Genomic DNA, 141,959 nt, shown 5'->3' with positions numbered 1-141,959 from the left:
CCTGAAACTCCCTGATCCAGTAGATCTCTCCTTCCCCAAGCATACATAGGTATAAAGACTGTAGAGAGACACTATCAGAGAAGCTAAGTTGCCTAAAACAGGCTCAGACCAGCCAAGCTACTTGGGAGAAACAGAGACCAGACCAGCTGCCTGGAACGGACTCGGAGCAGCTGAACTCCCTGGAAAGGATACTCTCTAGCCAACTGCGCTACCTTACAAGTTAATAACAAACTCTGTGTTTCCAGTTTTCACGAGTGGCCACCCATCCTGGGATGATCTTCAGTGATGCGGCTTTCTCTGAGTCATTTCTGCCCCTGTAGTATCCCCTTGCCCATATTTCTGTAAGTAACACCACTGAAACTCTTTGATTAACTAGGTTGTACTTTGGTGGTACCCTTACTTTGGTCTGTCATTGGTTCCCTGTTCGGGATGAGCAGAGGTTTGCTATGTCACCCCAGGAATAGTGTCACGAAACACCCCCCTCCTCTTTTCTCTTCCCTGTTAACTAGAATGAAAGTCTCTGGAAGTTGGGCAGCCCTCTTGGATCATGGAAGTGAAGGTTGTAGCTTGAGGGTGACAGATAAAATGACAAGGAACCCTGTGTCCTAATGAACGTAGATCGATAATTTGAGTTTTAAAATACTCACATAGATCTTTATATGGACAACAAATGAATGCTCTTCTTCTTCTTGAAGGGCATAGTGTTCTAGACTTTCTATTACAGCAAGAGCTACCCTATAACCCAACCCTATGTAATGAGTTGCTAGTCACAAATATCTATTCTATAAATGAGAAAAGTGAGCTCTAGAGAAATGACTCCATTGGGGTTGTTCTTCCAGCCAAGGTCAGAACCAAGTCTTTCTGACCCACAGTCCAAACTTATGGCTCCTATATAAGTCCTGAGCAGACATATTCCCATGTGTCCCTCTTGAGAGCTTTTGGGAGCTTCTGGCAAGAAAGCACTACTTGTGTGTCACTACCCAAAGAGCACCCTCTCCTACAGAGACACACTGCTCTTTTTGATGGAGCGTACAGCCCTAGAGAGACACATGTGGAATGGTGAGGAATGAAGGTGGCGCCCTTTTAGCCATCCAGATTGACAGGCTCAACTCTGTTAATAAATACCAAGATGTCGTGGTCAAATGGCCCTCACACCCATCCACAAATTGTCGACGTCTAAGACATGGTTCTCCCATTCCTAAGCAAGAATATTCTAAAGAAGCATTGACTAGAACCCCATTTTAAATCGACTTTAAGTCTCACAGCCTTCTTTCCATCTTGGCCTGTTATGTTTTTATTTTATTTTTATGTGTGTGTGTGTGTGTGTGTGTGTGTGTGTGTGTGCGCACGCGCGTTTACATGCGTGCTCACACGGTTTTGTGCGCACACGCGTTTGCAGGTGCCCACAGACCCAGAAGAGGGTGTCAGGCTCTCTTTTTTTTTTTTTTTTTTTTTTTTTTTTTTGGAGCTGGGGACCCGAACCCAGGGCCTTGTGCTTGCTAGGGCAAGCTCTACCACTGAGCTAAATCCCCAACCCCCCTGTTATGTTTTTATAACAATGTAGCTGGGCAGCTGTGGCAAACACCTTTAATCCCAACACTCCATCTCTGAGTTCAAGCCAGCCCGGTCTACAGAGTGAGTTCCAGGATAGCTAGGGCAACACAGAAACCCTGTCCCAAAAAAAAAAAAAAAAAAAAAGAAACAAACAAACAACCCCCCCCAAAAAAAACCAAGGTCAATGACTGGAGCCAATGACAGTATCTCTTCTCCAAACATACCTAGCCCCCAGTTCAAACCAGCAAGGAGTAAGAGTTTCCTATTTTATTCTGATGTGGTATGAACGGTAGACAGTGCAGAGTGGAGACCTATGGAGGTCAGTTTCTTAGAATGTTCAGAGAGCTTCTCTGGGTAAGACAGAACCACCTCTGACAGACTGAAAGACAGGTGCACACAAATGAAGAAGCAGCTCTGTGTCTGTGGCTGGTATGGCTGACAGATCAGTGCTCCGAAGCCCTCACGCTGGCAAAGGACCATGACTCAATGCCCAAAGGCACCAAGCTGTCTTCAAGTCATAGGAGCAAATTTCATAGATAAACTGAGAAAATTTCCAATGGCATAAATATATAAGAATCCTTAGTAACAGAAATGTCTGAGCCAGAAAGCGACTTCAAAATAGTAGTCTCCGTGGTTCCCATCCTCCCCTCCATTTTACAAAAAAAAGAAACTCTCCCCAAAACACGTGTTGCTGGCAATGACTTTCCGGGGACCCTCCTAGGGAAGGAAGTGCTGGGCTCCCCCACAGGAACCCTTGTCTGCAGCCCATTCTTGAAGCCACAGTGAGGAATAACCAGAGCAGCTGTGAAGAACAGGAATGGAAAGAGAAAGAGGAAACTACCAAAGAGGAATGGAAACTTGTCCTCTGTAAGTCAACAGACACACCAGGCCGGCCCAGTGGCTCTTAAATCTAGATCGCACCACGGGGCTGCCAAGTGTCAGGAAGAGAGGGAAATATCTACTTGCGTTCCAGAAGGCCCAGCCCAGGTTCCTGTATCAAGGGTTCTGCCCTCTGGTATCCTGCACACCACTTGTGCTCTCCACCGTACAGCATGGATAATGCACTGGGGGAGGAAGCAAAGAAAAAGGAGCTCACCATCCAGGAATACAGTACAGCTAGAGTAGATCAGTGAAAAGGACCCATGGCTCTTTGCCTGGTGACCAGGTGATGCCTGGTAAACAGACTGGAAGGAGTGTAGGGAAAGGTAGTGAAGACGCGTGTGAGAGTATACAGACCTAGGTTTCTTTAAATTAGAATGATGAACAGCTTCATGGAAGAACGGAAGTTTGAAGCAGCCAAATATGGAGGAATCAAGTCCAGGGGTTCAAATTCCAGTCACACCTCAATGTTGCCTTGTATGGTGAAGAGATGTTATCCCCTTGACTCAACACAAGAACGATATCTTCAACTGTTCTTGGCACATAGTAGCTAGCTTCTATCTGAATTGTTATATGACAGATACTTTTCATAAGAATTATCTCATTCTGCTGGGGATGTAGCTCAGTGGCAGAGCACGATACACACACACACACACACACACACACACACACACACACACACACACCACACACACACCTAATTTTAGCTCTCAGAAGGACGCAGCAGGATTGCTACAAATTTGAGGCTATCCTGTGCTACATGAGTTCCAGTACAGCATAGGCTACAATGTAAGGCCCTGTCTCAACAGTAACAACAATGAAAAAAACCTCTCATTCCACCTTCTCAGCTACACTCTAAAACAACACCTATTGGTGTTATGCTCACCAGGGAAAACACTGTCACTCAAAAAACTGGCAACCAGCTTGGACCTTGAATGTTCCTCATGTGTTAGAGGATTGTGGGAGGAGTTGGGCCTTTAGGCTGAGGAGCCTAATGGGAGGAGTTGGGCCACTGGGAGTGTTGCTTTCAGAGGGGATTGTGAGCTGCCAGTCTCCCTTCCTCTTTCCTTCTGGAAGTGAAGTGAATGGGCATTCACCGTATATGTGCTCTGCCTTCTCAGAGACCTCAAAGCAACAGACCCAACTACAAAGGCTTAAAACCACAAAACTATGACCCAAAGTAAATCTTTCTTCTTTTACACCACCTTGGGTATTTTGTTACAGTGAAGGAATGGTAACTAATAAACCATCATAAAATCATCAACCAACCAAGTGAGAAGGACCAGAATCCCAACCCTTCTCTGTGTCGGCCTGTGTTAGAACCCTTGATCCTAAATGCTTGAGAAGGCGGTGCGGCCTCCTAACACCTGCCAACCTCTTGGTGACTCAAGGAAGGGAAACACAGTCTGAAACTGGACACTTCTTAGTTCCCAGAGACTATCTAGCCAGTGATAAAGAAAAGAGAGTTAGGAAACAATAATGAATATGAACTTAGAGCATTTTTGAGCATGTTAGGAAGGACCTACTATAAGAGGCCCATATCAGACAAACACACAGACAGACAGATCACATATCTTTATCTGAAATTCTTGGGACTCGATAGCTGAACATGCCTAATTCAAAGATCCAAATGTTCTGAACTCTAAAATCTCAGAATATTCAAAAAGTCTTGGGTTTCCAGATTTGGGCTATTGGACCTGCACTGTGTGTTGTTTTGCTTTTGCCGTCTGTGACAAATAGAGCGAGGGTTCCCTCCCCCAAACATTCCCCAGTGAGAGAGACATCTGAGGGCCTCATCCATCCTCTCATCCTGAGACCTCATCTACACATACACACTAGTGAATGACGTAACAGACCAAGTTCTCAACCCCCCCGGGCGCTTGAGTGCTCCATAGAGGGACTCTTCCTAAGGCAGTTCTTGTTGTACACAAGGCCCTCGTTCCTATAAGGAAAGGCCTTCGATGACTCTGGTAGCCTCCTGCCATTGAGAGCAGTCGCAAACGCAAAGAACAGCAGAAGGTCCTGAAAGGGCACATGGTTTTAGCCTGATATTTATATCTTTGTCCCCTATGGATTCCATGATCCCTTTCAAAGCAACCAACGTTGACTGAGCGCCAGTTAGTACCAAGTGTTGTGTTGATCACCAGAGTGCCCAAGACCTGTGCACTTGTCATAAAATAGAGACGCCAGAAGACTCTTAATACCCTTAGAGGGCATGCATGGGCACATGCATGTGCACACACATACACACATGCACACACACAAGAGAAAGAGAGAGAATAAAACACAATGTAAAATTCAACGTGTGGGGGTTGGGGATTTAGCTCAGCGGAAGAGCGCTTGCTTAGTGAGCGCAAGGCCCTGGGTTCGGTCCCCAGCTCCGAAAAAAAAAAAAAAGAAAGAAAAAAGAAAAAAAAAATTCAACTTGTGTGTAATATATATGTAGGCGTTCATGTGTGTGTGGGTGTGCATGCACATGTGTACTTGTGTGTGGAGGTCAGAGATCATCAAATGTCTTCCTCAGTTGTTCCTCACCTTGCTTTTATTTTTTTTTAAAGATTTATTTATTTATTTAGTATATATGAGTACACTGTAGCTGTCAGACACACCAGAAGAGGGCATCAGATCCCATTACAGATGGTTGTGAGCCACCATGTGGTTGCTGGGAATTGAACTCAGGACCTCTGGAAGAGCAGTCAGTGCTCTTCACCACTGAGCCATCTCTCCAACCCCTCACCTTGCTTTTTGAGACCAGGTATTCTAGTCAGGACTTTTTTTTTGTTTTGTTTTTTGTTTTGTTGTTGTTTTTGTGTTTTGTTTTTAAGATTATTTATTTTATGTATATGAGTACACTGTCGCTGTCTTCAGGCACACCAGAAGAGGGCATCGGATCCCATTACAGATGGTTGTGAGCCACCATGTGGTTGCTGGGAATTGAACTCAGGTCCTCTGGAAGAGCAGTCAGTGCTCTTAACCACTGAGCCATCTCTGCAGCCTTAGTCAGAACTTTTCTGAGACCAGGTATTCTAGTTAGGAGTTTTTGAGATCAGGTATTTTAGTCAGGTTCCTCTTGCTTAGAAGCAAACCATATTACAGATTACAGTCCATCATTGAGGGAAGTCAGCGCAGGAGCTCAAGGCAGGAACCCAGAGGCAGGAGTCATAGAGGAATGCTGCTGACTGACTTGCTGTCTCTGGCTGTGCTCAGACCCCTTTCCCAGAGGCGGCTGGGAAAAGTGGGCTGAGCCCTCCCATCTCAACAGTCAAGGTATTCCCAAAAACATGGCCTGCAGGCCAATCTCATACAGGCAATCTGTCGACTGAGATTCCCTCTTCCTGTCTTATGTCAGATTGACAACAACAACAACAACAACAACAACAAAAACCAACCAGGACACAAGGCCTCTCAGAGAAACCGGAGCTCACCAGTTTATTTAGGCTGACTGACCAGTGAGCTCCTCAGAGTGCAGGCACACACCACTAGGCTCATCTTTTTCTCTTGCGGGTGCTGGGGATCTGAACTCAGGTCTTCAAGGGTTTAGTGGCAAGTTCTTTACCAGCTGAGCTATCTCCCCAGCCTTTAAGAGCGGCTGTTTTAGCTGTTTTACAGTGCTCAGTACCACTGAGTGCTTCCACACTGCTGTGCAATGATTGTTGCCATCCGTGTGTTCTTTTTTGTTTTTGTTTCAGAACTGAAATTTTATACCCGTTAAACAGTAGCTCCCTCTCGCCCCTCCACAGGCATGGAAAACAGTGGCAACCAAGAGGATACTGAGTCTCCAAGGTGCTGACACTGACCTATCCGCTCCAAGCACGAAGGTAACAGAGGGCACAGATGAGCCGCTCCTGGGACCCTTAAGGTCTACAGAGGTCCCTTCTAGCCATTACACGACAAAGTCATAGCCTTCCCAGGCTGACCACAGACTCATCTTCCTCCTTCCTGGACCACTGCACACAGCATATCCCCTTTACAGTACTGATTAAAGACACTGGGAAATCCTCAAACCAAATTGGCCTTCAGCAGTCCTTACCAAAGCTGAAAGCTGGGTAAGCTGGGTACCTCCCTAGTGTGGTGTCTCACACCTGCCATACTAGCAGTATGAGAGACCTCCTCCTCCTCCTTCTTCTTCTTTTACTTTCTTCCTCTTCTTCTTCTTCTTCTTCTTCTTCTTCTTCTTCTTCTTCTTCTTCTTCTTCTTCTTCTTCTTTCTTTTCTCTCTCTCTCTCTCTCTCTCTTCTCTCTCCTTCCCTCTCTCTACTCTTTTAATCTCAGGGAGCTGAAACTATACCAGTAAGTCACCTATTTCAAAAGAAAACCCAACCTCTTGAATCAGCCAGCATTGGCTACCTATGGGCCTAAGAGCAGGTTGTCCTCCCAGGACCATGAATCAGGATGAGCTCCTGGGACCATGAGGCCCTCCCAGTCTCAGTGAGAAAAGTGTTCCTCAGAATTCTCCCTCATGCGGGGCAAGAATAGAGAGTAGCAACCAAGGGTGGGGGAGGTGAATCCGTGAGCTGGGAAGAAGGTAAGAAAGCAGTATCTGAGGTAGCAGACTGATGTAGCAGAATAAACTCCACTTTGTTCTTAAGACTCCATTCTAAATTAACTTGCCCTTAGAGAGACATGGTCAATGAAGGGGCAAAAACAAACAAACAAACAAAAAACAAAAACAAAACAAACAAACAAAAACCGGGACAGATTCCATCTTGTCCTCCAAACTCTATTTTAAGCTGCTGTCCTTGGGAAAAGCTACTGTCTAAAAGCTACTGTCGGGGCTGGGGATTTAGCTCAGTGGTAGAGCGCTTACCTAGGAAGCGCAAGGCCCTGGGTTCGGTCCCCAGCTCCGAAAAAAAGAACAAAAATAAATAAATAAATAAAAGCTACTGTCTGCTGTCCTTGAAGTGATATGGCCCCCACCCTTGGTCTGTAAAAGAGACCAACATTCCCTTACCCTCTCATGTAATGCCAAGGCTCAGAAACCCCCCTCCTCCCCACTTGTGGGTTTTTTCCCTTTATAAACCCCTTTCATCTAGAGCTGGGGGGTCACACTCCTTCCTGTTCCATCAGGAAGCTTGAATAAAGACTCTTGTGTACTTGCATCAGATTTGGGGTCCCTGGTGGTCTCTTGGGGGGGGGGGTCTTGTGAACTGGGCATAACAGAGAAGTTCAGAGGACATCAGACTGGCTGTTCATTTGCATCTGAAGATCCTATTGCTAGAAAGTCGCTCTAATTCAGCCAAGAAAAACTGGAAGTGGTGGGTGGGGCATGGGGAGGGGGTCCAGGTCCATGGGCAGCCTCTCCCTTGGGCCCTCCCCAGATAGGGCAGGAGTACACAGAGGTGTCTCTTCATTTCCCCATGTGATCTCAGCTGCCTGGACCAGTGTGCCCACTCACATCACTGCTCAGGAATCTGGCTCTTGTTTACTTAACACGACAGCGCTCCTCCTGCTTCCCAGAGAGCTTATGGAGAAGCCTGGGGCCTGAGAAGGGGAACCTACACAGGAGAGTCGCTGAGTAGGAGCAGTGAGCTACTGCGCTCCAGCCCAGTCAGTGCCTCCCTCACCAACACTGAGAGCCTGGAGAGATCTTGGGTTTTCCTGGCTTTCCTTGAGACCAAATCCTCACAGAATTTGGGGAGGGGTGAGGACCGGATGACACACTACCTGTCTCGTACTCTGTTTCCTGTCAAGAAATGACGGGTATCACAAAACACAAGCCGATGGTGGAACAGTCAGGGAGAAAGAACAGGGCCCTAGATCCCAACACAGGGCTGAAGGGAGGGCCCGGTAATAACAATGTAAACTAAAAGAAGCCTGGGGAGGTAGAATCAACCTGAGATTTGTGCTACGGCAACTTTGTATAATCCTGATGATTTGGCCAAATGCCCTTCACAAAACAGGGCTCTGGCGTTTGTACTGAATGGATGGTTGGGAGGATGATTGGTGGCAGACAGAAAAAACAGATTTAAAAGGTCATGATAATAGATCCCATTTAGTGAGTAATTACTGTGAGCTGACATGACTGTGTTTCCGAGGGCTGACTCAGTCAATGCCCCAGAAAAAGTCATAAAGTAGGTGTCACCAACAGCTATCCAGTGGCTAAGATGAAGAAACGTGGGCCCAATGACTATCTGCAGATTCTCCTCCACGAGCTTTGTCCCCACCTCAACCCTGAAGGTGGCTTCCCTGGACTCCTGGTCTAGACTCAGAAAAAAATAGCAGAAAGAATAAGACATCTTCCTCCGACGTACCACAGTGTCATTCAAGTCACCTATCCCATGTGGACCGCCACGTTCCTTCTAGAATGGTTTTCCCTGCCATGCTATGCCCGTGCCATTGCGGTTAGAACATTTACCATGAGGTCTACTCTCTTAACGCACCTTGACGTTTACTACAGTACCTCACTGTTGACTACAGATTCCACTGCACAGAGGAAGATCTCCACCATGGGTTTATACCGGTTTCCTGAAACTCGATACCCACTCCGTATTACCTTCTTTCTCTTTTCTCCCCACCACCAACCCCTGGAAATCACCATCAAATTTTTCCCCCCTAGGAATTTGGCTCTTTCAGATACCGCCCATAAGTGAAAGCTGCAGAATTTATGTTCCCCTACCCTACCCCACCCCATTCCTTATTTTTTTCATTATACATGATGCCCTCGAGGTTCATCCACGCTGGTATGAGTTGCAAATTCCCCTTTTAAGAAAAAGGCTGAAGTGTAGTCGGTAGCTGTACTGGCTAGTTTGTTTGTTTGTTTGTTTGTTTGTTTATGTATATGCACACACTGTTGCTATCTTCAGACACACCTGAAGAGGACATCAGATCCCATTACAGATGGTTGTGAGCCACCATGTGGGTGCTGGGAATTGAACTCGGGACCTCTGGAAGAGAAACCGGTGGTCTTAACCACTGAGCCATCCCTCCAGCCCTGGCTAGTTTGTTTAATCCTGTGTGTTCGTTTCTGCCAACCTGACACAGCCGAGTTACAGTCATCAGAAAGGAAGGGATCTCCACTGAGAAAATGCCTCTGTACGATCGGCCTGTGGAACCAGCGGAGCATTTTCCTGATTGATGATTGGTGTGGGAGGGCCTAGCCCAGTGTGGGTGTTACCATTCCTGGCCCTATAACCATTCCTGGATAGTATAACAAAGCCGGCTGAGCAAGCCATGGAGAGCAAGCCAGTGAGCAGCACCCCTCCACAGCCTCTGCTTCAGCTCCTGCCTCCAGGTTTCTGCCTTAAGTGTCCTCCCTAGCTTCCCTCAGTGACGGTCTGCGATATCAATGTTTAAAGCCAAATAAACTTCTTCCCCATGTTGCTTTTGGTTGTGGTATTTTATCACAGCAATAGAATTCCTGACTAAGACAATACCCTATGTGTATTTCTTTAAATGCTGTTTATTAGATCATTATGAGTACTGCTGTCATAAACACAAGACTGTGATTACAAACCCTGCAGTGCATGCTGGGTGACTACGCTGGCCCAGATGTTCTGCTTTCTGACTAGTCTTTATCCACAATCTATTCCTTCAAAAGGATAAAGGCTATGAACAATCACCTAAGCAGACAGAGTGTCGGGCAGCCAGGCCAGGAGAAAGCACAGCCCCTGAAGGGAGAGGGGGAAAAGGGCCCAGGCAGGCCTAAGGAATAGGTCTGCTGTGGGAATACAAGAGTAGTGGGTGGTTCAGTCCTGGCCTAGGTAGGTAAGGTATGCACCAGGGTACCAACCAATCATGCAATGCATCATGGACTTCTAGATAGCCACAAGAAGCTCTCTAGGAAATAGGACAGGAGGTAGGGAAGTGCCTCAAAGATACCACGTGAAGGAGGAAGGAAGAAGGGTGTTATGATAAGAATGGGTGAACATGGAAGGTTCTGAAAACTCTGTGATTAAAGATAATCCCGTGACGCCCACATTTCCGCACACCCCAACACTGGAAAGTTGCTGCAGCCTGTGGCTAGACTACAATTTTCTCTGACTGGTTTCTTTGCCTTTAGGTTCAATCGAGGAGATAGGGGTAGGCATTTATCAGAGGGCAGTTTCATTTCCTGTTTTCTCAGACTGAAAGCATAGTCATCGTAACCCCTGCCTTCTGTGTACCTGGGGCCCTTCGGAAGTACACTCCACGGAAGAAGAAGAAAAAGAAGGGAAGGTAGGTAACATGACAGAACTGCAGTGGTTAGCAATGGAAATGCTTAAACTCAATCATCTAAAGGAGCCGGTAACTCCATGAATGGACTATTCTCTCTCAGCAGAGGCATTCGTAAATCCCTTCTAAGCACCCCCGAAAATAAATCCTTTCTTAAACCTTTTCATCCTCCAGTTGGCCCCTAGCCAAGGTGATTTTTGTGACTGGAGGTGCAGAAGCTCAAACTAACTTCCCAAAGTTGCAGATTGGGTCAGAAGGGAGAGCTACAACCAAGAAGGGAGTTTCCAGCTCCGTGGGGGAACTTACAGTGTTGTAAGGGAAAACCACATCTATTTCTGTCGAGAGAGAAAAAAAAAATGTGATCGTTAGTGACGAGCCAGCCTCCAAAAGATGGTTGCCTTCTCAGTGGGAATGCACTGTAGCTACTAAGGCTAGAAAACTGCTACGGGATTCTGGCCAAGGCAACTGGTTAGCCAAGGTGTAAAGACTACGGTCAAAGGTTGAAAGTTTCCTGGGCTCTAGGGAAGAAAGCAGCCATTATCTTGACTATCTTGGCAGCCATGGAGGTAATGGTCCTTAGCTCCTGCCCACCTCTGGAGGGATCTGAGGAGATGTGGAAGGACAAAGCAAGTAACCTTTTGAAATGAATAAAAATAAGCATGCAAAGATGTCTTTTTTAAAAAGTAGAACCAACAAAGAGAGCTTCTGATTGAGTTGAGAAACAAAAGCCAAACAAACATTCCTCACACTTAAAGACGCAAGCAACCACACGGATACTTTGAAGCATTCTCCAGTTGCACAAAGGAAGCAGGGAGGATGTGATAATTACACATTTATTTATTGTGTAATTATTATTGTTGGATTTTGTTTGCTTCAAAGGAGGGTCAAAAGCCTGCGGCTGGCTGGTGGGTGGCTGGTGGAAAATCTGAAAGTAAAAAGGCTCGCTACAACCCCGTGAATAATTGACCTGGTATTGTCAGGGTTGGATCAGAGCGAGGGGGGAGTCATTGCTGTGATGTTGAATTCTTCTGATGCATTCACTACGCACCGGACATGGTTTAAAGTACTTTCGAGGCATTAACTCATTGGGCAACACTGAAGTGATGGTGTTGTTCCTATCCAGCCCTAATTCACAGTCCTTTGTATACTGGTTGCCTTGTTGTCTTAGCATCTCTGTGTGCAAAGATCAGGTTCCTTAGCTTAGGAGCAGTTACTTATGCAAAATAAAAATGCACCCTGATTGTGGTTGTTTTCTGAAAAAGTAGTCAGGGCCACTCTGTGTGTGTGTATGTGTGTGTGTGTGTGTGTGTGTGTGTGTGTGTGTGTATGTGTGTGTGTGTCTCTGTGTGTGTGTGTCTGTGTGTGTCTGTGTGTGTGTGTCTGAGTGTGTGTGTGTGTGTGTGTGTGTGTCTGAGTGTGTCTGTGTGTGTGTGTGTGTGTCTGAGTGTGTCTTTGTGTGTGTGTGTCTGAGTGTGTCTCTGTGTGTGTGTGTCTGTGTATGTCTCTGTGTGTCTGTCTCTGTTTGTGTCTAAGTAAGTGTGCGTCTGTGTGTGTGTGTATTTATGTGTGTGTTGCTGTTTAGTCCAGGTTCCCAGACTAACCTTGAACTCTGTGGCCATCACTCATTCAAATAATCTTAAAGCTGGCCCTGGTAGTAAGGGCCTTTGATCCCAGTTATTCTGGCTAAAACGAGGGTATTGGAAATTCAAGGCCTGCCTGGGCTAAAGAGAGAGTTCAAGGGGTTGGGGATTTAGCTCAGTGGTAGAGCGCTTGCCTAGCAAGCGCAAGGCCCTGGGTTCGGTCCCCAGCTCCGAAGGAAAAAAGAGAGAGAGAGAGAGAGAGAGAGAGAGAGAGAGAGAGAGAGTGTTCAAGGCCAGTCTAGACAACAAAAGACTGATCTTGACTATTTAAACAAATTAGTTACTTTCCATGGTTGTAGAGACTAGAGTTCCCCCCACCCCTCTCTCGCTCTCTCTCTCTCTGGGTAAAGTTCAGGCAAGCAAACCTCCCAACCAAGAAACACCCATCAGCTCTCTCCATAGTTTTTTGGCAATGTTACCACACCTACTGATTTACTAGGGAGCAAATCTTCCCTAGTATTTCCAGTCTGCTCGTTTTGACATTAGCATGACCAAGATTCCCGATGACATTCTTTTCCCTGGAACTTACACATACTTTCCTCTGGATTTTGGTAAGCATAGTTCCTAAAGTACTAATGGGAAAGGGATTTGCAAGGGAGTCATTGCGTGAGCACCCAGCAGGGGCACAGGAGGCATCTGAAGGTGACTGCTGAGGAAATTCCTGATCTGCAGAAATGGTTACCCTTGGAGGGAAGAGTCCTATAAGGTAATCAAGAAAAGCTCAAATACAATGAGTGTCAGGAACAGACTGGAAATGAGGTGTGTGGTGGGGGTGAACGCAAGAAATCTAATTGGCAAGTTAATGTAATAATTGAAAGTGGGGGGAAGGTAGAGCAGAGAAAAGGAATTGGCGGGCAGGTAGAACAGTGGACAGGAGGCCAGAGCCCTGCTGAGATAGAACACTGCCAACAGATTAGGCATGGAGTGAGAAGAAACAATCTCCCAGCAGCACTTGCTTCAACGTTCTGAAAAGGTTACTGCTACCCTTATCTTGTTTTAAAAATAACCCGAGTAAAGCCCTTTGGGTCCAGAGAGTATGCTAACCTCCCTGCCTCAGGATGCATGCTGCTGAGAAGCAGACGTAAGACTGAAGGAGAGTGGTCTCAGGTTGGCCAGCAACCCAACCAAATCCTCAAGAACCTTCTGGAATCTAGAGCTTAAAATTCACAATGGACTTGGTCTCGGTGTCCACTCAGGCACTGTCTCATCTTCTAAGGGGACTACAGCAGCTCCAAAGTTTGTATTCTTGAGACCTAGATCGGTAGAGAAAGAAAAGAGGCTGGGGTAAAATAAAAAAGAAAAAAATCTGGTTGGGGACAGAAGTTAGACAGGTTCTCATATAGCCCAGGTTAGCCCACAAACCTCATATAGCTCAGGTTGGCCCACCAACCTCTGATTCTCTTTCCTCCCAGGCCTGGGATTAAAGGCATGTGCCACCACATCCCATTAATATTAAAAACTGACAGCAAAACTTTCTTTTGGATTCCCAACTCCAAGTTATTTGTGAAAGGAACAGACTTACCAAGCTATTCATGCTCACCCTACATCTCTCTGGCCTGCCTGGGTCCGGGCTGACGGCTTGCTCTCCTCAGCTCCATTTACCTTGTGAGTTTGTTTGCAGCTGCCTGGTTTCACACTTGACAGCAACTCTTCCCTCTCAGAACTCTCATCTCCCCTGCCTGTTGGTTCTCACTGTGTTCCGCTTCCTTCCCCCAGCCCACTTCTTAGTTTTCTCCCAACTGCTCTCCTCACGTGCTAGCCTCTAACATGTTCTTCCAGCTCCTCCCCTCCCTGCTTTGATTAATTATTTTGTGCTAATTCCCAAGTTTCTATTCCTGGTAACCCACCACCCCCGAATTTATAAACACAACTCCAATGATTCTCTTGATAGAGCTTGTGTCCTGAATTATGCTCAGACACTGACACTTTGACCCAACATCATCATCATATTCTCTCTCTCTCTCTCTCTCTCTCTCTCTCTCTCTCTCTCTGTGTGTGTGTGTGTGTGTGTGTGTGTGTGTGTGTGTGTGTGTGCACACACACAATCTTCATTCTACCTTTAGGAGAAAGTATGACTTCCCACCTAACCACCACAGGCTGACTCTACTCTTTCTTAACAGTCAGCCAACTGCCAATTCCACCTCATCCTCCCTCCTCCTGCATCCCTCACAGGCCATTGCTTTGCTACAGGTACCCACCAGCTTCCATGTGAATTGTTGGCCCTCCCAAGATGCTTCTGGCTTTCTTCTTCCCAATCCTTTCTCACAATAGTTGATTGGTAATCTGATCACATAATGCTAAGGTTTAAAAGAGAAATGAGCCAAGCTCCCCTGGTGTCTCCTATCTCCTGAGATCTAAGTCTGGGCTCCTAAACCAGGAGCACTGGTTGTAGAATCTATCAGTTGTGTGCAGGAGAGACGGCTGAAGGGATGAATGGGGAACTGGACGTTAGCTGGGACCATTATAAGACACTAAACATTCGTTAGCAACTTGTTGGATAATAAGCTCATATTCCTAAACCCACATTGCCCCAGGGCTCCTTGAATCCACACATGGAGATCTAACTATTTAAAATGCAAATGTGTCACCTTGTGCTGGACTTTAGCTCTTCCAAGGACCTCACCCATAGCATAAACCTTATCTGGACATTTGGAGGTGAGAATAAATGGTCAAGTAACTGAAATGGAAAGGTAAGTGAAAGGGGAATCTGTCAGCAAGGGCTGATAGGTCCTCCCTACTTTAACACCTTAGTGCCTGGGGCTGGGGCACTGGCTTAGCAGGTAAAGGAAAAGGCCATTGATCCTGACCATCTGAATTCAATCCGTAAGATCACATGAAGAGAACTGACTCCCATGCACTCTATGACTTATGTCCTTCCTCAGCAAACGAAATATACATAACAACACATTAGAAATGTTAGGGGCTGGAGAGATGGCTCAGCGGTTAAGAGCATTGACTGCTCTTCCAGAGGTCCTGAGTTCAAATCCCAGCAACCACATGGTGGCTCATGACCATCTCTAAAAGGGATCTGTTTCCCTATTCTGACGTGCATGAAAACAGAGCATTTATGTACATAAAATACATAAATAAACAATTTTTAAAAAAGTATTAGATGCACATATAAGTATCACGTCTTCTGTCCCTTTCTTGGGTCTGGAGACATTAGATGTGGTAGGTTTAGTTTAGAACGCAAGAGGAGTTCAGGCCAGTGACTGGGTAGGAGGCAGGGGAATTAGAATACACCAATGAACAAACCACACCTCCATCCAGCAGAAAAGAAACCTTTTTTTTTTTTTCATATTTAATCAACACAAAATGAGGTCAGGGCTCAGAAAACAGGGAGCATTCTGGTTCTTAGGAACCAATGCCCCAGAAAAGGAGCCAATAAGAAAGGCAACCAAGTTGTCTCTGGTATTCTCAGAGGGAGAGAAGGAGGAACGGAGGAAGAGGGGGGGAAGGGAGGGGGAAGGGAGGAAGAACTACTACTACCGAGTCTCCTGCTCTGAGGTAAAGGATCTCTGTGCCAGAAGTGTCCCCATCTGTGGCTTGACCCAAACACAAAACAAGCCAAGTGACTGACAAGGGCCGACACCAGCTTTTGAACCCAACTCTTTCTGACCCCCAAGTGCACACCCCTGGCATCTCTTTATGACCAAGAACAGCCAGAGTCTCTTTTCCCAGGGCCTGCTCTCTATTTGTACAGACAGATGCACTCCTTCGTGTGGAATAGCCGATTTCTGTCAGTCCCAGAGCTGCAGTACACAGACAAGCTGTGGTTCTGCTTTGGGAAGAGATGGTATAGACCCCTACAGACCCTAGTGACTGCAGCACAGTGAAGAGGACACAGCCTTGTTTGTCCTTAGGATCTGGAGAAGCCTAGAGGGTGGTGTGGTGGCCACTGATTGTCTGCCCAAGCCACCAAGAAATTACAGCGTGACTCCAGCGGCGTCTCGTATAATCTTAAGCTAAACACAAGACTTGTGCGGTTTCTGTAGAGAATAAAGGAAACTTCTAGAGCATGTTGACAGCTGCACAACTCCGTGAATATGCTTAGTGGCGTGGGACTGTGCCCTGTAAGATAGTAAAATGATAAAGCTCATGTTATATGTTTTGCTACAGCAAAGGAAAAATGTCGGAACTAATCTCAAAATTAACTGTAAAGTTTTTATTACATTCGTATCTATTAATTGTGTATGCTCATACAAGCATGCACATGCGTAAGCCACAGCACACATGTGGAGTTAGCAAACAGCTTTCTGGGATCTATTCTCTCCTTCCATCCTATGGACGATGGGATCAGACTCAGGCCGTCGGGCTTGGTCGCAAGTGCCTTTACCTACAAGCCATCTCAACAGCCCCAAGTCAGCGCTTCAAAACTTACAGTACACCATGCAGCACTGTTTCCAAACATATGCCTACTGAAGTGGGGGTGTGGTGGGGATGGGGGAGCATGGGACGGAAGGTGGGGGAAGGGGACACTAAGAAAGGGGAGAGAGGAGAGAAGGGGAGATGAAGAGGGAGGGAAGGGTCGGGAAGGGGAAGGAGGAAAGGGGGAGGAGGGAGGGAAGGAATAAGAGGGTGAGGAAGGAAAGGAGGAGAGGGAGAAGAAGGGAAGGAAAAGGAAGGGGGAGGGAAGACAAAGGAGGGAGGAGGGTGAGGGAAGAAGAGGAGCAGAGGGGAGGGCTCTCTGCCACTCCTGGTGCCTGAAAGCAATAGTTAGACCTTGGCCTGCAAGCTCAAAAACAAAAGAAACTCAACCATGGCGTGTCTACCGAAAGGAGAACGAGAATTGGTTCTTCAGATCTGGTCCTCAGCACAGCACCCGGTGTCTGGCCGACACAGAATCACGTCTAGTGAGAAGTCTAAGGACAAACCTCCAGGATAAGGACGGCTCCGTGTTAGTAAAAACCACGACAAATAGGCACAGACACCTCAGAGTGTCTTCACAGATTACACGCCACAATCCCTGGCCCCTCTGTCCTTCCCTGACAGCCAACCTTGGACAGCCAGTAAAGTAATGCCATGTCACCCAGGAGGAGCACAGAGTACAGGACCTGGCGTGAATGCTAGTGATGTTGGTTCTGAGCAGGGAAGACTGTTCCCCAGAGTCAGGACCAGAAATGGAGCTCGCTGTCAGTGGTTAATATTCTTCCTCCCAGCCTCCCTGGGGCATGAGCATGGAGTCTAGCAATTCTTCAGGTTACAGCTAAGCTACACGAAGGTGTTACAAAAGGCCATTTCTCCTCCTTGGAGAAGAGCCAGAAGGAAATGTGACACACACAGCCTTCTCCCTGGAGCCGCTAAAGTCAGCTCACTTGAGCCTGCAAAATGAGAAAGATGACCTCGACTGGGACTAACCCGCAATGGAGGGCGGAGAGGAGAAAGAAGGGAGGAAAGGGGGAGGGGAAGCTAGAAAGAATTGGAATCGACGCTTAATTCACACACCAGGCACATATTCGTTTGTCTGGAATTTGGGGAACAAACTGAACCACGTAGAGAACAGCTGAATAATGAAGTGCGTCTGGTAAGTTTATCCCTGTGTACACCACCAGGGGGAGCAGTTGTTCCACATCGCTGGTCTTTCCATGCACTGTGAAGCCGTTGGTTAAGGGCATAGATCCTGGGCCCTAAGGACCTTTTAACACACCCCCACCCCACCCCTTTTGTCCAAGTGCTGCCTGGTTTTACCCTGTACACATCACTCTGTTTTTAGATAAGGAAAATATCTGACCCCGGGCAACTGGCAGCTGCTCCAGAAATAGATTCCACACTTCACTTGGCGGCAGTCACAACCCTTTCTTGCTATGGGATGTTGCCTGTCCGCAGACCCCTAAAACAGGAGCTAGACAAGCAGGTGCCTCCGCAGGGATCACACATTCGACCCCGAGGAGGAAGTAGCCTGTTTTCTCGAGCCCGGAGCCTCTTCCCTGCCCCAGCCCCCACACCCCTAACCACCCCTTCACCCGCTCACCCACCAGCTCTCCCGTGTGCCCAGCACCTGGGAGCAACAGGCAGACTGTGGTCTGCAAGCCTGCAGGCTGCAGCGTGCCTTTGTCTGGGCTCACAGAACCACATTTAGAACCGACTCCCACTTCTGATGCCCCCAGAGCATCTGTCTTTGCTTCATTCCATCTGGTGTTCTCGGAGGAATGGCTAATTAAATTGAAACAAGCCGGCCTATTTTTAGTGTTCTTCGGCTATAAGGCCTGTGGGGAATAGCCACAACATTTAGAAAGAACACCAGGAAGGCTGAAAATCTTCGGAGCTGCGTGAGTCTAGGATTAGCAGGTCCCAAGTACCACCTGCCTCGTCAGGGTCCATCCTGTTCTCCCGCTGTCCTGTTTGAGGATGGGGCCAAAGCTGGAAGAAGACAATATGATTTAGACACAGCTTAGGTGTGGCACCTGCTGTGTTGGGGGTCTAGTGAGGGTAACAGGTGCTGAGACCTTGATCACTCTAAGGGCACTTGGATCTCTTAACGTGTGTCTTCAGAGGGCCCCTGATAGGGGTCTTGTGAGAGGTTGTTATGAATAGGCAAGACCCTATAAGGTAAGGACTGTTATAAACAGCCTCTGCCCCTAGCTGCTGTCTAATCAATACATCTCTCTGTCTCAAAATCACAGCTGTAATGGAACTAACTCACCATGATGTGAATACCCAGGAGTCTTAGTTAGCCAGAGGCTAAACATACATCGCTGCCCCATCCGGGACTTACAGCCCCAAGCATTTCTTTATAAAGTTCACAGCCTCCCTCATTTTCTTATAGTACCTGAAAATCGACTAATAAACAGGCTTCCTGGGTGTTCTTGATCCACATCATCCTAGACCGAGAAGCACGTTCGGCTCAGTTAGCCTTGATGGCTGGATGCCAAGTCAGAGCCGTGATGAGCTTCAGAGAGAGAGATGGTTGTGTGCAGAGAGGAGGTGAGGACTGGGAGGTGAGAAGCGGGGTGCATGGTAGAGGTAAGGACTGGGAGGTGAGAAGCAGGGTGTATGGTAGAGTTAAGAACGAAGAGGTGAGAAGCGGGGTGCATGGTAGAGGTAAGGACTTGGAGGTGAGAAGTGGGGTGTATAGTAGAGGGAAAGTTAGAGCAGAGATGGTGAGCCCATCTCAGGTCCTGGATGGTAGGTACTTGAGCAAACGTTGTTTCCTACCAGTGAACTAGCCCTCTGAGAGGACAAGCCATCAACCTACCACCACGTTAGAACCCCTCTGGTCCCTTGTCTGTTGAACGGGCTTCTTACCTGGAGGTATGTCGTTTGATACAAACTAAAACCCTCTCCAGCTTCTCTTCTTCCTGCTCTCTGTGCTCTGGCCATCCTGCGTTGGTCACACTTTTAAAGATTTATTTGGTTTAATTACATATATACCCTGGAGGGGAGCATCTTGTGGGTGTACAGTCACGTGAGAGCTGGTGACCCGGAGCCCGGAGGTACTAGATCTCGAGTTTCAGGTGGTTGTAAGCTGGCTGACACGAGGAATTTAAGTCAAGTCCTCAAAAGAGCAGTACACTGTCTTAAACCCCGAGCCTTCTCTGCAGCCCTGGAACTTTTCAAATTTTGCTGTTCCCTCACTTTTCAAGTTGTGTGCCAGGAATTCCCTTCCATGCATGACAAATCTTTCTCATTAAGGGCACTACCCAGCAGTCACCTGCCTGAGGCCATGAGTCACTCTTACCACTGTGTTTTTCTAAATGTTTGCTCAGACTAACATTAGACCTTATCAAACACATCCGACTTCTATGCCTACGTGGGATAAGGGCTTGTTAGGCAGGAGGTGTGTTCAGTGCGCCCAGAGAGCTGAACTTTCCAGGCTTACGGATCCAGTGAATCCTTACTGTAGAGTGAGGACACGCTGTCTGGGAATCTGGGAGAGAGAGCTGTAACTCTGACATAGCAGCAGGAAAAACTGGCAAGTGGGCAAACTGCTGAGAATCAGTGGACAGTGCAGTACTGGGAAATCGAATGGACCAAAGCTGTGTATATTGGGGATTGGAGAGAGATGTCTTTTTTTTTGGGGGGGGGGTTCTTTTTTTCGGAGCTGGGGACCGAACCCAGGGCCTTGCGCTTCCTAAGCAAGCGCTCTACCACTGAGCTAAATCCCCAACCCCTGGAGAGAGATGTCTCAGCAGGTCAGAATACCTGATACTCTTGCAGAAGACCTGAGTTGAGACTCCCAGGACCCACATGCTAGCTCACAACTGTCCTGTTCAAGATGATACAGTGTCCGGGTAGGTCTAGCACTGTGGGCATCAGGTATGCACACAGTACACATATATGCATGCAGACAAAACACTCAGCTACATAAATCTTTCTTTAGAGGTATTTATGGATGCTGACAAAATGTCTCCTGGAGGTCATAGAGACTGTGCTGTGTGTGTTGCTTGCCCTTCTGGATCTACCTACCACCCACCCTTCCACGATCTGCTCCAAAGTCAAATGTCAGTCTTCCATCCCACCAAACGACCTGAGCACCCGTCCCCACTGTGCTCCACACTTGAGTTTAGCCTTTCGAGAGTGCACCAAACACACACACACACACACACACACACACACACACACACACACACACACACACACACACACTGGACCTCTGGACTCCAATTAGGTTTGGCCAGTGGGAAGCATGAAAATAAGATTATTTGCTCAAGGCTGAAGTCAGGCTCTTTATTCTTCTGGTTCCTCACACAGCCCAAAGGCTGCAGAGCCTGCGCCCTCCGCCAGACTGACGCTTTGTCAGGTGGACAGCCCTCTCCTACATCCTCACCCACAGCCAGGGTCTTCAGGATTCTAACAAACTCTCTCCCTTTCTTACTCGCTTGGCCTTTGGGCGCATTGTGGTGCCTTTTTTCTTTTTTCTTTTCTTTTCTTTTTTTTTTTCTTTTTTTTTTTTTTTCCGGAGCTGGGGACCGAACCCAGGTGCCTTTTTTAAAGGTTGGTTTTCTTTCTATCTATGTGTGTGTATCTGAGGACACGGACACACAGTGCACACAGGGCACACTCACGGGTGCGTGCATTTGTGTGTCAGTGCCAGAGAAGGCCAGAAGAGGGAGTCAGACCCCTGCGGCTACAAACCACTGCGAGCCACCCAGTGTGGATGCCAGCATGGGTGCCAGGGGGAGAACTCTGTTCCTCTGTAAGAGCAGCAAGGGCTCTGAACAGCTGTCACGTCTCCAGCCCCTTCACGATCCCTTAAGGGTTTCCTGAGCCTCAGTCCACATTTTGTAGTCTCTGAGCTGCTCCCTCTTAGGAGATTGGTCCCCGAATCTGCCGGACATCTTCCACACTCCATCCCAGCTCCATTTCACAGGCTCTCAGATAATCTGCTCCATATTGGCCACGGGGCTTCCCTTGCTTCTGACACGTTTACGAATCACAATCTAGGACCTTGGGCGCCTCAGCCTGCCTATGCCCCAGACCTCCACTTACCTCCAACCCAAGAAAACAGGCGTTTGTCCCTAGCCTTAGAAATAAGGATTTGACTGTTACATTTGTTTTGTTTGGATTTTGGGGTGAGAAAGGTGGTGGAAAGGCCCAGTCTATCTTGAAAAACTCAACCTTCTAGTAAGGAACTGGACAATGGGCCCTGCCTTTTCATGCGTGGCCTCTGTGACAGCCTGGCTCATTGAATCTACTGCAGCACTGTCCCCTGTTCTACCTCCCATTCTGCAAGACCTGTCACCCTGTAGACAGAAACTTCTCTGTCTCTCCTAGATCTCCAGCCCCCATCCATCCAACCCACAGCACGCACGCACCCACGCTCTCACGCACCCATGCACGCACCACGCACGCACGCACGCACGCACGCACGCACGCACGCATGCACGGCATTCTTGTGATGCGTTGCCCTTGCCAGGAGGAACCCAGCAGTGGGCTTCTGTTTGCAGGGCTCCTTCCTGGGAAGCTCAGTGAACCTGGGCAAGGGCTTCAGCTTTTGAAATTATTTAACCTAGTTCTGGGTCTTCAGTACAAAGACTGGCTCTAGAGAAAACACCTCCCGGGAGCCTCTCACGGTGTGCTGTCCTAGATTAGAAGAGGTAGACAGAAACCAGAGGCCCAGAAATGAAGTGAACACCATCCCGAGGCCCAGATGGCACCAGGGAAGTCGGGAGTGTTCATGTTGCTGCAGATAGGTTCTGACATTCTGAGCAGGTCGGGAGGGGAGGCAGGTATTGAGAGCGAAGGTAGGACAACGTGGTGCGGCGTTGGTATTACAAAAACAACTGGGGGTTGGGGATTTAGCTCAGTGGTAGAGCGCTTGCCTAGTAAGTGCAAGGCCCTGGGTTCGGTCCCCAGCTCCGAAAAAAAAAAAAAAAGAAGAAGAAAAAACAACTGCGTTGGCCAAACTAAGATTTGGTCATGGAGCTTTTAAGTTGCCTAAGTTGCCACACTTGGTCCTCGTTGCCTTCACTCATGTTAGCATCGTCTCTCGGTGCCAGGCTTCGCCTGGTTCAAAGCTCCCTCCCTGGCCTGAATTGCTCTTTCTTCTACTTCTTGACCCCTCCACTGGATAAAGAAGAGCCCGCACCCTCACTTGTGAGGCTTCTCATGCTAGAAGAGGCATCTGAGCTGGGAGGTTCAGAGCTTTCTTTAACCAGCCTCCTCCCACAGAGCTGGCCTCATGGCCCGTCAGCACCATCATGTCCTGCTGGCCTCTGGTCACACCAAGTGGCAGGGCGGGCTTTCTCTCCCCACTGAAGCCCCAGCTGGCACTGCTCAACTTCCTAGCCTCACCCTTGGCCCCTTTCTTAACCCAGTGTGTAGAAATAAAACTATTTTGGGAGCTAAGTATGGAAAGAGGACCGTTAAGAGAGCGGGGGACAAAACCCTTCAGGGAGGGGAGCAAGCCTCAGGGAGTCTATCTTATTTTTTTTAAGTTGGAAAAAGCACCCTTTTGTTCGTTTATCTTGAGAAAGGGTCTATGTAGCCCTGGCTGTCCAGGAGCTCACTTTGTAGACCGAGCTGGCCTTGAATGTACAGAGATCTGCCTGCCTCTAGGATTACAGGTGTGCCGCCATGACTGGAGAGAATCATTTTATATATAGGTCACATTAAATATATGTAAATATATTTAAGTGTTTGTGGTTTCTTTGCCTGTGTATGCAGGGTGCGTGTGTCATGGCACACGTCCTACTGAACACATGTGGAGGTGAGTCAGTCTTCTCCTGTGTGGGCCGCAATGATCTAATTCCAGTCACCAGGTTTGGGAGCAGGCACCTTTCTAGGCTGAGCTATCTCCCTAGTCCAGTGCATCATTTATTTTTTTCACCTCCAAAGCATGAAGCATTGCAGACACTAAGTGACTTGTAGGATGTGGGGGTCCAAAGAAGTAGGAACAAGGGGAACAAATTACAAATAAATGGCCATGGACAGTTACGGCGACCTCCATTCCCACCAAGCCCCTTGACCTTTATCTGAGGTGAGGGAGGGCACCTAGCCTATGTCTATGACCATATACGGCATTGCGTCTCATTTACCTGTTTGGCTGGGCTACATCACGCTTTAATAGACCCAGTGCTGTGTCTCACACACCAAAAGCGCTAGGAAAAAAAAAAAAAAAAGAAGGGTAGAAGAAGAGACAGTAGTGGGGCTTAGCAACCCCGAGAGAGCGAGCCCTGGAAAAGTACAGGGAGAGAGGTTGGGGTGGGGGAGCCCTCCCAGGGCCCAAGCACTCCTGCAACTCCTGACTTTGGTCTGAGGAATCTCTTCTTTGTGTGCCCCAACTGTCACCTGGCTTCTACCGGCTTTTACTGGTCTTTACCTCCCCTTCATCCTCTTTAAGGTGGAACGTAAGGACAGGAATAAAGGAAGAACAGAATTACCATCCTAGAAATACAGATGCCTCAGACCAGGTAAGACTGGGAAAAGGCTGAGGGGGTGGAGTGAGTGACAGTTATCCCTGAAGGAGGAGGGCGGGTCCTGGAAGCCCCTGGCTGGCTGCAGCAGGATGGAAAGGACGCACCTGTGATCAGTCTGTTCTTCTTGGTCCCCCAAACAACGCTGATGTCGTCGTCTTCTCCCAGAGTAACATGCCTAGGCATCTCTCTGATATCTAGAGCTGATGGCTCCCAAAGAGAAGAAATGGCCTCTTATGTGAGGAGAGAGTTTAATGAGAAGGGATTAGACGCGGACCCAGGAGTCAGCACCTGCTCATACCTACAGGGAAAGATCTCAGGGCTGCGGTTTCCGAACCAGCCTCATACATTCGCCTGTCTTGTCTGACAGGGTGGAACATAAGTAAACTTCGCCCGCAGTGTCCCAAGTCACTGTTGAAAGACGGCTCTGTCAGCAGAGGCCACAATGGACCTGCTTCAGAAGGAAGAGATGTGACTTGACTTGGGGCCAGTGTTCTGACCTAGGAATGGATGAGAATTCTCTGCCGTGTCCCAACTGGGTGTCCTCTCTGTGCTCATCAGTAGCCAACATATAAGAGCAGAGCTGGGTGGCCCCGGCAGTGCAAGGGCAAGTGACACCTAGGCTCATGCAGTCAAAAGGTCAAGGGCAGTCCTCGGTGTGGTCTCACTGCAGTTGCCCCTGGACTAACATTGTCCTTCCTAGATAGACAAAGAAGTAAAAAGTGCCTGTGCCACATGACAGCTTGCCCTGTGTGCAAGCTTGGGAATGCATGCGTGTGTGCACACCTCTCTCTCTCTCTCTCTCTCTCTCTCTCTCTCTCTCTCTCTCACACACACACACACACACACACACACACACACACACACACACACACACACACACATTTAGAAGGTAGCCATGGGGGCCATGGGGTAAATTTTTGTTTTCTTTGGATGTTGTTTTTTTTTCCCCCTGAGGCAGGGTTTCTCTGTGCAGCTCTGGCTGTCCTGGAGCTCACCCTGTAGACCAGACTGACCTCAAACTCAGACAGAATGCTGAGATTGAAGGCATGGGCCAATTTGTTTCTCTCACATTCAGCAGCAGCCCCACATCCAGCTGGGCCAGGCTCTGATAAGGAAGAAAGCCAAGGGACAATTCAAAGGCAGGGGATAGCAATCTCTCGGCTCATCTCTTAATTAGCTCCTACTGCCAGGACTACAGTGTGGCTCAGAACCAGCCCAGAAAAAGCAGGCCGAGGGTGAACTGCTTGCAGACCTCTGACACAGATTCCACTTCCTGTCATTTGTTCAAGGCTTTAAAAATCAGTGCCAGGGCCTCAAACAAACTGCTTTCTGGAAGCTTTTTGTCAGGCCTTCAAATGCAAACTAAGCTTAGGCTACATGGTGGTTCCAAATCAACTGACAGTGGGGGATCCCCAAAGAACCTGTCGTCCACTAACACTGTTCCTGTTTCCACACAGTACCTGACACTGCCCCAGTAATCCAGCATGGCTGGTTTTCCACACCACGGCACCTCCCCAGCCCCATAGGACACTTGAGAGTACGTCTGTGCTGTGCGGGCTTTGAAACAATTATGAGGTGCTGGAAAATTCTCAAAGCAAGTCATTTTTATATAAAACAACCACCACCACTCCCTCAAATGAAAAACAAGAGCACCTGGATGGAGGCAAGGATGAATCACCGCCTCCCGGGCTGCATTTCCCAGACGCACTCAGCAGGGTCAAATGAACAATGGAAGAAAATGACCACAAAGTGACTCAAACCGAATTACATCAGAGGCGAAGTGTCACAGATCGCCATTCGGCCTCCCTTATGGCTCTGCTTTCTCCGTGTTCTATCTGCATGGAGGTGCAGGGAGTGAACTTATTTCTAAGTCTCCTCCACTCAGGAAGGCTGGGCTTAGCAGTGAGTGACCTGTAAGAAGCTCTAACACTTTCCTCCAGACCAGGGGTCCTCAGTCTGTAGGTCGCCGTGCCTCTGTGGGGTTGCATATCCGGTACCGTTCATATCGGCTATTCACGTTGTGATCCAGAACAACAGCAAGATCGCAGCTATGAAGTAGCAATGAAAACAGTTTTATGGTTGGAGGTCACAACGTGAGGAGCTGTATTAAAGGGTCGGACCGTTAGGAAGGCCGAGAACTGCAGTGGTTAAGTATCTGATATGCAGATTGTCTTAGGAGTCCCCTGTGAAAGGGTCTCCTACCCCAAGAGGATTCGAACCCAGGTTGAGAACCCTTGCTCCAGATGATCTGTTCTTGCTCTGGGTTATCTCAGAGGTGGAGCCTGGGTGGTGGATCTCAGGGACCACCGAGCTTTTAAGCCTCGGAGGATGAGTTGACTGTGATGGAAAATTTTTACCACTGATATTAGTAGATGCAATTCAGTAGACACTGAGAAAGGGTTGCCTCTAATCAGGTCTAAGACCATTAAAACTCCTGGGGAAGTTTAGGGTTCTCAAGAGGGGGTGGGTTGAAATGAGGATTTGGGAAGTATTTTTGAAAAGTAGGAGGCAGATCACTGGTAAGGCATAGCTCTTCTTGGCTTGCTATATCTCTGGCTCTTTATCTGTGCTTAAACAAATCCAGGCTTCTCTTGTCTGTCTGTGTTTGCTCTGTGTACACCATGAGATAGAGTCATCTGCAAAGTTTTCTGGGGAGGCTGAGGAAAAGAAGACACGACCTGGCCAGTCTACCTGCTTGAAAGGACTGTGCACCTACCTTTATTTCAGGGGGGGAAAGCATATGGGGGCACTGCAGAACACGGTCACCTTCCTACCTTGTTAATGGTATCAGATAACCATAGCAGAAGTTAAGGGGGCTGGCGGCACAGTGGTTAAGCTCCAACTCAGAGATCCACCTATCCCTGCCTCTAGAGCGCTGGAATTAAAGGCGTGTCCCACCCCCACCCTGCAAACTATAGTCTACCCTTGTCTTTGTTGTCTCTTGTTTGTTTGTTTGTAGACAGGGTTTCACTGTGTAGCCCTGAACTCACTCTGTAGAGCAGGCTGGCCTCACCCTCAGAGATCCACCTGCCTCTGGACTCCTGAGGGGTGAGATTAAAGGCCTGCTGCACCAGGCTTTGTGTTTTCCTTTTCGTTATTACCAAGCTAACTATGCCTACCAAAACAAAGTGCCTTCTCATGACTCTTATCGGATCACCCTGTTCCTTGAAGAAGACAGCAGCAGAGTGTGTATCTGAAGTGAGGAGAAGCGAGCCCAGTCCTGGAGGAAGAGGACTGTATACGGTCTGTCCGTGACTGGGACACCCCGGCCACCTCAGGCTGACATGCGTGCTGCAGAGAAATCCTGACAGCGTATCAGAGAGTGCAGTCTAAACAGATCATCAAGCACTAGGTGAATCAGCTAATTCTCCACGTGGAAAGAAAAAAAAAAGTATGTCAGAAACAATGAAACAAAAATTCTGACTGAACTCTTTTAGGATGTTGGTAACAATTTGGGGATGGAATTGGTTCTCGTCAGTTTAGAGAGCCCCCAAGGCAGCCAACTTGATGTGTTCCACTGAACCGGCTGTGTAACAGAGATTGCCAGAGAGCTATCCAGCGGCAACCTAAGTCCCTCCCTGCTGAGAGGGCAGAGCAAGAGCTTCTAAAAAACACCTGCAGAGCGCCTCAGATTGATTAGTACAGCCAGTTCTATGTTTTTAAGAACAGCCTACTTTCCCCAAACCTGAGTCACTGCAGGAGGCAGGCTGGCCAATGGGAATGACTGTGCTGTGCGTCATGCTCCGGCTGCCAAGTTTAGACAGAAATGTATCCATTCACCTTTTCTGAGCTTTCTATAGCTTTTGTAAAAGCATGGGCCGTTTACAACCTTCCACTTAGCCCAGTTTCAATGAGCTCAGGTCCACACTTGGGTCTGTTCGGCAGGAAAAACTTGTGACAGCCTCCACCATGGTTTCCCTTCTAAAGTTGGAACTCTGTGCTGGCTGGCAAGGATTGCTCATGCAAACAAACAACAAAAACGAATACGTCACTTAGTGACCCTTTCAACTGTCTGCTTGGGAGAGCAGGCCTTCCACACTGATAGGGAAAGGCAAAACCACCTTAACATGTGCTCTGTGTAGATAACATGGGGGACTGAGTTTCTTCCGTACATCAGAGAATCTAGTAGGAGTTACCAGGAGCTGTGGGATTGTCTTTTCTAAACCAGGAGTAAAGTCATCTAACACCCAAAGGGCCATAGCGGGTCTGAGCGTTCTGCCTCTGGCCTTAGTGCTGGGAAGAGGAAAAATTGAACGTCGTCACGTGGCAAGACAATAATTCCATCTGAGGCAGTGGTGCAACCTTTAAATAGTTCCTCATATTGAGGTAATCCCCAACCACAAAATGATGCTGCTATTTCATAACTGTAATTTTGCTACTGCTATGAATATCTGATATGAGACCCCTGCGAGAGTTGCTTGAATCACAAAAAGGTTGAGACCCACAGGTTGAGACCAACTTTCATGGTGCCCGCAGCAGTCGGCCACGTCTGTGCCCAAGGGCTATGAACACAGAAGAGATGGAAAAACTAAAACAAAAGCAGGTGCTGTGGGTTACTTAGCTCCCGGGCGCTCTACACCATTCCATGAGACCCGCAGTAGCAGCCTCAGGCACTACAAGCTTTTGTTGTTTAACTTTTAGTCCTTATAGAGAAAGGAAGGCCACTGAAGACCAGGGAAAATGTAGGATTGTATTTCTGGCCTCTCAGATGTTTTTCTTCTTATAATGGGGGTTCACTAGGAGTCCAGGGAAGGGTGGGGTGTTCAGAGTGAAAGTGTGGAACATGGAGGTGCAAGTGGCATTTAATTTGCTGGGAGTTTACCTTATGGTAACCACTTACATAAAGTCTGGAGTCCGAGACAATGCAGGTAGTGGTCTGGCCACTGAGCCACTGATGACTAAGGAAGGGACTGTGCTTTTCATGCTGAGTCTACCTTTGATGCCCTGGGTCATTTATGACATAAAGTTGGCTTCTTTTGAGTTGGCCCAAGAAAGGAGCATGAGTTGGCTTTAAAATCAGTATGGGTTAATTCTTTATTTCTGTTAACAAATACCCAAGGTAATGAGTTTATATGGGGAAGCTTTATTGTGTTCAGAGGGTTCATTCTGTTGGCCTAGGCCTGTGGTATCACATCACAGTGAAGTGTTTGATAGCACAAAGCCATTCACATGATGGGCCAGCAGTTAAAATAATGAGGGCTGGAGAGATGGCTCAGTGGTTAAGAGCACTGACTGCTCTTCTGGAGGTCCTGAGTTCGATTCCCAGCAACCACATGGTGGCTCACAACCATCTGTAATGAGATCTGATGCCCTCTTCTGGTGTGTCTGAAGACAGCTACAGTGTACTTATATACATAAATAAATAGATAAATCTTCTTTAAAAAAAAAATAAGAGAGTGAGACCAGGGCTCTACCATCCTCTTTAAAACACATTCACAACATCCAACATGGAGGCCCACGACTTAGGAGACCCCAGTATGTCCCCACAGTGCTGGGGAGCAGGCCTTTGCGGGGAATTATGAAAGCAGAGAATTAACCACAGGGTTATTTGGTAAAGTGTTAAGATCTGTGAACCACTGAGTACCCAGGCTATAAATCGGAGGCAAAATAATAAAAAATGAAACCATAAAATATTATGAACTAAACATGGAAACCAGAGAACTAAAAACTGAACCATGGCGACAGCTGCCCAGGTGACAAACAGCTACTTGTATTCTGTGAGTCTTCCCACCTAGAATGAGCCCCCCAGAACTGTTTGCTGGGGTAAAGAGTTCCAGCTCTGCCTTCCGTCCATGCCTCCCACACCCCAATACCCTCCACAGTAGATGCTAAGGGAGACGAAGAGAGAAACAGCTTATGTTTTTAGAGTATCTACTATCTAGCAGCTGGAGAGATGGCTCAGTGGTTAAGATCTCTGAATGCCCTTCCAGAAGACATAGGTTCAATTCCCAGCACCCACATGGCAGATGACAACTGTCTAACTCCAGGATCTGACACCCTAAACACAGGCATCCATGCGAACCACCAATGTACATAAAATAAAAAAAGCTAGAAACATAAAAGTATCTTCTATCTTGAGAGAGATTTAAACCAAGAGGGTAATACGTGGGTTGAAGAACCTCCGACGGGAATGAGGACGATGCACTGACCTATTAAAAAGTCATTTAATGTATACTCCAGATGGCCAATACAAGCTGGTTAGACATTAGCCCTTGAAGCGTTCGTTTATAGTCATATAAAAATGTTCTGCCTTGTTAAAAAAAAAAAGTCTAACAAAAACATATCCATTGGTGAATGGGCTTCAATTATTTTTTTTTCCATTTGCATGTCTGTAAGGTAATTAAAAATACGTATGTATGAGTCTGAGTGGTCCATTAGCTGATCAGCTTTGGCAATACACTGCACAGAGGTATACTACCACTGGTTTCGGACATTAGGTTAGCTTTAAGCTTACTGGCGATTCCAACGACTGGAGGCAGCTTGGAGCCCAGTCCCTGGAAAGCATTTGTAGGATTAACTACCCGTTTCCCTGACACCTTGTCCGTGGTGAGGGGCCTGGGTGCAGACTTGCTAATCCAAGGATGTCTTAATGCTTGAGCTGGGGTGAGGCGGGCAGAGGGGTCCCACTGAAGGCACCTTTTCAGAAACTCTATGAACAAGTAGTCATCGCACCCCTTCAGCGCGGCTGCCCAGTCTTTGCTGCCTGGTGGGCCTCGCTTTTTACCCCTGCGTGAGCGGCCCCCGAGAAGCACAACCCTCCCGTCCGTCTGGGTAGTTACGGAGCAGTATCGAGGCAAGCCTTTGGAGTTAATAAAGTACTTGGCACGTTTGGATTGCTCCAGAAGTTTCTGTGGTGGCATTCCTAGCAACTCCATCATGCAGGCCAACTGGTCTCCTTCGTCCTCTCCTGGGAACAGGGGCTGTCCTGTCAAAAGTTCTGCGAGGATGCAACCAAAACTCCATATGTCAATTGGCGTGCTGTAGCGGCACCCCAAGATGATTTCCGGGGCTCTGTAGAAACGGGACTGGATATACGTGTAAAGTTTCTGATACTCGAAACAGCTGGACCCAAAGTCAATGACCTTGGTCGCGCTCCGTCCGTGATGCTTCAGGAGAATGTTTTCTGGCTTTAGGTCACAGTGAATGATCTTATTTTTGTGAAGGGCGTCCAAGGACTGCAGGATGGACTGGGCGAACTTCCGAACCAACTGGACGCTGAAGCCCTGAAACTTGTTTTTTTTAATGAGCTCGTACAGGTCTATGCTTAGCAACTCAAAGGCCATGCACACGTGGTTCCGGAAGGTGAAGCTTTCTAACATGTGGATGACATTCATGCTCCCAGTTTTGTCTTGCTTTTTAAGATGCTCCAGAATCCGGATCTCCTCGGCTGCCTGGCGGTGAAAGCGCTTCTCGTTGCGCACCATTTTCAGGGCCACGTACTGTCGGAGTTTGTGATCGTAGACCCGGGCTACCTGTCCAAAACTACCCTTGCCAATAATTTTCAGCACCTCATAGCGGTAAGCCAGATGGTCTCGAGGCACGTGAATATAGGCCCCGTCCGCATCGTCGTATCCCCCGTTATTGGGACCACCAATAACTCCTTGCCGCTTCTTGGCATTCGGGCCCACGAAGTAGATTTCTGGGTAGCTGATGATCTCCAGCTTCTCGTAGGCAGTGAGGTGGTGCTTGTACTGCTTCAGAGCTTGCTCAGGAGTCAGCGGGAGCACCTTAGATGGTCTGGACGAGAGGCTGCACTTCACGGTACCCAGGCTGTCGGAACTTTTCCCCTGAGAAGCAGGAGAGGACTTTTCAGAGTTGCTGATGCCATCGGACTGGAGAGTACTGGTTCTTCTGTTGCCAAATTCTTGAAACAGCTGTTCCACCTTCATCTCACTCCCATTCACGAAGTGCTGAGTGTGGCCTCTCGTGAATGGCTCAGTGGTAATCTGTGAGAGAAGAGAGTGAACACGGTTAATGGCATGAGAGACAGGAGGAAGGGGAAGGGGCCTTCTCCCTGAACAAGCGACAACCACACACATTGGTATGTTTATTTTAAAGTTAAAAAACCCGAGCAAGGGACTGGAGAGATGGCTCAGTGGTAAGAATGAGAACATAGTAAGTTTAGATCCTAGTACCTATGTGAAAAGCTACCCATGTGCCTGGAGGCCCAGGGCTATGGGGTACAGAGACAGACAGTCAGACTAGCGCCAGATTTACTGACAGACTCTGTCTCAAAGGAATATGGAGGAAAACATTAGAGCAGGGCAGGTGATGGTCTCCTCTGGCTTCTGAAATGCACACAGCCATATGGTGGTTCAAGAGGAACGTACCCTACAGACTCATGGGTTTGAATGCTTGGCCCATAGGGAGGGGCACTATTAGGAGGTGTGGCCTTGTTGAAGGAAGTGTGTCACAGTGGGGGGGCAGGCTTTGAGGCCTCCTATGCTCAAGTTATATCAGTGTGGTACCCTGCCCCCTTCTGCTCCCCTTGGATCAAGATTAGAAACTCTCAGCTCCTTCTCTAGCATCATGTCTGCCAGCTTCCCGTAATGGACCTCTGAACCTGTAAACCAGCCCTACCTAAATGTTTTTCTTTGTAAGAGTTGCCTTGGTCATGGTGTCTTTTCACAGTAATAAAACCTTAGCTAAGATACTCATGAATTCATAGGCGTGCACATATACATATGCACATATGCTTACACCACACAGTATACCACAGTCACATACATGCATGCATACATACATACATACATTCACAGAAGAGATAAACAGAAAGAGAAAAAGAAGAGGAAGGGGGAAAAGGGGAGAGGGACGGAGGGAGGGGGGGGGGAGAGAGGAAAAAGCAAAGCCCCAAATAGGAAATAAAAAAGAAGCAACAGTCTCTGGAGATGCCTTTCATCAATCCTTCGATCCCTTGAACACATCCACCACAGCTCCGACATGTGGCCAGCTTTGTTCTAGCCAGGGTCACTCTTTACTGCCCTTCAGTAAGCTACATTCCTTCTCTTAATTCTTTGAACTGAGAGCCTGTGATGGTTTTTTGAATATGCTTGGCTTGCCTCCCCCATCCCCACTCCCACTATTAGGAGGTGTGGCCTTGTTAGAGTAGGTGTGGCCTTGTTAGGGGAACTGTGGGGGTGGGCTTTGAGAGTCTCCTCCTAGCTGCCTGGAGACAGTCTTCTCCTGGCTTCCTTTGAAAGTAGAACTCTCAACTCTTCTAGCACCATGCCCGCCTGGACACTGCCATGCTTCCTGCCCTGATGATAATGGACTGAACCTCTGAAACTGTAAGTCAGCCCCACTGAATGTCCTTTTTGAGAGTTGCCTTGGTCATGGTCTCTTCACAGTGATGGAAACCCTGACTAAGACAGAAGACCTCTTTAGTCCCCTCCCCCCCATCCACCATCCACTCATCCTACATGCCTTCAAGACCCAATTTCAGTCTTCTCTCTGTAGCATCATACTAGTCTCATACTGTTATGATTCTTATTATTTCTTGAAGGGCGGAGGGCAAGTGCCCTGACGCACATGTGGAGGCCAGAGAACAGCTTTCTAGTTCTCTCCCTCGACTGTACATCTCCCAGGTGCTGGACTCGGGCTTGCTGGGAAGAGCGTTTACCCACAGAGCCAGCTCATCTTTAGAAATGGAAAGTAGGAATGTAGCGGGGCATTGGTGGTGCACACCTTTATCTCCAGCACTCAGGAGGCAGAGGCAGGCAGACGGGCAGATCTCTTAAAGTTTAAGGCCAGCCTGGTCTACAGAGTGAGTTCCAGAACAGCCAGGGCCACACAAAGGAAAGACAGACAGACAGATCAGAGATGAGTTCCCTCCTTCCTTCCATCTGTCTATCCAGTACGACAGAATACCTACTGTTCACTATGTGGCTCGGTACTAAAAACCAGGTACTCTTAAGAACTTTAACCTACCTATAAGGCTGAGCTGGGCAAAGAACAATGGCTTGGTTTTAATTAGATTTATGTACCAAAAAAGAGTATCTGTATGCAACTTGGTCATTTCTCCTTAAATCACTATCTAATTTTAATACAACTAAACATTTACTGCTAAACTCTTTGGAATGCACTGTTCAGATATACCAAGTCAGAAGGGCAGTGCTGGGCCTGGCTGTACTACTCAAAGCTCTATGACCTGGAACTTTGCATAACTTTTGTTTCTTCATGTGTAAAATGTGGACAACACTTACTTGCAGCAGTCGTGGGAGTCCATATTCAAAACAGGCTATCACAAACTATAAAACTTATGCAAAAATGCTGGCTACCGCTATGTGAAGTTCTCAAAATGTGGCCCACTCATGCTCCTGTATTCTCTCTTCCTTTTCCTCCCCCCTCACCCCCATGGATTTTCTCTTCCTGTTGTGGTGACTCCATCCATGTTAAAGCTCTTTCTACTAAATATCAGCCAAGTATCTGGCCAAAGAAGGGCCCGGCAGTAAGTTTTTGCATGGAAAACACCTAACCCCATTCCTCCCTTTACATAAAGGTTGCCTTCTGCTTGCTGTTCAGTTTAATGTTACCTTTCTAGAGATATTCAAGCCTAATCATAAAACCACTGCTTTAATGCAAAGGAACGCCTCTCAAGGGTTATCATCGGGCTGGTGGGACGTTATCTGTGCTCCTGTGCCTGCCCCTGGAAACTTCTCTGCCTGGTAAAGGCTGCATTGACTCTGAAGGCCTTCACTTCCCGTGTGTGATAAAGAGAGGGTCTCAGGCACAGTACATCACGAAGAACAAGTATTTAACAGAGGTCTAATTTCCATAGAATCACTCTAACAAAACTAAGAATGACGCCAGGACTCTCCTGACTCCTGGCTTTTCTTTCCAAAGACCTTATCTGCACTCTCTGCAAATTAAGTCCTTGGCACTTCCCAGAATTTCACAGGGCATGTCCAGGTTTCATAAAGTCCCTAGAAACGTAACCAGGGCTGTCCTGTCTCTGCCCCCCAGTTCTTCTGTAGATGCCAACCTCATTTCGTCCTCTCCCTCACCTGTGCCTGCTGGCCTTCCCTCACCCTGCCCCTTCCTGAAGTGTGGCTTACAGGGCAGTGGATGGCACAGACGTGTTCCACTGTAGATTATCACAGCTCAGATCTCCAGCAAACTGGGGAAATCTCAATAAGGGTTTTTGCCACACAAAAGAATCTTTCCTTGCCATGTTTCCCTTTCTTATAAATCTCAAATCCTTATAAGAATCGACTATATACCAAGTCTTCTGTGCCAGTAATAAAACACTCTTTCCCTTTTCCCTCAATCTACAGTTGTGGTGGTTTGAATGAAAATGGCCCCCATAGGCCCAAAGGGAGTGGCGCTGTTAGGTGTGGCCTTGTTGGAGGAAGTGTGTCACTGGGGGTGGGCCCTCAAGCCAGGTCCAGTGTCACTCTTCCTGCTGCCTGTCAATCCAGATGGAGAACTCTCAGCTACATAGCAGTGACTGTCTACATGCTGCAGTGTGTGTTGCCATGATGATGATGGACTGAACCTCTGAACCTGTAAGCCAGCCCCAATGAAATGCAGTCCTTCACAATGCTCGCCTTGGTCACAGTGTCTTAGATTAGACACCAGTATTCATATATAAAATGTTAGTAGTTATAAAATGCTATATATATTTCTAGCCTAGGACTATAATCGTGATAATCAGAAAGGTATATAAACCAGGCGCTGGTGGTGCACACCTTTAATCCTAGCACTCTGGAAGCAGAGGCAGGCAGATCTCTGAGTCAGAGGCCAGCCTGGTCTATAGAGCGAGTTCCAGGAGAGCCAGGGCTACACATCGAAACCCTGTCTCGAACAACAACAAAACAAACAAACAGAAACCAACAAGAGTCATGTATACAGTATCAAGTTAACCACGTAATTATGTACAAGAGACAGATCACGCAAGAGTTATGTTTTATTTCTTAAGAATGCTTCATGTGTACCATTAATGTGGAAAGCATATTGGGTTTTAAATAAAATGTGCTATATTAGTTGTGTACCATTAATGTGGAAAGCATATTGGGTTTTAAATAAAATGTGCTATATTAGTTGAGCCCTAAAAAAAAAAAAAAAAAAAAAAAAAAACCCTGCTGGAAAATTCAGAATGAGTAATTTCCTAATCCAGATATAAAAACCTACCCTTGGGAGGAGAGGATGTGCCTCAGTCTGTCTACCGTGCATGAGGTCCTGGGTTCAATCCCCACCTAAGACCACCCAAACAAAAACTCCTACCTCCTACCAGCCCCTGACCTCAAATCTCTGGGACAAAGAATTTAGTCCAGTGAAAGCCTTTAGAGTGATGACTGACAGCTTAGCTCAGCGTGCGAAAGGACCCTGTGAAGTGCTGAGGTGCTGAGGCCGACTGTGCCAAGACTGATGGGTACTCCGAACGGAGCCATAGCATTAGAGATTGTACCCCTACAGGGTCAAAGAGTACCACTGCAGCCGAGTTTGCGAATAACAGAGGCTGGGAAGAGGGCAGAGGCTAGCGCGTTTGCACTGGGTGGGGAGACAGCCTGACCCTCATTCCAGTTTCAGAAGGCAAAACCAGAGCAAGCAGCTGTGCAAACTGTGTAGCAAGGCTGGTCATGTGTGAGAGCTCTTGACGGAGAGACCCCACCCCCAAAGAGTAAGACAAAAGAGCATACATCTACATCATACACACAGTAAGAGTGGATAAAGGGGTTTAAAAAAAAAAAAAAGACCTTGCAATGACATGTTGGATTAGAATCTAAAACCTTAGGGCTTCCCTGTAACGGTCATTCTAAACAACATACAGTGAGAAATTCACTTGATCCTGAAGTACAATTTGAGAGACCTATAGGATAGAGATCAACATGGATCGACTCTGACCTAACGTTAAATGAGGTTTGTGCCCGATGCCCAAATGCAGGAGGTTTTCAATGCAGTGTATCGATGACTGACAGCAGGGAGCCAGGGAATAGGATGGTCACCACAGGGATGGCTCTGGATTTTTCTGAGGTGTTTAGAGACCACAGAAATAAACTCGAAGGGATGGAAAGAACCCCCACTGGACGCCAAAAGAGATTAAAAATAGGGTGACCAGACTTCCAAACACATTTAGACCAAGCTTGTCGTATTATTAGCCTCCCTGTGAGTGGTAAAACCTAGGGAAGAACTAGAAACAATTACAAGCTAACAAGAGGGCCCCTCAGATAAAGATGCTTGCCGCTAAGTCTGGTCATACACACACACACACACACACACACACACACACGCACCACAAAACATGCACAAATAAAATGTACTACTTTTAAAGTAAAATTCCAGAGTAAACTAAGAAAGGAACAAAGCAACAAATGTAGGTTGTAAGAGGAACCACAGGAAAAGTACAAGGCAGTTGGCCCAGGAAGTCAGATGCTTCATCAGATGACACATTGTAGCATATTTTCGAGTCACAGACCGAGGCTCCTTGCCTTGGAATGTATCCAAACCCTGCTCCACTACTCTGCATATGCCTGTGGACTGTGGATTCATTTCATTATTACCTTAAACAAAACAGTGCGGAAAGCTAAGGGTCTGGAGTTCATAAAGGATCTGAATGAGTCAAAACCCAACCTGGACAAAAGGTGGTGGTGCAGCCTTTGACCCCAGCACTCTGAGTAGAGTGAGTTCCAGGACACCAGGGCTACACAGAGAAACCCTGTCTGGGGAGGGAGGCGGGTGTGAACCCAGGTTTATTGTTTAAACTTAATTTAAGAGGGTTTTTTTTCAAAAAGATTTATTTATTACATATTATAAGTACACTGTAGCTGTTCAGACACACCAGAAGAGGGCATCAGATCCCATTACAGATGGTTGTGAGCCACCATGTGGTTGCTGGGATTTGAACTCAGGACCTCTGGAAGAGCAGTCAGTGCTCTTAGCCACTGAGCCATCTCTCCAGTCCCCCCCTTTTTTTTTTAAAGCTGTCTTTCACATACTGATCTGCCAGGTCTACAGGGGGAAAACAGAACTGATTGTGAATTCTGACGTTATTTTCCTTGTGACTTCAGTTAAAAGAAGCCTTTGTAATACTCTATGTATGTCATCTGCTATAAAAAAGAAACATCACCTAAAAAAAGAGTACCTCCCCAAGTGCCACACCTACCCCAGTAGAAGGAGTAAGGAAAGGGTGCATTTCAAATCCAAACTGTTCCCAAAAGCTAAACTCAAACCACAGGAACTGTTTTCCCCAAGTCAGGAGAAATCAAAAGCGAAGCCAGCAGGGTATGGTAACATACCCATTTAATCCCAGCACTCTGGAGACAGAGGCAGGCACCTCTCTGACTTTGAATCCAGCCTGGTCTACACAGAGATCCAGGCCAGCCAGGACTACATACTGAGACGCTGTGTCAAAACAATAATTGTTTTGTTTTTTTCTTTTCTTTTTTTCGGAGCTGGGGACCCAACGCAGGGCCTTGCGCCTGCTAGGCAACCACTCTACCACTGAGCCAAATCCCCAACCCCAACAATAATTGTTTTAAAAAACAAAATAAACTCCCCCCAAAACCAAAAGAAACCAACGCCATAACAACAAAGGGATGTCTGTATTGCCATCGATACAGAGCCATGCCTGAACATTAACTAGCATTTCTTCTTCCTCAAGGATCGTTTACTTACTTACATTTAGCCTTCTGGAGACAGGTGCTTCAGAGGGATTGCAAAGTGTGTTTGTATAGGGTGGGCACTTGGTTTCATCTATCATCATGAAGGTATCATAGACACCATCCCCCAACCTAGGAGAACGGGTTGCAGATAAAACCGGTCAGTAAATAAACAAAATGAGCTTGCATTTTCAAAACACCCCAGGCCCTGTTTCTAACCCTTTCTGACACTGCACAAAAACAAGCTGGGCGTTGAGCAGTGGAAGACAAGAATCCCAGTCTTTCTCTTTCATTTTAAAAATTAATTTTTTTCTGAGACAGGGTTTCTTACGTAGCCCTGGTTGTTCTAAAACTTGCGATGTAGACCAGACTGGCCTCAAACTCACACTACTCCACGTCGTGTTCCACCTCTGTACCAACACGTTTCCCTTTTCTTCTTAAAGGAAGGAAAATATTTCTAGATTCAAATTTTAAAATAGTTACAACAGGCTGGTGTGGTGGCACACTCCTCTAACCCCCTCACTCAGGAGGCAGAGGCAGGTGGATCTCTAAGTTTGAGGTCAGCCTGGTCTACAGAGTGAGTTCCAGGACAGCCAGAACTACATAATAAAGAGACGCGTCTCTAACTAACAAACAAATAATAAGTCATCAAAATAGTTACAACAAATCTTACTTTCTGAATGTTGCTCGAAAAAAATGAGACCACCAATTAGTATTACTTGAAAATGAAGGCTAATCTGAATAGTAAACCTAAACGTAGAAAGAAATAAACTTAATCAGCACCCAGCTGTGCCCCCCCCCCTGAACAGGCTCACAGGTATGGGAAGAAAAAGAACTACACTCTCAGACTAGCAAGGAACAGACAGACCTCTCTTTATTATTTTATGCACCCACTTACATAGCTAACCTAACTAGTGAAAAAAGGCAGCCAAGAGGAACCCACCAGGGTGCTTTAAGTTACAAAATGTTCGGAATCTCTCTCCTGTTTCCACTTCATTTCCTGGTATATGGGATGTTTAAAATGCCAAAGGAGTACAGAACGCGTCTGTTTTTAACACTGTGGGTCCTCCACTGCGAAGGCACACAAGGGTCAGGACTTACTAAAGCCACAAGATGACCTTGAATAATGCATTTTATCTGCTCCCCAAGACTACGTACTTCCCAGTCACACGCGTCACCAGCTCACGTTGTCATCTCAGATGATATACTATGAACACAACCATGACTAGGTAACATTTTTCATTGCCTTTAAAAAATATCTTTAATTATTCCAGTCACTTTGGAGATCTGTCTTATAAAATTACTTCTGGAGTTTAACAGAAGTGTTAAAGGAATAAAAGAGGGCTTTTAAAAAACCCACAAGAAATTAAAATGTCTTCTAAAAAGAAAAAAAATTGACGTTCAGGCAGCGTGTTTTGATAACAGAAGGCAATTTTCCGGACCGGACCGGCACGAGGAAACACACAGGGACCAGCACCGCATCTGCAGAGCAACAGCCAGAGGCGAACGACCCAACTGGGTTCCCCTAGCCAGGGCCGGATGCGCGGGTCCCACAAAGCCAGGCGGCATTTAGGGAACAAGGTCCTGGGTCTCTGCTCTTCCACCACAGGGGCAGGGCGGGCTCCGCAGACTCTCGGAGCAACAGGGCGCGGTTCACAGGTCTTGCGCACAGGTCCCAGCCCCGGCTCTCCCGAGGCCGCGCCGTCCCGCCCGCCCTTCCCCTCCCTTCCCGCTCACCGCCCTGATGGACAGGCAGCCCAGACCCGCAAGGAGTCCTCCCGCTCCTACCCGGGCGCCGTTACCTCCGCTGCTGCGGCGGGAGCCCGGCCCCCGGCAGCGCCGCGTCCTTCCTCCCGCGCTCGCGGGCTGCGCCTCCCATCGCGAGCTTGCCCCGCGGGCACAGAGGCGGCGGTTGGCCCGGTGGGTCGCCTCCAGCCCCGTACCTGCTGGCTTCGCTACAAGCCGCGGCTCTGAGATGGGCTCGCGCGGTCCGCAGGGAGACCGCGCGGGAGCCGCCGCGTCGCCTAGCAACCGCGCACGCTGTGCCGCGCCTGCGTAATGCTGCTGCGGAGGGAGCGGGCTGGAGGCGGAGCGAGGGGCGTGCTGTTTAGGGTAGTGTGTTTGCTGGTCCTTTTAGCTGAAGAGGAAACCGGCTCCAGAACCTGTGCTTCTTAGTACTCACCTAGCAGTGAAACCAGCCATGGGCTCATCAGCCGCACAGCCTTCCTGCTCGGCAGGCCGCTTGGAGAGCTCTACGCAACTTTAATGTGTGAAAGCGAGCCTCACTCTTGCTGAAAAGTACCGTATGTTAAGTCCATTTCGACAGTTAAAATGGAAGTGAAAAGAAAGGCTGTTAAGCCACAGAAGAAGTGGTGGTTGTGGTGTTGAGCTTGGTACCCACCAGATTTCCTAAGGATGCAAAACTCCTCTGCAAGAGCGGATCTGATTCCCAACACACTCATGGCAGTTCACCACCATTCATGATTCTAGTTCCAGGGCGTTCAATGCCCTGTTCTGACTTCCGAGAGTAGCAGGCACACATGTGGTGCACAGACATAAACTCATACACGTAAGATGAGTCCATTGGATCCATCAGAAAACCAAAGGTTCTTTCACGCATCGGACAAGCGCGCCACCTGGTGCGCACTGGAAATTATTTCAAAGAGCATAATTCATGAATCTTCAAATGTCCAACCGAGGCCCTCTTTTGGTTTCGTAAAAGTCACGGTTTCCACTCTCATCTCAGAAGATCCACACCCTCTTTACAGCTAAGAATCTGTCCATTTGGGACACTTTACTTTCTTCTATTCAGTGTTGCCTAAGCCTGTGATGTAAGTAAAGACGTTTTCTTCAATGATAACCTTTTAGAAATTTCTAAATAGCTTTTTCTTTCTGTCTTGCCTTCATCACAACCAGTGCAATCTTGCTTTCCTAGGGTTTTTGTTTGTTTTGTTTTGTTTTTAAATCGGGCTCTCTGACTCTCTTGTTTGAAGAAAGAGTTCCGCAGCAACAAAAGGCACCTCCCAGTGCCAAGATTACAAAACTCTCTCAACGAGCCTGCTCTTAGGACAAGTAAGAGGTGAATACCTCAGACTACTTTACTACCGGAAAGGGTTGAACGGGACTTGCCTGAGCTTGTTTAATTACCTCACTGCCAATCACTGCAAGTCTTCCCTTCGGTCTTTAATACACGCTACTTCCAGAACCAAGCTAACACATCTCTGTTCTGCTTCTTGCGTCTAGGGGGGTTGGGGAGTGGATACAGAGGCTGCGTTTGTCTTTAGTCGGTTATTTCCAAGGTAAGGGAGGGAGAACTCCTTGAGGGTACTGGACCTCATGAGTTTCTGACCTTGGTGACCTAAGTACTTTTCAGTATTTCTTCAATGAACCCCTGTTTTGTAACAATGACCACACCCTCATTAAGCAATTGCCCTGTGCCCCCCAGCCCTTGAGAAGCCTCATTTAAATGTACTTCAACATCTCTTCGGCATCAAATGTACAGAAACTGAAACAATGCAAAGAAAACACGGTTTCTGTAAACAAATAAATGTTTGCATATGTGATCTCTTGAACCATATGCAAAATATATTTGATAAATGTTATATTAAAGTAAGTAAAAGGGGGCACATGCCAGTGGGAAGACAAAGTTTTGAGGAAGTGAGGAGTGAGAGGAGGGACTTTGGTTGGATATGATCAGATATATATATTTGATAGAGGCTGGAGAGATGGCTCCGTGGTCATGAGCCCCAGCAGCTCCTGCAGAGAACCGGGGCTTGACTCCTAACATGCACATGACAGTTCACGAGCTCTAGCTCTAGTTGTAGGGCGTTCAATGCCCTCTTCTGACATCTAGCAGTAGCAGGCACACATGTGGTGCGCTGACATACACTCAGAAGCATAAGATAAATCTAAAATTCTTTTCTAATGATATTTTATGAAGTCACTAAATAATAAACATATTTTTAGATTTATATGAGTACACTGTAGCTGTCCTCAGACACACCAGAAGAGGGCATCGGATCTCATTACAGATGGTTGTGAGCCACCATGTGGTTGCTGGGAATTGAACTCAGGACCTCTGGGAGAGCAGTCAGTGCTCTTGACCACTGAGCCATCTCTCCAGACCAATATATTCTTAAATAAATAAAGAGTGGTTGAAAATCAGCATTATCTCTCTCTGAAGATATAAAACAAGAATCCCACAAACTAGCCAAATGGTCTGCGATGCCTGCCTATCTTTGGAAGCCAGTTCTAGTGTACAGGAATACCAAAGAGCCTGCAATAAGTGTTTTAAATGCAATTATCCCAAGATCTTAGGGGAAAAAAATTCCAAAGACCTGGAATATTGCTCAGTACTGCAATGTCTGCATAGTACGCAGGAGGCTCTGGTTTAGAATTCCAGTATCAGAAAACAAATGAAACAAGACGACATTCAGAATACGACCACAGCACTTTCAGAGGAATTTCCCCTGCAATCACTCAGCTGTAATTTTTTTTTTTTTTTTTGACAAAGCAGCTATGGGAGGGTGGGGTTCTGTTTGAAATCGGTTTGTTGCTATGAATTTCTTCGTAGTGAAATATTCCATGATGTATATGATGTTCCACGCACCACAGAACTGAAATGCACGTTTAAAGTAAACCATTCATTTACAACCTGAGAAACACAGTCTTGAGTGAGTCTTGATGTTTCCCGAATTGTGAGCCCGGTCTTGTGTCTCCTAAGTCTGTAAGGTTGTCCTTATTAGTCTCAAACCCCTTTCCCAAAAGTTTCTGCTACCTCTTTTCACATTGTTTGTGTGCTATCTACAGCCCTAAAGGGCCTAAAACGTGTGTGTGCGTGTGTGTAGTGTGTGTGTGTGCGTGTGTGTATGTGTGTGTGTGGTGTATATCTTTGTGTGTGTGTTGTGTATGTTTGTGTGTCGTGTGTGGTGTGTGTAAGAGTGTATATGTGTGGTGCGTATGGTGTGTGTAATATGTGTGATATGTGTGTGGTGTGTGTGTGTGACTATGTATGTATAGTATGTGTATTTGTGTTTGGTGTATATGGTATGTGTGGTATGTGTGTTTGTGTGTGGTATATGTTTGTGTGTGTGGTGTGTGCTGTGTGTGTGAGAGTGTATGTGTGGCATGTGTTTTATGTTTGGTGTGTATGTTTGCGTGTGTGGTGTGTGTTTGTGCTTACGGTGTGTGGTGTGTGTGTATGCTGTGTGCTGTGTGTGTATTTGAGTATGTGTGTGTGTTTGTGCGTGTGTGGTGTGTGGTATGTGCTGTGTGTGTGTGTGCGTATGTGTGGAATGTGTGTTTGTGTTTGGGGTGTATGTTTGTGTGTGTGGTGTGTGTGTGTGTGTGTGTGTGTGTGTGTGGTTTGTGCTGAGTGTGTGAGTGTGTATGTGTGGTATGTGTGTTTGTGTTTGGGGTGTATGTTGTGTGTGTGTGTGTGTGTGTGTGTGTGTGTGTGTGTGTGCTGTGTGTGTGTGTCTATGAGTGTGGGCATATCTGAGCATCAGTGTGGAGACCAGAAGATAACTATGGAATTCAGTTCTTTCTTCCCACCTTGGGTTCTGGGCATTGAACTCAGACTATAAGGCTTGTTTGCGTGGAAAGTGCTTTTAGCTGCTGAGCCATCTTGCTATCCCTTGGGTACAGTTCTTGATGAAAATGCTAACATATATAATTAGAACAGACACGGTATAACTCCTAAAGACACCCCCTAGGTGGGAGGAAATGGATGTACACATTTGCCACTGGTCAGTGTTTACATGAAACCCAGCAGGGCCAGCTCCTTCATTACTGCTAAAGGCTGTGAATGGTTACTTTTGGCTCAGTTCTCTGGGTTCTGAGGTTTCTGTCCTCTGAATCACACTTCCTTTTCAAATGAAAGATAACTTTTGCTAGCAGGTGAATGTTTCAGGTTTTTGTTTTTTTTTAATGTTTCTTTTTATAGAGGTTTGGGAATCTAAAGTTCTGTTTGTTTTCAATTTTTCTACTGTCTTTGCACTTTTTGTTACAGATTGGTTATATTTTAACAATATAATTAAAAGACATTGCAGTTCTTCTGTTGAGTCTCATTTGCTTTTACAGTAGACAAAGCCATGCATGCAAACCTCTTCAAAGTAAGCCTTTCTCTTCTTTGTGCTTCTGAGGCTGCTGAGGGCGACCTCTGAGGGCATGACCTGCAATTCTTGGGAGCCCTGTGTGAGCAATGCCCTTGTGATTCTTAGGGGTACTGTGACATAGTGGAGAGCATTGCTGAGACTTACCTTTGTTTGCAAGGTTTTCACCTGACTGAGACGTCACTTCACAGTTTTCTTTTGTGTTTCCTGCCACAACGATAATGAACTGAACCTCTCAAACTGTAAGCTAGCACCAATTAAATGTTGTCCTTTATAAGAATTGCCTTGGTCATGGTGTCTCTTCATAGCAACAGAAACCCTAACTAGGACAATATTTAAGGAAGAGATCATTTCCTGTGGTTTGCATTTACCCTATGTGAAACAGATGTTAAGTTCTTGGGAAGCTCAGAACAAAATTATTCCCCAAGACTAAGAAGATTTGGCAACAGCATCATGGGAAGCCGGTCTGGTCTTCAGTTACAATGTCAAACATGGGAAATAGAAAGCTAGAGCCAAAGAACAACGAAACAGGGCTGGAGTGTTACTGTTACCCAGAATCAGATGCTAGTGAAGGCCAATGGGCTGCATTACAAAGACAGCTTGAATCTGATGATCACATCTTGGCACTATGTCATATAGCAGCTTTAAATGCTTGGGACAAGGTTAAAGAATTGGGGAAAATTTCTGAGTCATTTTCTAAAATTATGCAAGGTCCAAAAGAAGCCTTTATTGAGTTTGCAAGGATTTACTTCAGCTGTAAATAGATTAAGTAAAAAAAAAAAACAATCGAATCTTTGGCTTTTGAAAATGCTAATTCAGAATGTAAAGGGGTGATTAGACCTTTAAAGGCAAGGTCAGCACCATTACACAAATGGATCAGAAATATGGCTGATATTGGATCTCATGTTTATGATGGTACTCTGATAGAAGTAAGTTTTATGGAAAGTCAAAAATGCCAGATGTTTTCATTGTGGTAAACATTTGAAAAAGGATTGTAGGCCCAGCATTCCTAGAAATGGTGGCTTTTTTTCCTAATAGGCCTGGTATTCCTAGAAATGATTTTCATTTGTTTGCTTTTTGTTTTTGTGTTTGAAAAAACAAGTGAAACATCTCAAGAAAAGGGAAGGATAATGAAGAAAATGTCCAAAGAAAGAGTGTCAGCTGGCCCAGTGGTATTACCTCCAGCTTGTCTCTGCTGCTTTCTATCATAACGGCAAATAATCTTTATGTGGTCCCAATTCAACTAAAAATTAAATCTGGCTTTGGACTTGGAGCATGGCTTTCTCTGTCTCTAAACCCAAGCGTGCTTCTTAAAGGAAAATCAAAAATCTCTGTCTCATGTCTCAGGCCCTGGTAAGGGACACAGGAAAAAAAAAACAAAAAACAGAAAATAAGAGACTATTCTGTCGCCACTAATCTCATAGTCTTTTGGTTTTCATTTGACTCTTTAAAACTATTCCTAATGTATAAATATTGTTTCAAAATCTAAAAGGTCATTATGCACGCATAAGCTTTCTTTTGTGATATTAGCAGTCATACGGAATACCAACTAATTCTCAAAATAAGCTTCATCTGGTTCGTGTGAATGTTTTCAGGTCTGAATCTGAAGCAGGCGACTAGGAACAAAGTTTGGGTACCTCAGATGTACTTAGTAGATTGGGGTTCTCAAACCTTTCTGAGAGCTGCTGAATAAGGCATTTAAAATGTCTAAGTTTTCTACCATTCCTAACAGTAACCTTTGAGTCTCCAAGAAGATGGCGGGGCCCTGCAACAACACATCCACCTTGGTGTGATGATGCTAACCACTGGGAAAAACTGCTCCATACTTCTGCTGCTGCCAGGTTCTGTGCAAACAGAGCTGACTGCTGTGTTCTACCTAGCCAGAATTGCCACACCACCCAAAGATCAGTTTTAGACTACCGACTGCTCAGGAAATTCAAACTGCTGGGCTCATAGAGTCTGACGTGAACACAGAACTTTTTTAAACCCCAAAATACTCAATCCTAAGACTGCCAGATACAACCAAGTTGGACAGTGTAGAAAGGTTGGCAGAAATAATTTCATTATTGTAGATATTTTTACCGTGCTAGAGTTTTTTTTAAAAAAAAAACTTTCCTTTTTATTTGGATGAAAAGGGGGGAAATGTTGCAGTCTATTTGATTACTCTGTGAACCCTGAGATTGTGTTGTTTACTGGAAAAGCCAGTTTCTAGCTGTGGTGTGACTCAGCCCTAGCACACACGTTTAATCCAGGTTCAATTCCTAACGTGCACATGGTGGCTTCCACCCTTTGGTAACTCCAGTTCCGAGGGAGGGGTGTTTCTGCTGCCCTCTTCTGTCCTCTGCAGGCACCAGGCATACGTGATGTGGTGCTCGTGCACACATATAGTCAAAACTTATACACATAAAAAAGAGATCCTAAAAGTTGTCTTGTAGTTTATATTTTCTACTTAGGTCCAATGTCTGTTATATTTGAGTAGGCTCTGAAGTAGGGATTTGTTTATTTCTTTGTTTATTGTATTGCATGTGTACCAACTCAATAGTATAATACGGAATAGCTTTTTTGTCCTCAAGATGTTCTGCCTTCAAACTCTGGCTGATCCTCCTTCTCCTCCACCTCCTTCTCCCCATCCTCCTCTCCCTCTCCCTCTTCTTCCTCCTCCTTCACATTTTCCAGTTATGCCCCTTTCACTTTTAAAATGTCATAAAGTTAGATTTTTTTTTTTTCCCGGAGCTGAGGACCAAACCCAGGGCCTTGCACTTGCTAGGCAAACGCTCTCCCACTGAGCTAAATCCCCAACCCCGTTAGATTTGTTACTTACATTTTATGGGTATGAGCCTTTTCAGAATTCGAACGCCACTACACTGCCTCCGTCTAGTCAAAAACAAAACAATAAAAACTAGGGAGAATCATCATGTTCTCCTCATTGAGTCAGGTCACAGACTGTTTCAATCTGGGTTTTCCTTCCTTATTTAAAAAAAAAGAAAAAAAAAAAAAATTATTTTATGCATATAAGTACACACCAGAAGAGGGCATCAGATCCCATTACAGATGGTTGTGAGTCACCATGTGGTTGCTGGGAATTGAACTCAGGACCTCTGGAAGAAGAGTCTCTCTAGCTCCCATTCTTCTGGTTTTTCTAAACAGCTTAGTCTCTTTCACTTTCTGTCCTGGTCAGTTTTAATAGTCAATTCCACAAAACCTAGAATCATCAGGGAGAGAGCCCTAGTGTGAGGCTATCTACATTGAGTTGGCCTGTGGGCTCGTCTGTGGGGATTGTCTTTTTAGTTAAGATCCAGCCACCATGGGTAGAAGTCCTGAATTGTGTGAGCAGGGAGAAATCACGCCAAGCATGAGCCAGCAAGTGCTTGTGGGCAGGCCGGGGAGCAGACAGGCAGGCGGGCGGGCAGGCAGACAAGGATAGCTTGAGCAGACTTGTTTCTCTCTGTTCTTCACTATGGATGGGATGTAAGTTCTGCCGCTGTGACTTCTCCACTTGATGGACTGGGAGCTAAAATAAACCCTTTCTTCATAAGTGGCTCTTTGTCCGGATATTTTGTGACTCAACAGAAGAGAAACTAGAACACCTTCATAGTAGTGCCATGTCCACTTAATGTTGTCCCCTTCATTAGGTGAGGTGTCTGGAACACAGGGAGGGGCATTAACTTCCAGACTTACCTTGCATTATTTAGTCTGTGCATGACGATTTCTAAGCACCACATGTGATAAATGGTGCTGTCAGCATAAATACCTACCCACAGGGGCAGAGGGTGCATCTGATTCCCACATATATTTCATAAAAAGCAATTCCAAATAAATACAATTCCTGAATGTAAAAACTGTATGCCACAGAATTAAATATGCTCTTACCATATGATCCAGCACTCACTCTTCTTGTTATTTACCCATATGAATTTAAACTTGCGGAGAGAATGCTCAGTAATTAAGAGCACTGGCTACTCCTCCAGAGGACCTGGGTATAGTTCCCAGCACCCGCATGGCAGCTCACAACTGTCTGTAACTTCAGTTCCAAGAGATCTGACACCCTCAAAACAATGCATATAAAATAAAATATCAATAAATTTGGGGCTGGAGAGATGGCTCAGAGGTTAAGAACACTTGAGTGCTCTTCCACAGGTACTGAGTTCAATTCCCAACAACCACATGGTGGGTCACAACCATCTATAATGGGACCTGAGGCCCTCTTCTGGCATGCAGGTGTACATACAGATAGAGTACTCATACATTAAAAAATCTTTATAAATAAACTTGCATCCATACAAAAATCTGTTCACCCCTATTTATAGCAACTATATGAAGAATTAGCCAAACTTGAAATTGACCTTCAAAGAAAGGTGATCTTTCATCTACAGTCACCACCACCATCACTATCACCACCACCACCACCATCATCATCATCCCAATTGTTGACTAATTGACACAATTACACAGAGGAGAATTCCATAAGTGAACTCATTCTGTGGCCTGGGCATGCAAGGTCAACCTGGACAATTTAGGGAGAACTTGTCTAAAAAATACATACATACATACATACATACATACATACATACATGCAATAAACAGCTGGAGGTATGCCAATGGTAAAGTACTCACCTACTATATGAGAGGTTCTAAATATTACACTACAACACACACACATACAAATACACACATATACATACACACATATACATACACACATATACATAACACATACGCACATATACATACACTCATATACACATAATATACATACACATATACACGTACACATACCACATACACACACATACACACCTACATCCACATACACCCACATGAACACATATACACACATACACAATACAAACACATACACACACACACACACACACACGGCAGCTTTCCTTCATATAAGTTTCCCTTCACATTGCTGCAGTTCTGCAACTTTGGCCAAGAGTAGGTGATAGTCTGCGAACCCTTTGAGAACTCTGGAGTTGCTAAGGGATATGAGTTGCTGGCTTGTTCATCACAGGCAGAAGGCAACTCATGATATAGGCAAAGAATGTGGGAAGGTACCCACCTAGGATGAATTAGTTACTTTGTGTGGCTGCGATAAAACACTGACTAAAAGCAACTTTGGGGAAGAAAGGGCTTATTTGGCTTCTATGTTCCAGTACGCAGTCCAACATCAAGGGATGTTAGGTAGGAAATGAGCAGAAACCATAGGGGAACTGCTACGTACTGGTTTGATCAGCTTGTTGTATAACACAACCTAGGACCACCCACCCAAGGATGGATCCACCATGGGTTGGACCTTCCCACACCAATCATCTGTCAAAATGCCCTACGGGCTTGCCTACAGCTCAGTCTTGTGAAGGCATTTTCTCAACTGAGGCTCCCATTGCCTCAGACGACTCTAGCTTTTGTCTGTTTGACAAAAGAACCAACCAGCATGTATGGATTTGTGCTCTTGATACATTAATAGGCTGGAATGTGGCAGTGCCTAATTCTCTGAATCTTGCCTCCTATTTATTGGCTATTATATAATTTCAAGGATGACAATTGACATCTTTGGATCTCCCCAGTTTGAAATTTCTAGTATTTCCCTAAAACTTTCTTCAGTTCTCAAGACCAAAAACACTCCGTTCTAACTGTGACTACTTAGCGGCTCAAGGAACAGGAGTCTGCAGGTAATGTCCTCCTCTAGGCTCCTCGGCCTTTGGTTTGAAGTGGGGTGCTTCTAATTAAAGCCCGGAGGCTCAGAGGTATAGAAGTTGGGGCTAGTAACTAGGCCCTGGTATACAACAGGTAGAGATTGCCAGGCACTTTGGACAGTCAATGTGGAATTAGTTAAGCAACTGAGATGCTGCTGCTGCTGACGACTATGATATGACGACAGTTAGTGAAAAGGCACTAAGCTCGGAAGATCTGCTAAGCAAACGCTAGTTTAATAGAACCCAAGCAACCTAGGTTTAAGTTTAACTTAAGCCTCAGCTTAAATCTTTGCCCTTAGAGTACACGGTTGTTTCTTTCAGGGAAGCCCCATCTATGTTATCTGACTCTGTTACTAGTCGCCTGGGCAAACCGGGATCTAGAGTGGATTGTGTTCCTTGTCGCTGGTATTATTATCGCGTGCAAATTAAACATCGAGGAGAAAAAAAAAATCCTAGTTGAAGCCTTTAGTTTACAATACCATGTAAAGATATGAATAAATAAAAGCCTTTAAGCATTTAAAAGTATTTTTAAAAAGGAAAAAAAACACCCAGGATTCAATAAAACGTGCAAGTTTAATAAAACATGAATTCAATTAACTTTGCGGACTTGAAGCCTGAGGAACAGACTGCAAGCTGGCAGTTTCTTTGCAACGCTGTATCTTAAGCAGACCGGGGAGAAGAATAGATTTAGGACGCTGTTTGCACAGCTGGCGATTACTACAGACGCGCTGGCTCGTAGCTACACCTGGTAGGAAGTGGAAAACCGGGACCGGAAGTTCCGGAGTCCGCCCTTCCCATCCCACCCGGCGTGCGTCAGTTCCGGGACTAGGACCGGCCAGCATCAGGGCTAGGGCTGTAAAGCTACGTGCCGGGGTTCCTAGCCGGCTGCTATTTGGCGCCGAGTCCTCAGCATGGCTGCCTCCAGGGTTGAGGGCCGGGGAGCTGCCACACCCTCGTTTTGTTGACCGCTCCTGGCGTCTGTGCTCTTCTTGTCTTTCCTGGGCTGCTCGAGCAGACATGTTCGCTAAGGCCTTTCGGGTCAAGTCCAACACAGCCATCAAGGGATCGGACAGGTGAGGGAGAGCATATTTTTACTTAGCCTAGGGAGGCCCCTACACATGTAAGGCTGCACGTGGAGACCCCAGGGAGCCAAGCAGGGATCTTAGAAACAGTTTTGAGGATAAAGTGTGGGGGTGTCTCTTTTATCTTCCAGATGGTCTTTTGGGCAATAAAGTTGAGTTAGCGTGTACTGGGCTCAAACTAGGTTTTGTGGAAGATGTAAAATAAGGGAATATAAGCACCCCGTCCACCACAGAGTTTAGAGCCCACGGGAGAACTCAGGTGGTGTACCAAAACTAAAAGTATACGGGGAACTGCCTTAATGGTTATTCCTGGCCGTAGAGACCAGTGCCGTGACGTGGCAGAACATAAGGAAGCTATGGGAAGGAGAGATGTTAACTCTCCCTTTTCAGTCAGTGTCATAGACATGGATAGCTCCGCAGGGATTTTGGAACTAACCTTCTCTAGGTATCATTCTTGGTGCCATAGTAGCCTTTTAATCAGAGGTTGACAGATTGCCAATCAGTCTAAGACAGGAGTGGGGAAGTCATGTGAGGTCATCTATGTTTCCAATGACTTTCCAAAGACTAACTTCGACTGTTCAAGGAAAATATTGTTTCGATGGAACAGTATGCCCAGGAGGTTGTGAAAATAGACGAGGTAATGAATAAAGAGAATAGGTTTTGGGGAGGCAGAGAACGGGGCATCAGGAACCAGGCAGTCTTTCTTCAGCCTTTATGATTTGTTTAGTCATCCTGAATGTCTGTATTTATTAACGTCCATCGAGAAGATACCATCCATGGTGCTGGTGTGCTTTCTGCAGGAGAAAACTTCGGGCCGATGTGACAGTTGCTTTTCCCACCCTCGGAACAGATCAGGTCTCTGAATTGATCCCTGGAAAGGAAGAACTAAACGTTGTGAAGTTGTACGCTCACAAAGGGGATGCAGTGACTGTGTACACGAGTGGTGGTAACCCCATCCTATTTGAACTGGAGAAAAACTTGTATCCAACAGGTGTGGTAATAAGATCGAATGCCCTGACTATAGTCCTCGTGTAACACTCGTGATTCTCTGTTTATTTGGCTTGGTATTCGTTATCCCTCATAAACATGCCTTTTCAGATAAAGTAATACAGAGTTTCCCCATACTATTCCTAAGGATCTCTTCAGACCTAATGTTTTTCAAACTGACCCTTTCAAGACCAGAAATTGCCCTAAGAGGGATAAAAACAGACTTAAAAAAAAAAAAGGGAAAAATGGCAATGCAGAGCTGTGAGATAAAGGAGCTTGGAGTATTGGGAGGGCGTTGAGGTGTTGCAAAAGATGGAATTTTAGAGCATGTAAAAGAAAATATAGTGTAAACCATCTATAAAAACTTTTTCTTTCTTTTATTTTTTTATTGGTTGTTTTATTTATTTACATTTCAAACACTCTTTCCCTTCCTGGTTTCCCCTCCACAAACCCCCTATCCCACCTGCTTCTATGAGGTGCTTCCCCACCCACCCACCCACTCCCACCTCACCGCCCTAGCATCCTCTTAACACTGGGGCATCAGCCTCCACAGAACCAAGGGCTTCTCCTCCCATTAATGCCAGATAAGGCCATCCTCTGCTACATATGCAGCTGGAGCCATGGGTCTCTTCCTGTGTACTCTCTGGGTAGTGGTTTAGTCCCTGGCAGCTCTGGGGGGGTCTGGTTGGTTGATAGTTTTGTTCTTCCTATGGGGTTGCAAACCCTTTCAACTCCTTCTGTCCTTCCCTTAAGAAGGCTTTTTCTTAACACAGTGGAGAAAATGTAGGCTCTGGAATAAGCTGCATCAGTCACACACTTCCTGTGGGCTGCCGCTTCACAGTGGGTTTTCCCAGTAAGAGTCTCTGCTTTTTATCTCTGTCACAGATCTCCTTTCTCTTTTCCATATCAGCGACACCTTTGTCCCTACTCCGGGCTCTTCCTCCTAGGCCGATTCCAACTCTCCCTCCAGTTCACTGCTGTATCTGAAGACGAATACAGACTTCTTTTCCTGTAGGAGTTTTATTGCTCAGTTACTATGAAAATAAGGACTCAAAATATAAATACGAGAAAGCTTCAAATTTTCTTATAGACTGGCTGTCTGTTTTGGGGTCATTTGCTTTTGAAGTCATGCACGGGAGATGGAATATGAGGGAACACAGGCACCCTGTCCTCCATGGGGTTAGAACCCTGTTCTCCACGGAGTTTAGAGCCCGGATTTTAGTTCACTGTGGTCATTTTCTGCTGGCCATCCTGCAGTAGTAGCAACGGGTGCCACCAAATGTCAGCAGTTCCAGTTCCCAGATGTCATTAGGTCTCTGCTTCCTTCCTGAAGGCAGCCTTGTTAGCAAGACTTTCTGAGCCTCTGTAACCTTGAACCAAGGTGTTTTTGCTTTTCTTTCTGAATTCTGATTAAAGTGAGCAGCACAGTGTATGGCTTTTCTAAATCTCCAGCAGGCAGTGCTTATTAATAAGTGTTTCCTGGGTCTCTCTTGGTACAGTGTACACACTGTGGTCCCATCCTGATCTTCTACCAGCCTTTATAACATGGCCTCTGGTACTTGAAAAACTGGTCGGGGGAGCAGGTAAGAGAACTTTTCTATATTCCAGTTACTGCTTGAAATCTCTTCAGTAATTATCCGCCACCTTATACGGCTTCATTTCTTGTGTTCTCATGTTGAAAACTGTATCTACTCCCTGTGTGTGGTGTGTGTGTGTGTGTGTGTGTGTGTGTGTGTGTGAGAGAGAGAGAGAGAGAGAGAGAGTTATTCCTCTAACTTATCAGTGAGTTTTCTGGACATTTCTGATTCTGTTGTAAGCCGTTTATGAGTAATATGAAAGCAGTTTGTGACCTGCCACATGCTGTAATTTAAATCACTAGGGAACTTTAGCAAGTAGCGGACCATACTCTTATTTATGAGATCCGAAATGGAGGGCTGGTAGTGTAATTGACGTGTGTCAAGCAGACGGCTGTGTGATAAAGCCAAGCATGCTGGTAGTGTAATTGACATGTGTCAAGCAGATGGCTGTGTGATAAAGCCAAGCATGGAAATGAGGTTAAGTAAGTTGTCCTATTTCTATTTGCTACAGATTTGATGCTGCCCGGGGTAGTGGTGCCCCCTACTGGTCTGCCTCAGGTACAGCAAGGCGACCTCTGCGCCATTGCCTTGGTGGGGAACAGGTACAGTGTCAGACAATTGCCTTTTGTGCGTGGGGTATGTGTGGTGACCAGAGGTACAGGGGAGGTGGAGGAAAGTGACTGCTTCCAAAGCACACGGGCCAAGAACTGAAAGGAAAAATAGTTTCTCCTGAAGGAGTAGATAGCCTTGGTGGATGGCAGCAAGCCTGTGGAGAGCCTACAGATCTGATACACATAGGAAGCTTGCTGCTGCTGAATGCTTACAACTCACTGTAGAGATAACTTTAGATTCATAGAGGAACGGAAGAGAAGGTGCAGAGTTCCCAGCATGCAATGGACACATCTCATGTGACCCATTGTAGTCATCACAGCTAAGGGTGTTGTCCTAAACTGGGACGATACTGGGACATACTCAAGCCTTTCTTTGTATCTCTGAAGGGTTGGTTGTGTTGTTGTTTTGTTTTGTTGTGAGTACCTTTTCCCATTCAACGGTCCAGTCTACAATAAATACCACAGTGTGCTTAGCTGTCTCTCTTTAGCTTCTTGTATAGGTAACACTCTCTTGCCTTTCACCATGTTCAATGCACCCCTCAACTGCATCACTTCTCCTGTCTTTCCATGGAGATGTAGTTACACACAGAGTTTGCCTATCCTGATCCACAGCGGGACGGTTTGTAGTATGTTCACAGAGTCTCAGAGCTTGCTGCTGCTGTCTTAGGCCAGGCATCATGCCTGCTAGAGGGGAACCGTTTCCTCACTGACTGAACTGGCCCTCACCTCCTACTGCTCCTTTATAAAGAGAAACCAAGAGTCATTGCCTGAGCCTCCTCCCTGCCCTCCTCCCTAGAGCGCCCGTTGCAGTCGGAGTAGCTGCCATGTCCACAGCTCAGATGCTGGCTTCAGGCCTGAAGGGAAAAGGCATCTCTGTGCTCCACACTTATCAGGACCACTTGTGGTGAGTGCAATGAAGTGGGGTGGGGGATGGGAGCCGGGTGGGGAGGAGTCACAAGTGCAGGGGTTTGTCCAGGTGCATCTGCATCCTCCTGTAGCTTGTCGGCTCCAGGCTGCCATCTGCTGGCCAAATGTGGGAGAAACACATTTTTCTTTGTCTAGACCAGAAACTAGAGACACCTTTGGTTCCTTTCTAGGCCTGGAATTGTCCCAGGCGGTTGCCCTGAGCGTAGGACTTGTTTGCCTTGTCCTGCACTGTGATGCTGTCCGTATAGTTCTAGCTGTAGTGGCTTTGTCCGTCAGGTACATTTTACACATCATTTGGTCCCGAGCAGGTGCTTCTGAACCCAGATCAGCTGTCGGACAGCAGATGACAACTGATTACTGTTCCAGTATTACGTCTCAGAATTCTCATTATGGAACACACATTCTGCCTATAACAATGCATATGCCTATAGTCCTAGGACCTAGAAAGCTCACACCAGCGCTTCTCAAGTTCAGGTCAGGCTGAAGTACGTAATGAGACCCTATCTCAGCCTACCCCTCCCCTTAGCCACCCCCTCCAAAATAACCCACCAAAACCCAAAAAACATAGATCTACTGCTTTTGAGAAGAACATTTATTGTTTGGGAAAAGTGACCTCAACCGGACAAGGACCAGGTCTGTGGCTCTGAAATGGATCGTTATTTCTGGAAAGTAATCCGTAGTAAGAATCCTGTCACTTAAATCCCCCACTTAAAAACATTTCCCTGGTCAGGACAGCCTACACACACTATTTATTAATAAGCCCCATTCAGTGCTACTGTTTGTCAGGCTGACAGTAACGTTTAAACGAGGTAATCTTGGTCAAGGGACTCACACTTGTGTGCGCTGCTGTGTGCAGCCATGTTTCCTCCTGCCTTAAGGTTGAGGAGTAAGCCACGCGAGTCTGCACATTAGACTGCACTTGTTTGATCACAGCGTCCATGGGTTTTGTAGTTCAGGTGTCTGTATTGTGTTAAATAGACCAAACCCTGGGATTATATTTCACCAAACTGGTAGAATCTTCACTCCCTCCTCCTCCCTCCCCTCCCCTCCTCCCCCCTCCTTCCTCCTCCTCCCTCCCCCTCCTCCCTCCCCCCCTCCCCTCCCCTCCCCCCCTCCCCCCCTCGTCTCTACCTTCCCCTCTTCCTCCTCCACCTCCCCCTCTTCTGCCTCCCCCCCCTCCGCTTCCCCCCCTCCGTCTTCTCCTCCCCATCTTCCCCTCCTCCCCGTCTTCCTCCCTCCCTCTCCCTCCTCCTCCTCCTCCTCCCTCCCTCCTCCTCCTCCTTCCTCCCCTCCCTCCCTCCCTCCTCCCCTTCCCCTCCCATTCCTCCCTTCCCCTCCTTCCTCCCTCCTCCTTCCCTCCCCTTCCTCCCTCCCCCTCCTCCCCCTCCCCTCCTCCCTACCTTCATTCCTCCCCTCCCTTCCCCTCCTTCCCTCCTCCCCTCCCCCTCCCTCCCCTCCCCCTCCCCCCCTCCTTCCCTCCTCCTCCCTCCCTCCCCTCCCTCCTCCTTCCTTCCTTCCTTCCTTCCTTCCTTTCTTCCCTTCCTCCCTCTCCCTTCCTTCCTTTCCTCCTTCCTTCCCCCCCCTCCTCCCTCTCCTCCTCCTCCCTCCCCCCTCCCCTCCCTCCTCCCTCCCTTTCCCTACCTATAGCCCAGGTTAGCCTCAAATTCACTATGTAGCCAAGGATGTTTGAATTCCTGGTCCTCTTGCCCCTACCTGCTGAGGGCTGGGATTACAGGCATGCGCCACCATGCCTGGTTCTTTTGCTTTGTCTTTTGAGTCAGGGTTTCTCTGTGTAGCTCAGCCTGCTCTATAGGCCAGGCTGGCCTTGAACTCACAGATCTGCCTGCCCCTGTCTCTCAAGTGCTGGGATTAAAGACCTGCACCACCACCCAGCTCCTATTTAACTAGTTTTTGCTCTTATGAAGGGAACACTTTTAGTGGTTTATCTTTAACTGCCTTCTTTTTCCTTAGCTATTATGTTGAGAATTGACTCAGGGCATTGCCAGTTAGCAAACGTTTTATGCTAAGCTCTTCAGAGAGAGAGAGACAGAGACAGAGACAGAGACAGAAAGAGAGAAAGACAGAGAGACACAGACACACAGACACACACACACAGAGAGAGAGAGTGAGAGAGAGAGAGAGAGAGAGTGTGTGTGTGTGTGTGTGTGTGTGTGTGTGTGTGTGTGTGTGTGTGTGTGTGTTTTGGAAGCAGCTCAAGCTAGTCTGGACACTGCAGGGCAGAGGACTTTCCTGGACTTGGAGTAATTGAGTTGAGATGCACGGACATGGGTTGGCTGCTCTGGGGTCCTCTGCCTGTCAGCTCTACTGACTTTAAACACCTGACTTGACTCTGCTCTGATCAGGGCCGGCGAGTGTTGTAGCTACTGCCTGGTGTTTCTGACATCAGATTTTTCCAGGAGATCTGGAGACAAGTCCTCTCCACCTGCCATTGCCCCACTGGATCCCACAGATAGCTGCGAAGAGAAGGCGGACCTTGGTCTGCACGGAAACCTGAGGAGTCTGAGCCTGGAAGGAGAAGAGGAAAATGGGCAGGTTCCTAACACAGAAGCCTCTGATGACCCCAGCTCCAGCGCCCTGAGCCAGGACTCCGTGGATGGCAAGCCCCTTCAGGGTATGGCTTTCATACCCAGGGTGGAAAGCCACACCTGCCTTTCATATTAGAGTAGCATTGCTGTTCTGGGAGAGGAGAGCAGAACCCTTCTTTGGGCGGATAGTTCTGTACTTCTTACATAAAAATGCCCCTATGTGCCTGTCAGTCTGCCATTTGGATAGTTCCCAGCCATGAATTCCTCAGGCTTCTGGTCCTAATGAGGGTGGCACTGTGGATTTGGTCCTCCCTGTGGGCTAACTAACCCTTAAAGAATCAGTACTCAGAGACTGGAAGGGACCCAGTGAGATGGCTCAACGAGCAGCAGGTAAAAGCACTTGCTGGGCAAGCCTGACTTCCTGAGTTCAATCCCCAGAACTAACTCATGGTGAGAGAGTGGAGAGCTGACTCCTGGAGCCTGTCTTCAGACTGCCACTCACGCTACACACACACAAAGTCTACAACCTGGCAGCTTTGGTGCTTAGGGTTGGGCTCCATTTAAGCCAAGGTGACATGAGAGGGCCGGAGAGTCTGCTGCGTGCCCCAGGTAGTGTGGCTTCAGGAAGGATGTGGTTCTTTCCTTTCCTTGCAGAGCAAATGGATGAGCTGTTAGAGCAGTGCTTCCTGCATGCTTTGAAGAGTCGAGTCAAAAAAGCTGACCTCCCTTTGCTCACCAGCACGCTCCTTGGCAGTCACATGTTCTCCTGCTGGTACGGAAAGCACTGCTGAGGGGTGGGGGTGGGGCTGGGCTCCAGATGCAGCCTCCCAGTTGTTCTTGGTGGTAAAGGAAGACAGGGGTGGTGGGGTTGGTTGAGTGACATGCTGTGGGAGAGCAGAGAGTCGACCTGGCAGGTAAATTAGGTTCTTGGCTTCAAAACCTTCCATTTTATCCAGTGAAAGGATCCTAAGATTAAAATTCCCAAGATCCTCTGACTGCTCTTCCTGCTGAGGTGTTTCTAGGCTGTCTCTCCTGGCATACACTACAAGAGTTCCTGATCCCCTTTGTCAAGAAGCTCTCTGTACCACTCCACCCTTCCTGGGAGGGAGGAGAAATGTGTGAAACCTACCCCACTGAGAGTGTAGCCACCAGGAAATGGAGTGTTGACTTTAAAGATGGAGCCAGTCAGGTTCAGCTCTCACCTCCTCAGCATATTTCACTAAGGCAGATCTCCTGTAGTCACAGCCTGACCTATACCAAGCACCCGTCAATTCTGTCAGAGCAGGGTCTTTTCTGAATATCCCACAACCTGGTTTGTGACTCACGCCTATAATCCCAGTACTTGAGAGGCTGAGGTAAGATAGGTAGATAGGAGTGAGTCTAAAGGCTGGTCTGAGCTGTTGAGTGTCAGATCAGCCTGGCTTACAGCGAGGCTCTGCCTTTAAAATGAATGAGTGGGTGAGAGAGAGTGAGTGAATGAGGCCGCCCGGTGGCCCTGCCTTTTAAGTCAACCCCACTCCCTGTACTCACAGCCTGCCCTGCTTTACAGCAGGTGGTGTGCTCCTCAGGCGCTTCTGTGTTTGAAAGTGGTAATTAATCCAATCTCTCTGTCTATGCATGGCCTTAAGGTGCCCATGTCAGTGGTGGTGTTGGGATCCTTGGCATTTTGTTCACAGAGGGTTGCAAGTGACTTGGAAATGGGCTTCCGGAACTTTTTCTTGAGCTGGTCTCGAGTGGGTGCTAGGATGGTCTCCCTCACAGTCCCACTGCTACTGAATGTTGGGTTTTGAGAGAAAATGTAAGCCCTGAGGAGAGAGAAATCACAATTTTCATTAGGAACCTCTATCCCCAAGTACCCTAAAACTGCTTTTGGGCAGGCAGAGTAGACTGCTTCTGTGAAGAGGCAGATAGTAAATAATTTAGTTTTTCAGGCCATCGTGGTCGCTGTCTCAGTACTGAGGTGACTGAGACAACAGATAGGGTGTGGCTGTGTTAGTAGGCTCCAGAGTGAGGTTGTATGAACTCTGGTATAGCCAGGCTTCCCTTCCCTTGGGGTGAGCTTGCAGTTGGTAAGGCTCACTTTGAAGTGGAACTTGTGAGGCCACAGGAGATTCTCTGGTGTCAGAGGACTCTAAAGCTATGTTTGATTACAGTGGTCACTAATCACATGGGGCAAATTAAATTAAAGTTAAAATTCAGGTCCCCAGTCACAGTAGGTGTTTCAAGTGTTTCATGGCCACACAGATGACTAGTAGCTACCATATTAGACAGAGCTGTCCCGTTACCACAAAAGTGCCATTGGATAGTTCCGACTCAGAGTAGCCTGTAAGCCCTGTCTGTTTCTGATACCACAACTGGCCAGAGAGCTCTAGAATGGTGGCCTCTTTTGGACTCTGGGGGAGGCAAGGACAGTCTGAGAAGGTTACTTTGTGTCAGGCAGGTACCATTTTTATTTATTTATTTATTTTTTTTTTGGTCTAACTTGCCTTTTTATCTGTCTTAGTCCTGAAGGACAGCAACTGGATATAAAGAAGTCAAGCTATAAAAAGGTAAGCGCCTGCACCCTTTTGCAAGTCCACACAGTCACAGTCATGTGATGGAAGATGGATGTGGGAAGCCCTGTATACAAGGCTCAAGTCAGAGCTTAGAGGCCTCATGATTGTAGGTGCTGTGGATAATGAGACTCTCCTTGCGCCCAAGCACCCTCTCCTCTCTCCCCGTTGGCGCTTTTCTATCTGATTAGTCTGACAGCTTCACCAGTTAGGTTAGCAGCTTCTTTTTATTACATTGGTTTTATTTTTAATTATGTGTGATGCACGAGTTCTGCTGCCAGAGAAGGCTCCTGGGGCTGGGTTTACAGGCAGCTGTGAGCCACTGAACGTGGGTGCTGGGAATCACACTTGGGTCCTCTGCAAGAGTGGTGCGAGCTCTTGCCCACTGAGCCCCTACCGTGAGCTCTTGACTGCTGCTCTTTCTCCAGCCCCCAGGGTGAGCTCTTGACTGCCGAGCCATCTCTCCAGCCCTCCAGTAGCTTCTTGCTCCTCAAGTTGCGGGAATGTGTGTAGTCTTTCGGTTCCTAGTCTAACGACAGCAAAAACTGGGTCACAATGCTCACTCCCCACCTCGCAGCAGACCTGGCCCTCCTAGGTGCTCCATGGGCAGAGTCAGTGAAGCCCCTATACTGGCCTCTCTCCCCAGCTCTCTAAGTTCCTGCAGCACATGCAGCAGGAGCAGATTGTCCAAGTCAAGGAGCTGAGCAAAGGGGTGGAGAGCATCGTGGCTGTGGACTGGAGGCACCCGAGGTAAGTGTAGGGCTGTCCCTGCAGCTCAGTTGGTTTAGGGACACAGACCCGGCTGCCCAGGCGCTGGTGTAATGTGTGCTTTTGTTTTCTTTGCTGGGTTTAGGATCACATCCTTCGTCGTCCCCGAGCCGTCCCTGGCTTCCCAGACTGTCCAGGAAGGTAGCAGGGAAAAGCCCTATCTCCCTCCAGATATAAAATCCCTCTACTGCGTCCCCGCCAACATGACCCAGCTCTTCCTGGAGTCTGGCCACAAGTGAGTTTTGGGAGACTCCCTTTGCTCCCTACGTGGTTTGCCTGCACTTTCCCCTTATCTTCGGTAGTGTTTTCCTGTGTCTGGCAAACCTGTTCTGCCCGTCTTCCTTCCGAGTCACACCCCCTTCCTGGGGGTGGCTTTTGGGTTAGGAAGATGAGAGAGTAGGTCTCAATCTGCAGTTGCATTTCATGTAGCCCTGCTTGTCTCCCTCAGGAAAAGCAGAAAAGGAAGGCAAGAGCTAAGGAAAGTGCCCTGCTAAGCAGGGAGTCTGAATGCTTGCAGTTAGACCCCAGGTCCAGCTTGAACTAACCTCTGGATACTTCTCTCTCCTAGGAAGGGGAGCACCCTCGAGGGCAGTGAGGTCCGAAGGATCATCACTGACTATGCCAAGAGAAACAACCTGGTGGATGCAGACAACAGGAAGTGAGTGGCGGCAGAATCAGGATAGACTGTTTTGTTGGTCTTCATTTTAATTGGATATTTTATTTATTTACATTTCAAATGTTATCCCCTTTCCTGGTTTCCCCTCCAGAAAGCCTCTGTTCCATCCTCCCTCCCCCACCCACCCACTCCCTCCTCCCTGCCCTGACATTCCCCTATGCTGGGGCGTCGAGCCTTCATAGGACAAATGGCCTCTCCTCCCATTGATGTCCTACAAGGCCATCCTCTGCTACATATGTGGCTGGAGCCATGGGGCCCCTCCGTATGTACTCATTGGTTGGTGGTTTAGTCCCTGGGAGCTCTGGGGTGAGGGGGTGGGGTCTGGTTGGTTGATACTGTTGTTCTTCCCATGGGTCTTTGTTTTTACAGACAGACAGTAAAGGGTGCAGGGAATGGGCTTGCCAGAGAGCTCAGTGAGTAAGAGCACTTTCTGCCAAGCCTGACGGGCTAAGGTCAACCCTCAGGACCCACACGGTAGAGAGAACCAACTTCTGCAAATTGTTCCACATGTGCACCTAGCATTGTGCACTTGTAGACACACAGAGACACATACATAAATGTAAGAACTTTAAAACCAAAGGATGGGAAGGGTTCTGGAATGGAGAGTAGACGATTACAAGCAGCTTAGAAACAGGCAGGCTCAGTGTTTGCAAACCATGGGCTGTCGCCTGGGGTTCAGGTCAGTCACATGGTGTCAGTGTGGTCCGTAAGCTTAGTGCATACATCTCATGTATGTCCGCCCCTGATGTTCAAGTGCATATGGCTGTTGTCAGGAAATGCAACCTTGGAAGTATACTGATCAAAGTCATCGTGGGTTTTTGCTATGACTTTTCTTAGAAATGGCTACAGCCTGAATTATTCGGATATTATGCAACGGCTCAGTCCATGCATATACACTGTAATGACCACAGCGGATAGCACTTATACCCATTCCATCCTTCCTTGCTAGCCTGCTGACTGAGACCAAGCCTTGAAAGCTATAGTCACATAGTGGAACTGAGCCAAGAGTCCTGGTTTCTTCTTCCCACATTTTCTTCCATCATTTACTTCTCTTTGTCCTCCCAATAGTGGGTTTTCCTTCCTGATGGCCTCCGGTCCCACAGCTCAGTGATCTGGATGGCGCAGAGGGCACAGGTGATGGGCGCTCTCAATTTGGTTACAATGAGATTGAGTCTAAAATTGCCCTAATTCCTGTTTCCCTGTAGTCTGGTGAAGTTGGATCCCATCTTATGTGACTGTATCTTAGAGAAAAATGAGCAGCACTTGGTCATGAAGCTTCCGTGGGACTCTCTCCTGACCAGGTAACAGGGACCGGGAGTTCCTTTCACTTTTCTACACCACTGCCCTTAGCATCTACCCCAGAATTTCAGAGTGCTCACCACCCTCTTTAGTCTGGGCCTGTGACGGAAGCATGAGTGCTGAGTTCAGATCTCCAGAACCCATGTAAAAGTAAGCTGCGGCCGAGTACATATGTAACCACGGCTGGGGAGCAGAGTTCATTGGCTTTGCCAGCTCAGCCAGGCTGATGAGCTTCAGGTGCAACGGCAGATTCTGCCTCAAAAACAAGGTAGAGGCTGCTTGAGGAACCCAGAATTGACCTGGACTCGACGTGCATGCACCCACAGACATCCACCCCAAAAACTACATACGTACCCTTTGCCCATACAAATCGTTACTATTTAAGTCTGTGACTTCCATAAACATAGGCTTGAATAATTCTGATAAGGAGAGCTTTGGTGAGTTTGAGCCATTATGCATAAGAACATGACAGAGAAAAGAAACATTAACTAGACCTAAATAACTTCAATAAAAGAGCCACTTAAGGCTGGGGAGTTGTCTTCAAAGGAAAGATGCTTGATACTTTTTGTTCTGTAGAACCATAGCTGAAAATAATTCCTGTTGGGATGCAGCAGAGCGTGTAGCTCATGCCGACCATCCCGCCACAGTCTCTGAGTCTTCTGGAGCACAGCCTCATCTAATGAAGGGTTAGGGTGCTCTGTGCCATGACGGCAGAGTTAGTTGACTTTCTGGTTTCGTGTTTTGTTTTGTTTGTTTGAGATGAGCTTAAGGTGGCCATGAATTTGTGCGTCTGGGTGCTGGGTGCAGGGTACAGGGTGCAGGGTGCAGGCATGAGCTACTGTAGAGTTGAGTGTTGTATAAAGATACATTGTTATTAAAGGTTGCTGGGAGCTGGCTCAGTGGGTAAAGCCTGGGTCCCTGAGTGAGTGCCAGTGCCCAGGTAATGCCAGCTCTGTAATCTGAGCCCTCCTGTGATTGATGGAGACAGACATAAGGATCTCTGGTACATAGCTCACGGGTCGTACAGCTGAAAACAAGGGGACCGAGTTCCAAACAGTGAGAGCCGAGGACTGACTGACTCCTGAGGTAGTTCTTTAACCTCCACACGTGCACCCTGCCATGCAGGTGCTTGCACTCCTCCACAAGCACACCCAAACATACGTGCATCACTTCATACACACACAGACTCGTAAGTAAAAACTGCATTGCTAGAGCATGTGACACATGTGAAATAGCACGTGGAGGCTGTAAGCTGGTGGGGTACATTTTTTGAGTAACCTCCTCTAAGTAGTAACCTCCTCAAAGCAGACAATGGATTCCCAGGAGGCCTAGCACGTGGAGAGTGTCCAGGCACTCAGGTCACTGTTGTTCCCGTCTCTGAGGCAGTGGATGTCAGCTTTGACTACACCTGGGGAGCTTTGAGACACTGAGTTCATTGGTGGTGTCAGTGCAAATCAGGTTGCAAATCAGGTTGCTACAAAAGCTTGGACTTAGTGCTCGTGGTTGTAGGATGCAGAGAAGATGCTGTCTGTTGCCTTGATCTACTTATAACTCAAATTTCATTTTAGGTGTTTGAAAAATCTGCAGCCTGCCTACCAAGTGACATTTCCTGGCCAGGAACCCATTATAAAGAAAGGGAAACTCTGTCCAATTGATATCACCCTTGTACTGAAGACTTATAATAAAAAGGTAATTTAAAAAATATTGGGGCTGGGGCTGTGCAGTTCAGCCACAGAGCTTATGCTTAGCCTATGCTAAGCCCTGGGTTCTGTCCCTACCACCGCCCAGAGAAGAAAGATCCGGTGTTTGGGATCTTAGTTTCCCTGCTACGGTCTGGTTTGTTGATATGATTGGAGGCTTTTGGATTGGAAGAGACCATGCTGGGTGCCTGCACTGGTCCTGGGTGAGAGGCGTCATTAAACTGCTTCTCCTGCCCTCTGGGAATTTGTACTAAGAAACTTGCTAGAGCCTGTTTGAAAAGTGAATACTATTTTAGTTTGAGTTTTCCTTGGCACTACTTTATAGGCCTCTGTCTCTTACAGTCTACCTCTTGGGCTTTGCTCAATGAAAATAGCTTGTAAAAATTTCGGCTTGTGAACACAAAGTTGTAGGAACAAATTGTAACTGCCCTCAAAATGTGTCAAATGCTGTCCTCTGACCAAGCAGCGAGCGCCTTTATTCTGCATTATCTAGAGGAAAAAGAAAGACAGGTCGGAATCCTGAGCCCCCAGGCTTGGGCTCAAAACAGAAGTTGGCAGACATGTGGTTCTGGGCTGAGGCTTTGGATTCCATTGTGTCCTTTCTCGTTCCTTGACCTCGAGCAGCTTACTGAGCACCCAGTGCCTCGGTTTCCTTCTGTGAGAATGGAGGTAATACTTGCCCTCAGTCTCCTTCTGTGAGAATGGAGGTAATACTTGCCCTCAGTCTCCTTCTGTGAGATGGAGGTAATACTTGCCCTCAGTCTCCTTCTGTGAGAGTGGAGGTAATACTTGCCCTCAGTCTCCTGTGAGAGTGGAGGTAATACTTGCCCTCAGTCTCCTTCTGTGAGAATGGAGGTAATACTTGCCACGTGACCTCATGAAGGCTGTGTATCAGCCAGACGACTTAGCAGAAAGTAGCCCCTAAAGGAGACCCACTCGTGCTAACCTTACCTAGCAGTAATTCATGCCAGACATTACACCAAATGCTCTTGTACATGTAAAGCACGAATCTTTTTTCATAATAGAATTGTCCAGAAATGAAGTCGGTGCTTCATAAAGTGATGAGTTGCTTTCCAGAGGTCGGCAAGGGCAGGTTCTTTGTTTGTGGCCACTTGTTGGGGCAGATGCAGCCAGGGTCTCATGCATCGGGAGGAGACTGACTTTCTGATGTGACTCTCAAGCCTCTTAGAGTCTGAGCTTGTCTGTAAACACAGCTTTTCAAAAGACACTGTATAGCAGCCCTCCCCAGCCTACTCTGGTAGCAATCCTTGGTCATCTCTAGCTGTTTCAAAGCAAGAGGAGGACTGTAACTTTTACATATTCATTTTTAATTTGTATGTTGTGGGTGTTTTGCCTTATGCATGTCTGTGTGTCATGTGTGGCTTGGTGCCTGTGTAGGCGGGAAGAGAGTGTTAGATCTCCTAGGACTGAGGTTATAGACAGTTGTTAGGTGCCAGGAGGGTGCTGGGAATCAAACCTGAGGCCTCTGGAAGAGAAGTGTTCTTAACCACTGAGCCATCTCTCTAGCCCTGGATTGTGGTTTTTATTACTATTTTTATAAAGGATTTATTAATTTCTATTTTGTGTCTCTGGGTTTTTTTATCTGCATGCCTCTGGATACTACATGCATGCAGTTCCCATGGAGGCCAGAAGAGGGCATCAGATCCCTTAGAACTGGAGTTAAAAGGTTGGGAGTTGCCCAGTGATTGCTGGGAATTGAATGAACTTCAAGGTCCTCTAGAAGAGCAGCAAGTGCTGTAAACCACTCAGCCATCCATCTCTCTGACCCTGAGTGTGGTCTTTAGAAAGCATTACTGTCTTCCTTTTCTGTTCTGACGTCACATACTTCTCATTTGTTGTTAATGACAGAAAAGCCACGTTGACTAGCTATGTGATCTTTTTTTTTGTTTTGTTTTGTTTTGTTTTGTTGTTTCTTTTTTTTCTTTTTTTTCCAGAGATGGGAACCGAACCCAGGACCTTGCACTTGCTAGGCAAGCGCTCTACCACTGAGCCAAATCCCCAACCCTAAACTGGGTTTTTTTTTTTGTTGTTTTTTTTTGTTTTTTTTTAGCTATGTGATCTTAAGGGACTGTCAGGTACAAAACATCCTTATCGTCAACATCGTCATCGTCATTATTGGAGTTAGGGAGGGCGGCATGCATGCTGCAGTGCATGTATGGAGGTCAGAGGTCAGCTTTGTGGTGTCAGTTCTCTGCATCTCCCTTGTGGGTCCCAGGCACTGAATGCAGGTCACCAGGCTTGTGTAACAAGCGCCCTTACCCACAGAGCCAGCTCCCAGCCGTCAGTTTCTTTCTCAGTTGGGATAGTAGTTTTGTTTTTGTGTTTAAAATAGTCCTTATCTCACACAGCCTCGTGGTACCTGCCTCTAATCCCAGCGTTCAGGAAGCAAAGGCAGGGGAATCCCTGAGTTCGACACCAGCCTTGTCTATACAGAGAGTTTGAAGCCAGTCAGAGAGACACAGTTGAGACTCTGTCCTTAACCTTTGGAGACACATGCTGCAGTGTCTGTCTATGAGCTGATCGACGTGTAGGAGGATTTGTTGTAACGTGATGTAGGCACCCGGAGTGGATGGGGTGTGAGTAGACCCAGGCTGCCTGTGGGTTCACAGCTGTGAGATTGGTAATGGGCGTGTATTCTATCACACTGTTGCACTTTTTTGTGTTTTGTTTTGTGTTAGTCACATAGCTAACTTGGAGACTGAGTCTCCTACTGTAGCCCCGACTGGTCTAGAACTCACTATGCAGACCAGGCTGCCCTCAAACTCTAACTCACAGAGGTTCAGCTGCCTCCTGAATGCTGGGATTAAAGGCATGTATCACCGTGCTTGGCACCATACTATTTTACTTATATTTTTAATTCTCCATGGCTAAAAACCCTTAAATCTATGTCATAGATAGAATGTATCTGTCAACATAGATATTGAGTGAGGTAGAGAAGGTCATTTTAGAAACATGAACATATAAATATTTGGGCAGAAAGGCACCAGAGTTCCAAGGCTAGAGAACCATCCTGGAACCTGGGTGAAGTGGCTGCCAAAAGGCCTCTTAGAGCAGAGAGCATACCACAAACACCCACTGTCAGCTTCCTGTCCCCAGGTGACTGTGGTCCGGAACTTGGAGACCTATGGTCTAGATCCATGCTCAGTGGCCGCCATTCTCCAGCAGCGGTGTCAGGCCAGCACCATCGTCTCTCCTGCCCCTGGGGCCAAAGACAGTCTGCAGGTGCAGGTCCAGGGAAACCAGATCCACCACCTCGGCCAGCTATTGCTTGGTGAGTAGCCCTTCTAAGAAGACACACTGGGCGGCTTAGCAAAGATCCTGCCCCCGACTCACTTGACTCTAACATCTTACCTGTGCCCATACAGTCTTTATGGTGGGTCTTCTTCGCAGTGGTGCAAGAGATAGACATTCTGTAGAAACCGTACTTCAGGTTTTAAAGTCTGGACTCTTTCAAAGCCAGCATTGGCTAGACAGTCTGATGAAATGCTAGGTAGCCGCAACAAGAGCGCCCCCCCCTTCAGTCATGTGACCACAGCAGGGAACCAACCAGACGGCCACATTATGCTGAGTCACTTAGCTAAGGTGTATTCAAGCTTGGCCGGATCATGTGCCTTCTCAATTTGCCGTGTTCTCTCTCTCTTTCTCTCTCAATTAAAGTAATTTTATATGAGCATGGGTGTTTTGCTTGCATGTGTGTCTGTGCACCATGTGTGTGCCTGGAGCCCTCAGAGGGCAGAAGGGGGTGTCAGATCCCCTGAAACTGGAGTTTAAATGTGAGCTGCAGCTGTGAGCTACCAGGTGGATTGTGGGAGTTGAACCTGGATCCTCTGGAAGGGCAGTAAATGCTGTCAACTGCTGAGCGTCTCTCCAGCTTTTCAGTTTACCCTATTTTCAACTTGCAATGGGAGTATTACAGGATGTGACTCATCAAGGGGCAGCAGTCTCCATTCATGTGTGCCCAGCCTCGCCAGTTTGTAGCAGTGAGCAGACGTGTCTGCTTCAGCTCTTTGGCCCCTTCACAGTCACTGTTCTCCATCCTATAGATCCTTAGCTTTCTTTCCCCCTGATCTTCCCTTTGTAGAAATCACGTGGTGAGCTCCAGCAGTGCTGTCACAGGGATGTCCTTGGTTAGACCTATGCTGCAGGACTGTTGCCTGTACTGCAGATGGGGAAACCGAGTCCAGAGAAACTAAGTACCTTGCCTGGAGCTCACCTAACTCTTAAGTACTGTAGCAGGGCTCTGAATCTTTATTTTTTAGAACCAAAGTTCCTATGATTCCTCTCAGTCTTCTTTGCCCTTCATTTAAATCCTGCACAGTTCTGCCTCAGCCAGCTTTCTAAAGTAGTAATCTCGACACTCTCCTTATAAGGCCTTTTGTTTTACCTGTGCCTTCAAGAATAGGTCCCTGACTTTGAGGAACAAGCCTCTCCCAGCCTGCCCTGTTTTCCCTGCAGGCTCTCTCCCCCACTTCCTTACACACCCTAACTCTACCCCAGCCACTTTCCTACTGTTCACAAATACCCCGGGCACTGACATCTCCCTGCTTTTACCTGCCGTCCCCTTGTGTTGTGTGCCTCATAGCCCTGGTCTTGTCTGTCCTCGCAGGCTCACCGGCTTAGCTTGGGGTAGCCCATTTCCCTTTGAATGTAGTAAACCTTACCAGCATCAGTGCTTCCCCATTGCGGTGATGTTTCTGATCAGACACTGATTTTTTTCATGTCATGTCTGAACCCTCTGCAAAATAGAACTCGAGATAGACCTTGTGTTTTTCAAGCCTGTCCCACAGTCAGGACGGGTACATAGCACATGCCTAATAAGCAGAGATATCTCATGCTATGACAGCCCACAGCAGTTAGCACCCAACCCTGAGCTCTTTCATGTGGGGGCTTGGGACTAAGAAGAGACAGAAGACAGTGGATGAACATGCACCTGAACAGACACATGGCCTTCCTCTCAGCACATCTAGAGCAGTGGCTCTAGCTTGTGGGTTGTGACCCTTTTGGGGTTGAATGGCCCATTCACAGGCATTGCCCAAGACTACCAGGGAAAACAGATATTTACACTATGATTCATAACAGTAGCAAAGTTACAGTTACGAAGTAGCAATGAAAATAATTTATGGTTGGGGTCACTACAACATGAGGACTGTATTAAAGGGTCAAAGCAGTGGGAAGGTTGAAAACCACTGATCTAGCTGGTAGCCCGCAGGTATAAATGATCAAAATGCACCCTTCACCTCAGTGTGTGGTAAATGATCCAGTTCAGAAGGTGTCGCCAGGTGAGCTTGGACAGGATGAGGAAGGCGGGTCATGTGTTGGAATCACAGGTCCTTGACAGAGGGAGGAGCACACTGGGCTTAGTGGATAGGGAGGGTCAGGAGGTTACAGGGCCCAAGGGGCGTGGGAAACAGGGATGGGCAGTAGGGACTTGAGACCAGGCCCCGCTGAAGATTTTCTCTTTGGATTGTAGAAGAGTATCGGCTCCCTGGAAAATACATCCAAGGCCTAGAAAAGGCCCCCAAACCTGGCAAGAAGTGACAGACTCATTATATGCAGTGGATCCCATGGGAACCCAGGTTCTGAGCTGGTAACTGATATGAGCATTTTCAACTTTTGCAAATAAAAACTGTAATTCTTTACTGAAAGCTTTTCTTTCAAATCTAAATCTGAATCACTCTTATGTGTTACTTAGTGAAAATGTTCATGTGGTTTCTGTGATTGAGTTCATGCTCCATGCTAGAGGCAGGGAAGTCCATCCAAAGCACAGCAGGCAGAGCGCTCCTGCTGCTAAAGCTCCTCTACCAGATAGACCCCAGCTTCCTACTTACTGCTCCTACAACCTAATTAACCTGCTAGGCCCTGCCCTGTTGTCCCTTCCTGCCTCTGTTGGGTCTGTCCCATAGAAAACAGCCTGGCTATTTCTCTGTCAACAGCCACAGCAAACAAAACGAGTTAACTCTGAGCTGCAGCAGACTTTAGGCCAGTGGACAGAAGAACAGTACAAACACAGAACACGGGTTTCTATGTGACCTTTCTTCTTCCCCAGCTCTGTACAGCACACGGCCACCAATGAGTAAGTTTGCAGTGTGACTCCAAGATGGTAGCTTTGCTGTCGTGAAGTCTTAGAGGAACAACGCCTTCCTTAGCCCCAGCTTCTTAAGCTTGGGTTCATGGACAGGCTCTTCAGTCTGCAGAGGACTCAGGAATTCCCTAAAATCACTGCACAACAGAGGACCTGTGTGTTCATCCGATCGCACATGAGTCAGTGTTTAAAGCCATCCCTCATCCCGTGTTGGTCTGTGCAGGTCATTTCTCCATCTAGGGCTCTCAGTGGAGACGGTAATAAGAGCTGTGTAGTTATACACGCCTTCCGAGTTCTTGCATTTTACCGTTAAGAATGAATTACTTTGGGGTTGGGGATTTAGCTCAGTGGTTAGAGCGCTTGCCTAGGAAGCGCAAGGCCCTGGGTTCGGTCCCCAGCTCCGAAAAAAAAGAAAAGGAAAAAAAAAAAAAAAAGAATGAATTACTTTTTATCTTTCTCATCTTTTTACACACTGAGGTAAAAGAAGCTTGCTCATCTGCTGTCCAACAAGTAACCCGTTTAAACCTGGGAAGGAAGGAAAAGGGAGGGAGGGAGGGAGGGAGGGAGGGAGGGAGGGAGGAGGAGGGAGGGTTTTGCTGTGAAACCAAGAACAGTCCTTTTCCCTGGGAAGTAAATCTCTTACTCTCACTGATTCTGTCTGCATGGACTGCACATATGGGACCTGGAAGTACCTTCCAGAAGGTCACTGTAGCAGGACCCTGTCACAGCCAGGCCTTTGCACAGGGCTGTGCCTGAGGAGTGGCGTGTGGACGGTACTGACAGTTGTCTTGCACACTGAGCTGCCATCTCACACCCTCCTCTGCTTTGCTGCCGTTGGAGGGCTGAGCTGTGCAAGTTCAACTCCCTGCTGGACGCAAAGCCCGTGAAGGGCCTCTGCTCTTCACTGTGGCTCTCTGCTGTGCCAGGCCAGGCCTGTGCTGGGCTGTTTCTTCCAGGAATAGCGACACATTAGCACTGAATCACCTTCCTCCCCTCTGGATGGCGTGGAGATATATAAGAGGGTGGGGCTGAGTCAGGCTACAATGGATTCTCTATGTAGTTATTAGCCGTTTTTGTTTTCCTTTTTGAGAAACCTCTTGTTAGTTCCTTAGCCCAGTTTTTAAAATGGATTGTTTGCTTTTGTGACTTTCTGGGTTTTGAGTTCTGTATTCTGGACCTTATCCTCTGTCCGACAAGTAGCTGGCAAAGATTCTGTCGGCTTCCTCCTCACTTGGTTTGTTTCCGTAGCTGGTGGAGGCTGTATGGCAAGGGTGACCAGGCTAGATCTGGGGGCTGGATATGATTCACGTAGTGGGGACCAGGCAAACCCACCTGGCTGGATCTAATACAAGATGTGCAGGACCAGGCTAGGCAGAGGTTGGATGTTGGCTGAAAGTTTTGGGTCTAAGCTTGATGTAATGGCAGATACCTTTAATCCCAGCACACAGGAGGCAGAGGTGGGCAAATCTCTGGTTTGAGGGCAGCTTGTTTTATATAGTGAGTTCCAGGACAGCTAGGGCTACACACACACACACACAAATTGTGTGTATACACGTGATACACATTTGCCAAAGCATACATGAAGAGGCCAGCAGAAGACTTGTGGGAGTAGGTCTCTCCTTTCACTATGTGGGATCCAACAGATCAGACCCAGATTGGCAGGCTTGTGAGTAAGCACCTCTTTACCCACTGAGCTACCTCATTTGCCCTGTGATTGGCTAATTTTAAGGATGCCTGGTGGAGAGGGGCAGAACTGGATAAGCTTTGAAGAGCCCCTGCAGCCTGAAGCCATGTGCATTGCGAGATACACAAGCAACACTGAAAGGTAGGTGGTGTTTTCCCTAGTTAAAACTTTATGTGGCTATTTCTTGAATTTAAAGAGATTTCTTTGCTGGAAATCAGAGGGGCCAAAAATGCAGGCTGCTTTGGGACCAGTTCAGCCCTCTCTGCAGCTGAAATCATCAATGACACATTCACATCATTGTCGTCATCATCGTCATCATCTTCATCGCAGTCAATACTTCCAGAGGAGAAGTGCTATTACCTTTGTGTCCAGAAAGCCCTGCTCTTCCTAACACCAGCATGTGCTTTGCTGTACGTCCCCTCTCCTCTCCAGTGCTGGAGGGCAGAGACGAGCCAGCCACTGTTTGGCTGTTTTCTCAAAAGCATGTGAGTGGTAGCCTTCCTTCCCAAGCTTACTCAGTCTTCCTCTCCGGCCCACTCTCCATAAGATGGTGACATTCAATGAGGACATTCAATGAGGACATTTCCATGGTGAACTGTTTTTACAGTAAGCTTTTATTACTCATTTAAAAAAAAAAACCATGTATAAGAAAGACATTTAGAAAGAAAATATTCTCAAAACAAACAACCACAGAGCCATACAACCATAGAAGGCACTACCAGCAGTTAGACCCCTCCGAGACTTAAGGAACTCCATGTTTCCAGAGGCTCAACCTCAGTAGAGGTCCTGGGTCTAACTGTGCTTTAAAGTCTGAATCTGATCATCCCTTTCTGAATAAACACCTTTTCTTTATATATAGCTATATGCCCCTATGTGTATATACATATATATGTATATACATTTTATATATACATGAATTTTTTTCTTGTCAAAAATAAAATAGCCATCCATGGAGGGAGGTCTGAGCAGCATTCACAGTGTTTGCAGCAGGAGCCATGCCTTCTCCTAATGCCACACACATGCAGGATGAAGGGAATGACTTTCCGTATGTCCCTGTAATACACAGCAGAAGGGGGACTTCTCAGGGGAGGGGAGTGTAAGGCTGAGCTTGAGGCGGCAGGGAGCCAGGGGCTATGGCAGGCACAGCCTCAGAGTCGCCAGCTCATGGTGCTTTTGCAGCTCTGAAAACAATGCAGTTGGAATGACAGGGATTTGGCATTCTTCTGGGACAGGAGCAATGTGGCCTCAGCCTGGGCTGGGAGGGGACTTTTTAGGCTACACAGAGAAGCTTGGGCTTAAAACAACCCGAGGGGTGTGGAAAGGCAAGCACAACATGAAAGCAGTCTCCTCTGGAGGCTCGATTGGAACACTGGCCTTCTTCTAAAAGGACAAGTTTTTCTCCCTCCGCATTGAGCGTCTTTGTGTCCTGGCTACTGGGTGGTATAGTCTGGCTAATTTGTTTTAAGTTTGAATTAGTCAAGAGTTGGAGTCCTAATCTGATGCTGTCAGTGCAGTCTAATAATTTCGAATCTTCAAAGTCAAAGCCTGATCAGGAAGGTTGATGGGAAAGAGGTGTGTGATCGTCGCCCTGTGCTCTGAGGAACCTCCTGTCCTTGCTCTATAGCACCACTGTCTACTTCCTGCTGGGGCAAGCCAGCAGGAGAGCTACAAGCAAACATGCCCTGCTCTTTTCTCTGAAAACAAAAAGGCACTGAAGTCACCAGGGAAGTCAGGCCCACAGGTTTGCCCGTGCTGTGTGAACAGACCATGCTTCCCACCAGAAAGGACTCCCAAGTTGGAGGATGGAGGTGGAGCTGAAGGCCAAGGAGAGGCCCCCACTGCAGGCACAGGCCACGAGCGGCTTGGATGTGCTTTGCTGTAATACTTCTGGTGACTCAGCAGGAAACTAAAATTGATAAGTCAATGGCTGGTTTCTCTTTGGTAGAAACCCATAAAGATGGCAACATTAAGTTAAGATTTCAACATAGCAACACTGGAAGAGACATGCCGAAGTCCCACACAGATGTGCGTGTGTGTCTGTGTTTGCAGCATGCGGCCTGCTGGGCAGTGAGAGATGTCGCTTCTGGAATCTCAGGCTGACCGAGGGTCTAGCACAAGAGAAGAAGAGGCACCTTGGGGCAAGGACGACAGTCCTTTCATGAGCATTTTCCTGCTTTCAAGGACTTAGCCAAAATGAATATGCCACATTTGACCCATAAATATACTCTGTGTGGCAGAAAAAAGAAAAAGGAACAGAACTAAATCCAGAGAAAGAACCCAGGCTCTAAAACCTTTCATTCCTTTTTGCCAGCTGGTGATTGGTTGGAGTTTGGTGAGCAGAGAGGCAACCATTTGGTTTCCGAAAAGCCAGCAGATTGAACAGGGGAAATACTGGTCATTCCACAGGAGTTCTGATCCCAGACGGAAAATCTCCAGAGCCATGGTGTGGTGGGTTAGCAGGAATCAAACCCTGCACAGACACTTCATGGAAGAGACTTTGTGCCACATCTGTTAACTGCTGGGCAGGCACAGGTGGACATATCAGAGGTGCCTTGAGAATAACTGTTCATTGCAAAATAATTAACAATAAAATAAATCGGAGGGCACTGAGAGGACAGGAAGTAAGCTGGTTACCCAGGCTTCCCTTGGGACTCTCGTAAGGCCTCCTCCAGTTTCTGCCGGAATTTGTTGTACTTCTTCTGCAGTTGATGGATCTTGTCCTGCTCCTCTTTTTCCAGGATAGTTAAGAAGTTCTGGAGTTCAGGAATGGAAAAGGCATCCCACTGTGAGGCAGGAGGGAGGAGGAGGAGGGGAGGAGGGGAGGAGGAGAAAACAAGGGGAAATGGTTAGATGTTGACATGACTGGAGGCCCTGTGCTGCTCCAGTGAGCCAGCCATGCACACTATGAGTACCATGAATGACATTTGTGTATTGTACACAACGGTCACGTTAGCCACAAATGGTCAAGTCTGGCAACCTGGTGGATTTCCCAGCCCATACACCCTGTTGTTAAAGGAGTCAGCAGCAGTTGAGGTCTTCACTTTGGTGCTGGACGTGCTCTCCATGGGCAGGTGGAAGACACCTCTCATCAGATGGGTGACATCAGGTTTCACACTTCACCTGCTGCCCCCCTTCTCATGAGCCAGCATACCATGCGCACCCTGGACACTTCTCAGTTGGCTCTAGTTGGTCAGGCTGATCCCTCCACGTGGGAGGAAGGACTGAGACTCCTTGAGCACAAGGGAGTATTTTATGGTGTGTTTGGTTTAATCCCCGCACTGGATAATAAGAAACCTGTGGTCCACAGAGAGGTGGGGAAAGCACGGTCATGGGGCTGGCAGCAGGAGAATGCAGACTACAGCTGCATCAGCCCTCCCAGACCCACAGCCCGCAGAGTGCACAGGCCTTCAGGGCATCCCTTTCCCTACAGACGCTTCTGCAGACTCAGTACCATGCGGAGTTATCCTGGTTTAAATGAGTGTGGAGCCCTATCTGCCCTCCTGATCCTCCAAAATTCGTTGCCAGCCCCCCAACTTCTCCAAACAACAAAAGCAACCCTGCTCTGAACACTGATAAACTCTCAGACCCTCCTCTTCCAGTTACTCCTTGGAGACCACACCCACGTATTCTGGGCTTGGAGGATCTCTGCCCAATTTGACCCCATTTTTGCCAGGAGATTAACACTGATTAGACCCCCTTGAAAAGGAAACCAGCATTTTAGGAGAAAAAGAAATGGTTAAGAAATGTCTATGTCCAGTAGAGCCGAGAGTTGGAGCTTGGGGCCTTAGGGCAGAACTAGGTGGGGCCTGAACACAGCTTCTCAGTGTGACCCCCACCCCTATACCAGCCCTATTTTCACAAAGCAGATGAAATCCGTCCCACGGCTTTTACCTTATGCAGGTTGTAACTTGCTTTCCTGTGATGTGCCACACTGATGATCCTGGGTTAAGCACTGAGCCTCTGGCAGTCCTGCAGCCCCACCTACACTCTGCAGTTAGGACAGCAGCACCCGTCTGGCTTCACCTAGCCAGCCAGGACTGGTTTTTGCAAAGGGTCCAGACATACCTCTACGTCTCCGGTTTCATTCTCCTTGAGCACAAAGCTGAGCACGTCGGTGTCAGGACCAGCGAGCAGACGAAGGTAGAGAGGGCGGTCAGCAATGGAGAGTTTCTGGAAGAGCACTGCAAACAGAAAGAAGGGCTGGGCGCTCGTCTCAAAAGAGGACAGGATGGGGCCTGGGCTTGGAATGCACAGGTTGGGCAGACAAGGAAAGAGTCATGGTTCTTCTCATGGGTGTGGCCCTGGCAAGGCAGTGGTGGCTCAGAGCCCTCCATTCCCACCATTTGAAGGCACTGCCTCCATCCCCGTATGGCAAAGTTTAGCCCTGTTTCCATTGACAGCATCTTCCAAAGGAAGAGGAGCAGTGGGCAGACTCCCTCCCACTACAGTGATTAGGAGACCAGAGCCCAGGGTGTGTCTTTCCTGTATGGAGGACATGTGCATGGAGCTGGGCACAGTAGGCGTGGGCTGCCTGGTCCTGCCTAGATTTCATGTTGGCTCGTCCATGAATCCCAACACTACACAGATGGCTACAGACCTGCTGCCTGGAAGCCCACACTTCCCATCCAGGACGGACAGTGAAGTTTAGTGGCCGTGGGCATTAGCAGACTGGGAAAGGGTTGGGAACTCTCATACCTTGTCCATCTTTGTGTATCCGCTTAAAAAGGGCAAACTTCTGTGGGTTGTCCACAACCATGAATTTCTTGAGCAGCCCCTGGATGACCTCACTGACAGTGGTGCTGCTGCTAATGTGTAGCTGCTTGATGGCGTCAAGTGGCAGGTAGAAGGATGTCCGCTTGTCTGTGGTAGCTGCAGGGTTCACTTCCTTAATGGCATCATAGATGGACTGGGGCCGAATCCCAGCAGGCACCGTCACTGGCCGGCGGAGTTTCAAATGCACTTTGATGAAACCTGTGTAGGTGCCATCTTCACTCTGCAAGAGGGAGGTACATCTCACCTGATTCTGTCTGCCACTCTGGGTTGTGAACTACAGGAGACCTGACAGGCCACTTCAGCCAGCCTACCCGAGTTCCCTCCTGAGTCTCCTATCTAGAGGAACTGGAGATAACCCACTCTTCTCATGGGCCAGGAGGTCTGGAGCCCAGTTACCAGAGAAGTTTAGCCCAGCCACCCCGACCGTCTGCTAGATAGGTGCCAGTGGTCTTTGTTGGGTCTCACTCTAAAGGCAGAGTCTGTAGGCTCCTCTCTACCTCTCAACTTGGGAGATCCAGCCCAACTCTGGCTTGACTGGCGTCTGCATTTTCTCAGGCTTTTGGGTAACTTGGAAGCACCGGAGAGCCAGTTGCTCTCAGTCACCAGCAGGGGGCAGGGCTCTCCTGGTGTCAGCCCTTAAAAACAACTCTGAATCTGTCAAGGTCAGGGGCACCGTCTGAGCACTGTAAACTTGACAGCCCGGGTCAAGGGCTTCCTGGGGCTCGAGCCCCCAGCCCCTCCATCAGTGTCATTTAATTCCCCTAAGATCTCTTAAGCATGGGCATGGAGATCTCTATTCTACACTGCAGTAAGGAGAGGCTAAACTTTCCCAAAGTAGCCAGAGAGTGACTGGGACAGAGGTTGTATCTGGAGCCTATGCTATTTCTCTGGGTCCCTGAGGCCACAGAAAGCTGGGCCTGAGCATAGAGTGAGCTGTAAAGGAGTCGCTGTTCCTGCGGAGAAGGGGCAGAAAGGATGCTGGGTAAGGATGGCAAGTTCTACTTACCAACTTCATGCCCAGGCAGTGCTTCTCCCGGCTGTTATAGCTGTCAATCTTCTGCTTGATCTCCTGTATGGTGGGCGGGTGCTGTGTCTCCTCCACAGCCTTACAGACATTCTGAAACAGACAAGTGGCTGTGAGTTCAGTGGCTCTCAGGATACAAAGGGCAGTGAGCACACCTCCCAAATGCTGCCTCTCTGGCTGAGAAATAAGTACCAGCGTGAGCAGTAAGAGATCAGCCACTTAAATCTCTCTCAGTCTCAGCTTCCTCACCTATGACATGGGAATAATACCTATCCCAGACTGGCTGAGAGACCAGTGCCACACCTGGGCACTGGCCATGAACTTGGTGAGTGGGTAGAACTCGTGATCATGGTTTGGAATGGAAAAGGTGCTTACAGATAGCTACGAAGCCATGGTTTGCCCATCTCCAAGAAGTGCTGATAACACTGCAAAGGTGTGAGCACGTGCTGAAAGCTGATAGCAGCGGACAAGGGCATCTGCCTGCCAGTCAGCTCATGTCACTGGCCATGAAGGAACTGTTAGGGACAGGGAGCTCGTATCCCCTATTCTTGGGAGGTCAGCAGTTGCTGGGCACCTCGTCTATACGTGAAGGACTCAGCTGTCTCTCTACATCTCACAGACCTCAACTTCCTGATTCCCAACGAAGCGTTCCCCCCCATTTTCCAGGTGAGAACACTGGGACTTGGAGGCATTTACCAACTTGCCCAGGACCCTCATCCGCATGTGCAGAGCAAACCAGAAATCCCACATCTGTCCTGCTGCATTCTCTCTGCATCACCGAGATTCGTTCTTACAGAGTTCCCTGCTTTACTCTGTGACCCCCCAGGAAAATGGAAGGATGAACTTAATGTGGATGTCAGTATTCCTTGCAGTATGGATTCTGAGATCCACACAAGTCTTTTTCACAGTCAGTTTTCTGGAGTTCTCTCATGTTCAGGGCCACTTCCCAGTTTGTTTTTCATGCTCCCCTGAGTGGCGTGGCGTACCAGGAGCTGGTCGGTGAAAATTCTCCCAGAATTACCCCAATCTTAGAAATCCAGCAGACTCGGGCAGTCAGGGATCCTCTCTGGTACATAAGGCAGCAGGTACCCAGAGAGGGATGACCTGACGTCATCTGACACCTGCTTGTGGGTTTGGTTGGGGGAATTTTACAACAGTTCCCCACATCACACTGGCACCACCACCGACTGAAGCACAGTGGGGCGCTCACCAACAGAACTCGCCCCGACCTTTCCTTCCCTCCAGCCTGCCCATTTGCAGGACTTCAGCACACGCACAGCAGGCCAGCATTTCCTCCCCAACACTCTCCAATCCTACAGGTCACAGAAACTGTAGACCACGTGATTGCCAAGAGCAGTGGGCATTGCTGGGTCTGCATGGTTCCCCTTCCCAGCCCTCCACAGAGACGAGCTAGCATCCTCTTTCAGTAGAGGCTCTGGCCATGGTCTGCTCCTGTGCTCTCTTCACCCACAGCTCATGATGGTAACCATGTTGGTGCTTCAGATGCCTTCTCTGACATACTACCTGTCATGAACACAACAGATAAATGCCAGTATCCCACTGCCAGTGAGTAGCCAAGTCGGAGTAAGAATGAAGTCCATCTAAGCACGGAGCCCAGTTCTCAGTGGACCATATGGTCACCCTAGGGCAGCCCCTTCTGCTGTAGGGATCAGCGCCCTACCACACCAGCAGTGGTCACTGAATTTTCACACTGCAGGCGTGGGATGAACCGCTGGTAAGACAAGACCCAGCCTGTGGGGCATTCGTCTACGAAGCCTGGTCAGTGTGTGCAGCTCTCGGCATCCCGGTGGGCCTTGCGTTATCTATGAAGCTGGCAAGGAGAACTCCTAACATCCGGAGCGAGGGCAGCTGGCAGGCTGTAGGGGCCTACCAGGATGCCCTCTTCCTTGGTTGCTTGAGGTGTGTAAGCCACGTGAGCGTCACAGGCTGTCTTCGTTTACGGTTGACCCATCAATCTGGGGATTTTCAGATGGGTCCCTCTCATCCGTTTTCACTTCTGGGACTCCATTTCCAGTCTCCACAAGCTGGGTACATCTCTGTGGACCAGATGTGCCTGGCTGTGGCCCTGCCTTGCTCTCTGGCCATTTCAAGTCAAAATGGGTAGCAGGGTGGCTGCTGTTTTATCCGCCGTTCTGCCCATCTCTAAGGCAGACTGACTCTCATTCCTGGGACATTCTCATATGAAGTGATGGAAAACTCTAGAAGTCCCTGGAAGATCGCTGTTTTCAGTCAACCTCCAGCTATTTCCTTGTTGAAAAAGCAGCTATGCTGTGGCTGCCGGAGGCCCGTTTCCACGCCTACTCTGGACCACAGTGAGTCACAGCTGCCTTGGCTTTAGGTTTCTTCTTCTTCCTGTTCCACTTTTTACTCATTACATCAACCAACCTATTCTGTGCCCTTCCCACAAGCCTGGAAATGACGCAGGCAGCCACGGGCACTCCAGACAGGCAGAGGATGGCATCCCTGGCCCGAGCATCGGAAGGTCTGGTCTTCCAGGAGGGTGGGTGAGCACCACCTTCCTAGGAGTGTCAGCAGCCTGTGTGTGGCCAGCACTGAGAGCCTGGCTCCCATAGAATGTCAGCGCCATGTCGGCACCCAGTTCAGTCTGGCAGCTGCCCACACAGAACCTGCCAGGCAAGGTCTACCCTACAGATGGAATGAATCACTTTCCAAAGTAGGGCCAACCAGTGATCCCCGTCCATGAGCTCAAAAATCCACCGGCAGGGAAACACCGTAGAACCTAGATTAAGGACTCTTAAACTTCCAAGCGCATTGGCGTCATCTGGGGATTTTCTAGAAATGTGGTTTCCTGAACTTTCTCCTTAGAGAGTGCCAACTTCATTGATCTGGGTGCAGCTTGGGAACAAGAGTTTTTGAAATCTATCAGATGATTTCAACATGCTTCAGAGTTTAGAAACTGTGAGGAAACCCAACAATTCCATCCGGCTACAGGGCTACTATTTTGGAGCTAACAGATAAAAGCTGTCCCCATATTTTACTGTGTGGACAAGTCAATGACTCAGTAATCTTTCCAAGGACAAGGCAGACTCTGGTTTCTGTTCATCCGACACAGTCTCAGGCCCTCACGGTGAAGGATCTGTCTTTCCGGTGATGAGCACAAAGTCGGAATCGAGGAAGAGAGCACTTGTGTCTTGGGGAGCCCCAGTGTCCAGACAGAATGGGGAACTCTTATGATTTAGTAAACTTGCCAGGTGTCTGCCCAAGAGTTTAAACATCTCAGGACATGCAGCATGGAAGTGATTCTCTCTGACTAAATCCCTGGCAGGGGCTCTTTTCATGTCTGGTCCATCCTTGGCTCAGGAGCTGAAAAGCTCCTTGGTCTCATGTCCTGAGCCACAAAGGCAGTGACCACTGAAGGCTCTTGAAGTTATGGCAGTAAGGAAGTTATAACGTGGAGGCATGATAACCCGTGACAGGTTGTGTGCTAGTCCTAGGAGCACAGATGCTCTCCCCAGAACAATTCCCTAATATCTATTAAAATTCCCCTAATGGGCTGGGAGTGGTGGAAAGCACCTATGACCCCAGCACTTAGGAGGCAGAGGCAGGAGAGTCACTGCAAACTCAAGGCCAGCCTGGTCTACATAATGAGCTATCAAGACTCTTCATCTCAAAAAACCAATTTAAGTAAAAATACCTTTAAGAGCCCCTGCACAGAACAGATTTATGCTATGCCAGATTTTGCTGTATTTTTTCTTCAAGGCTACACTGGCTAGTTCTGCATTTCAGTCAGTGACAAACAGAAGTCTTCATTTTGGTTATTCTACTCGAAGGAGTGAGGCCTGTAGCTTCTAATCCCCAAATGGGTCCTGGGCAGACCAAGAAACGTCCAGCAAAATTCGCAGAGCGGCAAGTAGGCGGAGGCAGAGAGAGTGTGTTCGCCCTCCCTGCTTGCTTTACCTTGGTCTACATCACACAGATCTCTCTTCTGCTAAAAAAACAATGTCACTCTCCCACTTCTAAATGTGACCAAGTGCTCTCCTCGCCTGGCCTTTGATGGTCTCCCTCCTGTCTCCCCACCTGAGCTGCTTTTCCTGACAGGGCTTCCCTAACCACCGCAGCCCTGCCTGGTGTTGGTGACGACAGTGAACCTTCAGCACCGCGCTTTCCCGAGCGCCGTGCACTGTTGTCAGCTTGTTTCCACTCACACACCTCCACAGCAGACACCTGAAGAAAGTTACCACCGTCGCCCCCATCTACAGCTGGAGAAAATGAGTCACAGCCAGACTGAAGCTGAGCTGATTGAAAGTCAACCCTCACCATCTGGGGTCTATCTACAATCCCACTTCCATCCACTTCCCAGGAAGCCATGTCTCTCCTGGATGGAAGCTCCTTCATGACCAGGCCAGAATGACTTCTGTTTCTTTTGTGCCCGCCCATCAGCACTGGGCATGAGGAAGACAATGGACACTTCTCAGGAACCTTCATGGATCCCTCACCGACTGCCGGGGATGGGGTCTCAGCTTCTCTAAGGGACTGTGGCTGGCCTTGGATTTAAATGCAGTCTGTGCTGAGTGAAGTAACCATGCCTTCTTGTCCATCACAGTATCCCAGAGCCTCGTTCCTGCTCAAATACCTGGGGGATGGACGGTATGTATTAGGGGGGATGGACGGTATGTATTTGCTTTAGACCCCCACTTAATTTTGTGATCTTAGGAGAATCAAGAGACCCTCCAAATCTTGGTTCCTTCTATAAGTTTGGAATCAAAATCTTTTATCACTCGGGGTTGATATAAAAGCAAGACAGTGGGTTCAAAGGTGTTAGAGATCAATCAAACCTAACCAGAGGTTTCCCAGGGAAACCAAGCCCTATCCTTCTGAACCAAGTTCATTTCTCTTTGTCCTTGTTCACCTATTCCAGGTTGGCCAAAAGGCCTCGGGGTTCATTTCTTTCTCAACACAGGCAGTGGCGGGCAGACTTCTTCTGTGAAGGTTCGGGTGATAAACGTTAGGCTTCGGAGGCCACAATCTGTTGCATCTCCTCACCTCTACCTTTGTAACAGAGGCAGCCACAGAAGGGGGGGTAGCCACGGCCTAATAAAACTTGTTTGCACAACGCACTCACGGGCAGTGAGACTTGCTTTGTGCAGCGTGCCCCATGGGTAGTTTGCTCCACAGAGGGGTTTGCGCAGTTTCCCTCCTTAGAACACACACTCCTCTCCTCCCTCGGCTCCTCTTCTAGGTGGCGCCTAGGGAGAGTTTAGCCCACAGCAGCCCTCCCACCCTCTGGACCTTTAGTGTGTCAGTTGTGTGACACTGTAATTCTCACAGACACGTCTATCCGGTCTCTTCTCCCAAGTCACACCTCCTGTGCATTGTAGCGTTTTCCCTGTCCTGTGGTAAGACAGCGCGACAGAAGTGAAGTTCCAGGCTACAGTCTACCATGGAGGAGAAGCCACTGTGTGGGAGCCCGAGGGACAGTGAGCGTATTGCATCCATAATCAGGATCAGAGCGATGAATGCACGCTCACTATCATCATTATCATCGTCGTCGTCCTCGTCATCACCACCATCACCATCACCTTCATCGCCATCATCATCACCATCACCATCATCACCACCACCACCATCATCATTGCCATTACCACCACCATCATCATTGTTTATTGAGACAGGGTAGCCCTGGCTGGCCTGGAACTCACTACGTAGGCTAGGCTGACCTCGAACTCACAGAAATCCACCTGCTTCTGCCTCCTGGGTGTAGGATTCAGGGTGTACACCTCCAGAAACTCCAGAGTCCTTTGATAATGATACCACTCAGTAATGGGTCTTCCTGTCCTAGTTAAGGTAATCAAGATATCGACGACCCCCGAGGTGCGCCTGAGTCATCTCCCAGGTGATTCTGACTCTGACAAGTTAACACCGCCCCACAGTTTCCTGCGTATTTCCTCACAGCACCAGCTAACGGGCTGCAGTGACTACCCTCTCAGTGAGAATACTATAGGCAGAGGCTTGGTCATTCCCTGGAGGTGTTCTCCTCCTTCCCTGACAGGGATGGAAAGCTGGGCACACTGTCTCCGGGCCTCAGAGTCCTGCTGCAGCAAAGCCGCAGTTACCATGCATCGCAGATCTCTGCAGCCGCGTGTGGATGCTAAACCCACGAAGGAATATTCCAAGCCTGTGAGGCTTCGGCCAGCCGTTCATTAATCACACGCTGCCTTGTGTTGTTTAAAGATTAGCTCACATCCATTAATTAACCCAGTATCTTCAGTAGCTATTCCCTGGATGGATTGGACTTGTGTTGGATACCTGAGCTTCTTGGTACCCACTGCTGCGCTCAGCTAACATATGGTTGACCTCCAAGGAGCTATCAGAGAAGTACCTGTGGGCTGGGTGTCAGGGAGGGTCAAGCAGCTGGAATAGACTCCCGGCACACAGCCCGCTATCCCTGGATCCCACATAGTCAGGTCGAAGAGCACCTCTCTGCTCTGCATCCTGAGGGGGTTCCCTGCCAAGAACAACGCATGGGCCTCATGGGCTGCATGGGCCAAATGGGCCACATGGGCTGCATGGGGCTTAGACTTGGCTTGGCCTGCTTCTTGTTGCTTGCTGCTCAGGATGAATACAATACCATCTAGTGACCTGTGACCTACAGCAAGTCACTTCCCCTCTCAAAGCCTTAGTTTCCTCATCTGCCAAACCATGAAGTGATACCGAAGAAACTCTAAGGCCAATGCAGGGCTAAGATTGGGCCCAGAAGATAGGGCTTGCATCACTACTTCCTCCTGTCTTTCAGAGAACTGGGTGTGGGGCTGAGGACCCGGAGGACAGCTGGGGCCATCAGAATTGTGTCAGCAACTGTGGTCCAGAGGAGAAGAGCCTCCCCTCTGCTCTACTGCTCTGCTCTTCTCGGTGCTTGCCAACCTGCTCTCTCTTTGTGTCAGCAAGACCTTGCCTCAGCCAAGCTCAAGTAGGTCTTGGTTTCCTTTCTCGCTCCTAGCACAGCTGTCAGCAGCAACTTTCATGCCCCTGAGTGGAAACCTTCCCTAAGCCCAAGCCAGGGAGAGAGCTCAAGGCATGTACTGAACAGAGGACCATGCAGAACCCCCAACCCCCCAACTCTCAGGGACTCTGTTGGGCTTGCCCTAAATGGGAACCTAAGGTTGCAAGAGGGAACACACCCATCTGTCTGGGCTGGGTTTAAAATGCACACCTCGATGTCCAAGCACAGAAAAGATCACAGGTCCCTTTGCGACAGCCTCAATCAGATACAAGAGAGGAATCTCCAGTAAGGGGCACTGTAGGGTCACCTCCTAGTGCCAGGGTGGCATGTTCTGGGATGGTTCCTCTGTCCTACCCATGGCAGTAAGAGGGTTCATCTCGTTTATCTGTGGCCTGCCCATGGTTCCCAGAATAAACAGACTAGAACTTCCTAGGCTGTGTTCTCCTGGAGTCACCTACAGCAGAGTGGGAAGGGACTCTATCACAGAGCCACGTGGGATCCAGGTGGAATGGTTAGTGGAGGGGACACAGCATAAAGCAGGCTGAGAAACTGGAAAGAGACTGAAGTCCTCAGAGACAAAAACGCAGTGCAGATGGTTAATGGAAACAGTCAAGCAATGAGAACTGAGATGGCTCTAGGTACTGCGGGAAACAAAACACAGCAGTGTAGCCCCTATCCCTAGAAGCCCACAGGTCACCAGAGGTGGGCAGGCAGAAAGACATGCACTGTGACACAAATAGGCTCAGAAACATTGCTCATTAGTGACTGGCTTTCAGGCAGCCCTAATTAGCATCATGTGACGAAAGCTATCTTGGTGGAGACCCCAGAGTCCAGTGTCCCCTTCGCCCTTATGTGTCTGCAGGAGCATTCATCTGCTTGTCCAGGACCAGAGGACAGTAGCTCTCTATGCAGGAGACCCAGGGAGCCCTAGCTCCTGCCCCAGACACTGCTCTGACGGCTTCATGGTATCATTGACCCCCTTGAAACTTGACTTGGGACACAGTGTGATACTCAGAGCACCTGAGCTTACTGGGTCACACTATGTTAGGCCACGGTTATGCCAAGTCATGCTTTCAGTTCTGCGGATACCAGAAAGCCAGTCTCCTGGAGGCTGTGACGTGCAGTTTGTACATTTGATGTGTAGGGTAACGGAGACGGCACACCCTAAGTGCCTTGCTTGCTGTCTGTACAATCTGACAGCCCTAAGCTAGTCCGTGGCCATGGGACCAGCGGCAGCAGTAGTCACTGACAAAATAGTTACAAAAATAATCGCAAGACAAAAGAAAGCCGGGTCAGGGGGACTGTCCCAGTATGAGAGTTCCCTTTCCTTTAACCCGGACCCCTGACAGGCTACATTATGATTTTCAAAAAGTCCTAAGCACTTTTGTCCCAGGTCCTCTCCTCCATAAAAACCTGTTGAAAGCTATAATTTATGATCTTATCAGCATGACAGCTATGTTAATATCCTGTGTTAAAGCAGCCTGGGCTGGGGAGACGGCTTGATCAGCAAAGCACCTGCTGTACAGACATGAGGACCTGAGTTTGGGTCCCCAGCACCCACGTAAAGGCCAGGCTCAGTGGCACATGTGTGACTGCAGCACCTGCAGAGAAAGGAGATCCCTGGGGCTCTCAGTGGCCAGCCAGAAACTAAGAAGGACATCCGCCATCGACCTGACTTCCACACGCACATGCGAGCATGTGTACTCATACATACATGTACACACAACCACAGCCTAGGCAGCATAAGATCCCACCGCAAAATAAATAAATAATAATAATTCACTGCAGGTGACTGATGAGGGGAGATATACAGACATCATAAAGAACTCTGGCAACTTAGGGACCCCCCGTCGGAGGAGTTAGAGGAAGGATTGAAAGAGCTGAAGGAGCTTGCAACCCCATAAGAACAACAATGCCAACCAACCAGAGATCCCAGGGACTAAACCACTGCCTAAAGACTGCACATGGACTGACCCAGGGCTCCAACTGCATAGGTAGCAGAGAATGGCCTTGTTGGGGCACCAGTGGAAGGGGAAGCCCTTGGTCCTGCCAAGGTTGGACCCCCAGTGTAAGGGATTGTTGGGGGGCGGGAAGGGGAAGTGTATGGGGAGGGGAACACCTGTATAGAAGAAGGGGAGGAGAGGGGATAGGAGGCTTATGGACAGGAAACCGGGAAAGGGAATAACATTTGAAATGTAAGTAAAAAAATATCCAATTTAAAAAAAAAAAAAAGAACTCTGGCAATTCAACAGGAGCATGAACAACCTGGGCAGAAATGGAAAAGGATTGGCTAGGCGTTTCCTCAAGAAAAACAAAAAGTTCAATAAGCACCGTTTAGTTAGGGAAATCACAGCAAAGCCCCACTCGATTCCCATCTGACTGGTAATGAGATGTACGTTGTCAGATGTGGAGTGCACCCCGTCTTAAGTGGCTGTCTTCCTTTGCTTTCTGTTACTGTGATAAACCACTAGCCAAAACAACTTGGGAGGAGAGGCTTGATTTTGGCTTAGAGTCCGTCAATCACGGGACTGAAGCAGGTGCCCAGGGCAGGAGCTGAAGCAGAAACCACAGAGGGACACTGCTCGCCCTTGCTTGTGTTCCACTGCCCTTTTCCTACAGCCCGGACCCACCTGCCTAGGGATGGCACTGCCCACAGTGGACATCTATTAGCAAGAAAATGCCCCATAGCCATGTCTACAGGACAGTCTGATAGAGGCAATTCCTCAACTGTGGATCTCCCTTCCCAGGTGTGCCAGGCTGACAAACAAGGCCAGCAATCCCAGTGGTCAGCGTAAACTGGTGGAAGTACTGTGGAGACAGTAAGCTGAGTCCTCAAAGGGTTAACCTAGAATTACCCAGGGTTTAGCAATTCTAATTCTGGACACACATTCAAAAATGAAAGCTTACAGACAACATAGGAAGAAGTAACCTGAGTGTCCGCTGATAGAACGGACTTGTAAGATGTGGCTCATGCTCGCAGTGCAATACGGTTTAGCCTTAAAAAGGACGAAAACCCTGGCAATGCTGTTCCGTGAATAAACCTGGGAAATACTATGCTAAGTGGAATAAAATGGACCCCAGAACACACACCCTGTAGAGTCCCCTCGTCCTCCGTCCCTGGAGTAATTAGACAGGTAAAGAATTTCAGTTTGGGAAAATGAAAGGTTCTGGAGATTGGGTCTGCAGACCCAGCAGCGAAGTACTTGCTTATCACGCACAAGGCCTCAGGTTCAAACCCCAGTGCCCCCAGAGTTCTAGAAATGGAGGTGGCGATAGTTGAACAACAATGCCATGCTCCAGAGACTGGAGTGCACTTAATAAGAGTTGAAATGGGAGACTGTATGTGTACTTCACTGTTGAACCACAGTTGTAAGCTCCCGCTAGAGGGCCTGTCTGTGTGCACAGGCCCTAGGTGTGCTCCCCAGTACTGTATAATAAATAATGAAGGTAAAAGACAGTTCCAGGACCCCAGAAACCTGGAAGCCATTAACTGCCTGCGTCTGTGTGGCTTGCATAAAGCTGTGAGTTGCTCTCCCATTCTATACGGCAAACAGCTTCAGGGTGGATCTAGCTCCTAGGCGAGTTGGGCCCCATCCTCAGACCTCCAGGCTTAGTTTCCTTTCCTGTGACCAGGCCTCAGCTCTGCTGTGGCTCCTGGCGGGACACAGAGCAGAGTCCCAAGGTGGTTAAGCAGCACAGGAGGGGAGGGCCGGAGGGACTTCAGTGGACGGCCAGTTCCAACGCGGCATGCCCACACTACACAGGACTGAACAGGACTTGGGAGAGTCTGGACATCTGAGGAGAATATTACCACGGCTCCGGGGTCCTGTGTGCGAAGATTCAGAAGCCAGGAGGCCTCTTAGTCTCCAGTTCCAAAGAGTGACTCAGAGAGTAATCCCCATGCCGGTGGCAGGGGGCCCTTGGTTAAAATGATCTGTCAGGCTCCCAGCCAGAGAGGGGTCAGAGGTCACACTGACCTGAGCAAGTGTGAACAGAGTCCCCAAGGTTCAGAGAGGGAGGCAGGAGAAACACGCAGAGACGGCTTAAGGCTTTCCACACACCCTGTGTCCCAGTTCTTGTGGTTAGGTGTGGCCTGTGACAGCTCCAATGTCAAATGGGTAGGCGACGACTCTTTTATATTTATACACACACGACATGTATGTAAGTATATGCGCACACGCCTACACATGCGGTGAAGTTCTGTTACTTGGGATGATCATACTCCCTGCAAGAGCTAGGCTATCTAACAAGCCCCCGCCGCCAGCCACTTCCCTTTTGAGTTGTTGATCAAGGGAGTTGAAGAGACTCCTACGTTATATAGGGTACTGCTGTAGCCTCGGTTGTCCCCAGACCTTGAAGGTCTGACCACGCTGCCAAGCACTTTGGAAGGAATTTAGCAGACCTGATTGTAGCTCACTGAGACGCCTCCTCCCTGCAGAGTCCTCCTCAGAGCATCGGAAGGTTCTGTGCAAGCTGCCAAAGGAGAAAAGCACTTGCCAGTCCTACCCAGCTGTAGAGCTCACGGACCATAACAGTGACCGGGATAGCAAGAGGCCCCCCGGGGGCGGTAGTGGGGCTCGTACGTCTTGTGGGCAGCCAATAGCTGTCCAATTAAACTTGAGGCCAACTCAATACGAGGAAGCTCATGCCTGGTTCTGTACATCTAAACAACGACCCCTGGGTGGCGAGCCGACAGAACCTACCCCTGCCGCCTTCCTAAGCCAGCGTCATTCCTGAGAGCATTCTAGATGTTTGTCCTTATACCACAGGCAAGGGTGGCTTTCCCCTCTCATCAAAGACAGCTCTCTTCTTTTCTCTTTTCAGCAGACAGAGACTATCACAGAGATCCACAAATAGTCAAAATGAGAGAACATCAGACCACGGGATACCCAAGCACAAGGGATACATCCACTACACAACCCCTGCACCTCAGGCTCTGGACACCATAGAAGAACGGGTGCAAAGACTGTAGGAACCCGGTGACCTAGACTGCGGCTTGAGACTGTGTCTTGTATACGTGACAGGGAAGCTACACTCGTGAAATCTCAGGGTTTGTTTATGGAACAAGCCCAGTGTGATTATAACACCAACTGATGTGCCAGCATGGAGAGGGGGCAGATCTTACAAGGCCCTGTTCCTACATGAAGGTGATTGCTAACTACTGAGAGAAGGAAAAACTGTCTTCTCCAGGTACATGCCGCCATAGGCTAGCCAATCCCACGTGGTCAGTCCTAAACAAACACATATGACCAATACTAATGGACTAAGCAGTCTGTGTGAGAGAGAGAGTGTGTGTGTGTGTTACACTCACCTGTAGTAGGTATAAGGATATACGTGTGTGTGTGTGTGTGTGTGTGTGCGCACATGTGCAATACTTAGCTGTTGGTATAAGGATATAGGTATATATGTATGTGTGTATACATATATATGTGTATGTATACATATGTATACATACACATATGCATATATGACAACAAAGGAGGTCATGAATTTGAGGAGGAATGAGTGGGGATCACAAAGGACTTGGAGGGGTGACAAGAAAAGATGAAAATTATATAAATATGTAAGTATCCATGTATAAAATTATTTTTTAGAAAAATAAAACACTTTCAGACCTGGCTCACAAGAACCTCTCATGTCATTCTGAGTCCCTCACCCCCCCCTGACGGCGACCAGTTTAATTCTCTGTAAAGGGAAATCAACTTATTTATACTCACTGACTAAAATCTAGGGGTGGTTTGTCACAAGAGGTAACTGGTCCTGACTGCACAAGGTAAAAGCTGTGGCAACTGAAGTCAGCTAGCAGGCCGTCTACATCTACCTCTGCAACCGAGTCCACACTGCTGCCTTGGCCCGAAGGGCACAATTCTTGCTCTCTTAGGACTGGCATCTTCTCAGGGAAAAGCACAGCTGGCACAATCCGGGAGCCAACAAACTGAAGGGAGGCAGCAGAGGTCACATTCCGAGACAGCAGTGCCAAGAATCGTCTGTGCTAGTGCTAGGCAGGGTGAGCCTCTGGGATAGCGGGGAAGCAGGGTGAGCCTCTGGGATAGCGGGGAAGCAGGGTGAGCCTCTGGGATAGCGGAGAAGCAGGGTGAGCCTCTGGGATAGCAGGGAAGCAGGGTGAGCCTCTGGGATAGCTCGGGGAAGCAGGGTGAGCCTCTGGGATAGCAGGGAAGCAGGGTGAGCCTCTGGGATAGCAGGGAAGCAGGGTGAGCCTCTGGGATAGCCTCAGGGAAGCAGGGTGAGCCTCTGGGATAGCAGGGGAAGCAGGGTGAGCCTCTGGGATGCAGGGAAGCAGGGGTGAGCCTCTGGGATAGCTCAGGGGAAGCAGGGTGAGCCTCTGGGATAGCTCGGGGAAGCAGGGTGAGCCTCTGGGATAGCAGGGAAGCAGGGTGAGCCTCTGGGATAGCAGGGAAGCAGGGTGAGCCTCTGGGATAGCACGGGGAAGCAGGGTGAGCCTCTGGGATAGCACGGGGAAGCAGGGTGAGCCTCTGGGATAGCACGGGGAAGCCGCTGAATGGTCCAGCTGGGATTCCTGTCTGATTTTTATGGCTCCAAGTTTGTAGCTAGCTTATTTTCAGTGTTTTCTCAAATGTCAAGGTGGTCAGGGGCAGATGCTGTGACTGAGGCTTGGGTGTGCTGCTGGTGGCAGGACAATGAGCATCTCTCCTTGACTGGTCTCAGGGCAGCCATTCCCTGAGTACCACAGGCCCTGTGGTAAGGAGCAATGGAAGAAGTGAGGGGCAGAATTAGGAGTTGGGTAGAACCCTGCAGCCCTCTTCCTTCTGGTGTTTTATTCAAAGAATTCAAAGGCTTCAAGGCAATCCAAAGAAAGCTGGGTGGTGGGGATGCCGGGGAGCAAGGATATTTAGCTCTCATAAATAGAGTCTGCCTTCTGTTCTCTAATCCACAGCGGGGGAAACGGGAGGAGAGTTTTTTTTTTTTCAAGTAGTCTTTCCATTTTAGGATAGACACAAAATAAGTTTTAAACAATATTTAATAGATTCCAGTGAGCTTCTGCCACAGTACAGAGAGTCAAGGTCCCCTGGGCCTTGGAGGGATGGCAAGGGACTTACAGTGCCTCATCCAGCCCATGACTATTTGGGTCTTTCCAGGGAAGACAAAACCTGCGTCTGCCCTGGTCACCCACCGGGGCAGGAAGAGCGCTTGAAAAGCAGTCCGAGATGGTTAGTTCAAGCCCCATCTCACTGGATACACACTAGTCAAGTCCTCCTGCTGTTCTCACCCTATTGTCTCCATCTGCCAAGTATGGCATTCTGGCGTCGTTCAAGAAGAGGTTCTGTGTCTCCTCAGAACACACCCTCTTGATGCCCTGCTGGGGTCCCAGAGTCCCGAGGTCCTAGATCTGTTGACCATGCAGACATTCCAGCATTAGCTGGGGGTAACTGCACAAACATACAGACTGCCTGACCTCTCAGGCTGGTTCTCCTTCAAACCATCCGAAGTTCATTTTGAAACAACATATGACCCAGAAACCACAAACGCTGCACAGTCAAGAGGAAGGTATCCAGAGAGTACCACTTCAGCGTCCTGAAACTGGCCCGTGTGACTCAAAAGGTCCCATTCTGATTCAAATGTAATACACTGCCCCAGGGAGCTGTCATCACTGCAGAGGAAAGAGCAGGTGGCCCAGAACTGGCCCCTTTTCTTCTTGCTATCCCCGGGCACCTCCTATGTATAAATACATACTTAAATATATACTTCCCACTCCCACCCAAAAGGCTGGAGAGAAGCCCGAGGGAGGTTCAGGATTAGTCAGGGACAACTCCCAGGAGATGGCACCAAACAGCGAGGAGACTTTCCTGTCGTTGTGTCCTACCAGGCACAGACTGAACAGCTGACATAGGTTGCTCTGACAGGGCTATTTATAGAAGAATCTCGGCCTTTCCCAAGGGGACCTAAGTCTCCAAGAGACAAGGAAACACACATGCTCCCCTCCCTTTGAGACAAGAAAAAAAAAATTCTCAGGAGCTCAAATGCAATTTCTCTTTAAGTAGGAGACAAAGATTGCTAAGGGGTCACGATGGGGTCAGGGCATGGGGGTTCATTCTGAAATCCTTTTCGGACTCCAAGAGTCTGGTAGAGCCTGGAAATTTAGTAAAGAAGAAACAGAACAGTAAAAACACCACTGACCAGAGGAAAACCCAGAAAGGTTGGAGAAAGCCTCCTCAGCTGTCAGCTGGCCCTATGCACTTCTTCAGAGCCAGTGGGGCCACTTTAGAGCCCAGTCACCGAGCCTTACGCTATCCCTGGGTAAGCCCTGTGCCAAAGGTTAGCCCAGTACTGAGAAAAGCTGTCTGTCGCTGACACAGGCCTGAATGTGCAAGGGTAAGTCAGGTCATGTTGCTTCCCACTCCTTCCCTGGGGTAGCTACCTCTTCCTTACCCTCATGTTGTTTTCCAGACCTGACATCTTGTTTTCCAGAAAACAAATTTCTTAGAGGGAGTTCCTGTCCTTATTAAGAGCACAGAGGCTGGCAAAGTGGTAACGAAACGTGCAAAGGACCCAAACCGTGTAATGGATTCACGAGACAAAGCTGGGGCTGGAGAGATGGCTCAGTGGTTAAGAGCACTGACTGCTCTCCCAGAGGTCCTGAGTTCAATTCCCAGCAACCACGTGGTGGCTCACAACCATCTGCAATGGGATCTGATGCCCTCCACTGGTGTAGCTGAAGACAGTGACAGTGTACTCATATACATTAAATAAATCTTTTTTTTTTTTTTTAAAGATACAAAGTAAAGGAGGGCCTCTTCTGGGAAAATTAGATGGGAGAATGGAGAGAGGAGGATGCCTGGGCTTGGAGAAAGCCATGTCTCCAGAGGGAGAGAGAGACTGGAGAGAGTGGAGTGGAAGCCATTCTACTTCATAGGCCCGTCTTGGCGTTTTTTTTTTTTTTTTTTTGTAAGGTTATTTCCATTTCTCTTCAGGAATAACAGAAACGTCTGCCTTTTCCAGTGGCCAAGCAAAAGGCAGTCATGTGTGACCCCTTCCCACTCTGGTTATGCAAAGCTTTTGCCCTCTGGGACCAGCCCCACAAGCGAGAAGCAAGTCAGAAGCTAAACTTTGTTTTTAAAACAGGAACCATTTCTTCCCAGGCCTTAACAAAACTTGCTAAAGCATAAAACAACAGTCGCCTATCAGAATGACCTAGAAAGCTCTTCCCACTCCCCATGCCCTGTGGGCACTTTGTGTAGCCACTCGCACTTCTATTCACCAATCTGTAGTTACCATTGTGATCCGCTGCTCTAGACTGGGGGAGGGGTTCACAATGAGGCAAGAACCCCAAAAGAGGGGGGGATACTTCCTCTCCGAAGTGATGTTTTCCTGCCTGAGGCCTACCTAGTCATAGAAGGAACTACTGTCTCCCTGTCCCCCCACTTCCAAAAGCAAGTCCTTGGCTCCATGGGTCTGTTTGAGTAATATCACAAGCCGTCTTTGGGGTTTGGGGGACACCCTCATCAAAGGAAGGCTTGGAGCATTGGCCTGAAGTCAGAACTCAGCAAAGACAGGATCTGGAGGCAAGATGAATTATTCACAAAGGAGGCTCCCAGATAGACTTAGGGAAGCTTTGAGGTTATTTCTCTCTGGACAGGTCCACCTGTCCACTAGTTATTCACATCTGCCTAGGAACTGGCCCTTGAAGGTAGCTTTTCTAGTCCTGGCTTAGAACTGGCTGCCTGGAAGTTGCTCCATAAACTTCACACTTTTGCCCCCGGCCAACACACATGGCAGCCTGTGAGGTCCTGTGAGCACTCAGGAGAGAATGCCAGAGGACCAGCCTGGCTGGGTATCCAAAAGCCAGAGTGTTTAAGAAACACACAGCCCCCTTTAGATTGCCCAAGCCTACTCAGGAGCTAAAACGGTCGTATGACGGCAGCCTAGGCGAGAAGCCTGTTTCTGAAACCACTCTGGACTTCTGCAAAGTTGCCAGACTAGGTTTTTTAAAATGGTTCCTAGCCACATACAACACGGAAGTCTTAGCTTGTATTTATCTACAGAGAGGCTGGGTGCCATTTCTTTTCCATCTCCAAGCTGTAAACTCAAACTGGGAGGGGAACAAGACAGAGACGGTGAGCAAGCAGCCATCCACGAATCGGTGAGGTCTCCAAATCCTAGAGAGCCATTCTGAAAGGTCTAAGGGCAGGAAATACTGAAACGGAGTGGCCCCCAAAGCCAGTCTACCAGTGCATGGCTCTACCTGGGGGAGGAAGGATGCCACAGTTTCCCTCGTAGACCGCAGAGCTTATTCCCTCCCTTGAGGCCGCTTGTAGTGATCAGGTTTACCTTTGAAGGGTGTTTGCTCTGAACATTCCTGAAAAAGGTGGTCTTAGCCGTAAAGAAGCAATCTTCCAGTTCCTCATCCAGGCTGCAGTACCCGCTGCTCATGCTGCTGTCTACGGTCATTGGGCCCCGCCCGAGTCTGAGCTCATCGGACTGCTGCGGGGCAGGGGCTGCGCGAGGGGCCCTTCGGGTTCTGCGCTCAGGTGCGGGTTCTAGTGGGTTACCAGGCTGCTCTCGGGCAGGCAGTCCGTGCTTCCTTCATTGGGGTTTCAAGCGCCTGCACAGCTTGGGGCCCCTGGGTCCACGCACCTTGCTCTCTAGCGCCTGCGGTGTTGAGCATTGTGCCTGCCTACTGGCTCCCCGCCCCCATGTGCTGACAAGCCACCCCTACACCTCCCTCCCAGTGCCTTTCCTGTACCGCTCTGTGTAGCTCTAAAGCCACTTCCTCTAGCAAGGTTCCCCAAAACCCTGCTGAGTGTCATTCACCCCACCCCACCCCCAGCTGAGTGCCAAGGACTCCCGGTGGAGATGCTAGGATAGGGGCCAACCAGGTTGGACCCGAGGGGGACAATTCCCTTGGCCCTTTCCCGCTCCTTCTGGAAGCAGTCTTTCTCACATGCTATCATGATAGCTTTGGAGTAAAGGTATCCCTCCACCAATCCCATGCCTCTACTCCATCCATCCCTCCACCCCGATATCCTTCCCCCTTTCCAGGCACTAGGTGGTGGTTAGAAAAGTAACCGGAGAGGGAAATCATCGTCTGGCCTTCTGGAGAAGAAGCAGAGAAAACCACCAGGTCTAATGAGCACTTGTGAGTCCCAGAAGAGGCGATGCAGGGCGAGGCGGATCCACCCTTCCATCTACAGAACTCCACCATCAAAGAGGCGGCAGGCAGCCCTGGGTTATTTACACGTTTTCCTGCCAGTCTGGCGAAGGAGGCTTTCTGCCAGATTTGAGTCTTTCCTATACTTAATTCTCCAGTGACGAGGAGGGCTAGAAGGAATGCTTTTCTTATTTGGGACTGATCCTTCCAGACCACAGTGGTCTGACAGCAATTTGGGCTACCACTGTTGGAGCAACAACCGTGCGTGCTTGGTGATGGCACGCTGTCTGCTGTTAATTTGAAATGTTAAATAGAGACCATTAATTCCATTTCGCAGATGAGGAAGCCAAAGCTTCGAGCCATGCAAATAGGCTGCGTATGACAGGGTCAGACTAGAGCTGTGACCTAGGCTCATTTTCTCTGAGTCACTGTGATGTCCCATCCATCAGCTGGGCTAAGACTGTTGGGCGGACACTCTGCCAGCTTTAAAGGTAGAGGAACCCGCAGCGCCAGGAAATGAGAGCACGGCCTTTGGAAGCTTGTGCTTCAAAGAGCGCGCCAACAACACTTGCAGAATCTGGTGTCCTGTGGACCCCAGGATGACCTGGAGGGGCGTCGAAGAGGTAGGCTCTCAGGACCCAAGTCTCTGTGGCTGTTCTTACACACTTCGGAACTAATCCAATGTTCAGGAAGCTGGGGCTGGCAGAGGGTTAGACTCAGAGCTGCACGCTCTACTCGAAGCAGTGGTTACTTTGTGTGAGCTTCTTCCTCCTCCTCAGCCAAACCTGCCCTTGCCCTGGGTCTTTGAAGCTGCACCACGGTATGGTCCTACCATCCCATAGAGAAACCAGCAGATAACAGCGCCCTGGTGTGGTGCCCTTGACCCAGAACCTTTAATGCTACCAGCTCCCTCTCCCTAGAAGGAGGATAAGGAAAGACAGACAGCAGGCTAGAGATGAGGGTAGAGTAAGGGAGCAAGGAGGATTCGCTAGGAGTCAGGGGGAGCTCCCTGGGACAGACTGAGGAAGGGCTTGGCCCTGCCCACAGCAATCATCACATGGGTGATTTAGAGGCTGGGACGTTTTCCCCAGAGACAGTGGTTCAAGCCAGGAAGCTGATATCGGCTTCCAGGTCTGATGTTGATAGGATGAACGCCATCTACGTCATCCTACCTTCGTGTCCAGCTAGAAAACCCCACGGTTTTCATAAAGCCAACCTCCAGGTTCAATGGAGCAATGTAAGACTCAGGAAACACCGGCCTCAGATCCTCTGGGACCACACTGCGTCCTCAGGTTCATGGACAGAGCTCTGCGATACCACTTTGGTGGCACGACATTCAAAATGTGATCTCGAGCACAGCTAATAACAACCTTTTCAAACTCTAGGGTCAAGCCTCCCGAGAACCAGCACAAGTCTCTTCTTGGGCACGGCACTTAGGAAGCCAGAGAGGAGGAGGAAGCCTGTGTTCTTAGAGTGCGCTGCTCCCTGCTATTCCAGACATGTGAGGTGGTTGATGCCTAGGGTTTTCAGAGAGCCTTTGATACCCACACTTCACTTAGGCCACTCCATAACCTTGAGAGCAGGTATTATGAGCATTTAAAGTTTTTTATTACTTCAATTTTTTTACAGTCCAGTCATTACCCCTCAACCCCCGTCTGCCTTCCCACAGTTCCTCACCCCATTCCTTCTCCCCCCTGTCTCCAAGAGGCTGTCCCTACCCCCACACCCCCTCACCCTACCCCCTGCCAAGCCTCCCCCACTCCCTAGGGCCTCAATTCTCTCAAGGGTTAGGCTCATCTTTTCTCTCACTAGGGCCCGACCAGGCAGTCCTCTGCCATATATGTGTCAGGGACCTCGGACCAGCTGGTGTATACTGTCTGGTTGGTGGCTCAGTGTCTGAGAGATCTCAGGGGTCCAGGTTAGTCAGACTGCTGGCCCATTTTACAGATGAAAAAAAAAACCCAATAGCAGAAACTTGTCTTTTCCCAGCTCATTCCTTGCAAAGCCTCCTGACGCCTCGTGACATTATCCTTCTCATCCACCACGACCTGCCTGCCGGTGGATCTAGCCTTGGAAGGAGGCCAGGAGTAAGGCAAAGTTGAGACTGCAGACAGGGTCCCAGGGGATGAAAAGAAACCTGACAAGATCGTACCCAATAGAGCAAGTGGAGCAGCTTCTATGGAGGAAAAATCCTGACTGGGGCTGTAGAATCTGATAGGGCAGAAGTCTGGCTGTCTGTTGTGACATCTAGTTGGAATCACGATGTTGACTAATTAACAACAGTGACATGGATTGGACCTGGGAACGGAGGGGGCGTGGAGGAGCTTGGGTGGTAGGATTTAAACTTCTAAGGGGTAAGCCACAAAGTACAGGAACTGCCTGATCTTGCCCATGGGGCCTGGAACAGGACTGGACCCGAAGTGTGCTGTGCAGAGCCCTACCTGCACCACGCAGGTTATGAAACCCTTGGTGACTGGTGAGTGGCCCACTTCCCTGTCTCAGGGCCAGATGCTGAAAGACATGACACTAAGCTTTCCTCTGTCTCACAGGTACTCCTGACAGGAGGCCACGGCCCTTGTCATATCCATCCTGGAGTTCTGCATGTCCTAGAAAAGCAGTGACACTGGGAGGCAAGGACTAGTGTGCTTGCCTGAATGTGTCTGCACACTACCTTTTAAAGACTTATTTATTTTATGTATATGAGTACACTGTAGCTGTCTTCAGACACACCAGAAGAGGGCATCAGATCCCATTACAGATGTTGTGAGCCACCATGTGGTTGCTGGGATTTGAACTTAGGACCTCTGGAAGAGCAGTCGATGCTCTTAACCACTAAGCCATCTCTCCAGCCCCCAAGGCAACTGTTATAAGGACAACGTTTAATTGGGGCTGGCTTACAGTTCAGGGGTTCAGTCCATTATCATTAATGCAGGAGCACAACCAAGTTCCCCTCATTAGAGCTGTGCTAAATTTGACTTGCATTCCCAGAGGTCATCCTTCCTTCTCATGCTTTCTCCTTTGTTATTCTCTCTGTCAAAAATCTCCTTCTGGGGGTCAGGGAGACAGCTCAGTTAATGAAGGGCTTAGCACACAAGCACAGGGACCTACGTTTAATCTCTAACACCAACATAACAAGCCGGGTACGATGCCGTGCACTGATGTTGGGGAGAAGGAAACGGGAGGATCTCTGGGACCTGTTGGCCAGCCTGTCCAGCTGAATGAATCAATGAGCTCCAGGATTAAGGTTGTGAATGACCAAGGAAGGCTTCCGATGCCCTTCTCAGGCCTCTCATGCACATGCACACACATGCAAAAGTGTTCTCCGCATACACCCCTACACATGCTATCCCCAACACAGAACTAAGGCAAATAGCATTCTTGAGGAATGGCCATTGAGGCTGTTCTCTGGCTACCACATGCATACATACATCGATGTATGTGTCCAACACACACACGCACACGCACACGCACACACACACACACACACACACACACGCATGCATGTACACCTCTTCCTCTGTCCTCTGCTTCCTGTCCCCCAGTGATGACCACACATCCCACACCTTCCTCAGAAGCGTCCTTTCCCAGCTGTCTCACTTAGATCGAATCTTAAGACCACTATCTACCGCCCCTGGGTGGCATTTCTGAGCACGACATGGCGGTGTACAGCAGACAGCTCAGCTTTTCCACAGACGATTTCCTGTTTTAGAAGATAAGCATCTTATACCATTTAGGCTAGACTCACACGAGATTCACTTTCTCGGAGGCGCGAGCCCACACCACGCTTCTCTTTCTGATTGCCAGGCTAGGAGCTCTGACAGGAGTCTGGAGGCATATAAATAAACACTGAGTGGGGTTGAATTAACTCAGCCACTGACACCAAGAAGCTGACATCCTGGAGAGCTCATGATCAGGTTGGGGGCAGGGCTGGAGTCCACCTTTGTTGTCCTTTTGTGAAACTAGAGAACAGTAGTGTTTCTGTTCAGCAACTTTCACCCTCAGGGTCCCGGCAGGTGCGGGGCTAATCTTCCAGAATCTGGGGTGGGTTAGCCTTCTGCTGTGAGGTTGCAGCCCTCATAGTACTACCCACAGAAAGGAAGGCCCTGCTTCCGGAATGACCTGCCATCTTGGAAGCCCATTGCTCACAGTCTATGAGGAACACAGAGAAGCGTCTCCAGGGCTCCCACGCATTTAGGGAAACAGACCTGGAGTTCTGTCCCTCTTTAGAGGCAGGCTCTCAGGTACTATCTTGTTTTGAAGGTATCTGGTTCTGGCACAGCAGAAAGGAGCTCACCCTGCGGCAGGCAAAGTGGCCCTTGGCAGCTCCAGTGCGGGAAGGTTCTGGGTGCAGGTGAATTGTCCTGTTAGGCAGCACTGCTGGCTCTGACATGGTAGGGACGCCATGGCACAGAGTATGCCAAATGTAGCCGGAGTCAGGTAGAGAGAGCTGGCTTTGCTTTGGCACACATGGACGGGCTAACACTCATCTGGCTACTTCTGGAATTCCCTGGAGAGGGACAATCGGTTCCTTCTCCAGGAAATGGGGTCAGGACAGAAACTGAGGCTCAATTATAATCATGGGAACCAAGAAAGCAAACATCGAAGAGGCCAGGTGGGAGTCTAATGAGCCCTGTTCCCTCATTTCCCAAGTCTGCCGGAAGAGACCGGATTGGATCTCCGGCCCTCTCTCTGTCTTTTCCAACATTCCTGCTGACGTCCATAAACTATAGGTGGTGAGTCACCTCCATTTTATGGTGGGCAGAGGATGGCGGTAGTAACTACCCCAAGGAAAGAGAGACAACAACACCACCACCTCTGAAAAGACAAAGACCGAAGCAGTAAGCTGTGGGACAAATTACACACACACACACACACACACACACACACACACACGTATGTAACTAGAATCCTCCAGAGAGCAGCAGTCAGAGGGTGTAAAAACCTGAAGAAATGGCTTACAGTTTCCCCAATTTTGAGGACGACATAAACCCACACAGCCAAGAAGGTGAATGAGCCTCAAGCAAAAGAAACAAACAGCAGCAAAGGGCACAAAGCACTCAAATTATTCAAATGTCACAGTAAAGAGCGGGCCAGGCCGTGGTGACGCGGTGCCTTTAATTCCAGCATGCAGGAGGCAGAGGCAGGAGAGTCTCTGAGTTCAAGGCCAGCCTGGTCTAGTTCCAGGACAGCCAGGGTGACACAGAGAAACCCTGTCTTAAAAGCCAAAGAGAGGAGCTGGAGAGATGGCTTAGCGGTTAAGAGCACTGACTGCTCTTCCAGAGGTCCTGAGTTCAAATCCCAGCAACCACATGGTGGCTCACAACCATCTGTAATGAGATCCGATGCCCTCTTCTGATGTGTCTGAAGACAGCTGTACATAATAAATAAATACATAAGTATTAAAAAAACACAGAGAGGGAGAGAGAGAGAGAGAGAGAGAGAGGGAGAGAGAGAGAGACAGAGACAGCATGTCATATACAGATGACCGTGGACATAGAACAGTTACAGGTGAAAACCACACGAGAGATAATAGTGGCATTGGTGTAACAAGTAACAACAGAAAAAACCTTTGAGTTTAAAATTTTTAACTCAGACCTAAAGAAGAAGAAACAAGGACCTTTTCAGACATCCGCACACACTCGACACAAGCCGGGAGGGAGTGTAACGAGCTACGCCAAAGTCTGTGTCACAGAACCTTTACAGACTGACAAGTCCCTACTGCTCAATGGCACATGGCTGCAGACAGACACAGGAGTGTTGAGGTGGCTTAGCGGGTAAGAACACTTCCCTGAGAGCATGAAGGACTAGGTCTGAATCTCCAACATGAACTTAAACATGACTGTGCATGCCTGAACCCCAGCATTGAAGGGCAGAGACGGGCAGAAGCTAACCACGGGCTAACCACTCAGCGCACATGGTTGGCTCTGGATTCAGAAGGTAGGAGGTCACAGAGAAAGCCACCTAACGCCCTGCCCGGGCCTCCAGATGTGTACACAGTGTGAAGCCAGACACTCAGGCTTATGTGCCACACGCACAGAGACCACATGCGTGTGCTTGCACACATGCAGGCACAAAGAGTGAGTAGTGATATGGGGTGGGGGTCGGGGGCAGCTCCACCCTCTCAGAGGATAAGGGAAGGGCAAATGGGCAGGGATGATGTAAAGGGAGGACCAGGAGGTGGGCACAGCAATCAGGATGTAAAATGAATAAAAAATAAATAAATTAGAAAACATGAAGAAAGGAAAATGAAATATTAAACTTACAGTCACTCAAAGAAGAGCACTGCTGGGGAGATTAGCTCAGAGGTAAAGCAGCCGCCAGATATGTGTGAGGCCCTAAGTTCAATTCCCAGCATCTCAAAGAAAAGGTTCAGCAACTATGAAAGGAAGTGTTTCGGTTCACAGGACGGCACCAAGGATAAAGACAGCTACTCCACATTGATAAAGTGGCCAACTATAAGGACATGGTAATGCCAAAACTGTTATGTACCCATGATGGAGCTTCAAAACAAAGGGATAGCCAGGTAAGGGGCTGCAGCCGGTAATTTCAGGACTCAGGATGAGGCAGGAGGGTTATGAGTTCCAGGCCTGTGGGGACTCCATATCAAGACCCTGTCTGACAAACAAGCAAGCAAATCAAGGGTTGGGGATGTAGCTCAGTGACAGAGCCTTTGCCTAGCATGCTGAAGGCCCTAGGCTCACCATCAGCACCGGGAGTGTATATACATACACATATGTAATGAGTATATACATGCACACATGTAATGTGTATATACATGCACACGTGTAATGTGTATATACATGCACACGTGTAATGTGTATATACATGCACATATGTAATGTGTATATATATGCACATATGTAATGTGTATATACATGCACACAGGTAATATGTACATACACATGCATATGTAATGCATATACACATACATATGTAATGTGTATATACATATACATATGTGTATGTGTATATACCTATACATATAGAACATTGAATATACAAATCCTCCAAGAATCTCCATGACAGAGAGCCAGGGCCTTAGCAGGATGCACACTCATTAAGTGTGGAGGAGGACAAAGAATGTAATAAAAATATACTGTGTGGAGGAGGGCAAAGAATGTAATAAAAATATACTGTATGAAAGTTAAAAAAACAAAAAAACCTTTTGTCCATTCAGACTCTCTTCCTCTTCTCTGGCTCCCCCATGTGGTGGCCCTGTACTCAACAGACACTAGCCCCTCCTTTTCTTTCTTTTTTTTTTTTTTAAGATTTATTTATTTATTATATACAGTGTGGTTGTTTTCAGACACCCCAGAAGAGGGCATCGGATCCAATTACAATGGTTGTGAGCCACGATGTGGTTGCTGGGATTTGAACTCAGAACCTCTGGAAGAGCAGTCAGTGCTCTTAACCGCTGAGCCATCTCTCCTGCCCACCCCTCCTCTTCTTAAGGACCTGGTAAGCAAGGCCTGGCATGGAGACTGTGCTGTGGGAGGTTAGGTTAGGAGTCAGGAGATTCGAACTCCTGCCAGCTGAGTAGTTCTCAGCTGCTGCCAGGCTCTGTTAGGGAAGGATAGTGAGGAGGGGCTGTCTGTCCATGCTTAGGGTGAGAATGTAGCAGAAAGGAGACAGAGACCTCCAGGGTTGAAAGGCAGCCAGGTACATCCACTCTGGAGATGTGAAAGTCCTTTGTCTGTGGGTGAAATGGACCAGAGTCACCTGCACAGTGGCGGGATGACCTAGGCCTCTATGGTTAATCAAAGGGACCCATGTGCCTGCAGAGAGATAGCTCAGATGGCCTCTATGCACCTAACGATGGGGCTTGCCACACAAACATAAGGACCCGAGCTGTGACTCTGACCTTGGATCTACTGCTTGGGGGTCTGGAGAACAGCAGGCCACAGAAGGGAGTGATTTGTCCCTTCCCTTAGGACATCTGACCATATCTGGTTTGGGTTGTCAGATCAGTGGGTGGACTTTAATCACTCCAAAGGTTTGATCCCCAAAACGCACATACAAAGCTGGGCACAGTAGCACATGCTTGTGAGCACAGCGCTGGGGATGTGAATCCTGGAGCTCACTGGACAGCCAGTCCAGCTCCATCAGTGAGCCTCAAGCTCCAGTGAGACCGTCTCAGAAAACAAGGTGGACAGCTCCTCAGAAACTATGCCCGAAGCTGATCTCTGGCTTCCAGAGAGCACACGTACACGTATGCAGCATACACACATGTATCCGCACACACATGTGCACATATACAGCAAACACACATGTACCTGCACACACATGTGCACATATACAGCAAACACATATGTACCTGCACACACACATGTACACATATACAGCAAACACATATGTACCTGCACACACACATGTACACACATACAGCAAACACATATGTACCTGCACACACACATGTACACATATACAGCAAACACATATGTACCTGCACACACACATGTGCACATATATAGCACACACATGTGCATATATACAGCACACACATATGTACCTGCACATGACATGTGCATATATACAGCACACACATTTGTACCTGTACACACATGTGCACTTAGACAGCACACACATGTGCACTTAGACAGCACACACATGTGCACATAGACAGCACACACATGTGCACTTAGACAGCACACACATGTGCACATAGACAGTACACACATATGTACCTGCACACAACACACACACATATACAGCACACATTCAAACAAGTCCATAGAAATAAATTTCTAAAAATGCTCGTATGCAAAGAGAACTGTCAAATAAACAGGTCATGTGGAGCAAGGCCATGGCCAGAAGGTCCCGAGCAGGATGATGCCAGAAGAGGGCCTGTGGCCTGGGAACCGCTCTAGGAGGGGCTGGTCTCTGCAGGAGACTCAGGAGTAGAAGAACTGGGGAATAGGATTTGAGTAATGGGGTGGGTATGTGTGGGAGGTCGGGGGTAGTGTTTCCGTTTGTCTCTTATAATCTGTGAACTCCATGTCCATGAAAAGTGTGTCAACAGCCAGAGGGCCAGAGCTGTCTGGTCCGGGAGAGCACAGTCGGATGAGAATCAAAGCGCAGCCAAGCGCAGCCAAGCGCAGCATCTTCTCTTGTGTCACTGTCACGGAGGGGCTAGGCTGCTTCATTGTGGGTGCACTGGGTGCTACTGGGGGCTTTCATCACTGGGGTTGCAAAGTAAGAGCACATACATGTGCATATAGACAGCACACACATGTGTACATAGACAGCATACACACATGTGCACATATACAGCACATACACATGTGTACATAGACAGTACACACATTTGTACCTATACATACATGTGCACATAGACAGCACACACACATGTGCACATAGATAGCACACACATTTGTATCTTTACATACATGTGCACATACAACACACACATGTGCAGATATACAGCCCCCAGAAACATAAAGCATTTCAGTGTAACCCCCTCCCCACCCCATGAAAGAACCACGGCTGCTCCAGCAATTTGTCCCGCTCCTCGACTAGCAGGGCGACATTCTCTGAGAGGCCGACTCTGAAGCCAGGGCCTGGGTAGGCCTGCGGGAGACGCATCTGATCGCACTAAGGGTGCCCAAGGGAAAGGCGCTGAGGCTTCAGGATCTGTGAGGAAAGTCTTGTAAAACCATTGATCTTCTGGCTTGCAAAAGCAAGCAACTATTATGCCTTCCTGGGGAGGGACAGGGACCACAGGGCCTCAGGAGTCTGCAGCTAAGGCTCTAAGCCATCCTGCCCCTCCCGCATCTGCCTTCCCTTCCGCCTCCTTCTGCTGAGATAATCAGAAATCGGCCATTATCGCTTTTAAAAGGTGAAGGCCAAATACTATCCATAGGATGATCTCAGTCATATTTTGAAAAATGTATGAAGGGCCGGGAGTTGCAGTTCAGTAGTGGATCGTGAATGCCTCTGTGAGTGCACAAGGCTGTGGCTTCAATCCTCAGACACACACACACACACACACACACACACACAAATGCTTGCTTGTACACAGGGATGCATGAACATTCATATAAGACTGCTTTTTTTCCAGCTGTTGAAAAATCTATGTTCTTCTTTCTCTTAAGTAGCAAAAAGGAGAAATGCCACTGGATGGAGACTTATAATAGACACGGGCCCTCACCTAGCTGAGCTCAGACCCAGGCCTCTGCCTCGATAAATCCTCAGGAAGATAGCAAGAGGTGAGTTAGTCCAGCCAGGCAACGGCAGCAGGCAGAAGAAAGCACCTGCCATTCTCATGTAACAAAATCCAAGCCAAGGCGGAAATTAGCATGAACAGGTTTCTTACAAGACACAAAGAACCTGGATCAGGGCCTGGCTTTCCCCACAGAGCATGGTGGGGTGCTCTACTGAGGGCTGGGGGCAAGCCTGCCCAAGACTCGTGCTACAGCACCCAGCAACTGGACCCACACAAGCTGTTTGCTGCTGGGAGTCCGCTTGGCTGGCACTGTGAGGGTTTTTTTACAGCTGTCACGCTGCAGGGATGTTTCTGTGATTGTCAGCCATGACTCACTTAGCCAGAGGCTCTAGGATACCTTTTCTTCCAAGGAGGACAGAGCTCTGCTGTCTGATGCACCCCTGGAAAAACGCTCCTCCTGGCCATCATTCTAAGAGACCGTGTGTGTGTGTGTGTGTGTGTGTGTGTGTGCGCGCGCGCGTGCGCACTCGCGCATGCACAGGTGCAATAAAACTATGCACTTCCTCCCTTCTGTCCGCAGCCCTGGGAGTTGGCCCACAGCCTACAGAGGCTTTTTCACCTCGGCACAGTTGACATTTGGGACCAGCTGCTGCCATATTGCCTCTCTGTGGGTTATACATGCAAAACACTGAGCAGAACCCCTGGCCTCCACGTACCAGGTCCCAGCTGACAAACCAAACCATCTCCAGATGAGGCCAGATGTGTCGGGGGAGGGGGCGAACGAATCACTTCCTTCTGCAGCCTGCTGCTCTGGACAGAGTATGAGAGACCCCAAGAAGCAGATCCAGGTAGTGGGGAACCAGGATCCAGGATGGGGGATGGGTCGGATTGGGACCAGAAAGAAGAGACTTGACAGTAGCCAAAGAGAAAGAGGAACTGGGGGACGCAGTTGTTTAAATACACTTCTAGGAGCAGGGCAGTGTTCACCCTTAATCCCAGCATCGGGAGGCAAAGTCAGGTGGATTTCTGAGTTTGAGGCTAATGTGGTCTATTGATCGAGTTCCAGGACAGCCAAGGCTATGCAAAGAAACCCTATTTCCAAAAACAAAAGGGCACCCCCCCAAAAAAAAAACATAAAAAGACCCTTTTAGGGACGCTGCACTATTCACTTTCTGTCTTTTAAGGGAATGTTCATCAACAGGCTGGGGGAGGGGTGCGCTGAGGGGCAGCCCAGACAAAGCACTGGCCCGGCAAGCTTCAAGTTCCATGGCCAGCATCAGAAAACAAGCGAAGCAAAGCAAGACAGAACACAAGAAGAAATCTGCATTGCCCATCAGTGCTTCTCTGGCTCGGGTGTAGGCCAGGCTGCTCCCCGAGGCCAGGCTGCTCCCCGAGGCCTGGGGGCAGACTCTGCTAGAGTAGCCACGATTCCAAAGACTGAAGAGAGGGTGTCAAAGCTTTCTATGTGCATCCTAGGACCAGTCTGCCATCACCCCTTATAAGCACGCATCACACTTGCTTTGTAATAATGCTTTTCTATGGGAGCGGGCGCAGGGACAGCAGGGGACCTGGGAACACCACAGAGTGCCAGGCATTTGAACACCACGGAGCACGTGCTGGAGGCTGTGGGGACAGGAGACTGCCCGTGAGTCCTCATCACGCCTGTGCACCTCCCTCTTCAGAGTCAGACTTCGTCCTTCCTCATCTTGCCGAAAGCGCAAGACGCGAAAAATCCATTTTTCTTAAGTGTATCGTGAAGTCCCCCATAGTGGGCACTTAAAACCTCGCTAAATTAATAAATGGGTAATATCCTAGGACACAGGTACCTTCCCTGACCAGCAAGCCCTCAACCCGAGGGACAAGGCTCACACCAAATGTCACCTCCTTTGGGAAGCCTTTCTCGAATTTTTTTTTTTTTTTCTGTTAGCAGTGGACCCAAAACACTAAACTGATAGTTATCGCACACATGTATATACCATGTCCTGGTACATACCACTCAGCTATGTTACAATTCCCCGGCCAGAATGGAGGCTCTCTGTGGACCATCTGAAGTTATCATTTATTATGCTTTGATGCATAACAGATATTCAATGCATGTTTAACATAATAATCAATACACACTCTCCTCTGTCTGCATCCCAAACCTTAAACATCATAGTTCAGATGCATGGTCATTCACGTGCTTTGCCAACCTTGGAATCATGAGCCACTGAGGACACCATACTCCCCTTGCTTCTGCAGAGAAAGAGCACATGCCCAGCCCCTTTGAAGGTCTGTCTGAGAAGTCTGGAAGGATTTATGATCTAAAGACAAGATGATGTGTGGAGCTTCAGGCCTTCTAGAAACTTCTCTAGGAATCACTCTGCTCCTACCTGCACCCATACCTGGATCAGGGCCCAGGGTCAAATAGATTTCGTGGAGAAATCTGCAGGGCAGGCTTCTCCCTGTCACGTCCCCAGACCCCTGTGGAAGGGTGTGTCTGAGGCTCCATCTGGTCAGAGAACGGCTTGTGCCACCCACGGGGGCTGCTCTCCAGCCTGGCCTGTGGCCTCCCCTGCTTACCTTGTTGAAGGTCGGGGTGAGGGTGCTTTCTGGAGACTGTCTGTCCAGGGCAGGGCCCTCCTTCTGTCTGCAGTCCAGCTGAATCAGGCTGCGGCACTCTGGGTGGCAGGTGAATTTACAATCTAGAGGGAGAGAATCAAAGGGATCAGGGGTCAGGAAGATGTCTACTTCCTTACCCAGAGAAACTGGGATTGCGCTTAGCACCGATGGGAAGAGCTGTATAGCGCCGGAGAGGAGGGGAGGCTGGGCGGCGACTGTGTCAGGGTGGTGTCTGACCTCTGTGCTGGAGCGAATGGTGGCAGCAAATGCTTCAGACTCATATAGACCACTTCCACCGCATTATCTGCTGTGACCCTGCACTCGCTATTGGGACCTGGAGTCCTTGGTGATTTCTTCATGGTCAGATCATCCGGTTATGCAGTGCCCATTCTACTAATTCATACTGATAACCAGAGGCCATATCTCCCTGGAAGAACCTCGCATTGTCCATCTATAAAACATAGGTTTCACCCAGCCTTATGGGAAGATGCTTCCACGGGCAGAAGAGGGTGTGTCTGCATGCATTAAAGTCCCCCCGAAGGCACAGTCAGTGTCTTAGGCATTACCTCTGGCCCTGTCCAGCCCAGCGGTGGTCTAAACCACCACGTCGGGGTGGTTCTTTTAACCCCACTGGAATAGTCCACTGACCATATCCCAAACTGGGGGAATCGTACACATTTCCAGAGGTGGTGTTCTCATCCACGGAAGTAGAGACTCAGTGTCCAGAATTGGAAAGAACCTTTAGACTTTCGTCCAGGGACTTCCTTAGAGATAGGAAACTCCCAGAAATTTAAAGGGAGGCACACACCACGAGTGGCAGAACATACGCGAGCTACTGTTGCCTGTTTCTCAGGACCTTCCCCTGGAGCCTCCTTGGCAAAAGGGAAGGGTAGTCAAAGGGGCCAGGAGGCAGAGAGATTCCAGCCAGGGGCAGGAGAAGAAAAGGACAGGAGGGCGGGGCTGGTGGAAGACGGGGTGGAAACAGGAAATGGAAGCAAGTGGTCAGCAGGTAGGACAGTTCCCACAGATGGCTGCTGGGTCAGCTGTGGTCCCTTGTCCTGGAGGTGCCACAGCTTTGTCAGAGCATAGCTCTCCACACACTGGCTTCTCTGACTGAGCGAGGTGCCTGAGGTAACCCAGAGCAGGTGGGTTTTATGGCAGGGGACCTCAGAGCTCAGGGAGGATCACTCTTGGTTGATGATGGTTCAGACACCCTGAGAGTCCTTTCTGTCCTTTCTGCTACCAGACTTCGAATTTTGGCACGTGGTCTCTTTTTTTCCAAGCACTGAGCAGCCTACTCTCTCTTGGGGTCCTGAGGCAGCTGGTTTTCTTCCTGCTCAGCTGAGGAATTCCAGAAGGTGGTTCTTGCTTTCCCCAGCTGCCTCCTTAGATCTCCCCATATCAGCCTCCAGACTGAGAGACCCTGACCAATAAAGGGACACAGGTTCCGGAACCCCACACCCTCCTTTCTCCGTGGTCTAAAATTGTGTCCACAAATTCCTGAGGTGACAGCTAGAAGCTTAGTGTGCGTATCCCTCAGGCCCTGAGGTAAAGCCTCAAGCATCCCTGGAATCCCCCTAGCCTTTTCTCCATTGGCGTGACTAAACACTGACAGCAAAGCAACTTGAGGAGAAGAGAGTTTAGTTTATAGTCTACCATGAAGGGAAGACGGGGCAGGGATCTGAAGCAGGGACTAAAGAAGCCATGGAGGAACAATGCTTACTGGCTTGCTCCTCATGGTAGCATGAATATGAATGGACCTCATAGATGCTCACTGCTTGGTCCCCAGTTGGTGACCTGTTTGGGAGGATTAGCGGATGTGGCCTTGTTGGAGCAGGTGTGTCATTGGAAGTGGCCTTTGAGGTTTAAAAAAATCCCACAATGGGCCCAGTGTCTCCCCGCTAGCCTCCTGCAGTCCCCACCCCCACTCCCCCACCTGAAGCTCAGGATGCAGCTTTCAGTGACCACTTCAGCACCACGCCTTCCTGCTCGAAGCCACACTCCCCTGCCATGATGGTAACGGACCAACCATCTGAAACTGTAAGCAAACCCCTAATGAAATGCTTTCCAAGATCTGTCATGGTCACGGTGTCTCTTCATAGCAATAGAACACTGAGACTCTCTCCATAGCTTACTCAACTTGGGACCACCTGCCCTGAGGGGGCACCGCACATAACGGGCTAGGCTCTCCCACATCAATCATCAGCCAAGAAGATACCCTCCGCCCTGGCTCGCCACAAGCCAATCTGATGGAGGTATTTTTCCCAGTTGAAGTTTCCTCTTCCCAGATGACCCCAGCTTATGTCGAGCTGGAGGGTGGGGATGGGGCTACAACCAACGGAAATTGTAAAGGGGCCTTCAGGGGCCCAAAGGTGTCTTGGAGCTCCAATGGCTGACACACAGCTCAGTGGAGATAGCTCAGCCTCAGTGGGTAAGGGGCACAGAGGGCTGTGTGCCTGGTTTACCCACAGCATCCAGAAAGGCCAAGTGTTTCTGATAACATAGCACTGGGGGCAGAGCCCCTAAAGGGTGGGACTGTTTGGGGCTCAGCTCTGGGACACACCTGCGTGGCTTCAGTCACGCTCTGAGTGTTGAAGAATGCTCCAGAGCCCAAGAATGTGGAAATAGGAAGAGGAGGGCGGGCTAGAAACTCTGCCAGCTCCACGGCGAGAGCCACCATGTTCACAGGGGGAAGACATCCAGAGAGCACAAGGTTTCCTTTCTTCCCCTTGCAGTGTCTTGCATGGTTAACACCTTCTGTGCACCTGGGCTGCTCTCTTTCAGTGACTCTTACACACACACACACACACACACACACACACGCACGCACGCACGCACGCACGCACGCACGCACGCACGCACACACACACACCAACCCCTCAGGAAGATCTTTTTTTATAGTCCTGAAACTGGACAAGCTAAGAATGGAAGACTCCAAGAGCAGGTTTGGAACTTCAGAAAAATATATACCATGACGCCCTTTAGAAAAGTGTGTGGTGGTCCATACCTTTAACCCTAGCACTCAGAAGGCAGAGTTCAAGGCCAGCCTGGTCTACATAGTGGGCTCCCTGTCTCAATGGAACAAAATGACGATGAACTAAAAACAGAGAGTGTACACTAGTGACGTTAGTGATTAGTAACCCTAATAAAACCGGGCAGTCGTGGTGGTGGTGAAGCTCCCGGAATACTTCCTCCATACTTCCTCCATACTTCCTCCATACCCATACCTCCTCCATACCTCCCCCATACCTCCTCCATACCTCCTCCATACCTCCTCCATACCTCCTCCATACCTCCATACCTCCCCCATACCTCCTCCATACTTCCTCCATACCTCCTCCATACTTCCTCCATACCGCCTCCATATTTCCTCCATACTTCCTCCATACTTCCTCCATACCTCCTCCATACCTCCTCCATTTTCCTCCATACCTCCCCCCATACCTCCTCCATACCTCCCCATACCTCCTCCATACTTCTCCATACCTCCTCCATACCTCCTCCATACCTCCTCCATACTTCCTCCATACCTCCTCCATACCTCCTCCATACCTCCTCCATACCTCCTCCATACCTCCTCCATACTTCTTCCATACTTCCCAGTCCCTGGAAACGCCAAACCCAGTGCTTCCAGGCTAGCATCGATGACCTCTGAGCCTCTATACCACTACTACACACAGAAACCATCCTACAGGCCAGGGGTGGGCCTTGAGTGGGACAATGCTCCATATCCCAAAGCTTTGGCCATGTCCCAGGGGACCCCTAGAGCTGACCCCAACAGCCCTCCTTTTATAACCTTTATCCGGTGTTCGGTTTGGACACAGGAAGACAGATCCTGGGTGAGACTGGGCCATGAAGATGCCACCATCTCCTGGAGCATCCACCCACAAGGCCCGGACTGCCATACACTCTGTGCTAACCTGAGACATCGGTACAAATAAGAGAAGACTGTTGTTTTAAAAACAAAAGTCCCAGTCGTTTGATTCTAGCAATGAAGACTCAGGAGCAGATTCGGGGGTGAAAACCCTGCTAGCACAGAAAAGCAGAGAAAGTTACTTTCCTACCACTCTACAATGTCTCAGAAGGAAAAAGCTCTCTCTCCTTCCCCACGCCGTCTTAAATACCCCTCTGCTCAAAGGCCCTGGTTTCTGGCTACTGACATTCAGTCCCCGACAGCTGACTGCTTGCTCTGCCTCTTGACCCAGGGTTAACTTTATTCAGCTCTTGGATTAAAGATATGTGTTAGGATTCAGCCAGACCACAACAAGGTTTTTTAAGCTCACAATCTTGGGGTTCACAACATAGTCAAATATCCTCTGACACAGGACTCTCACCCAGGGAGTGGTGACAGAGGCCTTTAATCCCAGCACGCAGAGGCAGAGGCACGTGGACCTCTTCAAGGCTAGCCTTGTCTACAGAGGGCGTTCCAGGACAGCCAGGACTACTCAGAGATACGCTGTCTTGAAAACAAACAAAAACAAACACCGAACAAAGACAGGACTCTCAGGAACCAGGGCACAGTCAGGACACACAGGAGAATAAAACTAATTTGTACAGTAGCCGAAAGCCAGGCCCCACACGGCACAGATATAGGAAGATGTTTCAGGCAGAATTCTGTGAGCTAAGAAAGCCAAACCAGGCTTGGGTTGAAGGAGCCTTCAACCCAAGAAAGGAGTGACTGTAGCCAGCTCAGGTATCCTCATTAGAGGGAACAGAGGAGACCCGGGCCTGCCGTCACTGAATAGCTAGGACAAACGTTGTGCCACCAAGAGGCAACACAAGATTAGGGGGCAACATCCCCAAACTCTATCCATTTAATTAGTGTGCATTGGTTGTATAGAATGAGGGGTTTTATTGTAGCATTTTCATACTCGTGCATCATTTTCTCGCCCCCTCTGGAGAATCCTACTTCCTCCCCTCCACCTCCCACTACCCCACTCCACTCCTTTCTACGTGATCCAGACTCTACCCACGAGAGATATTTGTCTGAGTCTGACTTACTTCACTCAGCGTGATTTCCTGTTCTATCCACTCTCTCATAAATGGCTTCGTTCATCCATAAAGCTGAATTGAACTCCCTTGTGTGCAGACACCGCCCACCCGCTGATGAGCGACTACACGGATTCCGTTACCTGGCGACTTCCAGGAGAGCACAACAGACAGGGATGTGCGGGCATCTCTGACACTAGTGGTGTCAGCCATAGAGCGGCTATGGTCAGGATTACTGAGATGGCGCCGGGGAAAGGGAACTTTCTGGGTGACCTGAGTGTGGTCGCCAGAACCCATAGGGTAGAAGGGAAGGCACCGACTTACAGGTTTTCTCCTATCTCCACGTGTTCACCATCGCCTAAGCAGGAACTAACTGGTTCCTCAAGTTGTTTGCAGGGCCGCGCTCCCTCTGAAGTCTGAATGGGAATCTTTCTTGCCTTTCCCAAGCTTCTGAGCTATAAGCCTCCAAACGCTGCCTGCATCGTCTCAGGACCTTCTCCTCACGTGTCTGTCTTCTTCAAAAGAATCCTGGTCAGACTGAGTCAGCAGCTCACCCTATCCCAGAAGGACCTCATCTCGACGAATTATATCCACAATGGCCCTGTTTCCACATAGGGCCCCATTACCAGGCCCTGAGAGCTGGGCCTTTGGGCAGAAAGTAGAGTTCAATCCTGAGAGATCCCAGGCCATCCTGGAAAAACACAGTACTTAAGTCCAAACAGATGAGGTTCCCATGGACACCAGCTACAGAGATCAGCAGCAGCCTGGAAGGCCAGGGGCCATGGATGGGTGGACTGAAGCTGGGGCCACCTACCTACCCCAAGAGCTCTTGGCTTTGACTCATGGGTCACCGTCTCAAACAACAGAGCTAGGCTCAGATGCCATGAGAAACTGTGCACAGCAACAACATTCCATCTACTAATGGGGCTTAGAGGAGGGAAAGCCAGCAGCAGGAACCATATGCTCGGAGACAGTGTTCTCCAAATGCAGATGCTGCAAATGTCCTCTTCATCCCCAGAGCTGCCAAAGTTAGTTTGTGCTTCACCCAAGTTCTCAAATGCACAATATGCAAAGTGCTCTCTCTCGCTCTCTTTCTCTCTCTCTCTCTCTCTCTCTCTCTCTCTCTCTCTCTCTCACACACACACACACACACACACACACACACACACACACACGCACACACACGCACACGCTGCTGTGTAATGGCATGTGTTGCATTGGGGAGAATCCCCTCCACAAAGGAGCTGGACACAAGATACAGAAGTAGTACAGTGTTTCCTCCTGCCCAGGCCCTCAAGGACACAGGACCTAGTTAGATGGCCACCAAGTGGCTCCTTGCTGTCACTCCAGGGAAGATCCTCCTCTTACCTGTGCGGACAGCCAAGGGGAAGTGGATAGCCTCTGACTTCTGAAGTCACTGCCAACCTTTGGGCATCCTAGCCCTTCTGAGAGATCAGCCATGCTGTCCCCTAGGTCCTACCCTACGCTTCAGAACCAGCCCTACCTGGCCTACACCGTGGCATAATGGAGCCAGAAGACACATTGTGGCCTCTAGACTCTCCTCAAACAGCTCGGTGACAGAGCTTGAGGTGCTGAATTTCTCAGAGCATTAACCTCAACGATAAAACGCGAATTACAATAGGTTGTTCACGTGAGAATCACGGAGCCATCCTGAGGGTTAAATGGAGCTCTTATGTCTAGAGTTAGCCCAGAACCTGGAAACCCCAGGCAATATTCCCTCCCCTGCTCCTCTCTCCTCTCCTCTGCTGTGTGAACTTCTTTCTTACCCTACCAAGCTGTAGATGAGCAATCCAGCCTTACCAACATTCTACCAGATACATGGGGAGCTTTTAGTTTTAAAATAATGTACTGGGCACTACTGGGAAATCTGAAGGGATAATGGGTACAGGGACATCTGATTTACAGAAGATCTTGAGTGAAGTAAGGGTTGTCTGTCCTCAGAACAAGTCGGGGTGGCTGTCCTGGTTGTTCAGACAATCCTTTTCTCATTGCCCTGGGCTTCCTCACGCTGGAGCTCCTGGGCTGAACCAGCTATGACAGTTCTAAGACCATGCAGGGAGGTGGTACCCTACTCTGCACACCACCTAGCCCAGGCTCACTTTGTCACTGCAGCCTGCCCCTGACTTCCCTACAGTCTCCACCTTGCTCTCTAGCTCTCTTTGCTTGTCCCACCATGCTCCTCCAGCCCTGTAACAGATGGGGATATTCTTTGTGGTACAGCACTGTGTCCTGTAAGACTCCAGGGCTGCACTCCCAGATCTCCTGCCTGGCGTTGGTAAAACTGATTTCCCAGGATGCCTCAAAAGAGTCTCACGTAAATTGGCAGTGCCAGCAGAGGGAGGAAGTACCTTGCTTTTAGCTGAAGGGGAGAGCCCAGAGTGCCATGATGATGACTCCCAGGCTCCTGGGCTAACTCCTGCATGCCTCAGTTTCCTCTTTCTAAGTGGAGGTGGTGGTGGTCCCTACCTCATGGTGTCACTGAATGTGAGACCATACATGACTATCACACCACTGGTACACACTGAAGCTTGATAAATTCTTGTTAGCAGTCTAAAATCTGAGTCCAGAGTGGCCGGCTGCCACAGGATCGAGCATCCAAAAGCCTGTCTATACACATCCCTTCAGTGTTGCCAACCTCCAGACCTCTACAGAGGCCTGAATCAACAGGTCCTGACGCCTCCTCAGGACCCCTACCATTCCCCCAGCTCCAGTCTAGGCAAGGTGCCCAGGTCTCAGCTACTCAGGAGACACTGGGTGTCCCCTAAAGCCAGATGAGGTAACCTTCCTGAAGAGACACCTCTGTTGCCCTGGGATTTCCCTTCTTTTCTAATCACTCTCCTCCTCCCCCCAACACTCAATTTTCTAAAATTCTGCTCTAGCTTTAGAAAAGAAAGTTGTTGCTCATAGTCCCGATCGAAGGGGAGGTTTGCAGTTTCCTCTGAACTGAAACACTCCCTCCAGGAGGGAGGAGGCTGGGGTGCCCATGAGACCCACGTCTGGAAAAGCTGAAACTTGCAGGTTTTAGCAGGACCCCTCCCCAGGGTTACAGATGCAGAAAACTGTCCAGGGCAGGAGACTGATGACCTCTGTGGCAGAGAGGAGAATCTTGGACCTGCTGGCTGCCTGTAAGCTGAGCTCAGAGCTTAAGGACGCAGCTTACGTAACTCATCACCTGTGTCAGGCAGGCTTGTCACCTGTGTCAGGTAGGCTACTCAGTGAGGCAGCTGCCTTCGAGTGCCTCTGAGTCATCCTTCTGCTGCTGACGTAACCCCTCACCCATATTCTTACTACTGACCCCAATAAAAACTCACTGGTTCACCAAGCTTGTCTCTGGTGGGTTCCTTTCTAGGGTGAGTAGACTATCACGTCTCCCCAGGAAAAGTCCATCATAAACTGGTGTGGAGACGTGAGGAAGCGTTTTCTTGGTATGTGAGGGGCCAGGTCCTGCAGAGATTTCCCCTAAGGGTGTGTCTACTATCTGAATAGATCTTGCTAAGATGTTCGACCCACAGCTCTTTATCACCACAGATCGTCCAAAACGTCCATCTGCAGCTGACCCACAACTGTCATGACCTATTTCTCCATGAACTGGAACGTAGCTCTCATATATGATGCAGCCTAACCCTGGTCAACATGAAAGAGGAGATGGTTGTGTCGCATGACCCTAATCATATAAAATACATGCATACTTCTACACATGCCATAGGCAGAGAAGTGTCTGAAAGGAGGGCCTAAGGGTGTATCCTCTCTCTACAGTGTCTAAGTCGTTTGTGGTTTTGCAAAGGATATATGATTTTTACTAATGGGAAATATACCATGTGTGCTGGCTAGTTTTTGTTTTTTGGTTTTTTTTTTTTGGTCAACTTGACACAAGCTAGGGTCATCAGAGAGGAGAAAGCCTCAATGAAGAAAATGTCTCTGTAACATCAGACTGTAGGTAAGCCTGCAGGGCATTTTTCTTAATTAGTGATTGACTGGGGAGGTCCCAGCTCATCATGGGTGGGGCTGTCCCTGGGCTGGTGGTCCTGGGTTCTATAAGAAAGGAGGCTGGGCAAGCCATGGGGAGCAAGCCAGTAAGCAGCACCCCTCCATGGCCTCTCCATCAACTCCCTGCTTCCAGGTTCCTACTCAGCTTGAGCTCCTGCCCTGGCTTCCTTCAATGACAGACAACAATGTGGAAGTGTAAGCTGAATAGACCCCCCCCCCCCCACCAAGCTTGCTTTTGTCATGGCGTTTCATCACAGCCACAGTCGTTGGGAGCACAAAGGTCCTTGAACCCACAGATAGCTGGCGCTAGGGAAACAAGAATGTTGAACACACAGGTTTTCTTTTCAAGGGAACAGATGTATTAGCTGTTTTCCCACCCAGAATGGAGATGGCTAATAGCCTAGTGATTTGTGCTCTCTGTAGAGCCGGACCATCCCAAGCTCAGGCAACCAGGACTGGAGATCTGTAATAATCTAGACGACCTCTATGCTGTGTGTATGACCAAGACCACACCCTCCTCCCCTAGGCCTTTACGGTAACACATGCAGCCTGTCCATAGAAACGTCTTCATGAAAGACATGCCGTGTATTTTAAGAAGCGTTTCCGAGTAATTATGCCTCCTTGTGTATATGGGATTGTACTTTTTTTTTCAAACTGTGCTGTACTTAAATATGCCTAAAATAAACTTCCCAGGGTCAGACTCTAGAAGTCGGAAATAGCAGCCACTAAGTCATGTTGAACTGCGTGAGAAGATTTTCTTCTTGCTTCACACAGATCATTATTCTGCTGGCTGTGGTGTTGGCAAAGACCCCCACAGAAAGTAACCCTGCCTAGAACACTGAAAAAGAAAAAAAAATCAGCGATGATGGCTGGGCACCACTGTTTGCTGCTGGAGAGTTCTCCTATAGGACCTTACACAGTGTATACTGAGCTGCACGATGTATCCTTTTACTTATATTTTTAAAGTAGGGTATCTTGGAGCAGCTATAGGTTGATGGTTAAGTTAAACAGGAAGTAGGTTTTCTTTATAACCCTCCCCTACACGTGCCTGGCCTCCCCATTATAAACACCCCACTGTGGGGTACATTTGTTACAGCTTATGAGCCTACACTCACAACTGCTCAGAGGCCACAGTTTACATCCGGTTCACAAGGTGCTGTGCATTCTGTGAGTCTGGACACGCACTCATGGTGAAGGCAAAGTGGCTTTCCTGTCCTAAAGTTCTGTGTTCTATTTGCCCACACACCTACTTTTTAACAGATTTGTTTTTCAGACCATCGCAAAATTGGCACAATCTAACATGTAACCCTATCAGATTGGCCTTCTCAACCAGTGAGATGCATTGAGTCTCCTCTGTCTTATGACCTCATAGCGTCATCTCTCTTAACTGTCCAAAGGTGTTCCACCATCTGGGATCCACCATCCTCAGTTTTCACTTGCTTGGAGAATGTCTTGGCTGTCTCCAAGGGTTAAGAATTCTAAGTAAGGCTGCGAGGAGTACCCATGTGCAGGCTTTCGTACAGACACTGTTTTCCAGCGTCTTTAGTCAACCTCTAGAGTTGGGGCAATGGTGAATCAGAGAGGTGAGGTTACTGGCTGGCAGCCTCAGACCAGCAGGCAACAGCTGGAGCGTGGCGATCCATCATGCGTGGCCGCTGTGCAGCCGCCCTGTTTGGTCATGCAATAACATGCTTCTCAGTAGCATCCCCACTTCATCCAGGTTCCCCTCCTCCCGGAGGCCAGGTGCAGGGTCCATCCCGAACGGGCTTAGGGAGGCTGCGATTAAAGGGCTGGGGTTCTAAGTGCTTTTTCTTCTGCGGAAGTAGCCCTCTGCACCCTGCTCCTGGTGGCATCGGGATGGACAGGGTACTCCCAGCACCAACTGCCTTATCGGATGGCACCGGGACGTCTGTGGATCAGCTGGAGGCTCTGACGACACTCAGCCTGGTACCAGAGAGTGGCTCTAGCTGGTGTCCTCCCTGGAGTCACATGGGTCAGAATTTGAACTTGCAGCCTGCCTCTACCTGGGTATGAGATGTCTGGACAGTTTCTCTTAGTTAAATTTAGAACTCGTTCAGCCTCAATTTGTCTGAGGAATTGAAATAATAGCTTTCTTGTTGGGAATTTTTTCTGAAAAATTAGAGAACGTTTAGATAACGCACCCACGGGCGCCTGATACTTAATCGCTGCTCAATAAACAGCAGCAGGGGTTTTCAGCTCTGTGGGAGGTCATATACCCAAGTTCTGTGGGGTCAGCGTGTAATTAACACTAACCAAGAGCTTTTATATATCTTGGTAAGGAGTCTGTGCTGGCCTGGAACTCACATACATAATCCTCCTGCTTCAGCCTCCCTACTGCTGAGATTACAGGTATGTGTCACCATGCCCAGCTCTAGGCAAGATTTTCCTCATTTTCAGGTCTTCTTCTGTTGAACTAAGGTGGTCAGAACAGTTCAATAACTGTCCCCTTCCTCAGTGGTACACTAACCCTCCCCTTCCTCGGTGGTACACGAACCCTCCCACTCGTCAGTGGTACACATCTGCCTGTGACTGGTCCAGAAGAGTGAGTGAGGCAGATGGATGGACGACTAGATCTTATGGGCAAGTAGGTTTCATATGAGTAAGATGGTGGGCACGCTACAGCAACCAGGCCTGGACATCTGCAACCATAACCCAAGTCAACACAGCCTACACAGTTTGCATACTCCTGGTTAAACCCCTCATGAGCCCAGTGTACTGGCTGGTTTTGTGTGTCAACTTCTCCCAAGCTGAAGTTATCACAGAGAAAGGAGCCTCCCTTGAGGAAATGCCTCCATGAGACCCAGCTGTAAGGCATTTTCTCAACTAGTGATCAAGGGGGTGATCAAGCCCATTGTGGGTGGTGCCATCCCTAGGCTGGTGGTCTTGGGTTCTATAAGAGAGCAAGCTGAGCAAGGCAGGGGAAGCAAGCCAGTAAGTAACATCCCTCCATGGCCTCTGCATCAGCTCCTGCCTCCTGACCTGCTTGAGTTCCAGTCCTGACTTCCTTTGGTGATGAACAGCAATGTGGAAAGTGTAAGCTGAATAAACCCTTTCGTCCCCAACTTGCTTCTTGGTCATGATGTTTGTGCAGGAATAGAAACCCTGACTAAGACACCCAGCAACAGGAGGATGGAAACCTCTTACTCCCAGGGTCAGACAGCCAGTTTGGGACACCTACATCTCAACCTCTCTAGAAAGGAGCTTGAGGCCCCAAGTCTTCCATGAACTGTACCTCCTTGTTTCAGAAGAAAGGCAGACCACATCCAACAAGCCCACTACATACCTCCAACATGGAAGAGACGGAAGACAGATACAGAGACAGACAGGCAGACAGACAGACAGACAGACAGGCAGGCATGCTCGCACTTCTCATGGGCAGACAAGGTGGCAGCTGGCTGAGGACCTGTGCTATCTCTGAAAGAGAGAGGCTGTACCTGAACAAGCCCGAGTTTGACTCTGCTGTTCAGTTGCTATGTAAAAGAGAGATGGTGGCTTTGTGAAGGATCCTACAGGTCAAGCTTCAGAAGAGAAAGCCCTGGGGGAGTAGGGTGGTGTTGAGAAGCCTGTGAGAACAGAGGCATAAGGAAGTGATCCAAAGCTAATCCCAAGTCTATGGTCATCATTAACTCCCAATGACCCCCTTTTGCTAGGGTAAGACTGGGTGAAGTTGACATGCAGACTCTTTCTGAAGGAACCTCTCTGCTCGGGTTGTTGCTTGGTGGATATTACAACAGATATCTGGGCCAGCTGTGGTGGTGTAAGCCTGTAATCCCAACACTTGGCAGGAGGGTGATGAGTGGAGGCCAGCCCTGGGCTACGTGGCAGATCCAGCCAGCTTCGGCTACATAGGAAGATCCTGTCTCACCAAACAGATTATCAGTGTTTCTCAGGACACTGGCCTCTACGTTTGACATCTCAGTTACCAGCTCCCCATGATGGGCTTCTTGTCACAGTCCCAGGCATGCTGCCTAGGTCTCCTGTACCTTTGTCCCAGATACACCCAACTGACCTGGCAGAAGCAGGCTTCCGGGAAGGCCTGCAGAGGCACGGTCTTGCCACATGCGGTGTGTGTGTGTGTGTGTTTGTGTGTGCCCCTCAGCCTGCACATTCATCTATTACCAACGTAACTGCATGTTCCCAGACTAACACCACCAACAGAGGGCAGGCAGAGCATGAGGCCAGGCTGGAGATGAGGGGAGAGAGCTCAGCCGACGACAAGTTCAGACAGGAGATACAAAGAGCAGGAGGGACCCTGCAGCACCCACCATGGACGTGACTTGGGGCAGAGGGAGCACAGGTCACCTTGTCCGAATTCCAGTGCTAGGCTCCTTTGCTATCTGAGAGTATTCTATCGTGAAGCATGCCCCCTGTCGTGTGTGTGTGTGTGTGTGTGTGTGTGTGTGTGTGTGTGTGTGTGCGTGCACGTGTGCGTGTTGATTATAAGTGAATTTCAGGGAATCAGGCTTCTATTACAGACAGCACTAACTGATACCAGAGTGCTAGGGCTATCCTTCTCATCCCGGATTTCTTTCTGTATCTTTTAGATGCTTCCAACACTCATACCATTGACGCAGATTTACCCATAATGCTCGTAAGTTGTCTAAAATTAGCGCCAGTTTTAGCTCAGGGGTAGAGTGCCTGGACTCATTTCACAGAGTGGAGCAGGTAAATCAATGCATAATGGAGTCGGTCCTCTTACAGTCGCTAAACCATTTCCAATTTTACTTAATCTCTTGATTAAGGCAGTGTATTTATAGTTTTCCCATGCGATGTCTCCTAATGGTAGGCAATGTTGCCTAATGGTACAGCGTGTACCTTAAAGAGACATGCCCCTAGTCAATGGCTTCTTTATGCCGTGGCACTGTGGCCTCCTGAAATACACGTTGCTGACAGTGGTGATTAGTCGTGGTGACGGAGGGTAGGCAGGTAAGGGATGTGCAGGCCCTGGTGTATAATAGTTCTGGGAAGAAAGAGTTGATATTCGTGTCGGGGAGTGTCATGGTGAGGAAGACAGGTGAACCTTATTTTTCATGAGCTTATGAAGGTGGAAAGTGGTCATCAGAACACCCCACCAGAAGGTCCAGGCTGTGCCTCAGGTGTGGTCATGCAGAGGAAAGTGCAACAACACAGAACAAGTTTTGAACAAAGCCGTGCCAGTGTGCACCCATCAGGACAGATGTCCCTGATTCTGTGTCATGGGAAGAAGTGTATGAAAAGGTTTCATAGCCAGAGAACAAAGGAAAGAGTTCAATGCAGACACACCCTGCTTGGATGGTCACACAGGAAGGAGAGATCCAGTTACCAGAGAAAGTGTGTTTGAACTACAGTAGACAAGTTTAAAGAACTGAACAAGAAGCAGCCAGCGTGTGGTCTTGGAACCCAGCTTTAGTGGTTCTCAGCCTGTGGGTTGCGACCCCTTTGGGGTCAGATGAGCCTTTCACAGGGGTCACACATGAGATATCCTGCACATCAGATATTTACGTTACAATTAATAGCAGTAGCAAAACTATAGTTATGAAGTAGCAATGCAATAATTTTATGATTGTGGTCACCAGAACATGGAAAACTATATCAAAGGGTCACGGCACTAGGAAGGTTGAGGACCACTGTGCGAGATGCTCCCTCAGCCCCGCCCCCTCCAGCGCTCCCCCCCCCCGCTGTAGCAAGTGTCACTTTACTCTAGGTATAAATAAGACAAAACAGCAGAGGTCCTCCCTAGCTCTGAATCTCCACCACCATCCCTGGGGACCCCTGAGAAGACAGAGGGGCTCCCCGGGGAGCTGATAGAGAAGGACACAAGCTCAGGAGTGAGGGGCATGGATGCAAGAGAAAGGTACGGGTCACTTTGGTCTACTTTGCATCTGAAGCAGACACCACTGCTGAGAGGGAGCAGAGGGTAGCCTAGCTCTCTGGTAACCTGGAGTGGGTCAGTGACCCAGTGACCTCAGCCAAACAGGTCTGATTTAAAAGGAATCTCGTCTGCTACATGCAGACTGCGGGATACCAAAAGAAACAGGTCCGGATGTGCAGGCTGGAGTATAACAGAGACACAGGTGCACAGGTATGCCTGGCCGGAGAGTCGGAGAGTTAGTTACTCATGGCCAGGAGCAGACAGAGCCAGCCTTTTATGGGACAACCAAGCCACTATATCCAACTGGTTTCTCCATGCCTGCTTTTAGGTCACTTAGAGACACCCAAAGGGCAGCTTGCCAGAGGGTATGGCACACTTCTTCAGTGAAAAGGAAAGTAAATAGATGACATCTGTGGCCAGCCTCTCTGCAGGAGACAAAAGGTCCCTTGCAGCCAGGTCCGTGTAGCTAGGACCACAGAGGTTTCTATAGACTAGGTCTGCTCCTCTCTCATCCGTGAGCCCCCCAGGCCCCTGCCCCCACAGTCCAGTCAAAGGATGTTACATGCTGGCACATTGCTTGGCTCTGGACGTTGCCTTAGCTCCTCTGCCTGTCGATTGTCTGATGTGGTTAACTCACTGAGAGGAATTTTTCTAGAAAAGATGCTTTAAGAGCTTTGTGTCCCTCTTCCCTTTCTGCCCAGGCAAACTTCAAATACTATGCCTTCCCACGAGAGGCAGATGTCCACTCTGGCCCGTGTGCAAAGAAAGAGCAGGCAGCCATGTTGGAAGCTTGTCCACAGTGTCTGTCTGAGAACTTTAATGACAGAAGTGCCCAAGGAGAAGCCTCACTTGGAAAAAAAACCAAAGCTCAGGGAAGTCATTTTGCTCAGGAAAGACCCGGCAGCCAGGAAGTGGCTTTACCACTATGTGTGAGTCCCTTGTCCGTATCTGTTTTCTTTAATGCTGCAGCCCAGCTGCCCATGGGGTCCTTCGAGGAAGGCAGAGACGGAATCCCATGGTTCCCAGTTCTCTAGCCACCATTCTTTTCCCTCCTCTGGCAACAGGCAGGTTGAAATGCTAACCAAGTGAAGCCGGCACATGTGATGAGGTGTAGCATTGGCCTTGACATTCACGCTGCCCTGATAGGCCCGAATGACTTTTATTCAGTCAATAATTCACTGAGCTGAATAGCAGAGGAACAAGGGAATGTGTGTGTGTGTGTGTGTGTGTGTGTGTGTGTGTGTGTGTGTGTGTAAAGAGAGAATTAAAGAGTGAAATCAAGAAACCTAGTAACCGTTTTTCTTCTTAGCACAGAGTATTTGGTTATTGATGAGGATAAATTTTCCATTTTCTAAATGGTAAAGCCTTAACCAGAAAAACTATTTATCATGGTCAAGATCATACCATAGCTCATCTTTGCTACTCTGTGGGTTCCTCTTCTTCCTGTGCCTATCACTAGGTAGGAGAGAAATAAGGATAGAGGGAGAGACAGAGATAGAGATCCCTGCATCTTATTTCTTTCCTTTGGTTTAGTCGTTGAACACAACTACTAAACGATCACCACCTATGGGGCCCTAGCATTTATGGACCCTCTGAAAAGTTCCCAGAACTCCAAACCTCACACAATCCCAGAAACGACCTGCAGCTGGCAAAGCCATGCCTCTGCTAGAGCGTGAGGCAAATCACGGTCAGCTGCTGCAGACAGTCGGAAGCAGCCCCATATCCCCACGCTAGGGATAAAACAAGACGGAAGCACATTCTTATAACAATCCTGTGGGGTTTTGCTTTTGTTTGTTTGTTTGTTTTAAAGAAACCGAAATTCCAAAATCGTCACTATGCCCTATTACTTTTAAAAAATTGATTCCAAATATTTGGTCCAGAAATAGCATTTAATTTTAGTTTCAAGTCTAAGCCACGCTGTGACTACCTGGAATCTCTGCTTACCTCTGTATGTACTGAGAAACAGAGGTGGGTCAGGGAGCCCAGTGAAAGGCAATGCACCCCAAAGACATCCAACCATCCAACGGAAACCATCGTCAGTCAGTGCAATGAGCAGAATCCCCATGGCAAAGGGGGGCAGCCCTGGCTGCCAGGCAGCGACCCTTGACAGGGCCTTGCTTCTCTGCACGGCCTAAATGCAAAAGACTAATTCCTCTGTCAGTCCCTCCATACAGGGGGGAAAGTGAAAGATACTAAAAAGTAAATATGAATGTGTCTGGTTTTCTTTGGACGGCACCACACCAGTGTAAGAGAAACCGCGACCCAACGGAAAGATCCCTGGCTGGGAAGCAGTGTCTCAGATCCATCCTTGGCCCCCACATGCTGCCACTAGCAGAGCCTTTGCTGGCCCCAGGAAATTGTGGGAGGATGAATGAAGCAGCAGTGAGAATAGGTAATCGATTGCTATTGTCTGTCCTGATCATCTTTCATGCACTCCTCTGTCCCTCAACCCCAGCTAAGGACTATTCTCTTCCTAATTAGTAGTGCTCAGGAAAGGAAAGCAGTGACCAGTTGCTGCCTCTCCAAGACAGCTCCACCCAGCAGCTTCCAGCCCTGTATACCATTCACACTTTCACTAGCAACGCAGGTAGGAAAGCTCTGTCCAGGAACCATTGCTACCCCCAAGCCCTTGCTCACTCTGCTTCACAAGCTACAAGACAGGTGGAATACAAGGCAGCAGCTCTCTGAGGCACCAGGTTCTGCTGGATCAGGAAGCCCGGTCCCAGTGGTTACTCAGTCCTAATCAATAGCCCTACTATGTATAACCTACAGACTAACAGGGCCTTTGAACCAGAATGAGTGTGCCCGTCAGGCGTATCTGCTCAGCTTCAATCAGCCAAGGTGACAGCACCATTGCCCTGCTCTCTGCAGAGCCTGGGGGGCGGAGGTGGGGGCTGGGGGGCGGGAGAAATGGTCCTGAGCTCAGTATTAAGGGCCAGCCTGCCTAAAGACCCCACATTCCTTTTCCATGAGAAAAGCCACTAGGCAGAGGCCTAGAAGCCGAATACCCACTCCACTCTAGTCCGGAGCATCTCCAGACAGAGGGCCTGGAACCTACCATGAGCCAGGGCCTTGCAGCAGAGCCTCTGTGGGGTCCTGGGCTTTCCTGGCAGCCCGTGACTCCTCGGGAGTCTTTGGAAAAGGCGCTGGAGACACACGGTGACTGTGCTGAAGCAAGCGCCACCACCTCCCTCATCTGGGCCCTCCTCATCCTCAGATGTCTGCAGATCAATAGCTCTTCTTTAGGTCTGGCGCCAAAGGAGGGAGTCAGCGGCCCGGAGAGGGCTCTAGGCTTCCAGTGACCAGAATAGGCACCTGAGACCTCATGGATGTCACCTCCTCCTCAGCTGAGATCCTGTCCCCCCCACCTCCTCCAATGGAAAACTTTCTATTCCTGGGCTTTTAAGCTTGATAAGATAAAAGTGCCCCACCACCACCACCAGACTGCCGGCGGACAGCCTGCCCGGGCCTCCTCCTCACACATGCCTGTGAGTCTGAGAAATCAACGTCTTCAAAGTTCCAACCACCGACCAAAGTCATCTGTTACCTCATACCCTTGGCCCGGCCGAGGAGCTCATTAATGGATCGCTTTGGGGGTAGCGGGTTGGTAATGCTTTACCAGCTGAATAGCAGACTCCTGAGGGACAAATCAAAGCTAATTCATATTGCTGGATTTAATTCACCCTGCAGAGGGGGAGGGGGCTGTGTGGCTTCGAGGAGGTCAGGGCATTTATCTTAGACCAGAGTCCTGGGAAGAGAGGAAAGACAAGGAGAAAGAGGAGATCCTGTGGGCTACAGGGAGTGGGGGAGCAAAGGAGCAAACCATGGTCTCCCACTTATCCTTGGCCTAAAACAAGGCTCACAGGGTATCCCTTGCTCTAACCCCAAAGTAGCCAGCCCTCATGAGAGAGTTTCTGAAAACCTCATTGCCCAGACTGAGTCAGAGAGTTGGTACCAGGCTGGCAGGAGCCTTCTAGGAAAGCCACAAGATCCACCCTCAGGCTGCCCAGGGACCCAGCCTCACAGGCAGAGCCAGGGATAGGTGGGACTTGTCCTTTAGTCAGGGGACGTGAACTTCAGAAGACTAGGAACCACTGCCATCATCCTGGTCTTGTGCTTGGTCAGGTAAAGGCACTGGACACTGACACTCCTCTATGGGAGTCCCAGAGTCCCAAGCAGCTACCAAGCCCTGGCTCAACCCGCTTGTGTTCCCTGTCTCCTCCAAAGTCAAACAGAATGCCCTGCGCCAAAGGACATATCCTCTGACCTACTCAAGGAAGAAAGCCTTGATTCTTGTCATCCCCTTCCCCACCTTCCTCACAGAAATCCAGCTAGGATTCTGTCCAGACCATGTGCCCTACCGAGATCCTCCATACTCAGTACACATGGGCAGCATATAGTTTCAAATCCTTCTTTAATACAGAAACCCAGAGCCACATGCCTGTAATCCCACCCACCCAGGAGGCTGGGGCAGGAGGATCTAAGTTTGAGGCCAGCCTAGGTAATTAAGAAAGACCCTCTATATCTGGGGCAGGAGTGTGGCTCAGTGGTAGAATATTTGACTAACATTCAGAGGCTCTGAAATCAATCTTTAATAACTCTGAGAATTTCTTCACAGATTTTTGGTTTGCTGGTTGAATAAAAACAAAACCATTGTTTTGTGTGTCTCTCATGGGCTATGCTCAGTTCGTGTTTTGGATTACTATGCTCTGGACATCTGCTTTCTCCCCTTCCGAAGCCTGCTGCATTCTGTCTACTGTTACTTTGCATGGCTTGAGGAAGGACGCATAAAACTCAGCAACTTCATGTATTTTGAGGACAACATGTTTTTCTCCCTTCTTAAGAAAGAGAACAACATGGAATGACTGCTCATTCCGCCAAGCGTCCTTAAATCCAGCACGTACCAAGACTTCAACTTGTGGCTGCCCTTCTCAGACTGCCCTGGGGTCCTAGCCAGTGCTGTTGTACGTAAGTGTATGGAAGGGGCAAAATAAATTTGTTAGGTTTGGGGGGAAAATCATTCTATACAGCTGCAAAGAGAAGTGTCCCTTCCATAATATTTGGGAAACTGTTTTAAAACGATCTTGGGAATCGTTGGAGAGTTTCACCAGTATTTGGATGGCATGTATTAAGACTTGGGCACTTCACCATTGTACGGCCATCTCTCCTCAGGGCTGGACACTGATCCTTCCTCTCATACGCTCCTTGGAAAGACTGGACTGTCTCCAGTCTGTTGGTGTGGCCTGTCAGCTTGCCAAGCAGTCTCTGTACAAGACACAGGTTGTGAGTCCAGGTCCTGAGATGACACTTGGGACCATCAAGCAGAGATGGGACTGAGGCCCTCTGCCCAGAGGGTCTGTAATCTGGCCTAGGCCAACACCGGCGAGGTTCGCACCCCACTACTGCCCCTGGAAAGAATGACATCTGAGGCTGGGAGAGTTCCAATAATCATGAAAGAAGAGTTCCTCCCATTTGACTCTGGGATAGGCCTCACTTCCCTTTTCTCAGCAGCGTTTTGGTTTGGTTTGGGGTTTTCTTCTGCTGGTTCCAGTGTTTTGGATGAAATTCAGGGCTCACAGGGCTCCTCATCCCTGATCCTTTGGAAAGGAGGCAGATGTTCTGCAGCTGGTCTGGGAGGTCTACCATCTACAGCAGGGGAGTGTCTACAATGACCTCTTGCTACCTCTGATGTCCGAGCCTGGGCTGAGGATCTCTTTTCACGCTGAAAGAATAATCTAGCCAAGGCTCAACAGAACTGGAAGCAACAGGATTCACCATCTTGCAGGTTTGGGGTAGGATATGGCCTCCCCCAAAACACCTACCTCTATAAAAAACAGATTGCTTTCAGAACACACATCACCAGCAGACGCTCAGGGAGAGCACTCCTCCAAGGCGCTCAGAAGGGATCTGTGGTTAAGCAAGGCGGCACAGAGGCTCTCCGAGCTTTTAATACTTTCCACTATTGCAGAGTGGACATGATTATTACAACAGAAACCACCAAACCTCCAGCCCTTCTGCACTTGGATGGAAAACACATCCAAGAATGGGGAAGTAGGCAGCAGACCCACTGTCTGGGGTTCAAGCCAGAGGTCTGCAGAGCAGCTGGTGAGCTCTCCAGTCCTTATCCAGCCCTTCTCTTCCTTGGCTGTCTCCCCCAGGGTCCAGCTTGCTTAACTTCACTTGGTTATTGGCTGGTCTGTGCCATGAACTCTGACAGCTTCAACATACAGAAGATGTACCTGTGTGTCTACAGCCACGCATGCACATGCCAATGTGTGTCCATACCCAGCCCATGCACATGCCTATGTGTGTTACAGCCACCCCATGCACGTGCCTATCACCACAGGTGTGCTGGGAGTGGAAGGACACGAACTTCTTTTACTCTAGATTTAAATATCTCATGATTTGCACATGATAAAAGCGTAGAGACTATGGGCTGGAGAGATGGCTCAGTGGTTAAGAGCACTGACTGCTCTTCCAGAGGTCCTGAGTTCAATTCCCAGCAACCACATGGTGGCTCACAACCATCTGTAATGAGATCAGATGCCCTCTTCTGGTGTGTCTGAAGACAGCTACAGTGTACTTATATATAATAAATAAATAAATCTTTGGGAAAAAAAGATGTAGAGTCTAAATGGGAAGACAGGCTGTATATGCCCAGCTCTCAGGTACCCAGCACTGACGGAAGCTGCAGCCTGCACACGGTTCACACTCCTCTTTGTTCGTTTTCATTGTTGTTGGTTTTCTTTTCAACCCTTCCTAGTGTTTTGGATATCTCCACATTCATTGATAGAGAGACATGAGTAAGAAAACTTAATCAACTATGTGGCCAATGACCCAATGACGTGAGTTCCGAAGGCAAAATACTGTGTTAGACTCTGGTCGTCCTAAAGAAGCTCCTTGAATTCCCTGGCGACAGTGATGCCCCTCTGTAGCACAGCCACGGTTAAGTCAGTCCTGCCCACCTCACAGGGCCCAACACAGGATGACCATGAAAACACCCGAGACCCAGCTGGGTGTGATCCCAGTCCCCTTGGTCCCTGCCTTCACGGCCATTCCCTCAAAGACAGCTGAGTATTTACTTCCATTTCCACAGGTCCACAAGCAGAACAACTTCTGTCACGGTTCTACAAACTCAGCAATGGCATTTTCCCAGGGCCAGCACGCAGCGGACGGCCCTGAGGGGCTCTAGGCTTTCCTGTTCCTTCACAGGGCTCGTGGTTTACAGGTGTGCCCTGCAGTACTGTGACCGCTGTGGTGATGTCCCATCTAATTCAAGGCCTTGTACATGTTAGGCAAGTGGTCTACCCCAATCCTTCAAAACAGTTTTAAAAAACCACAAACAACACTGCACGCTACTTTAGACCCATGTTTTATGAGCCCGATTCATCAAGGTCCAAGATCGGTTTTCGGTTCCTTTTCTTCATGTGTGTGTTCACATACGTGTGCATCCGTGTTTTTCTGTACCCAAGCACATGTGCACGTGCATGGAGAAGCCAAAAGAATAACCTTGGGTGTCATTCCTTTACGGCCACCCACCTTGTTTTTTTGAGACTGGAGCTCACATTGGGGCCCAGAATTCATTGTGTAGGCTCTGCTGGATGCTCAGCAGCTCCAGGAATCTGCCTATGTCCCCACAGTGCTGGGATTACAAATGTGTGCCCCCTGGGGGCTGGAGAGATGGCTCAGTGGTTAGAGCACTGGCTGTTCTTCCAGAGGTCCTGAGTTCAAATCCCAGCAACCACACATGGCGGCTTCACAACCATCTGTATTTGGGTCTGATGCCCTCTTCTGGTGTGCACAAAGACAGGGCACTCACATACATTAAAGACATACATAAATATTTAAAAACAAAACCCAAAAACCCCAAAGGTGTACCTCTTTGCCCAGCTTTTTGTGGAGGTCCCTAAGGATCAAACACTGATCACTGTGTTTACAGAACAAGTATTTCACATACTGAACTATCTTTCCAGCTCAAGCTTTCATTCCTCCCCAGCCGACAGCCACTCTAGACCTGGAAATGTGTCTATTCAAGAAGCAGGGTGAGGGTGGCAGAAGGTTGCTCAGAGATCATCTATGAAAGAGTAAATATGACCTAGTCTCTTGTGGTCACAAGTGAGTATCATACTTAGCCACCGCCCACCTGTCCAGTGACACACGCAAACCAGCAGCCTAAATCTAGAACACCAGCCCTGACAAGCCCCTGTGCAATGCCACCTTGTGGTTTTCCTCCTCACGTCCTCAACAGCAGTCAAGGCGGAGGGTCTAGGCAGGAGCATCCTGAAGAAAGCACGCGATACTTCAACCTCCACGGCCACCCAGACCCTCAGCCACAAATCCCAGTCTACAGTGAGAACGTGTCATGGCTCCAAGAGGCACCTCTAACGACTTCCTCCTTCCCCAACTAAAGTGCAAAAAGACACAACTTCAGATTTCCCAGGGAACGCATCTTATGAACTTCCTCTGTTCCAGGAACCACAAGCAGGCTAGAACAGGCCCAGCACAGACATGTTGGCCACTCCTGCTAATGAACACACAGTGGAGAGGTCTTGAGATCCACCAGGCTCTGCCCGTATCTCCTCAGTGTTGTGTGTGTGTGTGTGTGTGTGTGTGTGTGTGAGAGAGAGAGAGAGAGAGTGTGTGTGTGTCAGTGTGTGTGTGTGTGTGTGTGAGTGTGTGCCTATGTGAGAGGGGGTGAGTGAGTGTGTGAGTGTGTCTGTGTGTGTGCATGTGTGTGTGTGAGTGGTATGTGTGTGTACATGTATGAGTGTGTGTGTGTGTGTGTGTGTGTGTGTGTGTGTGTGTCTGTATGTGTGTCTGTGTGTGTGTCTGTATGTGTGTGTGTGTGTGTGTGTGTGTGTCTGTGTGTGTGTGTGTGTGTTGTAGCATGTGTGTGTGTGTATGTGTGTATGTGTTTATATGTGTGTATGTGTATGTGTGATTGTGTGTATAAGTGTGTGTCTGTGTGTGTGTGCCTGTGTGTGTGTGTGTGTATGAGTGTATATGAGTGAGGCGTGTGTGTGTGTGTCTGTGTTTGTGCATGTGTGTATATGTGTGTGTGTATGTTTTATATGTGTGTGCCTGTGTGCCTGTGTCTGTGTGTGTGTGTGTGTGTGTGTGTGTGTATGTGTAATGTGTGTGTCTGTGAGTGGTGTGTATGTGTGTATATGTGTGTGTGTGTGTGTGTGCCTGTGTGAGCGTGTGTGTGTGTGTGTGTGTGTTGAGTGTGTGTGTGTGTGTGTGTGTGTGTGATGTTTCAGGAAGACCCACATATTACTGGCACGGGTCTGAGATAGGATACCCTTGACCTTGGGGCAAGGCACACTCGACTATTCCCAGCACATATTTTATTTCACTGAACCAGTGTCCCCAGGGAGAGGAGCCTGCGCTGAACCTGACATCATCTCCTTAGCCTCTTCCTTCTTTCCCCAAAGTCCTAAGTCTGGCTCTGCTTCCCTCTCAAACCCTGAGCTCCTACTCAGAACATGGGACGAGTAAGGCTTGACAGAATGCCTGGAAAAAAAAACCCAAATATGACTAAATACAAAGCCATCTCCCCAGTCAGGGCTGGCCTTTGCAGAGTCAGCTCCCGCCAGCACTTCCTGACCCAGTAGGGAAGAGCTGGAACGCAGCCCTGTGGGAGGAGGGCTAGGTGGCTCCAGACAGCAGAGACCACGAGTAGGACCATACATCTGGGAGGTGGCCTGCAGCGGGAGTACAAACCAGGATCCATCGACTGGGAAGAGGCGCCTGGCACTGACTAAAACCTTGGACGAGGAACACAGTGGGCGGGGCTGGGGCGTTTACATGCCCTGCGCACCCACAGCTACTCACCCTCCAAAGAGTCTTGCCATCTCTGGAATTCGAACAGGAAGGGTTTGGTATGTTTACTGGTTTATCACTTGTCTTAATAATACCCCAGGCAGGGTAGGAGCGGCAAGCAGCCGCCCTCTATGGGTAACTAAGCAGTGACACCTGAGAGCCAGCAAGATCCCTGGGAGGGCAGGGATGTGACACACACCCCCTTGCCATGTCTGGTGGCCGACTATGATAAAGGCGTTGAGCCCTGGGCCCACAGTGGGGAGACATGTCGAGGGCCTGGGATGCCTCAAGCATTAGTTCTATCTGAAAGGTTCCTGATAGCAACCTGGCCAAGAAAGCCCCGGGCAGGTGAGTGCTTGGCAGAAACATCCACATTCCAGCCTCATGAGGCTATTTCGAGGATGAGTGGGGCGACAAGCATGGAAATGGGGCTCTTCAGAGCAGAGACATTGCTGGCACGTGAAATGCCCTGGGTTCCTTCTCAGACCTCGGCTGGCCTGATCCAAGCCTCACCAGTGCACACACTCCCCTGGCTGGAATTCACTCTGCCAGCCAGGCAGAATACCTCGGGGCTGGCGGAGGCTGATTTCCTTGTCACCCAGGGCTTACCTGCCAACCTTGCTACCAGCCGGCCGCTTCAAGAGTGAGCTTGGAAAAAGGGAAAGATCCCAGCCTCAGACCTCATCAATTAATTCCCTGCCACCTAATGACTCCCAGCTCCAGCCGATGAGGAACACACGCATTCATTACCAAGTCTAATTAGACTGTAGACAAGTGGCATTAATCATTTTTGACTATACCTGGGATTCAAGCCCCCGTACTCCACAATCATAGAGCTTCATGCTCTGAGGGATGGGGTGGGAATCGGCTCACGTTCAATCCCTCGCTTTCATCTGTTGAGAAATGAAAGAGAGGAAGGGAAACTAGGGGCGTGGGCTGAGATTCGGGGTACCACCGTTTTCTTCCCCATGTTTTAGCACACCCCCTGAAAAGATCTTCCTAAGCAGACTTGAATGAGAGCCAGGAGAGGGCAAGACTGGGTGTTTGTCATCTTCAACAACAAAACATCAACGTCAGTGCCTGATTTCCCCAGCTTCCCAAACAAAATATGGGTCTAAAGGGAGGAAAACACAAGCAGTGCTGGGTGGGGGTGGGGGGCTTGGGCAAACAGCTCCCAAGTGTCCAGAGTAAACACTGGAGCAGCAGCACACCCAAGGGCCATGGTGCTGTCTTCGAAGACTTCTGTCTGCCTCAGTAGGGTGGGGCTGGGGGCGTAGGGTCCTAGCAGACTTGCAAAGAGTACCACCTGGGTGGCTCTACTCCCACAGAGGATCTAGTTAAGCCCAGCCATTAATACAGCCACCGGAATTAGAGGAGGCAGACGCGCAACCTTGAGACAGCAGCAGCTCTCACCAATCACTCCATCGCTCCATTATACTCACGGCTCTGAACAACCACCCCCTCAGAGGGGCACCCACCTATCAACAGCTTTCAGCAGATACCTGAAGTCTCCCCCCGAACTCCTTAGCCGAGAACTAGACTTGGTTTCTCCCACTGCCAGACCATTTCCTGGCTCAGGGTGGTTCACACACCCACTCAAAGGAGACGCATGGCAGGAGGCCATCTTTATGTGCCTTCTGCACAAGAAAGGGCAAGAGGCAGCTGGAGGAATTCCCAGGTTGTTTGCTGTTGACGGCTGCTGTCTCTGGGAAGGTTGGAAAAACAAAGCAGCGGGCTTCTGCAAGCTCTCCCCTCCGCTGTTCTCCTCAGTGCGTGTCTGCGTCAAGCCCCTTGGATTTCCTTCCCTAGCTAACACGTGGGAGTCTGAGTGCGCATGTGTCACACAGGTGTTGTATGTTTGGGCACAGGTGGTCTTCCCAGGTGGTTCACCACTTTGAGACAGGGTCTCTCGTTGATCCTGGAGTTTGATCAGCATGGCTAGACTAGCTGGCCAGCAAGCTGCCTCCTGGGACTGGCTGACAGGTGAGCACCACAGGGCTAGGTTTTTTACACGAATCTTATACTTGCCCAGCAAGCGCTTTACCAACGGAGCCATCTCGCTAGCCCTCAGACTTGCTCCTGAGAGCCAGCATCGGCTCTGAACTTAACAGGGTTAACCGGTGCTGCTGCTGACCTCGAAGCTGGACTAAGCTTAGGTTAGGCAAAGCAAGTCTCCAAAACTTCCCTTCCCAAAAGCCCGTTGTCCACCAGGCCCCCACCCAGTCAGACTCCTAAACAGGCAGGTGTCATTCACGGCCCCACTGGCCTTTGAGTCTCAATGGTGTAAGCAAGCGTCTGTTTCCAACCACCATTTACACTTACGGAAACCAGCATGGCGCTCTGCTGGTCGCCACTGCTACTCAGAAAGGCATCTATCTCTAAGCCAGGCACAGAGGAGTCTCAGCCACTGGACTGTGGGTTTTGTCACAGCCGACTTCTACCTGAGATGCTCGGCAGGGCTGCCATGCCTAGAGGACACCTCATACCTAAACTTCCAAGGTACACTACCCACTTCCCGTTTCGGCTCCACAACCGAGCAAAGCTTGAAAACTGTACCCCACACTTATGCGGTACAGTGAGCCCCAGCTACCCATTAACGCTCTCAAGTGGGAGGAGACAATGGTAACATTTATATCTAATTGGACGCTCATTGTCCGCCCTGCCAAGCACCTTTCTAATCAACTTACAATGATTAATACATTGAATTCTCCCATTAACACGATGCGGCAGATAAGATCATTATCCCCACTTTTTAAAGACAAGGGAAGGCAACACGGAGAGAATCGTGAGGTCACACAGAGACTAAGTGACATTTTGGATTCAAAGCCAGGACTTTGGTTCCAAGTTTGAGGGGTGTGTGTGTGTGTGTGTGTGTGTGTGTGTGTGTCTATGTGCACACGTAGCTAGGGTTGGCAAGTGATGGCCGGCCAGGACTCTGCCCAGCACTGAGATTACGAGCATGTGCCACTGTGTCTGCTTTCTTTATTTTTAACATGGGTTCTCAGGATCAAGTTCAGGTCCTCACGCTTGCTGTGCCAGTTGAGTTGTCCCGTGCCTTCCCAGCCCCAGGATTACCTCTTAAAAGTTCCCTTTTCTGACACCCCCAGCCACCCACGCTTTTCAAAAATGAAAATAAAACAGACCCTCTCAGAGAGCCAGACCTCAGCTTAGCACCAGATGCCTGGTGAGTCTGCCCTGCGCTCCAACATGTCTCAACTTTCTCCCGGTCAGCCGAACACTCACGGTTAGTTAAATATTAAAAACAACAAACAGAGATTCCTTTCTGTGGCCTTCCTGACTCCAGCGCTGTTGCCTCTTCGGCGTTCCCGCGTCTCTGGCTGGTATGAAATCGACTACGCGGAGGCTACAGGAACTCAAGAAAGTGAAAGGACCCCAGCAAGTGGCAGGTCAGAGGCCCTGCCTGTGGCTTCTATTTTCCAAGTGCTAGGAACTATTTAGGGACGGAGTAAGGGAAATAAACAGTTCTAATGTGGTATGAGGATGCTCGTTTAGTCATGGAGTACTGCACCGATACCCACAGAAACCCGCCAACACATCATCATCGCTAACCAGAGGAATAGCACAAAACTCGGCGTAAATAAAGCTGTCGGTCCCCCCAAAGTCTAAATACAGGCAAGGATTACAACCAGCATATTTTCAGACAATGCAGCTTCTGGGATTTGCGCGTAAGTAACAGTGAAGCCACTGCCTCCTCCCCTGAGTACAGGGTTAGTGGGAGCATCCAGAAGACTGAGGGAGAAAGGGCTAGCAGCGTATCCAAAGGTAAGTTGCACTGGACTCTTCTGCAGGTCAGCAGCATTTACAAGGGACAGCAGCCAGTGCGCACACATGGCACAGGCACAGGACTCTACATGCCCAGCCATCTCCTGAACAGGCACCTGTATGGGGGGATGGATGCTCATGGTGGGGAGAAGAGCACCCACTTTCCCCTTTCACACTTCCTGGAGCTGCTGAGAGGGAGCGAGGGTAGGGCTAGGTGCTGCTGTCCAGTGTTGCAGTCTGAAGGAGGCACAGGGTGTAAGGTAAGAGAAAGGCCCTTTAACCAAGAGATGTGGCCGCAATCCACAGATGATTGCTGGAAACTGTCACTGCGCCGTGTGCCTCACATGCCCAGAGTAGCTATGTAAGCACGTGGGTATGAGTATCCTCTGGCAACTTCAGATCCCTGGGTGGGTGGGGAGGAGACTTCTTACAGGGAGACACGGACTCCAAAAGGGCGCAGATTTGCTCAGAAATTCTCTACCCTGGTGTCCAGTGTTTCAGTCAGGACTGGGAGAAGCCAGCAGATCAGTGGGGATGCCTTGTGGAAGGAAGGGGCAGGGAGCTTAGAGCTGGAAGATGGGTGCAAGAGTGCAGAAGGAAGAGGAGGAGGTTAGGCGCACCAAACACTGGAGCATACGCAGTACAGAGGGCTGAGGAGCCAGGTGTGGCGGCTGAGGAGGCTCAGGTGCAGGTGACCTTGGCATCTTTCAGTCTCACAGCCTGTTTCCATTCAAAGCCTAACCAGGCTTCCTGTGCCAACAGCTCCCTAGGAGAAGATCCTGAGCAAACCCTGAGGTGACCAACAAGTCATTTCCCCATTAACTCTAATAAGTAGGGTCAAATACTTCGTTATCAATATCAGTGCCCAATTTTAAAAACTTACAACTAAAGGAAGAAGAGAACGTGCGTAAGACAACCGAATGACCTTGTGGAGAACCATTAAATCCCAACCTGCAAACAAGCTTGCCTGCATGCACAGGGGAGAAGGCTCGTACCCGTCTGAGGACAACGTAACTGTACACATATAACCACCTCTGACCAGTGGGCAGCCATTAGAGGATGCCAGGCAGTGGACAGCAGCTGTCTCCAACATTACCTGCCTAAAGTTCGGGCTGGCCACAAAAGGCAATGGCCTCCTCTCCCAGGCTCACAGCCCTTCACCTCGCGCACCTTCCCCCGCCCTCACTCACTAGCGCAGCGCAGCGCCTGCCGCAGCACCTCTCGTCCGCACAGGTCACACCAGCCCGGGCCACCCCGGAGCGCCAATTCCGCGAAACGGTGTCCCTCTCCTCTCTCGGCCAAGACGCGGGGATCCTGCGGTTGCTCGAAGATGCTCCTCACGTCGCGGGGTCGGTGCGACCCAGGTCGCCGCCGCAGTCTCTGCTGCAGACCGGGCCGGACAGGGCGAGCGTGTCGGCAGTCCCGGGGCGTGGGCTCGGGGTCCCCCCGGGCACTCCTCCTGCCACCGCGACCCTCTGACGCCCCGGACGCGGAGATCAGGGCCGTGGGGATACAGCGACGCGGCCGGGCGGGCGGTGGCGGCTCGGTGCCACCCAGGCTCTGCAGATACCGCGGCGGCTCGGGGTCTAGGAGCAGCGGGTAGGGACGCTGCCCGATGGCCGGGGACGCCATGGCCAAGGCCCGCAGGCGGCGACAGCTCCAGAGCCTGGCCAACAGAAGGGGCGGCTCCGGCCGAGCGCGCTTTTAAAGGGCCCGCAGCCCGCGGGCGGGGCGGGGCGGGGCGGAGCCCACGGAGAGGCCGGAAGGGCAACACGCGTGACTGCGGGCCCGAGCCGCGTGGGTTTAGAGGCGACTCCGGGACTAGGGGGGTGGTGAAGGTCTGAGCATCCGCGAGGCTCGGTGGGCGCCAGCTCTTCTGCCTCTGTCTCCAGCCCTGCCCCGTCCCCTCTGGTTAGCTCCCAGGACGCCCTAACACCGGCGGGGCGGGGAGCAGGTGGGAAGGGAGGGCTTGGAACCCTGGTGGGGCCCCGGGGGCGGGAGCGAGCCGGCTGCTGTCAGCAAGGCGCCCCGCGGATTCTCCGGGCCGCTCTGGGAAACTGGCTACATCAGCTCTCCCTTCTCACCCCTGCTGCAGAGGCTGCCCCTCCCGGAAGACTGGGGTTAGAGTGACTGGTGACCTTTGGTGATCCGGTGATCTTGAGGGACCTCTGTGCCCCATGGATGGACAGGAACTCTCCTCCCGAATTGCCCCCAACCCCCTTAGTTGCTGGAGTAACCACTGCGGAAATAAATGCCAATCCCCTAAACACCTCTTTTATTCCCGGTATGGAAGGTTCACCTGAGTAGGGATGTGGGGTGGAGAAGTCCGCATCCTGCCAGCACCAAGGGGTGCGCCTTAGGTTCCTGTCTGGCTTAAGGTTTATGTATGTGGCCACCATCTTGAAAATCCTAATTCTTGACCCGGCCTGTTCTTTTTGCACTGGGTCTTGAAAATTATGTAGTGGTAATGACTAGTGGGCCCGTTCTCAGTCCTGTCCCACGGGAGAGAGAGCAGGTGGGACTGTGGGTCTTCGAACCTGTCCCCGATCGACCGTAGGCTAGCAAGGGTGCTTGGCCCTCTACGCTCTGGTTTGGTAGCTGCAGGCGCCATTGCTCTTTCCAGTTCTGCGGTTCTGACTGAGGCCTCGCTCACACTTTCCCCCTTAAATAACAGCTTTGGTTGATTCAGTGGGAGTCACCAGCAAGCAAGTTTGGGACTAGAGAGTCACTGCACCACATTTAAAAATTCCATATTTGGGGTTTCAACAAACCACTGGTAGAAATATTGGGAGTGGGGGCATGTCTACAGTGAACATATACACGCTTTTTCCTCATTATTTATTAAATAGCACTGGATAGCGATGATTCAAATATACTCACACAGTACCGGGTGTTTAATATAGACGGGGTTAAAATGCATAGGTTCTCGCTGCGCACTTAGCTACTTTATAAAAGAGATGAGAATCCTCAGGGAACTGGGTACCGGGAGCAATGGTGTTTGTATAGAGTGTGTGGGGATTCTGAAACCAGACCTGGAATTGTCTATAAATTCGCCTATACTTTAATCTCCAGGGTTCTTTCCAGGCCAATGATGGGTCTCCCCCTAGTGTCCGGCTGGGGAATCCTCACTTTCGCTTTTCCCCTGGAAGGTATATTTAGGCAGTAGCTGAAAGTCCAGTGACCAGGGAGTCCCCTCCCTTCCTTGCTCCTCAGCCTCTCCCGCTGGATGGTGGTTATCCGAGCTGGTGGCCGAAGACAAGTTCCTGGTCTCTGGGCTTCACTTTATTTACTGATTTCCGGGTAGTGGAAAGAAGAACTCCAAATCGGGAGAGAGCTAAGATAGGGCAGTGGGCACAGAGGTTCCCACTCCCCTCCTCCACCTTTCCCCTTGCTCTCTTTACATCCATGCTCCAAACTCTGGAGGCCAACCAACCCTAGAGGGCTTGCTGGCTCTACTCAAGTTCCTGTGTCGGTAAGTCTGGGCTAAGATACTAGACTTGGGTTTCTAGCAAGTTCCCACAACAGTGTTGGTGCTGACGGTCGGTCCACTGTGAGAACTGCGCTAGGGCCATAGCACTGTGGAGGGAATGGCTTCTCTGCCCCAGGATCTTTGGGGTTGGGTTGGTTGTAACTGAGAGACCCCAGCAGGAACAGTTCCTTGGCACTTTCTCCCAATGTGTGCAGGGGGGAAGTGCAGTCTGTCTTTATCATCTTTTTCCTCCTCTCTAGGGTTTCTGCAAGCAGCTCTCTGGGTTCTTGCAGAAACCGGTATTGCATATAAACATTTGCTAGGTTTGCACTCTGTGTCTATCGGT

At 48.9% G+C, this 141,959-nt stretch overlaps 3 protein-coding genes and 1 long non-coding RNA gene across 9 annotated transcripts; 2 read left to right on the top strand and 2 right to left on the bottom strand.

Moving 5' to 3' along the window:
* Positions 1-30,227: 30,227 nt before the first annotated feature.
* Positions 30,228-40,670, bottom strand: Dyrk3 (dual specificity tyrosine phosphorylation regulated kinase 3). Of its 3 annotated transcripts, none has more exons than XM_032915522.1 (3): positions 40,482-40,670; positions 38,700-38,811; positions 30,228-32,028 (listed from the first exon to the last, which is right to left on the bottom strand). In XM_032915522.1, the coding sequence occupies exons 1-3, from the start codon at positions 40,556-40,558 to the stop codon at positions 30,457-30,459; spliced, it is 1,761 nt and encodes a 586-aa protein (XP_032771413.1). In that variant the 5' UTR covers positions 40,559-40,670; the 3' UTR covers positions 30,228-30,456. The 3 variants fall into 3 exon arrangements, with proteins under 3 accessions (XP_032771413.1, XP_032771414.1, XP_032771415.1); XM_032915523.1 differs by lacking the exon at positions 40,482-40,670 and adding an exon at positions 40,468-40,481; XM_032915524.1 differs by lacking the exon at positions 40,482-40,670 and having other exon boundaries at positions 38,696-38,769.
* Positions 40,671-51,301: 10,631 nt separating this feature from the next.
* On the top strand, positions 51,302-75,679 carry Eif2d (eukaryotic translation initiation factor 2D). 3 transcript variants are annotated; one of them, XR_004389297.1, is made up of 17 exons: positions 51,302-51,561; positions 52,371-52,561; positions 54,057-54,140; positions 54,646-54,736; positions 55,542-55,649; positions 58,090-58,304; positions 58,873-58,990; positions 60,722-60,767; positions 61,417-61,520; positions 61,624-61,773; positions 62,107-62,196; positions 63,420-63,515; positions 65,082-65,202; positions 68,331-68,505; positions 73,046-73,141; positions 73,548-73,606; positions 75,312-75,679. XR_004389297.1 is itself a non-coding variant. In XM_032914739.1 (15 exons), exons 1-15 carry the CDS (start codon positions 51,506-51,508, stop codon positions 70,770-70,772), a joined length of 1,713 nt encoding a protein of 570 aa, XP_032770630.1. In that variant the 5' UTR covers positions 51,302-51,505; the 3' UTR covers positions 70,773-70,879. The 3 variants fall into 3 exon arrangements, 1 of the variants encoding a protein (XP_032770630.1); XR_004389296.1 differs by lacking the exon at positions 73,548-73,606; XM_032914739.1 differs by lacking the exons at positions 73,046-73,141; positions 73,548-73,606; positions 75,312-75,679 and adding an exon at positions 70,705-70,879.
* Rassf5 (Ras association domain family member 5) lies at positions 75,606-139,907 on the bottom strand. Of its 2 annotated transcripts, XM_032914740.1 has the most exons (6): positions 139,335-139,907; positions 109,632-109,753; positions 78,780-78,890; positions 77,696-77,993; positions 77,066-77,181; positions 75,606-75,783 (listed from the first exon to the last, which is right to left on the bottom strand). In XM_032914740.1, the coding sequence occupies exons 1-6, from the start codon at positions 139,774-139,776 to the stop codon at positions 75,631-75,633; spliced, it is 1,242 nt and encodes a 413-aa protein (XP_032770631.1). In that variant the 5' UTR covers positions 139,777-139,907; the 3' UTR covers positions 75,606-75,630. The 2 variants fall into 2 exon arrangements, with proteins under 2 accessions (XP_032770631.1, XP_032770632.1); XM_032914741.1 differs by lacking the exons at positions 109,632-109,753; positions 139,335-139,907 and adding an exon at positions 96,088-96,418.
* On the top strand, positions 139,660-140,422 carry LOC116911013. Its single transcript, XR_004389298.1, has 2 exons — positions 139,660-139,743; positions 140,240-140,422. It is a non-coding gene; the product is annotated as an uncharacterized LOC116911013 (long non-coding RNA).
* Positions 140,423-141,959: the final 1,537 nt, after the last annotated feature.

The sequence above is a fragment of the Rattus rattus genome, chromosome 10 (assembly GCF_011064425.1).
Source record: "Rattus rattus isolate New Zealand chromosome 10, Rrattus_CSIRO_v1, whole genome shotgun sequence".
NCBI lineage: Eukaryota > Metazoa > Chordata > Mammalia > Rodentia > Muridae > Rattus > Rattus rattus.
The sequence above is the reverse complement of the archived record's forward strand: the minus strand, read 5'-3'. Positions and strand labels throughout refer to the sequence as shown.

Excerpts from the sequence above, each read along its gene's own strand:
- Eif2d (XM_032914739.1), top strand. The coding sequence starts at position 51,506 with ATGTTCGCTAAGGCCTTTCGGGTCAAGTCCAACACAGCCATCAAGGGA. Across the intron at positions 62,197-63,419 it reads GTGGATGCAGACAACAGGAA|TCTGGTGAAGTTGGATCCCA; the intron begins GTGAGTGGCGGC and ends GTTTCCCTGTAG. Across the intron at positions 68,506-70,704 it reads CCTCGGCCAGCTATTGCTTG|AAGAGTATCGGCTCCCTGGA; the intron begins GTGAGTAGCCCT and ends TTTGGATTGTAG.
- Rassf5 (XM_032914740.1), bottom strand. The coding sequence starts at position 139,776 with ATGGCGTCCCCGGCCATCGGGCAGCGTCCCTACCCGCTGCTCCTAGAC. Across the intron at positions 109,754-139,334 it reads GCAGGCGCTGCGCTGCGCTA|ATTGTAAATTCACCTGCCAC; the intron begins GTGAGTGAGGGC and ends CTCTCCCTCTAG. Across the intron at positions 75,784-77,065 it reads ATGAAACCGGAGACGTAGAG|TGGGATGCCTTTTCCATTCC; the intron begins GTATGTCTGGAC and ends CCTGCCTCACAG.
- Dyrk3 (XM_032915522.1), bottom strand. The coding sequence starts at position 40,558 with ATGGGAGGCGCAGCCCGCGAGCGCGGGAGGAAGGACGCGGCGCTGCCG. Across the intron at positions 38,812-40,481 it reads CTCCCGCCGCAGCAGCGGAG|GTTGGGGGATGGTGTCTATG; the intron begins GTAACGGCGCCC and ends CCGTTCTCCTAG. Across the intron at positions 32,029-38,699 it reads CTGTCTCCAGAAGGCTAAAT|ATTACCACTGAGCCATTCAC; the intron begins GTAAGTAAGTAA and ends CTTCTCTCACAG.